The sequence below is a fragment of the Triplophysa dalaica genome, chromosome 2 (assembly GCF_015846415.1).
Source record: "Triplophysa dalaica isolate WHDGS20190420 chromosome 2, ASM1584641v1, whole genome shotgun sequence".
NCBI lineage: Eukaryota > Metazoa > Chordata > Actinopteri > Cypriniformes > Nemacheilidae > Triplophysa > Triplophysa dalaica.
The window spans coordinates 25,365,716-25,495,446 of record NC_079543.1 but is presented as its reverse complement, the minus strand read 5'-3'; the positions used below and the strand labels follow the sequence as shown (position 1 = coordinate 25,495,446).

Here is a 129,731-nt window from a genome sequence, read left to right as displayed (position 1 = left end):
TTATATTATAAATGGGGCCTTACTAAAGCTCACATGTTACAGATTTCCACCTCTCACCCTTAGCAAGTTGCATGATTGTGACTAAAATAACTAGTGTTATGTATGAAATTGAATTTACATGCTATTTATGTCAGTGTCAATCATCATGTGCGTTAACTTTACCCTGTGCTAAGATTAAAAAATGGAAATTCGGCACTATCAGTCTGGTGCAGAGAAGAGAAAGAAGAGGAAAGAAGATGAGAAAGAAAGGATCAAGAATAGGGTAATTGTGCATTGCCTGGATTCGAGCCCGCGATGTTGGCATTGCTGGAGCGACGCTCTGACCACTGAGCTACAGGAAAAGGTGAAAGTTTGTAAAATTCAATTCAGGTTTATTTATATAGCGCTTTTCACGGTGTGTATTGTTTCGGGGCAGCTTTGCAGGGGAGAACCTGAAAAGCAGATGGGGTGGAACACAGCACAGTGCATGGTGTTTATACAACGAGTATATCATTCTAATAAATAATATCTAATTTCTAAATAAATAAATGTAGTTTGTTGTGTGCATTAGATCATGGGGGACCTCATTTTGTAATCAGTTTAGAGCCCTAAAATGCTAGGGAAGGAACTGGTTTACTCACTGCGCAAGGGTTATTCTCCTAGAAGATGTGTTTAACTGCCTCTAGGGCTTAATGCGTCAGGTGAATTTACTAAACGACTCCCGAAGTTTGACCCATTTGAGAATTAACCTTTTCAGATGTTACTTTTTCACCGAATCACTTTACTATTTTCCTTAAACATTCGAAGACCGAAACACTACGCACAGGCATTAACATTACTATTTCACGTTCTAATGGAGATATTTGCCCCTTCACTTCCATGTTAAGATACCTCCAACCCGCCCTGGTCATTACAAATTATATCCCCTATTCATGTTATCAAATGGCTTCCCCATAACAAAAGAGTGGTTCAGGACTCATCTTGCAGCAGCTCGGGAGAGTTGTGGCAAGTCTTCCCAACTTTACACCAGGCAATCATTTCGGATCGGAGCTGCTACTTCAGCAGCCGCCAGTGGGATTCCGACTTCTTCTATCAAGGTCCGGGGCAGATGGTCATCTATGGCATTCGAATCCTATATACGACTAGATTCTAAAACCATCCTGGTTGCTCAGCAGGCGAACTTAAGGTACTACTTTGCAATTACTTGTGGTGGTGGTGGTATAAGTATAGGTTACTTATTGCACGGCTTGGGCAAGCCTCATTTCAGCCTCTGTAAGATTTGAGTTAATTCTCCGGCTCATGCAAGCCATTCAGCCTGTGCAGGCTCCCGGAAATCAGTGGCTCGTGTAAGCCCATTCAGCCCATGCAGGCTCTGTCGTTTTATGGTTGTTGTTTATTTTATGATTTCTTTTTGTGCTTTTGCAGCCCATCCAGCCTGTGCAGGCTCCTGGAAATTACGTTGGGGGAAACCATTGGCTCATGCAAACCATTCAGCCGTGCAGGCTTCCGGAAATCAGTTGGGGAAATTCTGTTGGCTTGTGCAAGCCCATTCAGCCCGATCAGGCATCTGGATATACGTTGGGGGAAACTTTGGCTTGTGCAAGCCCATTCAGCCTGAGCAGCCTTCTGGAAATACGTTGGGTTATTATTTTGGCTGTGCAAGCCCATTCAGCCTGAGCTGGCTTCAGGAAATAAGTTGGGGATTTTTGTTAGCTTGTGCAAGCCCATTCAGCCTGAGCAGGCTCTGTCGTTTTTATGCATGTTGTTTATTTTATGATTTCTTTTTGTGCTTTTGCAAGCCCATCCAGCCTGAGCAGGCTTCTGGAAATACGTTGGGGTTATTATTTTGGCTGTGCAAGCCCATTCAGCCTGAGCAAGCTTCAGGAAATAAGTTGGGGTTTAATACGTTGGAGAAAATGTTTCGGCTCCTGCAAGCCCATCCAGCCTGTGCAGGCATCTGGAAATACGTTGGGGTTATTATTTTGGCTGTGCAAGCCCATTCAGCCCGAGCAGGCTCTGTCGTTTTTATGTATGTTGTTTATTTTAGGATTTCTTTTTGTGCTTTTGCAAGCCCATTCAGCCTGTGCAGGCCTCCGGAAAATTCTTTTGGGGGAAATTCTGTTCGCTCATGCAAACCCATTCAGCCTGTGCAGGCTTCTGGAGAATTTGAAGGCTTTCGAAGCCCTTTAGCCGGTGCAGGCTCTGGCTTGTTTACTCGGCTTCATCAAGCCTAGAATCACTTTCGGAGGTTCTGATAAAACAGTGATTTGCAACTACCTACCCTCAAGATATGTTATTCATGCCATCATCAATAGAAGGCAGGTATAATGTTATTTCATGTTTCAACCATGGCTAACCGACTCTTACTTTCTCCTTTAGGAACTGCAAGGAGACACATCATCCAGTGGGTTGATTTTGTTTATTTTCTCTTTTGGGGTAGGCTCCGCCCCTGCCTTATCTTCAGGCAGGAACATCGGAATCATTTTGCCATGATTCATTTATTGGACGGGGCCTATGCCCAAAGATCTTTAACATTGTCTAATAAATATTATTTATCGTTCTATGTTTCCTGAGTCTTTCTGGTAGAAATGTAAGCTTCCGGGCAAGTTCTATCAGGAAGACTCCTCACATCATAATCAATTACCGGTCAGCCTATCATCCCTCAGCACGTAGTATAAAATGATGGTACTCACCCTCTCCTTTGTTCGCAGAAACTAACGCATGAGTGAAACCTCCATCCTCCCCACCACCACCACCAGGTCAGGGTCCCGTCCTCAGTCCGGGGGTAGGCTCCGCCCCTGCCTTATCTTCAGGCAGGAACATCGGATTCATTTTGCCATGATTCATTTATTGGACGGGGCCTATGCCCAAAGATCTTTAACATTGTTTAATAAATATTTTTCATCATTCTATGTTTCCTGAGTCTTTCTGGTAGAACTCACTAATGTTATGAAGTTACTGGATTGGTCGGAATTAAACAGATCAGATACGTTTTGTTTTCTGACCGAATTTGCACATAATCTCGCATATGATCAGCTCTTTGCTGTTGAACTCTTTGTATTCTAAATATTCTGCAACAAGAAGTTTGACGAGAGGCTGAAGTGTAGTTTGTCATAACATTTCTAGATTTTTTTAGCGCATGTGCAAAACTGTCAGTTTTGCTTTTATCATCTAAATGAAAATGTTGTTGGTTCGAAGGAGCACATCAGTTTCTACTGTATTTTAATAAAAGGACATTTAATTTTGATTTCACTGGGGCTATGAGAGATACACGCATCAGAGTGGCAGACCTCTGAAATGAGGATGACAGACATTTTATTCTCTCAGGTTTGGAGATTAACCCATGGGATCTTTTTGCACAGTTTATAGAAAGTTAAAAGTGTAAGAGTATAAAAGCTTTGTCGTGGTTGTTTCCTGTCCAGTAACCACCTCAACTGAAGGAATAAACATCTGCAGCATTACAGCTCTAACTCAGACAATCTTGAGAATACATTTAGGTGAGCAATTTCACATTTTTAATACATTTTCAAATTAATTTTAAATGATGTTAATGCTAACCCTGATAGCAAGCAATCAATATAAAAAAATGTTGATTTGTCAATGTTAATTGCATTGAAACAATATTATTTTTGTACCCACAATTAATGTGGAAATATGTGACATTTTGATATGTTTACAACTTCTCAAAATCTCTTATTGGTACTAAAGGTCTTGTAAGATCAAAGCTATTGCCATGATTCAATTTTAAAATGGACTCAATTCAGTCAAGCTCAGAAATTCACATATCAACAGCTACTCTATTAGCACTTTCATCTTACTTTCATTTGCTATGTTGTGCTATGCTATAAATACGTTTTTCAGTAAAACATCCAGTCAGGGATGAACGAGTCTTAATGTGAAACGGATGAATGAGTCTTAATGTGAAAGAGTGTTCTTTCCTGTGACTCACTGGTTGGGGCATGGCACTAGGAATGCAAAGTCATGGGTTAAACCCCAGAGGACTGAACACACTCAGATGTAATGCATAGTCTAATACTATGTCAGTCACTTTGGAGAAAAGCGTCTCGCTTGTGTAAATGTAAGAGTCAAGACCTCAACTAAAGTGAACACTGATCACAATAATCGTAACATCAAATTCATCTTGTTTCCATTGTCACAAAGGGGTTTTGTAGACGTTTGTTATTTGATCAATAAAAGCAATTGATACGATCTCCTGTTTCAGACCATTTTTAGGTACCTTCAAGCATCTCTGAATAAGTCATATTTAGTGTTTAATTATTCAATATTTATCATTGTAATAAGGTTCAATAAAAGAAAGAAAGGCGGCGAGAACCGGCAGACATTTAAATAAAGTTTTAATCAAATAAAATCAAAAGTAAGAAGATAACCGGCAGCCCCTCACGGACGACTGCCGCCGAACAAAACAAACTACAACAAAACCACTGAAGTAAAATGCCACCAGCCACCTCACGGTCGATGCCTGCCAAAAGAACATACATACAAACGTAAAAGACGGGCCTGGTCCTCTCTCGTCAACAGTTCCGTCGCTCGTCCTCTTATGGTCCCAATCTCCTCCGTGAGATGCGGGACCGGTGTGCGCACAGCTGATTCAAACTATCAATCACGCCACCGGCCCCGCCTCATGGCTCCTGTCACATCTTCCTGACCACAATCATTAATAATAAGCAGACGAACTGTTGTCGGTTAGAAAAAACTAATATTACTCCATTTTTATAAGTAATTAATATTGAGAAATATTAGGTGACTTTATCTAATTTCTTTTAGTGCGTCATGACTCATATCTTATAAATTGAGGTACTCTTTATTTAAACACATAGAATAAAATCTGCTCAATCTAATTGAGTGGAAATTCATGCCTCAATTTTATTAAGTAGATTCAGGAAGTTTGCATAGTTTACTTTGCTACCTAGTAAATGTGAGTAAAATTAACTGATTTCCATAGGTAATATTTGCTAAACCTCAAGAATCATTTTTTTTCAGTGAGTTGCTTTGGATAAAGGTGTCTGTCAAATGCATTTTTTTTAACATGTGTTAAATCTTGACTAGTGATGAACTGCTGTAACTCATGTAATTAAAATTAAACATTTTTTTTGTGCTGGAGATACTGACATAATGTCACAAAGTACACTAAAACAATATTAAAAATATAAAACATACACTCTAAAAAATGCTGGGTTATTTCTGTAAACACATTTTTGGGTTAATTGTGCTGGGTCATAATTTTGGGTTGTTTGAGGTACTGTAAACACACAGTTGGGTTGCTCATGCTGGGTCAAATGGATTGTAGGGGATCTTTAACCACTGAACAGCTGGGTTGGGTTATTTTGACCCAACCAGTTTGTTCATTTTTCCACTTCATCGAACTTTCTGGATCCTTCACCCGTCTCATTGTCAGACGGCAACGCACATCACAGCAAGCTGATTTTATAAGGTAAATAAATATGATAATATGATTATTTTTAATAACTTGTGGTAAGAGCACACTGATTTTACTGTTTAATGCAGTATTTGATCTGTCGCTGTGCGGAGGAAGTGTTTTATTCTGTGATTGATTAACGTTAAGTAATTTAGCAGCTTAGCATGCTAATTAAAAAAAAGGCCTTAACAATCGCTTTATCGTTATGTTATATATATGTGTGTACGTGTGCATATTTTTACTTTAAAAGGTTTTTATCCTTCACGTTAAATTCTCATGGAAATATATGAACTAGCCTTAGGTCAGAAATACATGGTAGGCTATAGTTCGGTTACTGTTTGCCTACTGTATGGCTTTGTAATGTTTAGTCAGAATTAGATAATTTCATACAAAACTTAATCTAAGGGGACATTTTTTCAAGTGTCTGCGACGTGCCGGATCCGACCAACTAGCAAGAATTTAAAATTTAGCATTTTCGCGCTTTTTTTCCCTCAGGTAACGTTACCGTTAGCTGCATTAGCTAAAAGCTAAGCCTCTTAATCTCACTGATTATTACAATTAATGACAAAAATAATGTTTGGAAAATTAAACAGAAATTATCTTCTGACACACGACAGCAAACGATAGAAATAACTGACTTTTATACCATTTTCCAGCTGGTAAAAATACAAGTGTTCTAATAATTTTGGCCATCACTGTATGTTATATCCTCAGAAGTAAATGATATACAATATGAATGTAGTGAATGAAGTAAAATACTAAAAGTGATTTTTGAAATTTTCTTCTAAATTTAGCGTTTTTATAAGGCCTCTCTGTTTGTTCATTAAACGAATTTTAACTTAAATGTTAGTTATGTTTTAAGACTAACTGTCATATATTTAACAGGTGGGGACTGTCATGGTGGAATACTTGCAAAATGCAGAGAACAGTGATGTATTCTGCACATTTTGTGCCTTTGGGACGAGGCAGCAATGACATACCAGACCTTCGCCATTGTTTCGGGACATGCTATTGAAAAACTGACTTGTTGCTCAGTTGATCTGTTTCAAGGCCTTTTCTGTGCTTGATGTTAAGCAGTCTCTTCCTACTTAGAAATTTCTCCAGCATGCAGTTAATCGTGCTGAGGACAACAGTTTTTGTAACATGCTTTAAGTTGTCACATGTATTGTCTGTTGTTTGGAGTCTTTGTTTGGCTTAGTTTTAATGGCACACTGTTTGGACTGATTCTCATGTGCCAATAATATATTTTTGTGTGTTCTAATGCTGCAATGTGACATATAGAATAGGAATCTACAGTGCCTAATTCACCCAGTTTTTTGTTTTTAAAGAAACTGATCTACAAAAACTTGTTTTTATGTGTCTGTCGGTGTTGGATGAAATGTATGACAATTGCACCCATTCAATAAATGTAAAGAAATAAATTTAATAAAAACGCATATTTACAATTGCATTTGTTTTGTGTAATTGTATTACAGAAAAATTATAATAATTTTACATTCCTTTCAGATTATTTATTTTTATTGGTAAATATAAAAGAAGCAAGGCAATGAGACAACATATAACCCAATTCTTAGGTTATGTTAACCCAGAAACACAGTTAACCCGACCCACTAGTTGGGTCAAACAAACAACCCAGCATTTTGGGTCAAATGGTTAAACCCAGCACTTGGGTCAAAATAACCCAGCGCGTGTTCTGTCCCATAGTTACCCAGCAGCTGGGTTAAGGTTGGGTTATTTTCTAACCCAGCAATTCTTAGTGTGTAGCAGCTGTTTATTTTACTGCTCCCTGGATAACTTGGTTCTGATTGGTTACATGCAATACTATAAGGTCATTTATTTAAATGAATTCATTGTCGGAGCATGTAGCCGTATGGACATTACTCCACAGTGCACTTCGGGAAACCTGTGATGAAATCTCTTGGTCCTATCCTGATCCAGCTACTCTCTCTCCTCCCCTTCACAATCAGTGCAATCATTGATAAATAGACCGGTTGACCTAAAGTCTGGAATTTCTTGTACTGATGAATGATTAAAAATTAAACTGAAACTGGCAGAAGTTTCAATTAATTTTTAACTGATTTGAACTGATTCAGGGATCAGATGGTGAAGATGGCCTTCGTTTTTCTGCAGTGATCAGCAGTTTGTACAGTTTGGTGCAGCCTACAGAAAGTGAAAGTATCAGAGGAGAGTCTGCGGTATAAAAGCCCAGCACGTCTTTGTTTGCTGTCCAGTAAGACCTTCAACATCTTCAGGCTGAGATCTGCATCTCTCACACATAAGAAATCAGAAACACCAGACGCCCAAATTACATCTTGGACAATCTTGTGACTAAACCCAGGTGAGTCAAATGTATATTATACAGCGTTTCAAGTTTATTTAAAAGTAATTAGTGCAAAGTAAATACCAAATTAAATTTGGTTTGTGAAATGTTTGCAAAAAAATTAAATTAAATGAAAATCATGCTTTTATTCATTTTTACACTTGCTGAAGTGGCAGAAAACCTTGGCACCTGGCAAAATGTTATTATTATTCATTTAAAAATCTTGTTGTTCATACTCTCCTTTGCTTACTCCATCTTTAATCATCCTAGTAGCATGACCTTGTAAACTAACAGTAATGTTTAACATGTTGACACAATGTTTATATGCTCACCTATGTAAGTCGCTTTGGATAAAGGCGTCTGCTAAAAGAATGAATGTAAATGCAAATTAATTAATATAAATAATATATAATAATATAAATTCAAAGAATATTTCTGTTGTTGTATGATTTAGAAGGAAATACATTTATAAAAAATTATAAAATTAAAATGATACGCATAGAAAATAATCTTAGTGATATAAACATGGAGACAAATGTTTCTTAATATAAACAAACACTTGAACAAACAAACAGCATTTAGTTATAAAATAAAACACGAACAAACAAGTGTAGTCGAACCAGACTGGTTGATGATTCCTTAAATCGCCTTAAGAGGGCGATAATGCTACTCGACTGTTTTATCTCGTTAATTTAATAATGAATAGACGAATGATCACAGACGATTAAAAACATGAAAATCTGCAGATATAGGAAACTTTAAAAAAATACAGGGAACATACACTGATTATTGTTACCGTTCTGATTAGACAGAATCATTTGGGACATCCAGTGACATCTGACACTTTGTGCAGCTTCTTTTAAAGTAAATGGGCTTTTCGTTAATTACTGTGAAAGCTTGTACATTAATATAACTTTGACCCTCACCATACATAAATATCTTAAAAATGTATGAAGTAAAAAATTCTGTTCAACATATTTAATAAATCTTTATTTGGAAATAAGTTAAGAATACAGAGACTTGTTATTCTTGTGTAGGCTTATTTAGCAATTTTTTCTCTCTTCATTTTTAAGAACGTACATATAAAAATGAGTTGGAGTGATATCTTCTACCCTGGAAATCCTCAAAGAAGAGAGGATCTTATTCGTAGAAGTCAAGATCTCAGAAACCTGATGGAAAGTAATTTCCGAGCCACCAACAGACTCATTGATGTTTTAAATGAGCACTTAGGATATTCCTTCAGTAAAATCACCCTGGATGAGAAAGCTGATGTTAAGCATAACTGTGATACAATAATTGGGTGCATGCGGGAGATCCAGGCTGCTGTGGAGAAGATTGACAAGAAGCTGAAAGACAAACTGGAGCCTCACTTGTATGAGAAGCTGAAGAAATTTGATCTGAAGAGTCTGAGCGCCTTTGATCACTCAAATATTGCAAGCATTGTACTGGGAGTTACTGGAGCTGGAACCACTGCTGTAGTCTGTTCGCTAATGAAATGTGGAACTATCCTGGAAAACATTGTATTAAAACACGGTTTGCTTAAATCATCGATAGTTGCAGGTGTTGTGATCGGGGTGGTGTTCTTGGGGATTGATATGATTATTGGGGCTATAATGGGGAGCTACGAGCGTAATCAGCTTGAAGATGCCCTGAAAGAATATGACAGAGTTTTAAAAGAATTCAAACCAGCATCAGAAAAATATCAGGATAGCATATTCGAAGTCATGGCAGAAATTAAAATGATTAAAAAGTCTTAGATTCTAATCTGTTTCTCACCTATTGAATTGAGGGTGAAATCCCAGGTTACTTCCATATTCCACGATGCTATTTTAAACAGAAATGGCGATTTCTTGTCTGTCAGAAATGTTTGCTGAAATAACAATGATCAATATGTATGATTACAAGAAATTCTTAGATACTAAAATAAGAGAATGTGTTCTTTATTTTATGCATTTAATAAAATCACTTTAAATTCTATTGTGTGTTTGTGAATCTTTGGATCTGTCGTTGTTTCTCCAAAGCAACGAACAATAACACAATGTTTTAAACAAGTTTTATATCATGGAACACGATTAGGTGCCACAATAAATTGGATAGGAACTGTTTCAATGCGCTATGTTTCATGACTGGAGGAAGCCAAGTCACACGGTCCTGTCAATCATTCAACTTCATTCTCAAATTCTTTCGGCGTTTCTCCTCCTGAGACATCAGCACAGAGCTCCTGTCTAATTATTTTGCTATACAGTTATCATTAATATTTGTCAAGAACATAACCAATCATGATGAAAATTGATATGGACTCTTGATCAAACCTTGCATGATACATGCCATTTCAATAGAAAACCTATTTTGTCTAAATGGTTCCACAAACAACATTTAGACATGTATAATCTGTTATAAACAGATTATAAATAGGTAAAAAAGACGTTGTTCTTTAAAGAAAGTTGGTTCTTTGTGGAACCCAAAAATGGTTCTTCTATGGCATCTCTGTGAAGATCCTTTTTAGCACTTAAATTTTTAAGAGTGTGAAGTCAGGAACAAACCAATTATAACTTTGCATTTTTGCTTATTTTTTTCTTGAACAACACAGACCAGAATGCTATCTCGGATTCTTGGCAAGAATGACAAAGAGAAGAAAGAGGAGCTGATAAGATCAATGCAGTCCCTCCATCACTATGTGCACAAATACTTCAGCATCACTAGCAAACTGTTGGAGTTTCTCAATACTCACATGGAGCAAAACATCTGTCCTGCAGTCTCAGTAAATGACAATGAAAGTATTGAACAGAACTGTGGCAGGGTGAGAGAGGTTATGTTACAGATTGTTGATGTTTGTGAAAGAGAGGACAGACATGTTCATAAGAGCATTGAACCAGATCTTTATGAGAAGATTGCCTTCTCTGTGGTGTCATTGAAAGACAAGGTTACGGTGATAAAGGAACTGCATGAGAACACCATGGGTATCTTGGGGAATGTCTTTTGCCCATTTGTTATTATTAAACTGGTGAGAAGTGATCTGAGGAACGTCATGCCTCCAGCTGATGAGCTTAAATCTCTGCCTGTTTCATCATTTGTCCTGGGAGATCTAGTGCGGAGCAGTGAATACATCCCTAAGCTTCTAAACAAGGAAAAGACCTTCGTTGAAGCCGTACAGTTAGTTCAAGATCTCCTTTCTATTCTGAAGCCGCCCTGTGACTCCTACTGTGACATTCTGAGTGAACTGCAAGCCTACGTGACCATCATATCTGAAAACATCTAAAGCACAATTATACAGATAGTTAAAAGATATTTGATCAGAGAGGAAAAGAAAGATGCTACAAATAAAGAGCAGTGTAACTCCACTCTTGTTCGTCCTTTAACATCTTTAAATTCAGAAATGGTATAAAAACTTTATTGTGTAAATAAATGTGTGGAAAATGAGCGTGGAGTCTCCTTTTTTTGGCATGTCAGTATGAGCTTAAAGTTGTTATGAAACGGAAGCTTCTAGACTGAGAATAATGCATGGCGGACTTGATATCCTCCTTCAGGAAATGATGGGATTGTTAGAAGCTGGATTGAACTGTCAAAATAGTCTCATGCTCGGGCCTAGACATACAGAAAGAAGAGATGTCATTAAAAGGAGGATGGGAGGTTAATGTTTTTTTTTATGAAAGATTAAAGGACCACTTCAATTTTAAAAGAGGAATGGCCCACTGTTATATAAATCATAATAATCTTCACCCCCAAAAAAGAATGTCAGATTTTTATGGTCACTATAAAATAGGGCTTTGTGTCTGTACTAAAATAACAACAACATGAGATTTGGATTTTTTTTGTCCATTGAACACTTCACCAGAAGTTTGAAGAGAGCCGTATATTGTAGATAATAGCTTCTGATGATTTTGATTTTTTTAGCTAGCTAATGGACAGAAGGCAAAAGCTTTTATAAGCTTTTATAGACCATTGTACCACTTTGTGTGAACTGCAGACTATTGTATCAACAATGCAGAACTGCAGAAGACTTAAGCCCTAATTATAAGAAGCTGCCCAGAAACAGTCATAAATTTTGTGATCATTTCTAAAAGTACGTATGCATGATTAATTGAACGAACGTACGCACCCACGCACGAAAAGTGGAATCATCAATAAAATACAAAATAAAATAACGTACTGACTTTGAAATAACAGGTTTTGTAAGGGGGATGAACTTAATTCCAGTAGACATTAATATAGATATAGGAACAAAAACGATTCTTCCTACATTGTGCTGTGACAATTCATTGAAGCAATTTCATATATTTTTTTCCTGCATCTTAGACTACAAACTTTCAATATGAGTGTTTACAGATTATCAAACAAACCTTGAAATATAAATGTTAAAAGCAGAGCAGAGTTCAGAAATCAGGAATCAGCAAATAAATCTCAAGAATGGTGACAATCAACAAACTATTCACAGAACTTATAACATTGCAAAACAAGCTACTAAAGTCAAAACAAATTACTTTCGGTTTCTGATTCCTGTAAATGCAGGCAGAACTCTTTCCCAAGTCTTTTTTAATGCTATGGACAGGGACTATTTTTTACTCAAGACAAACAGTCCAATAGTAAATACTTTTATGTTAAAGCCTAGTTACATATTACATTTAAACTGCACATAGATTTCCACACATCAAATTCACAAATTAAACTATTTTCATTGTTTAATGTTGGTATTTCTTACCTGAACAAACAACACTGTGCTCTAAATGTGGACAAAAATGCGTATACAAATATAAGTCTTAGTAATGGTTAGCATTACGAAGAAATTCTAAAAAAATTGCTCAACTAAAACAAAGTTGAACTACAACAACAATTTGATGTTAAAAACATACCATTAAAAACAACTATTGGGTCAATCCTTCTTTACTGATGCAAATGTTTTGTTTCATATGTTAATGAACTATGACAAAACAATAAGCACATTTTGCTACACACTTAGACATCCAAAATGGTAACAACCAAAAGCAAAATTTATGACAGTGAACACTGCTTCAATCTCCCACAACACAAGCAAGAAATATCTTGAGAGACATCACGAACGAAGAGTCGCTGATCCCGTGGTGCTGAGTGCAGTGTAAGTGCATTTTCATCCCAACTGGCCGGGATGACAGACTTGACGCATTATGTCATCCAGGTGGATGCTGCACACTGGTTGTGCTTGAGTAGAGACCCCCCTCATATGATTTTAAAGCGCTTTAGGTGAACAGCAATTCACAATTCAGCTCAATATAACTGCCTCATTCACTCACATCATGGCGGGTGACGTCATTACTTCAGTAACAGAATCGGTGCACGTTCATTGAAACAAACTGTCCGAAAGATCTGTTTGGCAGAAAATAACCGAACTTCCCGTCACTAGATCCCATTAGAGCTCAGTTTTCTTTACAAAAATAAATACATACACCTGTTAACATAATAATACCAAACCCTTCAAATATAGATTTGACTGCACTATAACAATTTCCAAAAAAATATGTCTTTAGAACACAAGAGTCAAAAGCCTAAATCAAACATTCACAACAATAATGTTTTCTGTTGACATTTCAACATTTTCTCAACATTATTTACAGATTCAATGCAATTAACATTCACAAATCAACCATTTTTATCGTTGACTCAATTAGTTGTTTACTATCAGGGAACGGATGGTGAAGATGGAGAAGGATTTTCTGCAGTAATTAGCAGATGCACAGTTTGGTGCAGCCTATAGAAAGTGAAAGTATCAGAGGAGAGTCTGCAGTATGAAAGCCCAGCACGTCATTATTTGCTGTCCAGTAAGACCTTCAACATCCTCAGGCTGAGATCTGCATCTCTCACACATAAGAAATCAGAAACACCAGACGCCCAAATTACATCTTGGACAATCTTGAGACTAAACCCAGGTGAGCCAAATGTATATTATACAGCGTTTCAAGTTTATTTTAAAGTACTTGGTGCAAAGGAAATACAAAATTAAATTTGTGAAATGTTTGCAAATAAAAAAATTAATTAAATAAAATGATGCTTTTATTTCATTTTCACACTTGCTGAAGTGGCAGAAAAACTTGGGACCTGGCAAAATGTTATTAATATGAATAAAAAAAATCTTGTTGTTCATACTCTCCTTTGCTTAATCCATCTTTAATCCTCCTAGTAGCATGGCCTTGTAAACTTACTGTTTAGCATGTTGACAAAATGTTTATATGCTCTCCTATGTAAGTCGCTTTGGATAAAAGCGTCTGCTAAATGAATAAATGTAAATATAAATTAACGTTTTTAATAATATTAATTCAAAAGATATTTCTGTTGTTGTATTATTAAGAAGGAAATAAAGAAATGGGAGGAACAGAATCAAAGCCTGTACAACCTGCAGCATCAACGTATGACCCACGTGAGAAGCTCTGTGTGGCAAGGGGGCCCTCGTTTAGTGTCGTCTGGACAGGGATAGAGAGACACGGGAAAGACGCTAAGCAAGTAGGTCGATTGCAGATTAAATTCACCTGCGTCTAATTACAGTGATTGGTTAGGAGACAGTTTAAAGGCTCACAGATTCGGAGGAGACATGGGAGACATGGGAGACATGGGAGACATGGGAGACATGGGAGACATGGGAGACATGGGAGACATGGGAGACATGGGAGACATGGGAGACATGGGAGACATGGGAGACATGGGAGACATGGGAGACATGGGAGACATGGGAGACATGGGAGACATGGGAGACATGGGAGACATGGGAGACATGGGAGACATGGGAGACATGGGAGACATGGGAGACATGGGAGACATGGGAGCTGAACCACGCGACGTGTGATTCATACGGACTGTATTACCGGAGAGCCGAGGAAAGCTATTTGTTATTTTGATTTACATGCCAGAGCTCATTGACGCAACGTCTTGTTGTAAGAATTGAGAATAAAAGAAATTCTTGTCTCCCAGTCCACGCCGACCCCGCCACCTTTCTTCCACCCTCTTTATACCTTGCTATAATCTATGCAAGTTAAATGTATATGTAAATTAATTTACATATACCGCTGACGCGCCAGCTGATTCATCTTCTGGCCATGGTAGAAGTTTCACTACTACAGTAGGTATTTCTCATCTAATTGTGGCATTACATATAGCCACTTTTAAAACTAAGCAAATGTAATGTGAAATCTTAGTATGTTCAATCATGCATGTGAACTTTTGTGAACCACCTAGACATGTCCTAGAAACCACCTAGAACAAAATCTAAAAATGTAAAGTAATGCTTTCCTAATTATTTTAATGTATTTGTTCTATATCTGAACTGAACTGGTAGCAATGCCAATGTTATGAATACATATACTGTATACAGTGATGATAATATGTATTGTTTGAATATTCTATAAATCACGTAATACTTATTCATCTGCTTTTGTTCTTGGTTTATAGCTGAAAGGACATTACATCAGTCGTGGAAAAATCCCGTTAGTCTTTGTTGATATAATGGGTTTAGAACCTGATGTATTGGCGGGATCACAACCAGAGGACATCATCAAGGCTGTATATGGCCATGTGAAGGACGGATATAAAGTAATTAACCAAAGGAATTAGTCATTTTATCATGACCCGATTTGAATTCATACAACACAGCTGAAGTTTTACATGATTTTTCTTTATTTTCTAAATGTAGTTTGATGAGTCAAAGCCACTCTCTCATAAGGATCAACATTATACCGATGACCCCAGTCTCTCTGACCAGGCTTTCTGTCTGGTTTACGCCATACCTGCTAATACAGTCGACATGGCGGATGACAAACTCATTGACAAGTTGAAGATCATCCGTCACAGAATCAGTGAAAAGAGTAAAACTGAACTGGCACTGGTTGTCACTTTAACTGGTTCTGGGCTGAATGTCTTTGTTTATTATACATATTGTATGGTGATATAAACTGTCTCTGTGACTCATTGTAGGGATTCCTCAAGTGATTGTTATGACCAAAGTGGATGAAGCATGTCCACTGGTGAACAAAGATCTGCGGAAGATCTACCATAGCAAACAGATCCAAGAAAAGGTAAATCATCTATCTACATTTAAAAATCTATGAATCTATATCAATATCTGAGATTAATACTGTTGAATATTTCAAATTATCTGTATTAATTATTTGATTTCTCGATTTGTTCTCTTTCGTTCTAGATGCAGATATGCCATGACAAACTGGGTGTGCAGATGTGCGACATCTTCCCAGTGAAGAACTATCATGAAGAGATCGACACTGATGATGATGTTGATGTTCTGATTCTGAAAGCTCTGGATCAGATCCTCCAGCTTGCTGATGATAGATTGTTTAATAGCAGTGATACGGTGTAAAACTGACTCTACAAGTCATTTCAATTGACAAATGTATAGTATTTTGCATTGTAAGTCGCTTTGGATAAAAGAATCTGTCAAAAGCATATTTCCTTTAACTTATGTTAAATCTTAACTAGAGATGAACTGCTGAAAATATATTAAAATTGCTTAAACTATTTTTGAGTCATATGTTGCGATTTTTGTGCTGGAGATACTGACATACAGTAAATGTCACAAAGTACACAAAAACAATATAAAAAATAGCAGCTGTTTATTTTACTGCTCCCTGGATAACTTGATTCTGATTGGTTACTTGCAACACTAAAAGGTCATTTATTTGAATGAATAAATTGCTGGAGCTTCTAGCCATATGGACATTGCTCCAGAGTGCACTTCGGGCAAACTGTGATGAAATCCTTATCTTGGTTCTATCCTGATCCAGCTACTCTCTCTCCTCCCCCTCACAATTAATGTAATTAGTGTGAAACCACCTAAATAAATACTCTTGACAGTGCTATGCCTGTTATTTGACTAGGTTCTAACAGAAAATGTATTCTTGACTACTGAACCACTTAAAGCAGCTTCTTATTTGTATTAAAATTTGGCAGCCTTCATAAAACAGTAAACTACTTCACCTTAACTAGTTTAAACACCGGTGCATACCAAACGGGATATACCGCCCTGTTAAGGGCTCTTTTGGGTGAAAACTATCATGGCCACCATATTAAAGGGTCATTCCACAGCGAAGGGCTGATAACTGATTACTTAAAAGTTATTTTTTTGTGCATTCAATTTGTTTACTAATAGCGGTACATGGTAAAACTAACATTACAAGTCACTTGGACTTGTGTTAAATCTTGACAAGTGATGAACTGTTGAAACTCAGAAAAATTAAAATTGCTTGAACTATTTTTGTGTTAATGCAAACATATGTTGCATGTGTCTTTTCAGTCAGGTCTGTATTAGATATTATACAAATTAAAAAGCCGTTTTCATAAATAAGATTTTTTTTAACAATGGAAAAAATCTGTTGGATTAACATACCTCTACACACATGTTTTCGTTTACTCAGCATTACTCATTTTTAGGTTGTTTGTTAAACAAACTTTTTTATAAGTTCTTATTAAGGCAACTCAGATATTTTTGGTTGGTACTGTACGAATTTTTTGTGTCATAAACTGTTCAATGCTCTTACAGACACCTTTTCACAAACATCAAGAATCTGGCAACCTCACTCACCCTGGCACAGTTCCCTATCAAAAGCTACACTCGAAGCACGTGTGTCAAACACGCCAAAAAATATTTTGGCTTTAAATAACCTCGGCAGGTGACGTGGATAATTACACCCGCACCTGCCGGTTATAAATACGCGTGAATGCGGACGCGTCATCAGGTTTCTTTGTGTTCAAGGACCGCTTTGTGTGTGCGTGTGTTGTGAGGGAGAAGACTCCCTCTTTGTTGTTTTAAAAGCCTTTATTATAAAACAAAGAGATATTACCAAGATTCTTACACTAGTGACCAAGCACTCTCTAAGTTACTTAGCCTAGTGTAAAAATAAGACAAAATAAAATAAATAAAACCATGGGTGCCTCGGATCGGAGATATGTTCCTCCCTGTGAGAGGATGCTCTTTGATTTCGATAAGCATGAGTTTTGCTTTGAATGCTTGGGGGCTGACCATGCCACCCAGGGACTTGAGGGAGAGTGTGAAATCTGTGATGTTTTTGAATTCAGAGTTCTGCGTGCTCGGATCCCCTTTTTTAAACGAGACCCAGCCACCTCTTCCTCAGCCTGTGGTTCGCGGTTTGTTTTTGCTGAGGCACGGGAGACGGAACCGCCCGCTTCTCCCGTGCATTCGCCGGACCGCGACCTCCTCGCGTCCGCTTCTGAAGCGTGCCCCGGCACTTCTTCTGAGCCGGCGGAGGACGAGGTTTCTCTTGTTTCTGCGGGGTTAGATAGCTCCGCCTCGGGGCATTCCTCTCGCGATATTAAAGCGCTTGATGATTTACTCGGGCGGTAACCAAGGCAGTCGACAGTCTCAAACTCGACTGGCTGCAGGAACAAGAGGCTCCCAAGGGTTCAAAGCTCAACAACAGATATCTGTCGGGTGGCCTGAGGGATGAGCCCCAAAATCGGGCTCTCCCTTTCTTTGAGGATCTCCACGGCGAGCTATCTCGCTCATGGCAGAAACCTTACTCCTCCCGTGTTTTTGTGCCATCGACGTCGATTTATTCGACCATCGTTGGCACGAGGACAGGGGTGTACACGGAGATGCCCAGGGTGGAAGAGATAAAACATATTAGATAAAGTCTGACTAATATTGGTCAATATTAATTACTTATAAAAATATAGTAGGCTAATATAAGTTTATATAACCAACAGCAGTTCATCTACTTATGAATGATAAATACTGAATAATTAAACACTAAATATGACTTATTCAGAAAAGCTTGAATTGACCCTAAAAATGGTCAGAAACAGGAGATCACATCAATTGCTTTTAATGACCAAATAGCAAACATCTTCAAAACCCCTTTTTGACAATGAACACAAGACTCATTTGATGTCACCATTATTGTGATCAGTGTTCACTTTATTTGAGCTCTTGACTCTAATTTTGCATTTTACTATGCATTGTATCTGAATCTGTGCAATCCCTAAGGTTTAACTAATCAACAAAGTGTCCCCTCAAACACATCACACCAAACTATTTAAATCCTGAGGTCCATTCCCAAGGGCTCATCCCTATGCCCTAAGCCCATCAAAGGGTTTACCCTCTGGAGTGAGAGTTTTGAAGGGTGTACAGAACCAAACAACTGTTTCTTAAAGTGCCCTTCTGCATCATCATTCAGTGCCCATAAGATGTCACTGTAAAAGACCAACCACTGGCCAAATGACGGAATCCAATGTCATTGTAACAATCCACATACAAGGAAGACAGACACAATCCAACAATGGGTTGTGTGATACTGGTTTACTTGGCACACAAGGTATTAACAGACATCCATGGGAAACATATAACATCCAGGAGTACATGGAACAACATAAACTAGGAAAGTCAGGGGAAGTACAATGAGACATAATACATCTAGACCTGACAAAGACTGATGGTGCAAGTGATGGTTATATGCCATGTGGGTGATTGGGTGCAGGTGTGACTGATCAGTGTAGATGAGTGAGTGCACAGAGTTCTGGGAAGTGTAGTGTAACTAAAAGTCCGGGGATAAAGTGAGAGGATATCCAGGGGAGACGCTGGTGCCAGGGGCGTGGTCAAGGCTGGTCTTGCAGGTGTTATAGTATTGGTTGAAGGGATCTCATGTTCTGCTTCTCCTCAGCAGTTTCTACATGAAGTTATTGGAGAACTGTTACAATTTAGTTCAATTTAAATGACTTTGTTGTTAAGACCGATCTGACTCCAATTTTAATATAATATTTAATAACTTGTATGACATTTCAAATGTATTTATTGATCTAAGTTAACTTATCTATAAATCTCCATACTTCAATATTTATTATTTATAGTTATTCTTTCGATTTAGGCCTGCAGTCTCACGCCGGCCGGTTTCATGGATCTTACGGACACAAAACAGTCAGTTCTGATCTAGTCAGAGGTTGCCGGGTAAACTAATATCATTAAGTTTGGGTGCGATATGCTTGCTCAGAAACATAACAATAGTTATTTTAGTCACGACCATGCAACATGCTAGGCCAGGTGATAGGTGGAAATTTGTAACATTTGACCTTTTGTAATGACCCATTTATAATTTAAAGTTTAGAACACACTAGTCCATCCAATCCTGACACATCGATTTTGTGGTAACAGAACAGGTTCCTTTCAATCTATTTGTAATAACAGACTTTGAAGAATCCAGATAATATCATCAATAACAATTTATTATACCAGTCAGGCACAACATTAATTAAAATCATAGAAGGCATATACAAAGTAATTCCTAATTTACTAAGCAAAGATTATCAACATAGTATAAGAATAAAATAAAACCACAAAGTTTGTCATACCTGGTAAAATCGAGACACACAGTTGCAGTTTGGGAAGTTCTGGTTACAGATGCTTCCAAATCGAGACACACAGCTGCAGAGTGGGAAGTTCTGGTTACAGCTTCCTTGAGTCTTTTGCCATGCACCTTATATACCCAGATGTAAAGCCAATGGTCAGTGAAAAACTTGGTTTGTTTGTTTTCTCGTGAATGAAGAGAGCATCAAGTGAGATCTCAATATATCTGTAAATAGAATTCCCTGTGAAAGTCACACCTCTTTGAGGAGTGCAGGTTATAGATAAGAGTTAAAAAGTTTTAATATACTCTCTGTTAGGTTTGAAAGAAATAGAACTATTTTCCCATTGCACCATGACCTTTACAACAATACCAAACATGAATCATCAAAGCTTCATACTATGACAATTAATGATATAAACAGTATAAAGCGTAAGCATTTTCCCAGTGATCAGGGCCTGAAGAGATGAAGGGGAGGGGTGTGATAAGAAGAGGGGGTTCAATTCCTGAACATCAACAACCCCTGAGGGGAGAGCAGGATATCATTCCTCAGGATCTAACAAGAAATGGGGTTTTATTGTTTTGTGTCCCAGCATCAAAAACAACCTTGGTTCTTAGGACTTTTCCAGCTGCCTTACAGCACCATCACCATGCAAAGAATCATGGGGGCGTGAAGTGTCAATCAGTTTTAACCTTCGAAATCCCTCTTTCTGAAGCGCCCTTTGAAGTGAACAGTTATGAGCACTTCAGTTTGGTATGACCCTTCAAAGTGCTCTATGGAGGGTGATGTATACATTTGTTGACAAGATTGTACAAAATCAAGTTTAATTTTGCACAAAGACTCGAATCTCTTTCAGTTTCTTTTTCCAGTAAATGCAGCCTGCTTTTGTAAGACTGATCACCACAAAGCAGGAAGGAAGTTAAGCAAACGTATATATATATATATATATATATATAAACAGTTTTAGTTGAAATTAAACTGTATATTAAAGCTGGATTTAAATTATATTAAATGTATATGGGGGCGTAAAATATAACATTTAACGACTTCTCAAACGAGCATGAAAGTCCTCATATTTTCTCAGGTTAGGGGATTTTTATCTGCTTTTTGCGCAGTTTGGTGCAAGATACAGAAAGAGAAAGTATCACAGCATAAAAGCCTTGCAGCGTTTTTTTTTCCAGTAACCACTTCAGCTTGTTAGAATAATCAACAACATCAGCTTTACCGCTACAGCTCAGACAATCTTAAGAATTTAGGTGAGCAAACCTTTCAAATGAATTTGAAATCATGTTAATGCTTATCCTGATAATAAGCAACCATGTTATCAATGATCATTTTTACTTCTTCCAGACATTTAGATAAACTAGAATGCACAGCTATTGTTCTGCTCTTTGTTATAAAAAGCACTATTTAATGTCCAATATGTTAAAGTATCCATAAACTGTTCATTATATGCGTCTGTACTGTACTGTACGAATGTTATGTGTCATAAACTTTTCAATGCTCTTACAAACACCTTTTCACAAACATCAAGAATCTTGCAACCTCTCTCACACTGGCACAGTTCTGTTCATTACTTCCATTTCATTTGCTGAGACTGCAGGACAGAAACACCATGTGAGTATTGAACAGCCGATTAGTAATGCTTCTATAATTGTGCACACACAGACAGTTGTTAATGATTTTTTTGTTATTAATTTATTGAATTACATTAAGTCTTTCAAAACAAAAGTGCATATTCTGACTGACAAGCACATACTGTAAATACTGTACCATTTACTATATGTCCAAATTATTCACTATAATGCCCAAAATTGATTGCATTTTTAGTAAAAAAACGTAATAAACATTGACATTTTAGAAAACATAAAGGCGATTGCATACCAAGGATAACAAATCATTATTAACTGTGTTTTTATGTCAGTCATCACTGTTCTCAATCAATCTATCATCAGCGAAATTTACAATCTGTTGCAATGCTTTCAGAATCAGAATATCAATATCATCTTCAGTGTCAATCTCATCATGGTAGTTCTTCACTGGGAAGATGTAGTTCATTGGCACACCCACTTTATCACTGCACATCTGCATCTAGAAAGAAACAAAACACAAATTCAGAAAATGTGACTGTGAATCATGATTTCTATAGCAGAATTTAAAATGTAGATAATAGAACGGATGGTTTACCTTCTCTTTGATCTTCTTGCTGTAGTAGACCTTTCTTAAATGTTTTTGCACCAGAGGACATGCTTCATCCACTTTAGTCATGACAATCACTTGAGGAATCCCTACAATCATGCCAAACAGACGATGACATTTTATAATGGCATTCAGTATAATATTCTCAACATCCGTGTCAAGTGCAAATTGGAAATGAAGGTGACCATTAATAACTATTTTCAAATTTAAACCATTAAACATCCTCTATAGTCTATACAAACCAGTATGGCCTATTTTAACAATATCAACAAAATACTGCAAATAACTTTTTCTTGTCTACCCAAATCATGCACTCACTTCTGTAACTTTTTCTTTCAATATTTTGATCTAATTATATATTTTTCATAGAAAGTTCTAATGCTTCTGCTTTTGTCTGTAATTAAACAAAACTGCACATGACACACAAACATTGTCAAATGGGTTATGGGTTAGGTCAGGTTATGTGAAATTATTTAAAAAATAAAAACATTCAGTGTTCAGGACCTCTTTCACTTATTCTGTGACGGATGATCTTCAACTTGTCAATGAGTTTGTCATCTGTGAACTGGACAGTATCAGCAGCTATGACGTAAACCAGACAGAAAGCCTGGTCAGAGAGACTGGGCTCACTGGTATAATGTTGATCCTCACGAGTGAGTGGGTTCTTCTTGAACTAAATTTGTAAATTAAATACAAAAAAGTCAGGTGTATTGCACAAACACAAGTCTTGAATAGAGCGATCTTTACAATTGATGTGTTTATTGTAATGTGTTTTACTTCATATCCGTCTTTCACATGGCCAAATAAAGCATTGATGATGTCTTCTGCTTGAGACCCAGCCAATGCATCAGGTTCTAAACCCATTATGTCTTTGAAGACAATAGGCAAAGCAACTTTTCCACTTCTGATACGGTGTCCTTTCAGCTACACACCAAAAATACAGAAGAATTCATGCTTTTTGGAGTCCAAAGCATCTTACAGTTTATAAAAAGAAAGCTAAACATTTATCAATAAACATTGTACATAACTTTTCTGAGTTTCTTTTAGCAATGTATGAATGAAGTCATAAAGACAAATACATACTTTAGTTGTGAAACTTGTACTACCACCAGAAGATGCATTAACAAGCGCTGATGAGGTGATCCGCCCTCGAAAAGCGTTATTGATGGAGTTTATAAAGCTGGACTTTCCTGCACCAATTTGACCAGCAACAATAATCTTGATGTCCTTAACGTTTGGATCACTTGGAGTGAATTCTTCTAGATTCCTTTTCAGTTCTGATATGTTGCTATCAAGACAAGAATACAAAATAATTTTTTGCTCTGTAGGAATTTGAGTAAAATCAGTTGTTTTCTAATGTGCAAGCTGATAGGCTGATGGATCACAAGACTGGGAACAATCGGTCTGTGCCTCTAAATTTTTGTGACTGAAATGTCATTACTGTAGTAATATTACTTACTCCCATTCAAACTTCCTCCATGGTTCGTCTAATTCTAAGAGAAAAACACTGATCAAATAAAGTGCTCTCTCAAATGTTAAAATCAGCTGTGATGAAAAAAATAATTGTACCTTGTTTTTGAACTTGCGCTGCAGGTTTTGGTGCCGAGTATTCTGGTTCAGTAGATTTTGATGAGGATCCTCCCATGTTAATTTATTTAAAAGTTGCAGTCCTCCTATGAATATTCAAATAAACAAAATTCCTCCTAATTGTATTGTGATATATACTTTATTAATCCTTCACAGGAAATTGACATTGTTTCATCATTAACAGCCACATTCATTCTTGACACACAAACATCTATCCAGCATAGAAGATACATAAGAGAATACATAAGAGAAATACATACAAAAAGACTAAACAGTGCGGTTAGTTAATATTACTCATGCAAATCAGTTAAATTCTACTTACATATACTAGGTAGCAAAGTAAACTACATGCAAACTTACTGAATCTATCTAATAAAATTGAGGCAAGGATTTCCACTCAATTACATTGAGTAGATTTTATTCTATGTTTTTAAGTAAAGAGTACCTAAATTTATCAGACATGAGTCATGACACACTAAAATATATTAGATAAAGTCTGACTAATATTGCTCAATATTAATTACTTTTGAGTAATATGTGTTTATATAACCGACAACAATTCATCTGCTTATTATGAATGATAAATATTGAATAATTAAACACTAAATATGACTTATTTAGAGAAGCTTGGATTGACCTAAAAAGGTCAGAACAGGAGATCACATCAATTGCTTTTATTGACCAAATAACACACGTCTACAAAACCCTTTTTTGACAATGAACACAAGATTCATTTGATGTCACCATTATTGGGATCACTGTTCAATTTAGATTTGCCGTCCTGCGCCGCGTTGTTTAAATAGCAAATGCATTTGCACTCATTTGTGCGCCCATTTGGGAAAACATATTTGTAGCAAAACATCCGCTCAGGCGGATGCGCGTTGCTATTTTGAGAAACTGAAAATAGATTGCGTCATAGACCGACTCAAACCTTTATTTAAACAAAACAAATGCGCCATTGTCTTGTATTGCTTGCTTTTGCAAGTGTCAGTATGTATCAAAATTCTAACATATATTTTAATAAGTGTATTATAATAATATTTAGTGTCTAACCTCATAAATAAAACTATTTACAGTTCGCCTATTGAACAAAGCCACAGTGCTAAAAATGACTTTCTTTCTTAGGTCATTTTGTTCATCAAGAAAATGCATCTTGATTCAAGAATTTGCAGACATGTTTGCTGGATAAAAAGAAAAAAAAAACGACTAAAAACAATAAGAAAGTCATTTTTGCAGTGCAAAGAGTCATTTTTGCCAGTTCTGCAGGGTACAGCAAAATTGCATTGCTGTCCTTGTTACGAAGAAACAAATAGGCTATAAAAAATATGGAAATCGCTCACCTGTGTTGATTCTTAAGACCTGGAGATTGTCAGAGTGATGTCTCTTGTTCTGTTCAACCGAGTTTCAACCTCTCCTTCTTATACTCAACCATGCCACTTTCACTTTCTATATGCTCTCTACATCCCACTGCACTTTTGACTTCTTTATAACACTGCATTGTAGCCATGGGGGTGTTATGTAATTAAAGCCACCTAGTATTTAATGATATATAAACATGTTTTACAGTATATGTTGGAAAATTACATTTTAAATAGGCCTACGTACTATGTATTTTTACACATTTGGCATCGACTTTTATCATCTGGATGATTGAATATCAGATGATTAAATTAAATGTTTTCAGTCTGTAATTCAACTGCGATTCATCTAAACAATCGACGGTAGAATCATTATTGTATGTAAATTGCATTAAAGCAAATATATATATTGTTTCTTGTTCTATTGTGAGTTCATGTTATGACCTGCAGGGAGCATGATTGTGCAAAACAATTTAGTTTCAGTTTCTGATTCCCATAAATGCAGGCAGAATTCATAAATGGGCTGTCTTTCCAGTTATTTTTTTTTTCATTTTAATTCAGTGGAGAGGGAGGTTTTTTTACTCAAGTAGATAAATAGTGCAATAGTAAATGCCTAAATGCCTTTGAATAGGAAGAAATTCAAAAATAATTGCTCAACTAAAAGAAGGTTAAACTACAACGACAAGCTTTGGGTTTGCTGTCGAAACATACCAAGCTACTTTTGGGTTAATCCTTTTTTAAGACAAAGTAAATGTTCGTTTTAACAAACGTTAAAGAACTATGACAAAATTAATCAGTAAAAAAAAAATTCCTGACTACCAAAAATAAAATTTAAGACAGTGAACACTGCTTCTATCAAACACAACAATATTACTTGAGTGACATCACGAAAGATGATTCCCTAATCCCATTGTGCTGAGTATAGTGCAATTGCATTTTCAACCCAGCTGCCGCGTTACGTCATCCAGGCGGATGCTGCACAGTGTTGGTGGTCGAGGAGAGACTCTCCTCGTACTGTAAAGCGTTTTAGGTATACAGCAATATACAATAAAGCGCTACACTGTAAAAAATGCCCGTGAAGTTTACGGTAAAATTCTGTTGTTTTCACACAAAAAACCTGTTATCAGAAAGCATCCGTAAAAAATACGGAAAAACACTGTAAAATTGTCTGTAAAATTAACAGCAAAAATCCAACGTTTTTACGGAAAAACCCTGTTAAAGTGGTTGTGAAATTAACAGTGAAATTCTGTAGTTTTCACAGAGAAAACTGTTGTCAAAAAACGTCCGTAAAAATACGGAAAAACACTGTCAAATTCTCCGGGAATTGAACAGTGAAATTCCATAGTTTTTACAAGAATTTTTTTTTCCACAAACACTCCACAAACACTTTTATCACCTTCACTTACTGACACCACTGTCACTTTATTTCTGTTGCAGTTCTAATTCTAAAAGTAGAACTAAAAGTTCTAATTGAGAATGAACACAAGTTTACATGTTAATGGTTTTATTGAGTCACCATAATGGTGATGAGTGTTTGCTTTAGTTGTGGTCTTGACCCTTTGCTTTACATGTAAAGTCTTAACCCAGTTTTGATATCTGTGTGTTGAAACATAGACCGAAACAGGTGGGTAAAAGCTCGGACAAAGCTAACTAATAACTTCTTTAGGTTGGAGAGTAAATACATGGTTGAGAGTTTAGGTAGTTCTTTTAAGTTATTTGTTATCATAATTTATGATATCGCATGAAATTAAATAACACAACAAAAGTCTTTGACAGTACATGTGACACATAATAAATGTTCTAGCAGACATCAAGAAAATAACAGTTTGTCTCAACAATGGTGACAACAGAAAAAACCTCTAAAGAGAAACGCAATGCATTCTGGGTATTATCAAAGCACAAAACTCATCAATGATTCCCAGCATGCATTGCGGCTGTAAGATTTTCAATTGTTAGTCACCACTTTTGAGATTCATACACTGATTCTTGATGTGTGAGTCAAAGACCAAATGCAAATCTTTTGACGGTTCAAAAATTCAACTTTTATATTGATTGTTTCTGGAAATGTGAATTTTTAATGTAAATTCATTTAGACGTTTGAAACAAACAAATAAAGTAAATAAACAACATCGTAATTAGCATTTGAAAAAGTCTAATCACATTTTCTCTTGTTGTCATTCGCTACTAAACTATGTTTTATATAAAACAATGTCATCGCAGCCCAATGAAAAATGGTAATTTATACATGACGGCTGAAAGACGCCAACTAAAGCAAACCCTGATCACAAAAACGGTGACTTTGAATACACCAATAAAACATCAAGTCATGGATGTTATGCTGCAGTCCCTGTGAAGCAGAAGTGATGATCGTCTTCAGTATTCTGACGTATTTCAAAGACGAATAGTAGGTGTGGCTCATGTTTTCCACTGTGAATTGATTGGATGAATAAAAACAGGATGTTCCCGTAATTTTACGGTAGCTTGCTGGCAACCACAGCTGCCGGTATTTTACCGTAAAAACTACGGAATTTGTATTTTCTATCTTTTTTCTGATATTTAATGTTTTGTGGGTCACCACTATGCTGAAGAGTGGAGTCTGTGTTTAAGTCAAGGTCTGTGTTTAAGACATCGGCAATGGCATGCCGATGTCATGCTGCATGTTGCTTAGTTTAAAAGTGACTTTGATGTTTTAATAACAAATTACAAAGAAGAAAATTAACTAAATGTAATGTTTTCACTTTTGTGCATTTGGACCAAGTTTCAATTTTATATAAAATTCTGTTAATGTAAAAGACTCAAATGTATTAAGTTCATACAGAGCTTGAAGTTTGTGCCCTGAAGTTTTAAACTGCAAAGCTGTTTACGTTCTTTTCCTGTATTTTTTACGGAATTTTACTGGCAACCACAGCTGCCGGTATTTTTCCGTAAAATTTACGGAACATTTTTTACAGTGTTTATAATGCCTCATTCACATCATGGCGGGTGACGTCATTACTTCACAGCGTAATAGAATCGTGTCACGTCCGGTCGGACAGACAGAACCCAAATGCAGGCAGTGGTGAAGGGTTAACAATATTTAAAAAGCACGAAATAATAAACCCACGATGGGGCAAACAAGACTCACAAACAGAAAACTTCACTGCGCCAGCAGTGATCTGTAGCTTGGCGCAGCCTTTACAGGCGAGTATAAAAGCCTGGCAAGCCGTCGGATGTTTTCTGTCCAGTAAACTCTTCAACATCATCAGTGTGTTAGAGACGAGATCTGTATCACTCACAAAACAGCAATCAGAAACACCAGAGGCTCAAACTGCAGCTCAGACAGAGACTAAACCCAGGTGAGCAAATTCAACATTTTATTTTATAAGTCTTCAAGTTCATTGTAAAATATGATGACTGATGTTGGTCATTAGACATAAAAAGAGACAATGGAAGCAAAAGAATCAGTCCAGCCAGCACCAATAGAAAAACCCCCACCACCAGGTAAGTTTAGTTTTATTCATATTTATTGCTTAGCAATGTTACTTTTTCTTCTCAATATTTGAGAAGTCCCTATAATTCTTTTTAATATTGATAAAAAGTTTATTATTACATTTTATATTAGCATTGTGTTTGTGTATTTCAGTCTGGCTTTAGACCACATCAAAGCACTGAAACTGCGCTCGTTAGAATTACAAATGACCTTCTTTATATTTGTACTGCAACAAATAAAGGTAACATCTCACTTTTAGTCCTGCATGACCTTAGTGCTGCTTTCGATACTGTAGATTATAAAATGCTATTGGATCGTTTACACAATTATGGTATTCAGGGACAGGCACTACAATGCTTCAGATCTTACTTATCGGACAGATATCAATATGTCCATTTAAATGGGGAATCGTCAAATCTCACACAAGTAAATTATGGATTACCTCAGGAATCGGTTTTAGGACCTTTGCTTTTTTCCATATACATGCTGCCCCTTGGCAACATTATTAGAAAACATGGAATTAGCTTCCACTGTTACGCAGATGATACTCAGCTATCTATCTCATCACGACCAGGTGATTCCTTCAAGCTATCCAAACTGTAATGATTAGTAATTTCCTTCTTATAAACTGTAGCAAAACAGAAATATTACTTATAGCGCCAAAAACACCTAAACAGAATATCTCAGATTACAACCTGCAAATTGAAGGCTGCACTGTAACTCCAACAAAAAAAGTTTAAGACCTAGGCGTTATATTAGACGGCAACCTGTCATTTAAAAATCACATCTCAAATATCACAAAAACAGCCTTCTTCCACCTTAGAAATGTTGCCAAATTGCGAAATATTTTATGTGTTGCAGCTTATTCATGCATTTGTCACCTCAAGACTTGACTATTGTAATGCTCTACTTAGTGGATGTCCTGTATCATCAATAAACAAACTACAGTTAGTTCAGAATTCAGCTGCCAGAGTTCTAACCAGGTCAAGAAAATACAATCACATAACCCCAGTTTTATCATCGCTTCACTGGCTACCCATTAATTTTAATTACAAAAATGAATTACTTACAAAGCCTTAAACGGTTTAGCCCCTACTTACTAAACTGAGCTTTTATCACATAACGACCTCTCACGCTCTCTAAGATCTCAAAACTCAGGACTTTTGATAACACCTAGAATAACTAAATCCAACAAAGGGGGTCGAGCTTTCGCATACGTAGCACTGAGTTCAGCTATGACACGTCAGAGGGGATCTGACCCTCCCGGCTGAGTCTGGTTTCACCCTAGGTTTTTTTTCTCCATTAATCAATCATTGGAGTTTGGGTTCCTCACCACAGCAGGGCAGTGTTGGCTTGCTCACCGGGAGACCGCATTTATTTATTAATTAGATATTATTTATTAGAATGATCTTGCTTGTTCTATAAACACCGTGCACTGAGCTGTGTTTTACCTTTGTGTTTTTCCTGTTTGCCCCTGTAAAGCTGCTTTGGAACAATGCACATTGTGAAAAGCGCTATATAAATAAACTTGAATTGAATTGAATTGACTAGAGGATGGGGAATGTCATGGTGCACATACACAGGACTTTGTCAAAGCTCTCCGCGGCCTCCTTACAGAAGGATGCAAAGTAGGGACGTGTTTTCCTATACATCACATATACTTAAATGAACATGTCAACTGTTCTCAATTCATATCTTTGGTTTGGATTTCACTCTTTTACCTTTCAAATTCAGTTTCTGCTGGAGATACGGCCTACAGAAGTGATCTAGGGCCTGAAGATCAGACATACTGCCTGGTGTACATAATAGCAGCTGATAAAGTATCATTCATGAATCAGGATGTCATTAGAAAGATGAAGAATATTAGGGACAGATAATGACACTGATGTCTTGATTCTGAGGGCGCCTAAACAGATTGTACAAACAGCAAATGATAAATTGGTCCACTTGTTAAGTTGTGATGTAAAGAATAGCGTTTCTGGGTCCAAGTCTTAACCTGTTACTAAGACTACCAACACTGCATGATAGATATGAGCAACATTTATTAGTGATGAGAGGTAACAAGAAAAAATGAGCGCTTCTTGCTTTCGAATAAAATGCCACCAAGATGCACAACATGTCTCTCAAAGAGGGATAAATGTTCCAGAAAAGTTAAACAAAATCTATTTCAAAAGTGAAAAAGAAATTAAATGAAGTGTTCATTACAGCAACATATTTATATATTTTGCTATACTGTAAAATCAAATGTTACATCAAAGCTCATGTTGTATTCCGAAGGTTCTTGTATTCAGTTACTGATAATATATCTGTTAAATAGCAGTGCATTCAGTACAATGTTATTGATCAAACAAAGGTCCAAATATGTGAAGAGTGAAGCTAGATTCAAAATTATTTGATAGATATTTAAAAACAGCCTTCTCTTTGGAGAAAGGAATGAGAAGGAATTAGACATATTATATTTTATATTATACTTTTTTGAGCAAATCATAAAACATCACATTAATTTACAAAAAAATATTGAATCAAAATACTTTGCCATGTATGTCAGTGCATGAAAGAAAATCAGAATGCATAACACACAATGATATATCCAGCAAACATGAGAGCTTTGTGTCTGTCCACATACAAGACTGACGTGGGACTCACAAACACACACTACAGTGCAAAAATTTACAGTAGATTTAATATACAACTTACCTATTGCTTATATTTTCTTTCATGAAACAAGAATAAATATCTTAGGTCATTTCTTGTTATGTATATGTATCGTAATTTGAGAAGTTTCAAATAGTTTTACTAAAAAACAAGACAAAAATGCTTAGGTAGAATATCGTTTTTTTGCAGTTTTGCTCTGTTAATGCCAGCCTCTTCTTGCTCATTTTCAATCTCAAAAGTCAAAGAGTTTTCATTTTGGTTAAAGTAAAATTGAACTCAAATTGAAAACACTACTAAAAGGAAAGTAATGACATATACAGTAATTTACTGGTGAACCTGCAGCAAAACTACAGCAAGGTTTACAGTGTAGCTATTCACTATCATAAGTTGCCATGAACAAAGTAATTTGGGTCTTAGGGCAGTACTTAACCTTTTGCACATTACTGCCCCCTACAGTTCATTATATGTGCTCTCAACAGAATAGAATAAACCAGTTAACCCTGAGGTCTCGGGTGTCCACACTTTCATGCTGAAGCCAACCGTCCATGGGAGTGACATCTGAGACTAGTCAACCTGCTTCAGCTGCTACCTGAGGCTGATGGGGAGCTCGGATCAATGCCTGACATCTTTTAATGTTTATTTAGTGAATGAGTTAAATCAACTAAATCAACTTAAATGGGTGTTTATTTTATCTGGCCACACATGTCAAACACACTGATGGAAAGTAGTTTCAGGCTAAGCTTCAGAAAGATTCAGAATGAACAAGGGTTAAAGGGATGAAGATTCGACTTATAAAAATAACAAAAAAGTCTGCATAATTAATATTGAGCCCTTATTGGGTGTGTCTTGTTTTGTCCGTCCCCATTTTGTGTTATATCTCAAAAACAATTTTCATTTGTCTTCAAATAAAACATTTTATGTTATAGCTTGTGTCTTTTGTGTCTGATTTGTGTAGTTGAAATGATCAAGTACCAAAATGTTTATATGAAGGTTACTTTCCAGTGTTCTTTAGCTGGGTATAATATTTAAAAATCTCTAAATCTAAAGTATATTGGTACTGTAAAGACTTTTCTTTTAATATATTCTAACTACCTTCTCTTATTCACAAGAAAACATAATTAATGTGCAAAAATCAAGAATTTTTTATTGGATTTTTTAACAAACTTTAAGCAGAAGATAATATTGTGACAGTGTTTAAAAAAGCAGCATGACCAACAAGCTAGAAGTCAATAAAATGACAGCATTATTCCTTTTGTCATTTAAAAAATGTCATTACTAATTTTGAAAAACATGGTAATATAATGTCTAATATTAACTACTTCATCCAGTGTATACTAAAATCTAATAAGCCATCCATTCCAGCGTGATTGAAGTCGTATTATTGCATTCTTTATTTGAAACCAAGCAATGTTACATTTTGTATAATCTTATAATTGCATAAATTGTAAGCTAAATGTATATACGATTATTATAATCTTATCATTACAAACCAGAGTAAGGTAAGTGGACCTAAAGTAGTCCTGTTTTTCCATATTTTTACTTTAAGTGCGCTGCCTTGAACTTTTGACAGAATTTTTGCCTCGTATATATTTCCTATTTTGCAAACTTCTTTACTTTATTAAGTACAGTTGTATAATCAAAGTATGTTGCTTGAATTAATGTGAAGTAAATGCTCATATTTGCAACCCAAAGCTTAGTGACAGTATTAGGCAACCAGACTGCATCAGAGTCGGTGGTCTCAAGTCAGAACTTTCCATCTTGCTAGGACGCTGATGTTATTCGTTTATTTGTAACAAAAAAAATTTGCTTAATAGAATAAAATAATTGCTGTCTTGTGTTTGAAACTGATATTGAATTAAAGATTGTGACATTAGAAGATTTTTTGCAAAGACAGAAAGACTTCTATATATAAAACATGGTAAAGCCTTATTACATGTGATTTTCAAGTCATTTGCTACTGCTGCTATTACGGAATCGGTCATCAGCAAGATAAACAATCTGATCCAAAGCTTTCAAAATCAGAATATGAACATTATCATCAGTGTAAATCTCTTCATGGTAGTTCTTCACTGGGAAGATGTTGCACATAGTCACACCCACTTTGTCACTGCACATCTCCATCTAGAAAAGGAAAAAAGTAGCTCTGGTCAAACTTGATTTAATTATAGACAGTGGCTCAATAACCATTGAAATGAATTGTTTTAACATGTAAATGCAAATGGTCATTATAATTAAATGGATAAAGTGTAAGCAAAACTTGTTGAGAGTGATTTTCAGTTCCCAGCATGCATAAAACTGCTTTGGACAGTAATTTTTTTTATGAATTGTTATTTTATTTTCCGAGAGGATAAAGGCTTGTTAGTGTTAAATATTCATTTAGAAGAGTTTGTTATATGTTTGAGTTTTGGATGTAACTGTTGCTTATCTCAAAACATAGTTCTCTTTTTATCAACTTATTTAGGATCAGAGGGGTAACGCACTACATTTATTCATTTACTTGAGTAAGATTTTAACAAATATTTACTGTTTGGGTAAAATTTTATTTGGGAACTTTTACTCCTACTTTAGTTTATTTCTAATGAAAAAAAATGTATTTTTACTTTGTTACACTGCACAATGTTGCTTTGTTACTTTATTTGAAATGCATTACAAATGCAAAGTTTTTTCCAAAGGTGCTTTCTCCTTTAACAGAAGCATCTGTGAATGAATGACTCTTTTTAGTTGATTCAAGTAGTGACAAAAGTCGGCACACCAGCTCCAAAAATATAAAAAATACTTTATTACTTAAAAAAGTTTTGCATTGCGAGAAATTTTTTCGAAATAATAAAAATATTTTTTATATTTTTGGAGCTCTGGTGTGCCGACTTTTGTTACTACTTGAATTTACACTCTTGGTCAAGCACCCATTTGAGATTGATAGATATAATACAATTAAAAAGACGTTTTCATATATAAGTATACATTTTTAACAATGGAAGAAATCTGTTGGATTAACACCTCCACACACAGGTTTTGTTTACTCAACATTTCTCATTTCCAAGTTGCTTGTTAAACAAATTTTTTAATCAGGTCTTATTAAGGCAACTCAGATATTTCTGGTTGGTACTGTACGAATGTTATGTGTCATAAACTGTTCAATGCTCTTACAGACACCTTTTCATAAACATCAAGAATCTGGCAACCTCCCTCACCCTGGCACAGTTCTGTTCAGTACTTTCATTTCATTTGCTGAGACTCCAGCACAGACCCACCATGTGAGTATTGAACAGTCGGTTAGTAATGTTTCAATATTTGTGCACAATGAGAGAGTTGTTAAGGAATTTTTTTATTATTCATTTATTGAATTACGTTAAGTCTTTTAAAACAAAAGTGTATATTCTGACTGCTTTGAGAAATAAGACTTTCAGGACAAGCACACACTGTAAATACTGTACCATTTACCAAATTATTTACTAATGTCCAAATTATTCATTATTATACCCAAAATTGATTGTTTTATTTAAAAGACGTAATAAACATTGACATTTTAGAAAACATTAAGGCGAGTGCATACCCAGGATGACAAATTATAATTAACTGTGTTTTTTATGTCAGTTATCACTGTTCTCAATCAAGTTATCATCCGCGAGATTTACAATCTGTTCCAATGCTTTCAGAATCAGAATATCAATATCATTTTCAGTGTTGATCTCATCATGGTAGTTCTTCACTGGGAAGATGTTGTTCATTGGCACACCCACTTTATCACTGCACATCTCCATCTAGAAAGAAACAAAACATAAATCCAATTTCAAATCCAAAATTTGACTGTGGATTATGATTTCTATAGGAAGTTTAAAATGTAGATAATATAATGGATGGTTTACCTTCTCTTTGATCTTCTTGCTGTAGTAGATCTTTCTTAGATCATTTTTCACCAGTGGACATGCTTCATCCACTTTAGTCATAACAATCACTTGAGGAATCCCTACAATCATGCCACACAGACAATTTTTTATGGCATACAGTATAAGATGCTCAACATCCGTGTCAAGTGCAATTTAGAAATGAAGGTGACCATTAATAATTATTTTCAAATTTAAACCATTAAACAGCCTCCGTACAAACCAGAATGGCCTATTTTAACAATATCAACAAAATACTGCAAATTACTTTTTCTTGTCTACCCAAATCATGCACTCACTTCTGTAACTTTTATATTCAATATTTTGATCTAATTATATGCATTTTCAAAGAAAGTTATAATGCTTCTGCTTTTGTCTGTAGTTAAACAAAACTGCACATGACACACACAAACATTGTCAAATGGGTTATGGGTTAGGTCAGGTTATGTGAAATTATTTAAAAAATAAAAACATTCAGTGTTCAGGACCTCTTTCACTGATTCTTTGGCGGATGATCTTCAACTTGTCAATGAGTTTGTCATCTGTGAACTGGACAGTATCAGCAGCTATGACGTAAACCAGACAGAAAGCCTGCTCAGAGAGACTGGGGTCACTGGTATAATGTTGATCCTCACGAGTGAGTGGGTTCTTCTTGAACTAAATTTGTAAATTAAATATAAAAAAGTCAGGTGTATTGCAAAATCACAAGTCTTGAATAGAGCAATCTTTCCAATTGATGTGTTTATTGTAATGTTTTTTACTTCATAGCCCTCCTTCACATGGCCAAATAAAGCATTGACGATGTCTTCTGTTTGAGACCCAGCCAATACATCAGGTTCTAAACCCATTATGTCTCTGAAGACAAAGGGCAAAGCGACTTTTCCACTTCTGATACGGTGTCCTTTCAGCTACACACCAAAAATGCAGAAGAATTCATGCATTTTGGAGTCCAAAGCAACTTATAGTTCTTAAAAAGTAAACTATACATTTATCAGTAAACATTCTACATAACTTTTCTGAGTTTCTTTTAGCAATATATGAGTGAAGCCATGAAGACAAATACCTACTTTAGTTGTGAAACTTGTACTACCACCAGAAGATGAATTAACAAGCGCTGCTGAGGTGATCCGACCTCGAAAAGCGTTATTGATGGAGTTTATAAAGCTGGACTTTCCTGCACCAATTTGACCAGCAACAAGAATCTTGATGTCCTTAACGTTTGGATCACTTGGAGTGAATTCTTCTAGATTCCTTTTCAGTTCTGATATGTTGCTATCGAGACAAGAATACACAATCATGTTTTGCTCTAAGGAATTTGAGTAAAAGCAGTTGTTTTTAAATGTGCAAGCTGATGGGCTGATGGATCACAAGACTGGGAACAATCGGTCTCCTCTAAATTTTTGTGACTGAAATGTCATTACTGCAGTAATATTACTTACTCCCATTCAAAACTCCTCCATGGTTTGTCCAATTCTAGTAAAAAAAATCATGTAAAACATCCGTTAATCAGATGTGTGCTCTGTAAAACCATCTTATAGTGGAGATCATGTGAACATTGGTTTTATGTTTGAAATAAAACTTCTCAACTGGATCATACACTAGTGCTGCAAGTTGATGGCTAAGCAATATTAAAGTTGCAGTTTTTGATTTACAGCGGCCAATAGCGTTGTTATACATATATGCAACGAATCGCTCACTCCAAAGACGACAAAAAGATGTCGTTCTCATGTTGACGCAGGGAAGAGATCATGCGGGCATTACTAATAGTAAGACTGTAGAAAGAGCGATGTCTTATTTATTACATAAAATAATAGGTCTGTAGATTTTAAGTATAAAAAGAAGAATAAAAGTCAGGACCTGCGGTAATATTATAAAGACTTTCCAGCAGAGACGCGTTAGGACCCGCGGTACTAAGGTTTTTAGCAGAGAAACTCATAGATATCTATGGAGTACTTTTCAGCACAGAGTCGTTGGAGAGAAATGTTGTCCTAAAATAACCTAGAGGAGGTTTCTTTGATTCGGATAAGTATGTGTGTAACAACCCTGCAAACAAAGGCAAGTCCAGAAGACGTCTTTTCAACGTTGTTGATGACGTTGGATAGACGTCCCCTGAGGAGCCAGAATGTAAGTTTTTACAACATCTTTTAATGACTTCTTCTGAACGTGTGCTATTGTTGTCCAGGTGATCTCTATAACTGTATTGGACTGATATCACTATTGCACCTGAAATTAATATTGAATTTGAATTAATACCATTATTGTGATCAGTGTTTGCTTTAGTTGTGCTCTTAATACTTGACCTTCATTCTATGAATCCTCTGTCAGACAATAGTGTTTTACAACACTTGTTTGCCATTAAAGAAAGATATGGCGACAGGAAGTTATTGTACTAAAAACAAAGTTATACTAAAGTGTTGAAGACAGCCAAATAAAACTAGATCATACTTGACTGATGTTACAAGCATTGAATTAAAATTATCCTCAATCTTTCATTGACACACTTTGACATCAACAGTCATCTTACAAACCTCAACTATGGTGACAATAAACAAAAACATGAAATAATTAGATCAATTGCAATGCATGCTGGGAATCATGAATGTGTTTTGTAATATGATGTCACCCAGCATGCATTGCAGCGCAAAGGATTCTTCTGTTGGTTGTCACCATTGTTGAGTTTCATACAGTAATTCATCATGTCTTTGTGTGTTTATTTGCTCTTGGCGTTCAATCATTTGAAAATATATTTTATAAAATTGTTAAGAAATGACTAACAAACAAAAGGCTTTAGCGACATATTATGCAAAAGTAAATAGATCAGCCAACATTTGCACAACTATACAACACATTCATGTTCTTGAGACCATTCATTCCTCAAAGAAAATTTGAAAGCTGATATAATTATGATTTAGTATTCTTTGGCCACTAAAACAGTGTATTAAAACACATTTACAATGGCAAAGTACACCTACATTTTCTGTAATAAATAAGAGTCCGACTAAAGCAAACACTGATCACAATAATGGTGGATTAATTCAATTTCAATATTAATTGCAGGTGAAAAAGTGATATCAGTCCAATACAATTATAAAGATCACCTGGACAACAATAGCACACGTTCAGAAGACGTCATAAAAAGAAGTTGTAAAAACTTTCATTCTGGCTCCTCAGGGGACGTCTATGCAACGTCATCAACGACGTTGAAAAGACGTCTTCTGGACTTGCCTTTGTTTGCAGGGAATGTTTTTTCTCTTTGTTAGAACCAAGATATGTTGTTGTTTTTGTTTTAATATTAGCTGTGTGACGGAGCAGTTTGTTTATCTGGAACCACTATAATATCATATGATCCCATTTCTGTCCTAAATCATAAATATTCATATCAGCAATATCCTCTTATTGACGAAGCAAAATTGTTTCTCAATGTATTACAAATATTGTATTTTATAAGGCAACACATAAATGGAAATATACTTTTCTCTTTTGTATAAGCATAAGAAATCTAAAAAAATCACTCACCCTATACCATGCATCTCTTATCACAACAACAATCAAAAAGAAGAAATAATTACGCAACCTGTGAGCACCTACAGCAAGCGAGATAGGGAGAGAGAGAGAAAATTTTAATATATTTAAAATACATATATAGTGTATTGCTGCTGTGTTATTTATTTATGTAAATTATCTGTAACTCAGTTCCTGGATGCAGCATGTCTTCATACATAAATACAACCCGCCAAACTGGCTGGTGATAGTGGCTGTTGAAATGTACTGACATAGCATGTGCTAATTTTAAGCCCTGCAGAGTGTATATTTTTACCTGGTGTTTCCTCCCCAAAATTTGGTGAAAGTTGTCGTGAATCTTGCGCACGGGTTGTGAAGCCGATAATCCCATTCTGTCCTAAATCATAAATAATCAGCAAAAGCTCCTTACAGACAAACCAAATTTTTTCTCAATTACAGAAAGAGAAACATTAAACGTTTTTAAATATTTGTGTTTTACTTCTTGCTGGTGAAATTCATGTTTTAATTTTGTTGTCACTGTTAATTTTCTGTTGTGTTCCGAGGTTTTTAATAAATGATGTTTGTTGATTGTTTTCATACTTGGGGTTTGTGTATTTAGTGTTGAGGGGTAAATGCATGATACAGTGACTCAACCAGTAAAACTGCATTCAACAAACTATTGTTAAACAGTTTGTTGAATGCAGTTTTACTGGATTGTCACTGTATAATGCAAAGCATATACTAAAGCAGAAAATATATACAATTTAGACGAATATGTAATTAAAAGTCGTTCTGTTGTTCATTAAGCAAACTATACAATTTATGACTTTTACATAATCACACAATCTTTTGAGTTGGGTAGAGTTCAGTCCTCGTTTGTTGAGTTAACTCAAAAAAGTGCTTGTGATGGGTTGCTTTTTTATTTTAAATTAACACCAAGTTTAAGTTTAATCAATCCACAAAATAACAACATTTTCCTAAATTTGTATAAGAACTGGTCTCATCTGCCTGCCTGTGTGGTTAATTTTAGTACAAAATTTGGTATTTGTTTGTTGTCTAACACAAATTTATGACTTTATTCTTAAAATTCTCAAACCAAATTTCTCTTGTTTTGCTAAAAAAATCTCTCTTTATTACTTTGTTCTCAATCTGATTCTTAATGTTAATTTAACAATCTTTTACTGTACATACCTTAAAATACATAATTAATATTTAACTCCTATACTCATACACTCTAAAATATTAAATTGCTCACCTGGATATATTGTCAATACCTGTTGATTGACAAAGCAGAATTTTTTTGCTTTTGGGGTTTTTCGTCCCGTGTGAGTAAAATAAATCTCAGTCTCTAAATTGGTTTATGTACTGTAAAGTTCTGAAACTGAACCCTGCACAAAGCTTTATATTGCATGGTGAAACTTTCACTTTCATTATGATTCACGTCACGATTTCATGCTAAATAATGGTAGGCTTTACATAAAACAAAGCATCTATTGTACCATTAAAATAAGTACACTGCCTTAACCCCACAGGCCCCATGGGCCAAAGGAAAAGGCTTTTTTGTATTGTAATTACGTTTTTAGAAGTTGTCACTGTTTTTTTAATATTTACAAACGACAAATTTAATGTGATGTGTCAGTGACGTTTGTTAGCTTCCTTACATGTTTTACCAAATCTAACAAATTAATCCGATCTTCGAAATTTCAACTGCTAGCCAGTTAATGTAGGACAGTTTTTTCATATTCTGACATTATCTACAGAAAGTGATAAAACAGACATGGTTTTCTTTGGAAGGAGAAAAGGAATGTTGTTTAAAATGATAACCATCAGTTTCAATGGGAAGAACATACAAACTGGTTTGGTTACAAGATTTACGGCACACCCAGTGTTTGTGTGTGTCAACACAACCCTTTTTACATTAGAGATGAAAGTCTGATTATTTATTGTTTTATAGTCTGTATGCAGTTTTTATGGCAAATAAAATAAATATATTTTGTCCTGACGCCAGAAACTATTCAAAGGTAACTCTCCCATGCATTTTCCATGCCGCCGTTCAGATTCAGGACTGGTAAACTGTAAATCAATTCCAGAAAAAGATCTAATTAAATCCTTATATTGTTTCATTAACCGAGCAAAAACTAATTTCGATTTTTACAGACCACATTGACCCCACCTATCCAAACTCATATTAATTTAGCCCAAGCTCATCCATATTAAAAAAAAGTGTAATATTAATGTTTAGTGTCTCTTTGAACAATCAACTACATATTGAACAGTGACACTGATTTGTGAAGTGTCAATGAGCTGCTCACAAGCACTGATGAGATAAAAGATTTTACAGCTGTTTGTTGTTGATTTTCCCTTTGGTGGCATAGTAAGTTCTGGTTTTGTGTATGGTGTTTCATCTGTTGATTAATTTGTTGATGTCCCGATCTTAAAAATACACAAAACGTTTGTTTTGAAGCAATAGAAATGTTACTATCCTTACATACCACATGTGCTACACTTACTTTTAAGTAGTACGTCTTAGTAGTTAGTAAATTTCAAACATTTGTTTCACTTTTGGTAGTCTTCTGCTGTTGTAACAATAGCTCTTGTCTTCAGATTTTACAATTTGTCACTAGTTTCACAAACATTTCATTATTTACATTTTTACTAATTTCACACCAGATGATAAAAAATGCATTAAATTCTTGTTTATGTCTCATTATGAGGAATTCTTGATTCAAACTCTACAAAATGTTTATCTCTGTTTTGCATTTCTGTTTATAGTTGTTTCTGCCATCAACGATTATCACGGTTGGGCATTGCAAGGCAACGTTTATTTATATAGTGCAATTCATACACGAAGGTAATTCGAAGTGTGTTAAATAGAATTGATTGACAAAGAAAAATGATACTTAATGAATGAGTTCTTTAGAAAGTAAATTAGTTAAAATCACAAGTGTGTAAGAAAATTGACATAATAGGACCTGACAAATGTGTTTCTAGTCTTGAAGTTAGAATGACTAAATCGGACGAAGATAGAGATGGAGTGAACACTATAGAGACAGAGTTAGAATGAGAATCTGATATACTAATTATACTACTGCGTTTGAAAAAAATACCACCAACAGAACATTTTTAACCAAATCTCATGTCAAACAAATATCTTTGAAACTGTATTATACATGTAAGATTTAAGCAAAAATCATATTAACTTAATTACTGAAACCGGAAGTGCTCTTGGACCAGTAAAGTGGTCTGCACTTTTTTTTAACCATTGTCCTCAAGTTTCATAGTCGGCTATAGTCGTTTTGAGGACAATGTATACTTTCCTTGTAAATGTGGTATTTGTAGATATGTATGGTATGCATTTGGATGTTCTTTTGTGTTTTAACTGTTCTTTTAGTTTGTTAATCTGTTAATCTTGTTGAGCTAATCTTGAATGACACCTGTAAATGATAACTATACATTTTTGTCAGAATTATTCAAAAATTACTTTTCATTTATATTGTAAAATGCATTTCAATACCGATTTTTTTAATCAATTATGAAAAATCCTCTCAATCACTGCGGTTGTTTTCATAACAATTTATTTATATTAATTCCACATATTTCAATGCTCTTTACATGGAAGAGGTCTTTGATGAGTTTTTTCACCGGGGTCAGACGAACACGTTAGCCAGCTGAAGGTTTACACAAAATAACAACCGGATCATCACACAGTTTTTATACTGTTAACGAGTTTATAATCCAACATCTACACCATGAACTGTGCAGGGTCATAAATCAAGGACAACATCGTCATGATTGTCGGAAATGTTCAGATCTGCTGTATCCCGGAGGGCTGGTTTTGAAGTATCGCTTATAAAGCTAAATGAACAACACGGTGCATGAATAAAAAATATTGCTCTGTAGTCTTACACATCTTGCAATGACACAATCTGAAATTATAATATAATTCTGTCAGTAGATTTTCTTTTTTTACTCTGCAATGACACACTCTCAGCCCCATACAAAACATAATTTCAGATGCTAATACTGTGGTATTTTTATACCATGAGGTTGTACTCTTACCGCGGGGTACCTTAAAGAATACCACACTGTATTACCATGCCAGCCCAAAAATAGTGGTTTTACCATGGTAATGATCAAAAAGCAAACACTCTTCCTTTCAAACACACAACATCCAGCTCACACGCACAAACACATTAATACACATTGTTTGGGAATGAGGAGTGTGTGTAGCATTCCATACTTGACTACTCTATCAATGATAACTATAACTTATATGTATACTGTACACTACTCGCTCCAGCATCTTATTCTGTATATTCTGTCTATATCTATTTACTACACCTTTAGCAGGGCGGGATTTGTCGATGCAAGAACAACACTACACAGTCAAACATTCACACAAACTGACAACAACAAGTACAACAATAACATACATATAGATTACAATATAACTTTTAAAAGTCCAACGCATTTCTTCATTATATACTCGGAAGGGAACTAGGAAATCTTGACAGTGGACGAAAAAGTCCGATCAGGGTCATAAATGGGGCTGTGCTTTTCGTATTTACTCAGTCCGTATCAAGTTTGTATCAGAAGCTTGGCCTGCTGAAAACCGTAAGGTGAAATTCAAAGTTCCCCTTTACATTTGGCAGAGCGGAGATAAACGTGAGCTTTCCAACATGATAAAATTACATGATGCTTTTCTCTTTACTATCCAATGAAATAGCTTCGTTTACCCCACGCACACACATTCACACATACTTGTGTTTCGCTTAAATGACATTTAGAAAGCTCGTCGTAAAGACTCTTAAAATTGTGCTTATCTCAGGGAGCAGCATAACAGCGGGTCGGGATCTACACCAGCAGGATCTATTCAGACCGAAGGTAGGACGAAAGGCTGGTGATGAAGATGAGAAGGGCTACTGACTTTCCAACATTTTAATCTCTGAACCTCGGCATCTCGATATCTTTTCTATCCTTATCTGTCGATTCCATAGCAATATTTTGACCTCACTTCCTACTGGTCCTTGCTGGGGTGCCGTGATCTTCCAGTCAACAATAAGAGCTGGTTCTCAACGCGAAACGCTTCGCAATGCAACAGATTTGCTTGTGATTTTTAATCTAACATGGCCTCCAACTGGTCAGCCAGGTCGTCGAACATGCTGCCGATGTCATCCAGGATATTCACTGTGCTTTTGTTGTCCACAACAGAGCTACACAAGAAGTAAAAAGAATAGACAGAATGAATAAAAAATGCAAAACGAATTTAAGCGAATCAAACTGTTTGTAAGAGGTTTTGAGATTATTTAAAGATCTGTAAATCCTGTTTCCATGGCAACATTTAGATGGTTGCAAGTAAAATGGAATATGGAAGGACGTCGATGTTGCGCATGTCTTGTATCAAAAACACAAATATGATAACTAGCCACGAGAGCCAATGCAAGAACAAGCAAGATTTTACGTGTTTTGATTTGATGTGTATAAACATTGTTTACCATGAATACATGATGTATCAATCGCTCAAAACATTTGTTTCTCTCGCAAACGCGTCATTTCACTTCAGAAGAAATTTCTCAACCTTACACGTTTACTTTACTGATGGACTCCCCAATAAGATGATAACATGGCATTTAATAACAGCGTTATTAAACAGCATAAATAGGATGTATCGACACAACACCGGGAAAACAAATAAATATGATGTATTATGCATGCCATGCCAGTGGATGGTGCTGTTGCGCTATAAACTATGTGCACATCCGCATATGTTTTAATTTAAAGCGCTTTTAATACACTGTGTTGGCGTGTGTGTGTGTTTATAATAGCCTGCATATAAATACTATGTTTCTGCTTGTCGTAGTGGTGGAGTAAATCTACGTTTTCCTGGAGAAATGATAATAAATATGTCACGCGGCATAAACATTCAGCATGGAGGCCGCCGTTATTGTTTGGCTAATACTGGCGCATGCCTACAGACTGAACGCATAATTTGCATGCGTATGACGTCGTCGTTTTTAGGAAATTGCGCCTTCAGAGTTTACACGGAAACGATAATGACGTCGTTTTCAAAAACTTGCACTTTTAAAACTGTTTTCAAAAGTTTGCGTTTTCAGTCCCCCAAAGCGCCGTTTTAGTGTAAATGAACAGCCAAAACGCATAAAAACTTGAAAAAAATCCTCTTACAAATTTGTTAAGGAATGTAAATCTAATGAGAGAATTTTCATATTTGTGTGAACTTTTCTTTTATGGAACTTAATCAGGTAAAGCATTACTGCAATGCAATCTTTCAAATATCTACCTGTCATCCTTTTTAATCTTCTCCTCCACCACTTCCAGAGCAGCAGCCAGAGAAGCGCTGGTCTCCTCCAGTCTAAGATGTGCTCTGTCACCTGAGGCGCAGCTGCCCAGTTCAGCAATCTTCAATAACCCTTGGCTTTCCATCGCATCTCCATCTGGTTCGTTCTCCACTGGTGTCTGCCTGGCCACACCCACCTTCCGCCTCCTCATAACCACCGGCCCCGCCCCCTCTCCCATTTCTGTGAAGTGCCTTTCTCCTGGAAACCCTAAATTCACAGCTTGGTCAAACATTTGATCCATCTGGATCTTCCTGACGTCATCTTCATGTTTTTCTACTTCTCTAAATCGTTTCTGCACTACCTCTGCCCCAGGAAGCTCCACCTCCAGAGGTCCTGGGATGTCCACAGACAGACCTGCCATAGAGGATCGTGGGGGTTTCACAGGAGCTGAGCCTGACCCAGGTGTGGAGGGGGTTTGCGGGGTTTGAGGGGTCTGGGGCGTCTGTGGGCTTTGATCTGGAGAAGACGACACTCGTGGGAAAAGCGTGTTTCCATCTATTGGTTTTGGGGTGGTGGGACTCAAAGTCTGTAATAGATGTTCAGCTTGTTCAGCTGGAGTAGGACTCAGGGAGGCACTGGATGGGCTGAGAACATCGGCTTGAGGGGAGCTGGAGGTTCCGATGACATGGACTGGTTTGATTTTTACTGGTTTGGGTAGTGTGGGAGGTGGGCTTGGCTTGGGAGATACGGGAGGAGGGATTTTCCTCCCCTCCCCTGTAAAGAGAGGGAAAATAAAGAACATAAGGACAGAAAAATTATTTACATCAAACAAGATTGTAGTATTTTTTCACTAATACGATATTACCCATTGAAAAATTCTCATCAAATTGGTACAAAATAATAAACTAAATTATTCGATTAAAGAATAAGTTTCTTTTGTGCATAGTAATGGTGAAACTTTCGACCCAATCCAAAATTTATGTTTATTTAGATTGATTTAAATAAATTATGTGCTTAAAATATGAAGCTTTAATATTAGTAATACTAAAACTTTAAAAAGTCAATAAAAAAGCCACAAAAAATTATAATATATTATTGCAGAGTATTACGTTTACTATTAATAATACTAAAACTTTAAAAAAGTCAATAAAAAAGCCACAAAATAAAAGATGTGTTCCAAAATATTAGCTTTAATATTAATACAACTTAAAAAATTCACTAAATAGCTACAAAAAAAAAATGGGTTGCAAAATTTTAAGTTAAATATTAATAATGCTACAACCTTAAAAAATATTGGCTTTTATATTAATAATAATACAACTTTAAAAAATGTCAATAAAATGCTACAAAATAAAAAAAAATTCCAGAATATTAATTTGAAAAATTAAATATTAATAAATTAAGAAACTCAATTGTTGCTTTTAACAGCTTTGTAAACTAGATGACTTAATTACAAACAAACAAAGTAATAAAAAGGAAAAAAAACAGCCAATAAGAGCACAGAAAACATGAAAACTGTCTTTGAAAGCATCTCTGGGTGAAACCTTAACAACTTTTATTAAAGAGTAACGATTCCTGCAAATTATGGAACATCATTTATATAGATTTGTAATATTTGAGAAGTTTAATATTGATAAAATGTCGATTACATATGAATGAGATAGTAAATTGTAAACATTTGACCTAAAAACAGAGCTTCTGCTGTTGACCAATGACTTTTTCAGTGTATTTTCTTTCTGTGGTTGTCTTATTAAGTTTTTGATATTCAAAATGATCTTCAGCATTACCTGGACTGTGTTGACCATCTGGTCCAGGTAAAGGAACTCTTCTCGTTGGGGTTGGGGGATCAATTTTTCGAAGGGCCATCGCTGGTTTGGGTGAAACTGGCGGTCTATGTATTTGTCTCGGAAGAGATCCAAAACCATCAGCATACGGCTCTTCATCTCTACCACCAGCACAAGCTTCTGAAACGGGCCTTCTTCTAGCATCTTCCAGCCCACCTCCGTCCGTTCCGTTACTCTGTGGTGGAGCTAATGCTCTGGGCCGTCTTTTTATTGTACTGCTTTCCACAAAGTTAAAACTTTTATCATGTGAGGGATGCGGTGGGCGTGGTCTTCTCAAAGTTGCCGTGGCATCCATTCGTGACCACTCCTCTTGGGGCAGATATGCCACGCCCCCTTCCAAATGACCAATCATGGAACGTGGGCGTGGCTCGGGGGCCTGTTCCGTTGCAGGTGTTTTACGCGGGACTGATCTGTATTGTGGGGGGTCTTGTGTGGCTCGGTTCACCTGTGTTGAGAAATCGTCGAGATGCTTTTGAGAGTCGGCTAGATCTGCCAATCCGCTGATTGTGCGCCGTCGACTTTCCGCGTCAGAATTGAGAATGTCCCGGTTCTGCCGCAAAAGGTTTGGGCTCGCCTGAGAAACAGGTGAAAGATGTTTAGCAAAATGCTCACTAATACACAGACAAAAACTAATGATGACTTTAAATAAATAATGACTTTAGTATTCCTAGTATTAGGAAGGTAAATAAGGTAAATTCTGATTTATGTTGTCTTAAAAACATTAAAATGAATTGCAGTTATTGCTGATAATGTGACGTCATAACCAATTAAGTTTTAGGATTTTTGGGTTTGCATCATGTTGAATCACCTGTAAATAACTACTGGCACTTCCTTTTCCACTGCCCCCAAGATTCGACATCTCAAGCATGGCAGCGATATCCCTGACGCTGCCTCCAGATGAGCTCTTCTCGGAGGCGATGCCACAGTCACTGCGCCGTCGCTCCCTGTAAGTCACGTTGAGGAGTAGATTGTTAGCCCTGTTTTCGCCAGACCCGTCATCCGCCCCTGCCTCGTCGGCCAGGTTACCGGTCGAGATGGAAGAGCAGGAGCGTTTAGGCGGAGTCGGGGGTCGAGTCCTTCTGCGAGGCCTGGTGGCCGTAGCGAACGACTGACTGCGATTGACGCTGTTGATGTCAAGGCTGTCTCCAGAGGATCTCTGAGAGTCGCTTGGAGTGACCCTGTGTCCTCCTAGCGTGGCGTATTTTACGGAAGAATCCAGCAAGGGCAGGTCGTTGGTATTCGAGAGCTGTCCGCGCCTCGCCTGGGGCGGAGCTTGACCGTTACCACCTTCGGTTTCTCCTTCAGGTGGTAGGAAAAGTAACGGAACGGCACGGCCGTGAGAACGCGGCGAGTCGCAGGGTCCTCTGGTCCTGGCTTGTGTTTTCAGCGGAGAGGACGGCGAGGGAGTCTTCGATGCAGATGGGGTTTTGCCCTTAGTGGGTGTGTGTGGGGGTGTTGGGGAGGGGCTTTCGATCGAGCTAGGCCTCCTCAGAGGGGGCGGGGCATTTGCTCTTTGTATGCCACGCCCTTGAGCATTGTGTCGGGGAGAGCCACGCCCTTCTGATCTCTTGCGCACTCGAACAGCGGGGACGGAGTTCACATCCGGTTCCGTGCTGCTCGCGCTGGTTTCCGAACTTTGTTTTGAGTCCGAGCTGTCTTCTGATTGGCTCTCCATGGGAGTTGCTGCATCTGATGGCGGTTCGTTTAGTCGTTTGACAGCTAACATCAACTTTTTCTGGTGTCCTTGTTGGGAATAAAAATGAGGTAGACGGTTACTTATTCTTGTTTTAGTTGGTTTTAACAGGTAGGGCCACCAATATGTTTGTAATCGTAATGGAATATACATGCCTAGTTTGGTGATGCCAATCTCCTTCAGGTCCTCCAGAGTAATATCACTAATGAAGTCCATATTGTCATAACCGTTCAGAACCAGAGTCTGGTAATGCTGATTCAGACCTATCGCAGTGAGCCACTCAGCCAGACTGGACTGTAAGATACAAAGATATTTAAGAACTGTAATAAGTAATGTGATTGTAATGGTTGTTGAGTGTATGTGTACAAACTTCTCTTACGGGTTTCTCTTGAGGTATCCAGTCCGGGATGTTCATCTTGCTGATCTCTGACAGCATCTTCTTCCTGTGTCCTGGTTTTGTCACTCCTATTGCTGTGAGGTCCTGTAAGGGCAATACACAAGCTCAAGAACTGTCAAAGCTAATACAGCGATTTTTATGAGTAGTTTACCGTTTTTTTTCTTCTCTGTTTTATTTTCTATCAAAGGGATAGTCCAGCCAACAATGAAAATTCTTAGATCATTTACTCAGCCTTAAGTTGTTTCATACCTGTATTCATTTTATTGTTAAACACAAAAGAAGATATTTGGAAGAAGGTTTTAAATCAAACCGTTCTGGGGCACTGTTGACTTCCATAGGAAATGAAACTAATATGTTAATCAATGATGCCCAGAACAGTTTAGTTGCCTACATTATTCTAAATATCTTCTTAAGTGTTCAACACAACAATTTTTTTTTTTTGAGATTTAAAACAGATTTATGATGACAATTTTCATTTTTGGGTGAACAGTCCCTTTAATATTTATACCCTATTAGCTTTGAATATTGGACAACTTTCATTGTTTTCAATTGTGCTTAAAATAAAAAGACAACTCCAGAAAAACTTTTTTAAAAACTCAACATTCAACGTAGAATTGAGGTTGAGCTGAAGAAATATTCATAGAAATTATTTTAATTTTCGGAAAATGAGAAATGTTTTAGAAAAGATGGCAGATCTTTATGATTAACTGTACAAAATAAATAGGACAAAAAAGAAAAATATATATACATGAATATATAAAGAAATATTGTAAATGTGAAAATAAAATGTATGTAAATAAAACATGTACATATAAAAAAATGTGCACCAAAGCTTTAACAATATGCGCAAATTGATTATTTTCTATTTGCTGACTCCAACATTTACTGATATGTTTAAATATTTATTTATATACATACGTCTATTGTTTATTAATATTATTAAACATAAATGATGTTGAAATTACTTTGAAATTGAAATTATAGACCTTTGTGGGAAACACATACTTTAAAATGAAAACTCTGTCATCATTTATTCCCCTTTTTACTATTTCAAAATATCTTTTTTGTGTTCTATTTAAGAAAGAAAGTCATAAAGGTTTAAAATGACAAGTTGGTGAGAAAATGATGTCAGATTTATTTATTTTTGGGTGAACTATCACTTTAAATCGCTTAAGGTACTCTGATGCTTATACAGTAAAGTAAATGCTTGTCATGATGACAGGGAGTGAGTCGCATGAAATTCTTGTGTGTGTTGTGCGCTTGTTGTACCTCTGGTGTCATCTTGCTGATTGTTTGCAGGTCATAACCAGCAGTAAGAAAGTTGGTTGTGTAGAACTGAAGTTGAGCACTAGTGAGCCATTCAACAACAGCCTCTGAGCTCTACAAAACATGTACACACGGGACAGAAAGATAGAAAACCACATAAAAAATCCAGACAGTTCTTGACAGGTTGATGATGTTCTGGTATAAAAGTGTCATGCATTATCACCTACAGCCACAGTGTGGCAGCAAATAACATTTATATTTGGAATCCCTGAATGTCAGGACATGTTAACTTATTACCACCCTACTGGACATAGTACCATAGTACACATTTAATTGAGAATGACAAAGATTTTTTGAATATATTTCAAAAATAATTGATATATTAGTATATATTATTTATAGTCATTATCCAATATTCATTCTCAATCTAAAATCTGTGCCACAAACACACACTTGCCTTGCTTTCAGCAGAGGCTTCATCTTTTCTCTGTAGCAACGGATCCACAAAGGGTTTCTTTCTCGCTTGCCTTGGGACACCAGATGTACTCTGAGTGCGCTGAGAAGAGGCTACGGCAAAAAGTAAACAAAATGCAATTCATTATAAAACCTTTGCTATTTTTACTTCAAGTAAACCAACAAAGGGCTGTCAAACAATTAATAACGATTAATCGCATCCAGAAAAAACATTTGTGTTTACATTATATATGTCTGTGATCTCTGTATAAATTTAATAATAAAGCATTTTCCTATCATAACTCATAGCACATTAGTATGCACATCAGTATGTTTTATTTTTCTCAGGCCCGCAACATTCCCGGCATCATATCCAGTGTAGGTGGAAGTACAATTAAAAATATATATATCATTTATATGTGAAGACAGCCTGTGGCTCATGGTCACAAATTTCCTTGGGACACATTGACAGACTCGATCCCCGACATTGAAATATGAAAGTAAAACAGCCAACGCTGCAATTCTAATTGGTGATACCATGAAATAAACCTGATCAATATAATACTTTAATTAAATTTATATAATCAAATATAAATTTGTGGGAATGCCACAATGGCTATATTAGATGTAAGCAAATGAGACAAAGTAAATAATAATTGAGATTTTAAGTTATTGAATCATATGAGGTATATATTGTAGTACCTGAATTATTAGGATCTAAAGATTGTGATTGGTCCATTAGATGCTCTTTTGCTTTGGCTGACTGGGACAGCACCGTGGCCAACAGCTAAAACACACACAAATGCACACATACACATCAATAAAATGAGACAGAGAGAACGACAGACAAAGAGAGTAAAAGAGAATTTACACATTTGTTCTAATGTGGGATTGATTTGTGTCGCACCTTCACACCCTCGGATTGGGCGTGCAGTCCCGGGACGTTGATGCCGTGGGCGTTAATTCCAGGTGAGTGTGTTGGTGTGGTCGGCACGGGGACGGGCGAGTTGGTGAGGTGAGCGTTGGCATTACCGCTTTGCACGCTTGTAGATGAACGTCCGCTGGTTAGGCTGCCCGTGCTGCCCATACTTCCAACACTGCCCCCTGCTGGTGAATGCAAATATCACGCAAGAAAAACTCAAATTAATTCCAAAATGTATGTTTAATGTTTGCAATTCATAACTTGGTTTAGTAAAAAAAAGGTTTTACTTGTTAGGGTTAATGTCAGGGGCGACAGGAAACCAAAGTATTCCCCATTGTTTGCCATAGTCATTTTTATTCCTGTGAAGTGAATTATGCCTTTAAAGGTACCTGCTAAAGGTTTTCTCAACACCCAAATATCTTCATTAGCACTGCTCTGCTGGCCGCTGAGGGTCGGAGAACCATGAGGACTGGACACAGATCCTCTTGAACCTGAAATATGTTACACACACAATGTTAACAGATGAAAAAAATGATCTTAAATTGATGATCAACACAAGATATGCATCAGGTGATCACTCCAATATGTAAACGTCTGGCTACCTGTGAAAAGCATCCTCACCAAATATAACAGCAAAATCAGAACGCGTTACAAAGTACAGAGAGACAAAAAAGGTCATAAAACACAAATATCAGCATCACAAGGATGATTTTAAGATATTTTAAGATCAAACTTGCAGCGATTCTTCACAAGTAAGCATGCCTATATCAGCAACTTGCCAAACATAAAAGTATTCCCTAACTGAAGTCACGTTTAATACATTTTTACTGGCTATATCTAGAGAGGGTGGTGGGTGTCTTTAGGAAATACATTTTCTGTGCAGCTGGTGGCACATTTACATCATCACCAGAATGTGACATCATGGCTAACTAGAAATCTGAACTATCTTTACAAATACACACAATTTAAACAAATTGAAAATAAAAAAGCCAACACCTGATCAATTACACACTCATATGTCCCATCAGTTACAGCTGAAATATTGTGCTGAAGAGGAAACACAACACTGTAATTTTCTTCATAATGTTTCTGGAGTGCATGAGCTGTGATTGATTGTAGGCTTATGTGAGAACAAATTGCATCAATTCAAAGCACAATTATGAGAACAATGTTCTATCAATCTAATCTAAAGGACTGCAGGGAAAATTACAAGAAGGATGTCAACATTAACACGGGTGGCAAAACCATATTAATAAAAACAAATTGACCTCAAATGTGATTGAATGTACAAACCTGTAATACACGTGTGACAGCACAATTTCATATTTTACTACATATACTTACTATGCAGTTGCTATGTTGCTTGCCAAGTTTACAATTATTATTACATTATTTATAATAATTTTATGAATAAATATCATTTATGTTTTATGCATTTAAATATTCGAAATAATTTAGTACTATTTTACACTATAATAATACTAACAATTCAGGTGCTATATTGCTTGACAAGTTCAAAATTATAATTATATTATTTATAATATACATTTATCAGAATCAGAAAGAGCTTTATTGCCAAGTGTGGTTGGACACACAAGGAATTTGTCTTAGTAACAGAAGCTACCAGTGCACATACAGGTTAAAAAGTGACAATGCACAGGTAACAAAACTCAAAAAATAAATATTTGACACAATACATAATTTTAATAAATGAATAAATACATTGTATTTATTATGATTAATTATTATATTGGTATACTTTATTATAATTCATAATATAATATAATAACAATCATTTAAATCATCTTTAATACTTATAATAATTTAAATAATAACGTTATATAGTTCAATAATATATTTGCTTTATGAGACAAAACTAATATATATATGAATTGAATTTAAATACTTCTCAATAATTTCATATTGTACTTTAATAATATTTTGGTCACGCTTCAGTACAGGAGCAATTCTCGCTATTAACTATTACTTTTTCCCCAATTAACTATTCATTTGTGGCTTATTAATAGGTAGTAAGGTAGTTATTAGGTTTAGGGATTGGCTAGGATCAGGAATGAGAATATGGTCATGCAGAATATGTGCTTTTAAAGTACTAATAAACAGCCAATATGCCAATAAGAGGCATGCTAATAACAACTAGTTAAAAGTGAGAATTGCCCCCTATATTGAACTGTTACCATACTTTTTTACAATTACAAGTTTACAATTATTATATCAATGATGACAATAATTGTTTACATATTATTTAATAATCCTTAAATAATTATATATCTTTTTTATTATAGATATATTTTGTAAATTAAAATTGGTATTTAAATATTTCTAAAAAGGGACCAACAAGAGACCACAAGCAACACCATCTGTTTACGTGTCATTTATCAGTCACTCAATCTAAAGCATTGATTTCAGGGAAAATCCATATAGTGAAAGATGAAGTTAAATTTCTTTTAAGGCTCAATGACAATACAATAAAGCTGTAATAAATACAGTAAACTGGTATATTTCTGCAAAACAAAAAACATTTTAATAAGATGATGGAGTCTAATTTTAATACCATTAAGATTTTTGACAAGCACATTCTCCCTCCAAATTGTCATTACTATAATGTTTGATTGTCACCTTCATTATTCTTAATGGTGGCTGTCATTAGATTCTCATTACTGATATACAGTAACTGTTTCCTACTTAGTTGCCAAAAATCATAATGATGCTGAAATAAAGACTTTAAATATGAAATATTCATTTTTTCCCACATGTGTGATATTTGTGTTAAACATCCGACTTTTCAAAACACATTCAGATTCGCGCTCCATTCCTGCACCTTAACAGTGGTCATGAAGTTAAGAAATGCTGGCATGTGTCATGTATGGCATGTGATGGCTGTACATGTATGTGTGTGTTTATACCTGTCTCTTTTTCTGGCTCCTCAAAGCGCGAGGAGGCCGGTTCATACCCAAATGTGCTGCAGGTGGGCATATTATAGCCAAATGAGGTGAACAGGGGCTGATGGGGAAAGGGCAGGGCGGGAGGGGGAGGAGGGTTGAGGGGTAGAGAAAAAATGTGGGAGGAGTCACCGTTCACCATGACAACTGAACCAATTGCCGGGGGACGGATCTGTATCTTAAGATACTGTTGGGCTGAGGGACCTGGGTACCACAGAACGGCAACACCAAAAAACAACAACAACACACACAACAACGAAACAGGAAAGGAAAGGAAACACAAAATAAAACATGTTCAAGCAAGAATATCTAGCTCTATCTGTGAGCTTAACTTTACAGAATGCTGTAAGTTAACATGCATGGAGAAAATGAAGATATGTACCGTTTCTAACAGCTATGTTACAAAAAAATCAGTCATGCATACTATTCCACGAAACAAACTTGCAATGCATTGTCCAAAATCACTTGAAGTGCTATGCATGCAGTATACATTCATGCATAAAAAACATAAATAATGGGGGTATCTATATATATTTATATATGATGTATTTATATAACCTTCTTGGCTTATTATAATATTGTGGTAAACAGAAATGTAAGATGTCACCCGGCCGCATAACCCGTTTCAATCCGTGTTAAATTATGTGTACGGTTGCATGGACGCTACAAGGGATAGTTCACTCAAAAATGAAAATTCTGTCATCAGTTATTCACCCTCTTGTCATTTCAATCCTGTATGATTCCTTCTGCAGAACACAAATAAAGATATTTTGAAGAATGCTGGAACAACGGCATTAAGAGTTGACTTGCATTGGTTTTGTATCTATGCAATAGTGAATGGTTACTACCGTTCTTTGGTTACAATTGTCTTCAAAATATATTTTTGTGTTCTTAAGAAAAAAAAAAGTCATACAGGTTTGAAATGACAAGAGTGCGAGTAATTGATGACAGAATTCTTATCTTGGGTAAACTATCACTTGAAATGGACATAAAAGAGTGATTTGAATTGTGCAAACATCAATATCGATAGGCCCTTATGTTGTAAAAATGCCATTTTGGGTCCCATGAAGTCACAGAAAGAAGTCTTCTGTGTTGGCCGAGTTCTCAAACTTTGCAACAAACAGCCAATAACACCAAAGTAACAATAACAAAGTTTCAGGCAGGGTTATGTAATGTATGCTGCCAATTTGTAGTAAAAACACAGTTTTGTTTATCAATTGTGTTGTTAAAGGGATAGTTCACTCAAAAATTTAAATTCTGTCATCAATTAACCTTCGAATTGTTTAAAATCTGTATAAATATATTTTTTCTGATGAACATAGAGAAAGATATTTGGAAGAATGCTTATAACCAAAAAGATTCTGCCCTCCATTGACTCCCATAGTTTGTTCTATTGGACACAAAAGAAGACATATTGAACTATGTGGTTATGAGCATTCTTCCAAATATCTTTCTCTGTGTTTATCAGAACAAAGAAATCTATACAGATTTGGAACAACTCGAAGGTGAGTAAATAATGACGGAATTTTCATTTTTGGATGAAGTATCGCTTAAGAGTCATATTATGTTAAGATAAATATATTTGAAGAGTTTTGTTCCAGAATGAAATCATGTTTGTTTTGATTTAAGCCATAATAACTCAAAAAATACAGCTAACTAACACAATAAAAACATGATAACAAAATAAAAAACACGATTTTTGAAAAACTTTTAAGTGGAGTTATCTCATTTTGGATCCAAACTCTTAATTTGTTCGTCCATGTCCCCAAAAGTGTCAACATTTTGTCCAATGTCATGTAGATCCTCGCTAGCCAAAACGCAACCAACGGGGTGGGAATTTCGGTCCGTCCATCCAATGGAAGACAGGAGTGTTTGGGAAGTAGTGTTTTCAAGTCAAACATTATTTTTGCAGTGTCAGTTGGTGATGCTAGTGCCACAACATTACACACATCAGCTTTAAGAAACCGTTTTCAAAAGCAGTTGTGGGAGCAACACCGCAGACAGGTGGATGTGGAGATGAGTTAACGTAACGCATCAATCAGACACTCTCTCATCTGCGCTTTCTTTCATTCAAGCTAACAGCATTCATTAAAATCACATGACTGATGATAAAGGGCAGGACAATTGGACATAGACCCAATAAACCAAACCTATACACAAACACACTTGGGATGAGAATAAGTACTAGGACACTAGGAAATAACTCCATAATCAAAATGATGCACTTTTAAATAGCTGAATGATTTTTTGGAAGCTGTGAGATGAAAATACAAATAGCGCCAATGTGTACGCCCCCTAGTGGTCAATTTAACGGTCCAAAATACTCATCCCTAACACACACACAAACATTCGTATTTACTGTATGCTGAATCGCATGCAATAAATATAAACTCGCCCCAGCACACACGCTGAACATACTTTTTATTTCATGTGGCGAGTTTTAGATTGTGGTAAAATGTGTCACATGACTACCCAGATAGATCATGTGATGATGCGATAACACACCTGCCCTCTTGATGACTTCCACCATGTTGGATGGAAAGTAGCCCACGCGGTCATTTCCTGTACGGTTGTCGTGGATACAGCCCTTCCATAGTCCATCAGAATGCTGCTCCAAGACCTGCGGACCAATCAGTAACATAAAGACGACTTATGTATGAATGCGTTGCACCACCATCTATTTTTGAAATAGTTGCAAGCTATAAGTCTGAAACGTAATATCACAAGAAAAGGTAGAGAATTGTATTATTACCGTTATGATGTCGCCTGTTTTAATGTTGAGGCTTGTAAGGTCATAATTGTTGCAGTAATCCTTCAGCGCTCTCACTTGCATGGCTGCTGATGCGTCTGTGTACACAGATGCAAACACAGAGTTCAGAAACTCTTAACATTTCTATGTGAATACGAGCTTTCACTTATTCTCTCAACGTACCTCTTAGCATCTGTTTGATTTCTTTGCTGGCTTGGGTTGTTGTGAACTGGTTTACAATGTCTAGCGCCGTTTGACTGAACGTGTTCCTCACACCTGCACTGATGCCGCTCTGAAGAGAGAAACAGGATCACACTCACACAACTGGTGTACACAGTTTTTACACTTATTGTGTTTCAGGCGTCTGTAAAAAATCTTCATTCTCTTAAAATTGAAATAAGAAAGCCAGCTGGCTGTGTGGAACGCTTATAATGGCAATTTCGAAATGCGTGAAAAATTGCTGAAAAAATGCAACACTATATATACAGCCGCGGAAAAGACCATTTCAGAATTATTTTCAGTTTTTCTGAATTCACTTTTTATGGGTGTGTGTTTCTTTAAAATGATCATATTTTCTCCATTTCTATTTGCATTAATTTGCAGAAAATAGACACCGGAGAGACTTTTCACAAAAACTTAACACAGATCATTTTTACAGAACTCAAATACAAGGAAACAAGTCCATATTCACTTTTAAGAAATCAAAGACGAAAAAGGGTTTAAAGTCCCAGTGAAATAAAAAATGACAATTTTCCATTAAATATTGCAGAGTTTATTGCAAATCGTTTGTCCATTTGGGTCATTCTCTTTTTCAAATTAATGTGCCTACATAATCTTTACTCAAAATGTGACCCTGGATAACAAAACCATTCTTCTGGGTCAATTTTTCGAAATTGAGGTTTTACATAATCTGAAAACTGAATAAAAAAGATTTCTATTGATTTATGATTTGTTAGAATATGACAATATCTTGCTGAGATGCAACCGTTTAAAACTCAGGAATCTGAGAAAGCCAAAAAAATCTAAATATTGAGAAAATTGCCTTTGAAGTTGTGAATCGGGGGCGCCGTGGCAGGACATCCACTCACAAAAATAAAGTTTTTATATATTTAAGTTAGGAAATTTACAAAATATCTTCATTGAACATGATCTTTACTTAAATCCTAATGATATTTGGCATAAAAGAAAAATCGATAATTTTGATCCATAATGTAATTTTGTCTTTTACCAAAAAATGTCCGGTGTTACTTAAGACTGGTTTTGTGATCCAGCTTCGTTGAAACCATAAAGTAGACATGCAGTAGACCCAAGCAATAATGAATCTAACACAAACCTTCATTTAGGTTTTATTTAGATTTTTTCCTGAACAAAAGATCAAAATATTATAGCAAAACCTGCCTGGGTCACCAGGGGCGGACTGGGAAGCATATTCGTCCCTGGAATTTTTGGAATGTGCTTTGTGCTTGATGGCATCGGTCCTCCATCAATTCTGTCGACGGGGGGGGGGGGGGGGATTGTGTTGTATGTGTTACACAATTAAATGTTTATAATCATGTATACAATAGTTTATACAATTACGCGTTTATAATCGCGTGCACCAGGCGGTGATCGCGGCTATAAGCTGTCGTTGGGACGGCCGTTCTGGACTTTGACATAATGTCCTAATGGTCAGTCCGCCCCTGTGGGTTAATTGCATGATGCCTATTGTATATTATCCGTTGTGCTGCCTAGATGCTAAGCTGCATGACTAACATTTTAACTGTATTACGAAAAATATATATTTATATAAGAATTAGAATCTTATAAAATCCATTGAGAAAGCTTCAAAGTAAAACAGGACGATCCGCACCATTAATAAGTAGAAAATTGAAAAACGTACAACATATATGCAAAACACTATTCCTTAGTTTTAGAGGATGTCATGATACAGTATAACAAAAAGTAGTATTAGAAAATACTTGTGCAAGTTCTTTTCAAAACTAGTCAACAGACCAAGTCAATAAACACCTACTTGATGATCTCGATATGTCCGTTCTTAGCCGCCAGGTGTAGTGGACTGATGCCATCGGGATCAGAGGGTTTGGGTTCTAACATTGCAGCACACATGTTACTGCTAAGAAGCAACTGAACCAAAGTTTTTATATATTTAAGTTAGGAAATTTACAAAATATCTTCATTGAACATGATCTTTACTTAAATCCTAATGATATTTGGCATATAAGAAAAATCAATAATTTTGATCCATAATGTAATTTTGTCTTTACCAAAAAATGTCCGGTGTTACTTAAGACTGGTTTTGTGATCCAGCTTCGTTGAAACCATAAAGTAGACATTTTGCTTACATTGAATGTGCTTTCTATGGACAGAAAATCACTATTATAAATTCAGTATGACATTTCTTTTTGACATCTTTGACCCACGTGTATTTTTGTGGATCACAAAACCAGTCTTTAATAGCACGGGAACATTTTTAGTAAAAGCCAAAAATTCCTTGTATGGGTCAAAATTATCTATTTTTCTTTTATGTCAAAAATCATTAGGATATTAAGTAAGGATCATGGTCCATGAAGATATTTTGTAAGTTTCCTACCGTAAATATATAAAAACTTTATTTTTGTGAGTGGATGGCCTGCTAAAAGGCCTCTGATTAACAACTCCAAAGGCAATTTTCTCAATATTTAGATTTTTTGACTTCCTCAGATTTCAGAGTTTTAAACGGTTGTATCTCAGCCAGATATTGTCCTATCCTAACAACCCATGCATCAATAAAAAACTTGTTTATTGAACTTTCGGATTAAAAATTGACCCATAAGACGTCCAGAGTCACATTTAGGAAAAGTTTGAACAGCATTTTTTATGTAATAACCTTGATTTTTATCACAGTTTTCATGCGTCTTGTCATTCTGTCAGGCTTTCACATTGCTGTTGGATGACTTTGTCTCTCTTGGGGTTTGATTTTGTTGAAATTCAACAGACACTGATTCGCAGACTACAAATTCTTATAAAATTAAAATTTGAAATACGGGACTTTTCCCACGGCTGTAGACGTATTTTATCGACCCAGGCAGTAGATGTCAGCATGTAATTTAATCTTGTGATATGATTAATCTAACCTAACCGAGTCATCCGAAATTTGTCACTAAATAATTATTTGCGAATTAAAAATTCAGAGTGTTCATTTTTTAATGCATTTGTTTAAACATGATTATGTAATCTAATGAATAATAATAAAGGGCTGAATATGAAACACAGTGCCTAGGCACTGAGACTCCGTCGAAGTGGAGAAAAATCAGAGACCACTTTTCACCAGTCACAATACTGAAGCTTTACAGTCACAATTCCAGTTCAAAGTCAAATAAAATACTCACATCCAAAAGTAGCCGGACTGTCTCGGTTTTCCCGCAGAGAGCGGCTTCATGCAGCGCCGTGCCTGATTTAGTCTGCCTGTTTATATCTATACCAGCCTGGATTAGTAACCTGAATACATACAAAAACAAGCAAAAGGTTTTAAAACTCTTTTACAATGCACCACGCAATGGTCAGTTGCGTATAATGCGAGTCTGAAGGTTTACTCGCAGAAATACATCTGACACTAAAACTTTGGATAACTTCGGTAGCCAGAAAAAAAGTTGAAGTTGGTTGGCCTGAATTCTTTCAGTTTATGAGCAGTGAAAGCAAAGATTTTCATCAATATCATAGGGAGGGTCAAACAAAAATGCTGGTTCCCTACAGGATTGATATCAGGACGGAATGTTCAAGTTCACAAACACATTCACACGTCATACACATTAATAAACAATCAACCTAAAATGTGCTATTAGTTATTTTTATTAGATGATTACTAATTAATGATATGCATCACTAGGCAGTTATGACGCTGTCAATCAAAGATTTGAAATGAGGACATTCAGTGTGTGTGTGTGTTTGTCATGAATGAAGCCTTCAGGGCCTGATGGGATACTGTAGCTCACAGTGGTATTTTTCCACTGGACTATTTTCCCCATCAGCCTTGATCTCTTCGCTCCTGACCTGTCTTAACACATCAATCATGTGACAGAGACAGTTTGGTGTCAGGGAGCTAAATGCTGTGTCAGGATTTCGTCCCATCAATGTCTGCCTGCGAAAGCAATAATGAATCTAATACAAACCTTCCTTTAGGTTTTATTTAGATTTTTTCCTGAACAAAAGATCAAAATATTATAGCAAAACCTGTCTGGGTCACCAGGGGCGGACTGGGAAGCATATTCGTCCCTGGAATTTTTGGCCCACATCGGCCCTATTCTAATTCTGTCAACGGGGGGTGGATGTGTGCAATGTGCTTGATGCCATCGGTCCTCCATCAAATCTGTCGACGGAGGGGGGGCGTGTTGTATGTAACGTGTCACACAATTTCATGTTTATAATCATGTATACAATAGTTTATTCAATTACGCGTTTATAATCGCGTGCGCCAGGCGGTGATCGCGGCTATAAGCTGTCGTTGGGACGGCCGTTCTGGACTTTGACATAATGTCCTAATGGTCAGTCCGCCCCTGTGGGGTACTAAACCCCAATTATATTTTGCATGATGCCTATTGTATATTTTTTGCATGTTTACATCCCCCCGCAAAACTGTCATTAATGCAATGCAAAACTCTTTCTTATCACTGTAATATGTAAAAATTACTGTGTACATTATGATATTATCGTTGTGCTGCCTTGATGCTAAGCTGCATGACTAACATTTTAACTGTATTACGAAAAATATATATTTATATAAGAATTAGAATCTTATAAAATCCATTGAGAAAGCTTCAAAGTAAAACAGGACGATCCGCACCATTAATAAGTAGAAAATTGAAAAACGTACAACATATATGCAAAACACTATTCCTTAGTTTTAGAGGATGTCATGATACAGTATAACAAAAAGTAGTATTAGAAAATACTGGTGCAAGTTCTTTTCAAAACTAGTCAACAGACCAAGTCAATAAACACCTACTTGATGATCTCGATATGTCCGTTCTTAGCCGCCAGGTGTAGTGGACTGATGCCATTGGGATCGGAGGGTTTGGGTTCTAACATTGCAGCACACATGTTACTGCTAAGAAGCAACTGAACCATCTGTAGAAAAGACTCAAATGTTAAGATTTTGTTTGGATGTTGTTTGTCAATAAGTAATCTAAATAATAAGAAAAATAACACACAATACTTAAAATAACTGAGGTGCAAAGTTAATAAAAAGATTACTGTTCTTTGAAAAAGAGGGATAATGTAACTTGTTTAACACTGGCTGTGAAACTAAGTCTAAATACAAAATGCTGGCATATTAAAATAAAGTTTATATAAATTGTGTGTCACATCTAAGCAGAGGAAACAAGGGTGTGAGTGCATCTACGTGAAAGTGAGAAGAGGTGTAGTTCCCACAATCCCTCAGGCGAGCATCACCTCCCAAACATCTATCACAAACATCCCCGAACACACACAAACACGGCTGACTGACCGTGACTCTTCCGAATTCGCAGGCCAAGTCAAGGGGGGTTTTCCCTGCGTTGTCTCTGAGGCACGGGTTTGACTGATGTTGAAGCAGCATCTCACTCTGCAAACAGACAGCACAACACAGTAAGCATGTACAGTACGTATGCATGACACATACATTTTTTATGTGTGTACTGACTCCTTCATAATGGCCATGTTGTGATGAGAGGTGTAAAGGGATCTGTCCTTCATCTGATTGGCTGTTCACGGATGACCCCGCCTTGAGCAGCATCTTCATTGGCTCACACTTGCCCTGCCAAGCAGCGTAGTGCAGCGGCCGCATCCCTTCGGAGGATCAAGTTAAATAAATAGAAGGAAAGTGTAAAAGTAGAATGGAAACAGTAGGAGAAGTACTATTAATATAAATGGGGGGGAACACTTTAATACATAAACTATTAAAAGTTACAACATTATATTTATTTTAAAAATTAAAAAAAAGTACTACTAGATATCTTAACCCTGACCCAAATTTAACAAAGCTAAACGCATTTAAAAACAAAATACGTTTACATATTACTAAATAAAATATACAGGGAAACTAAACAAAAATTTGAAAATATCACAGAAAATATAAAAAGTATTGAAAACCTGAGAAAAATTAAACTTAAATGTCCGGTGTATGAACTTGAGTAGCATCTAGTGGTAAAGTTGCGAATTGCAACCAATGGCTCATGCCACCACTCTCCTTCAAAGAGCTACGGTGGCTGACAAAGGACTAATATGTCGTCAAGTTTTTGCTTCTTTGGTGAAGAAGGTTACGTATTTATGAAACGTGATCTGTAGAGCATTTTGTCCATTAAGGGCTACTGTAGAAACAAAATGGCGAATTCCATGCAAGGGGACCCGCTGTGTATGTATATAGAAAAAGCTCATTCTAAGGTACTACAAAACATAATGCTTCATTGAGGTCTTTATTCACCTGTCAAAAGATCCTCCAACAATGTACACATTTAATAGAAATATAAACTAAGGGTAATAGATTTAAAACCTATACGAGTTTAACCTACTATTACAAAGGGAGGAAAATAATATGTTGGAGAAATATGTGAGAATGCCAATCATTACAAAAATGAATACATGCATATTGTATTGAAAATGGAAAGTGAGTCGCAAATGATGCTGAATAAACAACAAGACGTGATAAAATGGGAAAGAAAGCAAGCGTGTGTCCAGTGTGCCCTGACTTTAATATTATGCCCTAGAATTTAGTTTTAACCTTTGTCAAGTATTTTCTGCTGACATAAAGACTGTCATTATATGGTTAACTTGTTTCTGCATTAACCAGTAACACATTTTCACTTGACTGCGTGTGTTTTGCACCTTTGTGGTCTTTGATGTCAACGATGGACTGGGACTCCAGCAGCAATGCGATCACCTCCACGTTACCGTTAAGAGCAGCATGATGCAGGGCAGATAACCTATTAAACACAAGCGCACATTTCTATTTATAACTTACTAAATGCAATTCAAATAAAATAAATGAATGCCGTGTAGTAGACGTGAATTCTGTGGAAATCTTTTTTTAAACAGCCTAGTATATTCTTTCATAATGCTCTAATACTAATAACTCTGTTGTCACCCCTGAGCTTTAAGCTTCGAGCATAACTTTGCAGAGGGTCCCTTATCAGTCCTCATTTCAGTTTAACTCTGACACTTTGCTCCAGTCCCTAACTGACTAAGTGAGCAGGAGACTATGACCTACTTCCAAGCTTTTTTCTTTGTCACAGCCCCAAGCCACACACACACTCTCTTATTTTATTTCCCATCCTTCTTCTACGCTGCAGCATTCTAACAACACACTTCTATTCATTCACTGCCACAAACGTTTCAAATATTAAATCATGAACTGTACGAATCTTAGAAATTCATACAAAATCTGAAACATCTTAACTGACTAATCTTGTGACACTGTTGCTTGTATGAGATATGAAAATACTGTCATAGAAGACAGAAAATGCTTGTAGCATTCACTTTTTTTGTAAAGAAAATTAGTTTGAAGATTTATATACAGTATGTATGACTGGATGATTATGTGGTGTCAGTGCACTGCTGATGAACCCACCCGTCTGTATCCTGGAAGTTCACATTCACCTTCTTAGCAGCTCCCAGGAGCTCTGTGGGAGAAAAAGGAATAAAACATTAACCACATTTCTAAAGGTGCCATTTTAAACTTTGAATATTATAACGATGCGGTGTTTCCCTTAAATGCATTCAAATTGGAATGTAACTTAGAGACGGTTTCAAAGCAAAGACATAAACAAATGTTGATGCACATGCACGATTTTATAGCCCGAACTTAAAGGAGCTATATGTAACATTGCCACCTAGCGGTTAAACTTGGTATCGCAGTCCAAATTCCAAATATTGGGGAGGGTTTTGCCCCTCCTCTTAAGAGTTGCCAGACACTTGAATGAGTGTAATGGAAAGGATAAACTTTTACACTGTAAGATTCTCTGAAAATTGATTAATTTGCAGTGGTTTTATTGTTTGCATATATATCTCAATCAGCAGCTTGATTCAGAGGTTGCAAATCCTCCGGAAGTCGCATTTACGGGCAATATTGTGGTCTCGTTTAAATAACCGTATAAAATTGTACATTACTCCCCGTAAGTTGTAAATTAATATAGTTATTTTTTCTAAGTTTGCAATGTCATTAGTACCAGAAAGGGTGGAATCTGCACTGACCCAGATCGTGTGTTTGCTGCAACATGCAGTGATTGTCGCCAACTGGCAACCGAGCTGTCAAAATACACTAATGGGTCACAAAAACAGACATTCCGGCAGGGGAACGCACATTTCAGAGTGGAATAACTGGCTATAGCCTTGTTTTTTGAACAGACCAATATATTACTTTGAAGATGTGAAGTGTGTTTCCTAAATGTCTACGAACATATTCAGGTAATGTTTTGATTTTTACAGTGAAATTATTACATACAGCTCCTTTAACATCAGATACACATCCGCAAAGAATAGAGAATAGAGTGTAGATTCAGATAACAAACAAAATAAATAAACGAAATAACAAGTAAATGACAAGCAAGTTCAAGTATGTCTGGCCAATATTATTTTGGGTTACCAGTAAAAGAACCGTTACTTGGCTAAACTTTAATGCGACAAAGTTAAACGAACCATTCAACTAATTATTTATTTAATAGAATTAACATACAATAAAAAAGTAAAAAATAAATAATACCATTATTATAGAATATAAATATATTACTATAAATTAATAAAAATTGCTTATAATTTTTTTTATATTATAAGCCATTAGATGGACAGTATATGCATTTTTATTCATCTGATTATAGTGGGCTATGCATTTCTACTCTTTCTAATAATTAGCATGTAGCTGATATTAACAGCATCAAAATGTTAAGAGACTACTCTACATTATTTTCAGTTCTTTCTGAATTGTCTATACAGTGTATAAAGTATAATTAAATGATACTTTTCTCTGACAAAAATGATATTTATGTTTCATTCTGCAAACTTCTGAAAACATTTCTCCCTAATTCCAAGTAAAAGACAGTTTTCTATTGGCATTTATTTGTGGAAAATGTAATATGGACAAACAGATCCAATATGCAATGAATGTTCATATTCAAGTTTCAACAATGCAATACTAATGCTTTTACATGAATTCTAGGAACAGTTAAAAAAATGAATAAAATGTAATAAGTATTAATAATAAGCCTCGCATTTTTTTTACAATCATTCATGAGTCTTTGCATTCTCCAGTGATTCACATTGCTGTTGGTTGACATAACATGCAAGTCCTTCCTGATGTTTGTTTCCCTTGAAATTCAATGAACACATGCAGAAATGCTGATTAAAGACAAACCCAGAGTGCGCTGTTCATTTTTTTATTGGAATATAATACGTTACAAGCATTTTTATTCATTTGAATATAGCAAGCATATACATTTTTATTTATTTAAATCCTCGTTCACATTTCAATTCTCTATCCTGTTTAGTGCCCTAATTCAAATTGATTTTAAATTCAGGAATAAAATTGAAATCTACAATCAGTTCTCACCCTTGGTTGTGTTAAACTTCATTACGACACAGCTTTCATACTTAAAACAGGATCTTGATTTGCAGCTTTAAATGTTTCCCTGTAATGTTTATAATCAGGACAAAGGTCAGACTACAAAACTGGATCAGACACTGAGGGGATTCCATCCTACAGCAGGTAAAGTTTCCAATCATTAAACACAAGCCAAACCCTTTAATCACAGCCGGTTATGAACGGCACAACAACAAATCCCATTAAAAATACTGAAAATCCTATTTAAAAACAATTACACTACATGTTGTATACAATATACTTGATGATTTTCCCATCAAATGTCTTCGGCTTTACATATATGACTCTCCAGATGCAGTTCACTTGTGTGCTAAATGAAAGTGGTCCAGATGGTAGATTTCTGCCGGGGTGAGGGGACGTTGAGAATGTGTGTGCGCTATTCATTTAATCTTAATAGCAGTCTCAAAATGACTAAGAAGCTATTCAGTATGCATGAATTATGATATCATTTATATTCACTGATCACGGCCAAATCCATTATTCCAATGCCTCGGTGATGATGATGAATTACTAAATTCATTTCTTTTTGTATCTCTTCAAACATTAAATGAATAGATATCTAATTATTACACACTTAATGCACAACAACGAATTAAGAATCTCATTTGAAACCCACACACGCCACATCTACATGTGTATATATAGAGCTATAAACACACTGCCGAGCATTCGAGTCACCTTCAAAAACACTATGTACAGAAAAAGGAACAAAATGCAAATGAGCATTTCCATGACGACTCGTGTCACCGTGACGTTAATTAGATAATGTGACAAAAATACCATGGCAACGTCTCACCTTGAGTTGCCATGGAATGTCTCTCTTTATCTACGATGATAGTATCATGAAAAATGATGGAAACGCACATTTTCTTTACATTCACAGGTGGATGATGCAGTCACACTGTGAGATGGACCTCATAATCCTCTCATGTGATAAATTATTCATACCATTATCACTGCAACCTCATCGGTGCCTGTTGCTATGGAAACCTTGACCTTAACCATGACAATAACAATCAGTGTTGCCCAGTGTATGCTCATACTGTTTTAAACATGATATAAAACTCATATGTTCACTTCTATCAAAACTCCTTCTTCTCTTCAAGTTCTTTAGTACTTTTTTAATTAAAGTTTGTTAGAACGTAACGCTTTGGTTTCTAGGCTGCTCTGGACTACGGGCCATTAACTCCGGTCCTGTCCGACAGCCTGGAGGATAATTACAGAGCTTCTCGCCCCCTGGTCACATTTGGGAGCTGTTGTATTTAGTATGTCCATGTTTAAGACAGGCCGAGAAAAGAGGATGGTTATCGCAGCTTTTAAGCCTCTATATTGTACTTCATTCTCTTAGTAATTAAGTAATCGATTCATTGACAGCCAGTGACAAGCTTCCAGCCAGGCGTCTGATTGACATCAGCTCTCGGATCAAAAGATCAATGCTGAAGCAAATATGCAGCCCTGTAGGGGAGACTCGAACCACATGTCAGATCCAAATGTCAATGATGTATCAGTATATCAATACTTCACTAATTCACCCCCTTAGGCTAACAATAGGAATATTTAGTGCTCGTCCAAGTCACAAACTGCACAAGTACAAATTAAACAAGCGTGATTTACTCACGATAGGGAAAATTTGCCGACAACAAATGTTGATGTGTTTTTTTATTAGGGGGAATAAGCTACGCTATATAACTACATTGGTTTCTTACCCCACCCATAGAACATATAAGCACATATTTTACATAAGAAAACATTTAGACAAGAAAAATAAATTTACAGGAAAAGTCATTTTTATTAACTAAGCTTATTTTAAAGTCCCTTTGAAACGGAAGTCGCGATCGTTTTTACTTCCGTATTTTGACGCATTTCTGAAGAAATTGAATTTTAAATGACAAAAATAGTGGGCGTGGCTTTCATCTATCTTTGCAGTTTAATTGGATGTATTTTGAGATGGAACTGACAACAGACCGACAGTTAAAGGGGAGTTAACGGATGCTCCGCCCAAATCGTCTGACATGTGTCATTTGAGATGGATCGTCTTCACAGGAAGCAAATGCATATTCAGATTTTAAATGAAGATTATGAGGGAACACAACTTTTAAAAAAAGAATGACCCAAACTATTTACAATAATCGCTGCAAAATTTTACGAAAAAATAGGCATTGTAATTTTTTATTTCACTGGATATCTAAATAAATAATTTTATCTGAATCGAAGTTCAGCTATAGTGTGACACCAGAACATCTTCAAGCTATTTTTAAATGAATAGTTCACCTCAATATAAAATGCTATCGTTTATTCACCCTCATGTCAATCAAAACCTGTACAGCTTTCTTTCTTTTGTGGAACACAGAAGATACTTTGAGAAATGTCTCAGTGGTTTTGTGTCCACACAATGGAAGTCTAGGGGTCTAATGTCATTTTGTAACCAACGATCCTCACAACATATTTGTAGTCCGCAGAAGAAAGTCATACAGGTTTAGAATGACATGAATATGATTAAATTATGAAATCTTCATACCAATCAAGAACATTACATTAAAGAAACGTTAGAAGAAATATAAAAAGTTCGCATTTCTAGCATGTCTACACAACTAATGCATCAAAAACAAAAACAAAAAAGTTTTTAGATAAATGTCAAAGGCTTAAACATTCTTATGAGATGCCATCAATCTGTCAAGCTCTCCGATATCGATGCAAGACCACTGGATGGAGAGTGCACACAACATAACTCACAACATAACCAGGCTTCAAATCCCTTGAAGGAAGACTTATCCAGCCTTATCATTGGTGGAGAAGATAGTGAATGAGAGGGCCATTTGTCACATCTTTGTTGAGTCAAAGATCTTATATTACATTGACGTGACTATCCCAAGTGCAGGGATGAGATTAAGGTTACTCAAGTGCACTGCCCCAAGAGGACACACTGTAGAAAGGGTGTTGAGTATAATTTATTGCAGCAGATACGATTCACTTTGAAGACCTGACTGATATACTTCACCAGTGAATCCAAAAGAAATAAACATAAAATTATATTCAAATTATTCCACCTTAAGCATACTTGAATTCAATGTGTAAATAGCAAAATGTAAATCAATACATATACATTTGAAATGTTAATTATATAAAAAAAAAGATGAAGCAAATGATCTAAAATGTATTTCTACATCATAATGAAACAAGGTATTTAATTTATTCTGATGTATTCAATTCAATAAAAAGAGAATTCCAGAAAATTAGTTTTTAAAATTCCAATTATTTTCAAGTAAACCATTTCAAAACATTACAGTCATGAGAAGTCTGCGAAAGATGTGAGAATGTGCTTAATTATGATTATGATTAAGTTACATAAAAGGGTTAAACGTGTTAAAATGCCCTTGTTCTCTTTATGCAATATTGTTTCTTTGTTTTCCTTTTTATAGGTGAAGTGTGACCTGGAAACCTTTCTATGTCCCGGTTTGTATTTTATTTACTCTTGTAAAACATTACGAATGACAGAAAAAGGAAAATTGACCAGCATACACTTAATATGCTCACATAATACAATATAATAGCTACTACATTTTGATATATTTAACTATATACTTTGTGCTATTCATTATATATATACTTATGATGGCGTAAACCACATAAAGGCTGCGTCACCCAAGTAAGTAAATTGAGTATCCAAACATATTTAAAAAGCACAGATAAAATGATGACATTCCCTCATGCTTCAAAAAATTAATCTCTCTGCTGGGAATCTGGGACGAACACAATAATCTGAACACACACACACAAATCGTCCTCCTCCCCCATTGACAAGGCCCTAACCCACAGCTATAATTATAGAAATGTTATATTATCTTATGATAACCCAGAAGTATAAGCAATACATGTGCTTACAAAAGTTTTTTTAAACACCAAAGATTAACTACCATGTTTACCACTTAGAATATTCAAAGGTTTTTTGTATTCTTTGTGTCAAATTTAAAGTAGCACTGTGTCTTTACGACCACCAAAAACAGCTAGTGTGCACTGCAATTTAAATACCCACACTCACAAAATACACACAAACCCTCACCGTCATCTAACTGTGTGCCGTTAAAAGCACTATGGCCTGGAGCCGAAGCAGACAGAAAGAGAGAGAGAGAGAGAGAGAGAGAGAGAGAGTAATAATTTGCTTCCACTAGTTTGGTCTCACATGCCATACACGTGACTGTACTTACACTGTACTCTTCAAATTATCTGTGAGGGAACCCTCAGCAAAGAAAAATCTTTAATAGGATCTCTTTAATATCACAACTTTTTTTCATTGACAGCTTTACGTTTACATCTTCAATCTCACATTTGTTCTACAGAGTTTCAGAGATCTCAACAACAAGAGACCAAAATCTAAATCTAGATACTCCCAGAGTTCTTTAGATCTATAGATTCTTGCGTGATTCTAAAGCTCTATAGACATTCACAGGTTTTTATAGATATAGAGATTCTCGCAGGGTTGTAAAGTTCTATAGATTTTCATAGGGTTCGGTAGCTCTATAGATTCTCCAAGCGTTCTTTAGCTTTAAAGATTTTCCCAGGGTTCTATAGCTCTATATATTATCCCAGGTTTCTATAGATTTTAAGATTCTTGCATGGTTCTATATCTCTTTAGATACTCATAGGGTTCTATAGATCTAGAGATATTCCCAGGATTTCCATAGCTCTATAGATACTCCAAGCGTTCTAAAGATCTCTTAATTCTTCTAGGGTTCTACAGCTGTAGATTCTCCATGATTCTATAGCACCCTAGCTACTCATAGGTTTCTATAGATCTATTGATTCTTGCAGGGTTCTACAGATCTACAGATTCGCCCAGAGTTGTACATTTCTATAGATTCTCCCAAGGTTCTATAGCTTTAAAGATTATCCTAGGGTTCTTTAGTTCTTTAGATTATTCCAGGGTTCTATAGCAAAATAGATTATCCCAAGGTTCTATAGCGTTATATATATTCTTGCAGGGTTCTATAGCTCTATAGTTTATCCCAGGGTGCTATAGTTCTTTAGATTATTCCAGGGTTCTGTAGTCCTATAGATACAGTCAGGGTTTATTAGGTAATCACATCATTCAAAATATCTATAGAAACTCCAAGGGATCTATAAACTGACACAAGTGAAAACCGCATAAATCATCTTATTAAACGCTCGCCTGTAGTGTCTTCAAGACATGACCTGACATGTTACAGACAATGCTGTATAATCCTGAGTAGACCAGGCTTTACCTGACCTGAAATGGCCCTCGAAACGCCTTAATACATATCAGCAAGAACAGCTTTCAATTCAGGTGAATATATAAATACTGGACACTGCTGTTTGTCCGGTTGCGTCCGTATATTCCTGCACTCTGCTATTATCATACTGTGCTTACGATTTTGCAAACTCAGTACAAGGTGATGCAGAAATAATAAATTAAAATATTTCTGCCATTTGTCCCTATGTCTTGCTTAGAATGAATGCTTAGGAAAGTGCATGAATTACAATTCAGCTTAAACAGTCCCCAAAGAAAGAAGTAATAGTTCAAAATGTAATATAAGTCTAGCAGGATCATTCTAATGAAAAGCACATATTTAATAAAGTCATATCTAATAACTGACTTCACTTAGAAAGTAGCATGTCCTCGGGTGAGATGCAAGGGGTTGTAAGTTCAACATCATATCGAAGAAATATAACAGTGCGGGCTGTCAATATACAATCCAGTTAAACTTCAATCTTGGCTTACTGATTTTCATCCCACTAGCACACTATAAATGTCACCAGATGACCTTGACCCTGACCCCATACGGCCAAAATTTCCCAGGAGACCTAAAGACATTAACATTCACCAGCTCTTTGCTCTCAACTGTTAATCGTGTACAATTTGGCATAAAATATATCAAGCATATGTGGACGAACTGAAAAAATAAAATATATATCAATGTTTCATCCAACCTATCAATGAGATCAGTTGCATGGTCACAAAAAATTGTCTTCCAGAATTTAAGGATCTGTATCGTATCATTCTGCACCTCGCACACATTACACAGAGTAGTCTCGGGCAGAATGGGCACGTTCACATTCCTCCACATTTGGCCTCCAGTCCGAATGAAACCTTGTCTGAGAAAATCACGGCTCAAGCTATCAGTGTCAACAGCAACCGCGGACAGATCAACTTGTGTTTATAGTGTGACATACTGACAATGACAGCTACAAAATCACCTCTGAGGATCCTTTCATAAAACACGCTTCAGCTCTTGGTTTTCAAAACGAAAAAGTTGCCAGAAAATCCAGTTCCAGCAAAATGGTCTTTGCTTGTATTTTTATCCACTCACTACTTCTCAAAATCTGACTTCATTTAAAGAGACAAAGCCTCAATGCCTTGACCTATGTTTTTCACAAAATTGTTAAATAACTGTAGAACATTTTCAATATAATATATCTTATATGGTATGTGCTGTCTAAAACTGATCGCATTCATTTTCCTTCAGGGTGAGCTAAGTGATGTTTCTCTCTGTCCCTTTTTCTGTGATCGCATTGATGTTCATGGCCGGGTGAGCTGATATGTTCTGGCATTTTCTCTTCACTGGTTTGAGAATGTCCTGCTCGCACTATACACAGTGGCAAGAAAGCAAACACACACGCTCATTCATTGTGCAGAGATGAGGCCCTGAGAGGACGCACGGCGAAAGACAAATGGATAGGCATGAAATAAGTTTGTTTCAAGAGTTGTAACCGTAGCCCAGAAACATCACTCAAGTTTGCGTTGCTTATGTTTGAACGTTCCACAACATTATTTTTAAAAGCTGCCTGATAACATTAAACACAGAGATACTAAACATTTCTAGACTACCAATAAACAGCTTATGAAACCAGCCTCAAGATAATTCACTATTTTCTAGAGACACATTTACTATGTTATGACTGCAGTATACAGCTGCGGAAAAAAAGATATATTTTCAGTTTTCCAGAATTGACTATTAGTATTTGTTTAGGCAAAATTACTAGTACTAACAATATTCCTCCAAATGTCATATAAAAAGATTGTTTCTATTTGAATTTATTTGCAGAAAATTAAAACTGGAGAAACAGGTAAAAAAAATGCATTTTATTTCTCCAAACCATAAATACTGCAAAGAATCTCTAGAAGTTTGGGTTTGTTTAAATTTAACAAACACTTGACTGGAATGGCCACAATACATCTAGAAATGATGATTAAATGAAAATTTGCAATGGTCTTTTATTTTTTTCTGTGTATTAACAATACAGCATATTGGAGTAAAGATTCAACCGCATAATATTTACAATGAAACACAAGATTTAAAATAACCATGTTAAATGATCACAACCGGTGTTATCAGTTATTTCCCTTTTTTTTATCTCTTAAGACCATTGGAAATGAAATGAAATTAGGGATGCACAATACATTTCTGGCCATATCGGTATTGGCCTAAAAATGGTCATTTTGAATGTTATCGTATAGGATCATACCGATATGGCAGATCATTTATTGTTTATCCCTAATTTCATTTAATTCCTAAAGGTAATAAAGGTAACAAGATAATAAAATGTAGACCGATATATAATAGGCAATAAATTATGAATAATTTCCACTGGTTGAACCACTTCAGCTGCTTGCTGCACACAGTTAAAATCCAGTGATCCGTGTTCCTTCACTTCACCATTATTGATGTAGTATGTAGATACTTATGTTTAAATTATAGGAACAAAAGCATATTGTTTGACGCCGACTGCTGTCAGAATGCTTTCTGTTTTGAGACCTGTTAAGACCTTTCTTCCATTTTTTTATTAAATAAACATTATGCCCGAAAAGTTTACACGTTAAACAATCTTTAACTTGTGTAAAGTAGGCTTGGTGCATGATTTTCAGGAGAAAAAAATATTTTCAGTCTCAGAAAATTATATTTAGATACTGTATGTCGGTCAATACATCGGATATCGGCTTTCAATGTTCAAGAATGATCGGTTATAGTTATCGGCCAATATTTACTTATCGGTGCATCCCTAAATGAAATTAGTGTCAGATACACACAAAAATTAGGCCACATGTGCCATATTGTGCACAGCAGTATAGAAAATCATTAATACACTTATTTAATTTTTCCTTATATTATCTGAATGAATATCAGGCGATCATTCATAAAAGATTTGAAACAGCATGAGAAGCAATTCATTATTTATTTTGCAATATTTAACAGAAAAGACTGTCCTCTTTCTTCCTTCTTATTTTCCAGGAGCATAAGGAGCTCTGGTGTCATCACTCAGTGGTTACTTGTCCATGCAAGAATAGGATTTCCCAAACTAGAGTACCGTAAATTTCATCCATAAAACAGCATCTCCACAATTGCCAAATGAATATGTTCCAGCTAAACGTCCATTTTAATCTTCAGGTAGAAATGCAATCAAACAAATTATTTGTTCAGTTCCCGGTGTAGGAAATGTGTTGAGAAAAGACATAAAGGAAAGTTTAACAAGAGATTGAAGACTTCAAAGCCAAGACAATGTTATGTAATACAGATTTACTGTAGGAGTCTATGTCTCTCGACAAATAATACTTTAGGTTTGACGATAAATATTCTTTCTAAGCTGTTTATGCCCCAGCAGGGCTGCCCTTAGAATTTATGGGGCTTGGGACAAAATTAAAAGGTCGTTCCCAAGCCCCCATACATTCGCATTTAGTGAGCCCGTCTGGTCCAGGCACAACAGTTCGAACTGCCCGAACACACACAACCCACGATGGACCTGCACTCCAGTAAACAAGCTCTGTGTTAACCTGATCCTTTTTGCTGCTTGTTTCTCAGCACAGTGTAATGCCCCTAGTGTTATTTTTGGTCGAATAAAATTGACAACAACAACCAAACTAAGTAATGCAATGCAAAAGTCAATGCTCCAATCAATGAAAAGTTGCCTCAAAAACATCAGGTTCAAAGTTGTGAAGATGTGCTGGAGACACCATCAAGTCACGTGCGCTTCAGTTAGTTGTGGGTGATTGTTTTTTGGCCGTCTAAAATTGTTTGCGTGTCAAATTAACAATTTACAGCTTGAAGAACCTCTAACTACTTCAAGTAGCAGTCTAATGCTGGGTTCACACCAAACGCAAACAATTGTGTTCACTGTGTTGCCCGTTCACGGCAATCGCGCCGCCCGATTAGCGTCATTCATAAATTTGCTTCTGCACACTTCTTTGCATTGACTTTTTATGTTATTTACTCACGCAAAACGCTTAATTCGTGAACCCAGTGTAGTTTAAAACTATGTAAGAACAGGCGCATGGGCAATGAAACCAGTCAATAGAAAGTAAGTATTTGCTTTATTAATCTACATAAATATTTGTGGTTATTTAGTACATTATAGGCATGTGTCTGCTGTGAATTTCAAGCCCAGCTATAATGAAAAATTCAACTCTGAATATGTCCAAACACTAGAGAGAGAAAGGATTATACTGGTAAATATGCAGAATGAGTTTCTGTGTAAACTGTTCTTCCGTGAATTGTTGAATGTCATTCAACAGCCAAATTTGCTTAAGAGATTTATCAACTAAAATCTATACATAAATGGATCAAAGATGTCCTGCTTTTTTTCAATGAATAACTTCCACTAAAAACAAGATCTAAAAATATCAGAAAAAACATAGCTACTGAGTAAAAACTTTAAGCAAAAGCTGTTTTACATACATTATAAATCATAAAATCTTGCAGACGTCTTCAAGATGTCTATATGGCAACAACTCAGAGATGTTTTGCAGATGAGCAAACATTTAAAAAAATAGATCTTTAAGATGTAAATGCAGACATCAAATAGACGTCTCCCAGATGTATGTGTGTTATTAAGGTTATTGCTCCTTCAAAACAAACATATCAAATAAAACAAATAGGCCTATAACAAGTCCATCTTTTACGGCAAATACTTTGAATAAAGTACCATTATGAGCTATTAAATTAGTGTGGTAAACAATAAACATTCCCTTTTTCCATATTACATTCTATCCAGCCCCTACACCCAGCATTGGTACGTTGTCATTTTATATCAAATACATTTTTACAGTTATTGGAGAGCCGCGGCTGCATCAAAAAAAAATTATAGTTACTTTAGCATCACATGGAAAAGAAGGGCATTTTAAGCATTCTTCTATTATTGTAATGCTCTCTCTCACACACACACATTGCCCTGCTTCCATTTCAGGCTGCCCCTCCTACCATAGCAGGAGATGCTTCTCTCACCACCTGGGATGTTACCCGGCACTGGAAGTGGTAATTGCATTTCAATTATAGACATGAGTGCATGTGTTTGTTGTGTATGTGTGTGCATGTCTTCTGTCATCGTTTCAGTATGTTGTACGTATCCAAAGGCCATTTGGACGACACTACTGTGTGCAGTTGTTGTAGAACCCAATAGAAGAAAACAGTGTATGATCTGAATTACACCAGACTCACCCAGCCTAGCATATTATTTGACCTTCCAAAACAGTCCCATAGAGTACTGCCCCTGCATCCTCATTGCTTGATGACATCTTGTTGGGTAAACCACTCACATCACAGCTAACATCTAGTTTTCCTTCAAACCAACACAATTCTTTTATAAGCATTAAATAAATTAGAATTTCTAGAGGTTGGCCCAGCCTTCTAGCAGTTTTCCTACTGCGTGAACGCCCCTTTTATACGTCATAACAGACACGCCCAAACAGCTGAGTGGTCTCTCGCTCTCGTATACCAGCACGCACTGTTATTACTCAAACATCTGGCGCTTTTCACCAATATAATCCCTCCGCCCTTCCAGTTAATACCAACAAGATGGTATCTGTGTAGCCCATCATAAAAAAATCTTCAGGCTTTACCATTGAGTGCAGTTACTTGGAAATAAAATTGTGATAAAATCGTGATTTAACCACAACACTATTCATCTATTTTTTTCAATGCCCAATCTGTTTAATCTTTGGAGATCTTGAGCCACCTGCCACATCCTCGCGCGCTCATCTGGATATCAAAGCGGATTTGGCGCGTGCGGTCGCATGCGTGCTGTGACGCGCGGCGAGCGTGTGGCATCATTATTGACCCGTCTACAGTTCACTGACGCGAGAAAACTAGAAAAGTCTGGTTTTAATGAACGAGTCCGTCTGTGAAGAGCATAAACCGTCACAGATATCCTTATTTGATGCCCATATTGCCTATAGTTTTAATAGAAACTCTGTAGGTCTTGTATCAGGTTTTAACTGTGGGGTGTAATCTCGTTTGGGAACCAATTGAACACTGTTATATCCCAACTGGAATAAGGCCCGAAACACACTATATGATGGAATTTTGTAATTGATTTAGTAGTAAACTGCTAATGGTCCATAACGATATCTGTACTTATTCAGCAGGTTATAGAAATTGCAATTATTTAGGTATAAGTGCAAACATAACGCATTGGATAAAGCCGATAGAAAACGTAAACGAATGACCGCAAGTGGCCTTTATAATTAAAAAGTGAATATATAGCGGGTTTCTGTGATTACGACATATGCAACGAGGCCTGTCAACACATTTTACACTGTAAAATGTGTAAACTGAAGTGTTCATGTCATGTTTATTTGTGAGGCGTGAACGTAGCCAAATATCGTTAAATAACCCACTGCGCCCTTTTAACGTCCACACGGTTTCTGACCGGTCCAATCCACATCCGTGCAAGTCCAACCCGTACGCATGGCTGAATGGAGTGATGGAGACCGTGATGCTTTAAGGGGGCATTTGAAAAATCGGTGGGTGTGATACTCACTCGCTTTGCCCTGTTTGGGTCTCTGCAGGAGGCGCTGGACGGTAACCAGGTCTTCCGTCTTCACCGCCTGTAAGAGTTCCTGTTCTTTCCCCATCCTGTTCACTCACACACCCTCTCTCACACATGCAGTCATGTCTATACTTCTACATCCAGCGTATCTTCATTGGGCCAGGCGACCGCAACGGTGCCGTAAACGCCAGCGCGTCCCCGCCGTTCATCGTTAAAGGTCGAGTGCGCAGAGACGCGCTAGACGCGTTGCATGATCGGTGGAGTGACCGCGGCGTCCACGACCAAAAAAACGCTATTATTTTGTACTGATGTGACGAAGCGGGTTGACAGAGTCCAGCGTTTTCGGGTAATAGGGACAGCGCGTATTTACGCACGGCGACTTTAAAGCAACATTACAAATGAACAGATGTTGTGCGCATAAAACGGAAATCGTATATTTGAACCGGAGTGCAGCTTGAAGAAAGATATATATTACATAAACATCCAGGCAGATGTGTGCGCGCGGGCGCTGGAGGTTGTAATCCGCTGTCGCTTTTGCATGTGCGCATGTGTGTGTGTGTGTGAGCGTGTGTGCGTGTGTATGTGTGTGAGAGAGAGAGAGAAAGATGGGGCGCGTGTGTGTGTGTGTGTGAGAGAGAGAGAGAGAGAGAGAGAGAGAGAGAGAGATTGCTTTGGTTAAATTGATGGTGCGGCATCAACAGGGGGCGTGACTAAATAGACCCCTTTCCCATGGGCATGACAGATTAAAAGTGAGCAAAATATTGTGTTGTGCGTGTGTTTATTAAGAGAAAGGTCACAGGACAGATTTTAGTATACCATTGATACTGCTGACCATGTAGATCAAGCCAAGTTTTTCAGACCATGCTTATAATAAATCAAGATAAAGCTGCACGGCCCTTGACGAAAGAAGTAATAAAAAAAGCTTATTAAAAAAAAAATACATGTGATAACTATAATAGTTGTATTATTATTAATATGATTCAAATGTAGTCAAGTTATGTTTTAAATAATCATTTTATTATTGTCCATATGGCCATTAGACATAAGGATGGGCCCAGCCACATTCACATTTAGACTAACCTTGCTAAAATGATTTCCCAACTTAATATAAAATCTAATAAATAAATACATTTGTAGTTGTGTTTTTTTGTAACATTTAAACACTAATCAAACCACATCTTTTGTTTCAAGAAAATACAGATTTGGAACAGCACGAGCGGGAGCACTTCATAGCAACACTTGATTGCGCTTTGTTTTTAGTTCAGATCATTCTTTATCCACTCTGTCGGCCATCAGATATATTTTTGTGATATTCTCACAATTAAAAAGTCTGTGAAATGATAGAATCCCCAAGGGTGTCGGTAAAACCAGAACAGATGTCTAATTCCAGCTCCCTTCTAACCCACATCAGTCAGCGAGTAACTGGCCATCTTCTACTTATTTTGCCCTGACAATTATACTAGGCTGCTCCAATGACTAACTTTGCATGCACACCAAAGCTCCAAAAATATTCAAAAATGAATAATTTAAACACTTTTGCATGGCGTGTGTTGTTTCGAGCACACAGGCTCTTCATCAAACCCATGTTTAGGGTCATTCAATCATTATCATTTCCATATTTTGAGATTAGCCATTTTTTTTTAAATCGTACACCATGGACTAAAACAATAGTAGCTATGGGAATTATGCTTTGACAAAAATCCAAAATAAATTAGGTTGTGTGTTATATTGTAGCATTTTCAACGAAGTCCCCTTGTAATTTGCTTGTTCTTGCAAAAAAACCCACTTCTTAAAGTGATAGTACGCACAAAAATGAAAATTCTCTAATTTATGTACGATTGCACTTGTCATTTCAAACACAAAAGAAGATATTTTTGAAGAATGTTGGTATATGAACAATGCAAGCGAATGGATACAGCCGTTGTCCACCACTTCAAATTTTCTTCTTATGTGTTCTGCAGAAGAAAGAAAGTCATACAGGTTTGAAATGACAAGATCACAGATAAATGATGAGAGAACTTTCATTTTTGGGTGAAGAGAACTGAAAGAGTTTCCATGTATTCTGGGCTCCTGTTGCTTTATCCATATTAAAGAACATTTTTAAGTTAAAAAAAATGTTTTGTAATAAAACACATCAGTATGTTGGCACAATTACATTTATGCATTTGGCAGAAGCTTTAATCCAAAGTGATTTGCATTGCAAATCTGAAATTGTGCATGGCAGAGATTAGGTCAGAAGAACAGATTATTTACTCATCACACTGTTTTCAAAACTACGTTACTAATTAAGCATTAGACATTCTTCTAGTCTCTTGTTTTTATGACATCGTACATTGAAATAAATATATTGGTAAGTTAATTTACATTACAAATTGGGTTGATTTCTACGTATTTATAAATGCCAAAAAAGGACATTGCAAACACTTCTTCCATACTGTGATAAAGTACAGCTGATGTATTGTAACAGTGACCTCCGTTAACACTTCAGTTAAAGATGGTGTGTATACATGATGTCCATGTGTAAGATTGATGCTAATGGTTAGTGCAGGTGTGTGTGTGTTAATGGGTAGCACCAGTACGTGTTTAAGTAAATGATTGACTTTAAGTGTGTCTAGGGATGTTTTTTAGACTTCTTTAGTCACATTAGGTTTGTCAGCTAACACATCTCTGCTCTCTGATTATACGTGTGCCAGTGCGTTCGGTCGTGTCTGTTCACTTTGGCACGCAGGTGTGTGTTTGTAAGCCTCTGAAACTACAAGCAGCAGGTTCGGCCTTCAGGGAAGTCTCTCATCTGTCCTGTTGTTTACACGAAGGTGCAAGTTTGCTTCATTAAACTGATGCGTTTAATCATCAATTCACACACGGAGCTGACTGACCAGAACACTCTGTGTCTTCTCATCCCTCCCTGTCCTGTTGTCTTAGTCTGTGTGTAGCGTACGTGTAGGCAGGACATGGCGTCGAACTCCACCACCAAATTTTTTGCACTCTCTCAGTCCTTTAGCGTATCTGATATCATCGTGATCGGAGCGTATTTCTTATTGAACGTCGCAGTTGGGATATGGGTGAGGCGTTTGTGTGCGTTTGTTTGGGTGTTGGTTGACTTAAACATTATTATTATTATTTGATAAGTATTTAAATGAACTTGATTGTATGTTTACACAATGGGTTGAACTTTACAATATATTATCATTAATTGCATAGATTAAAGTGGAGGTTAACTGGGATCAAACAGGGGTTTGGTTATGAGGTACAATCTACCAGTTAACACTAAACTTAGTAGTTAAGAAATGAAATGATTTTATATTCTGGCCAAACTGCTGCACGTGTGTGTGTTTCAGTCATCTTGCAGAGTGAGCAGAAACACACTCAGTGGATATTTCCTGGCTGGTAGGGACATGGCTTGGTGGCCGGTAAGTGCAGATCAGACAAACATTTGACCAACACTCATAGTAATGAATGCTCAGTGACCTAGTAAACACTAGTTAATTGAAAAAGTAAATGTAGTATGCTACTATTTCACAAAGAATTTGGGATTCATTTATAAACAAATGTGTTTTGTGTGACAATGTGAATTACTGATTTTTGGTTTTGTTTGTAATGACGCAACAAAAAATGTGAATATAGACAACGGTCTGAATGCGGACAACATTTCTGCACCATATTGGTTGTACTTTATTTACACGGCATGCACTTATATACCTGTATACTGTATTTCCAGGACTGAATTAAATACATAGCTTCACAGTACAAAGCAAGTATATGTAGAACAGCAGTGTAAAATAAAGTGCTATCATGCATGATTTTACAGCTAATATATATAAATATAGTCAATATCACGTTGTGATAAGTAAAACAAATCTCAATATTAAAGGCAGAGCTCAAAGATGAAAATTCTTTCATCATTTATTAACCTGCATGTCATTACAAATCCGTATTACTTTCTTTCTTTTGTGTTCTGCAGTCAAAGTTATTGTAAATAAAGTTGGTAACGGAACGGCGCCGGCGCCCATTCTCTTCTATTTTATGGACACAAAACCAATGCAAGTGAATGGGTGCCGGTTCTTCCAAATACCCCTTTGTGTTCTGCAGAGGAATGAAAGTCACAGGGGTTTGAAATGAAAATGGGTTGAGTGAATGATGACAGAATTTTTATTGTATGGTGAACTATCACTTTAAATCATAAAGGCTGGATGCAAATCTGTACAGGAATATGTAAAGCTGAAGTTTTAGGTTTAGATGAAGTATAACGCAACGTTGTCTGAAATATCACATCAACTACTTTTCTGTGATCTGGTTCGTAATGCATTGAAATGTAAAAGTAGTTTGATTTATTATTAGCACTTCAATCCTGTATCATGAACAATATCATTTTAGCATGAGTGTCACACTAATGTGTAATGTGAATGGGTGCAGATTGGAGCATCTCTATTTGCCAGCAGTGAGGGTTCTGGATTATTCATCGGTCTGGCTGGTACGGGGGCCGCCGGGGGAATCGCTGTGGCTGGTTTTGAATGGAATGTGAGTGTCATCATTATGTTTTTTCCCAAAATAATTATTTGTCAGTATTGGAACTTTAAAAAGTCACCGTCATGTTCTTATGCGTGTGAGCACCAGGGGGAGCCAGAGGATCAATTTGTGTCTCAATTCTACATGTTCATTCGAACGACCTATTTGATATCTTTGGCATGTTTTCAAGCACACATTTTGAACTATCCTTAAAAGAAGAACAATTCATTTGTAAAACATAATTGCATTTAGCAATTTCCCTCGAAAAGAAGCTCATTTTGTCATGTGCTTGCATGTGTCTCGTGGATTTAAGTTACTTGCATGCAAGGAAAAAGTAAAAGCATGTCAAAAATAAAATTAAAATAAACATTAACGAGTATTTTGCACTTTGTACTTGCATACACCTCACTAATTTTAGACAAAACGCAAAGGAAACTAGACTCTAAGGTAAACGTATCATAACAAAATATTAAACCAAGCCGTTTGATAGCTAAAGTGGATTTCATATGTCCATAAACATATTCATCACGAGTACTCTCAAAAACCACGTAAGAACATTGGATCTAAGGAATTATTTGGCATCATTTGTTAGCATTTCATAAGTTTAACACTACACATCCAGATTTGCTCTTCAAGCTAATGACTTGAATTACTGTATAAGTAAGATACTGATCAAGAAATTAATTTTTGGAATGTGTTAACACCCCTCTCTATCTCTCCATTAGGCAACTTATGTCCTGTTGGCTCTTGCATGGATCTTTGTCCCAGTTTATGTCTCTTCTGGGGTGAGATTAAAACAACAAAGCCCCTGTTTTTACCAACAATATCAGATGAATTTATAAATATGTTAATAATTGAGACACAATGTTTAACGCTGCCACACATACCCAAAGACTCACAGTCGCTCTCAATCTCATATACACACACGCCACATGTTCTACTTTCTCTCATTTGCCTGTTAATTTGCTTAGATCGTGGCATTCCCTCTCCACTTCCTCTCTCTCTCTCTCTCTCTCTCTCTCTCTCTCTCTCTCTCTCTCTCTCTCTCTCTCTCTCTCACAGATTGTCACAATGCCAGAATATTTGGGTCGGAGGTTCGGAGGAGAGAGAATTCGCACGTACTTGTCAGTTCTTAGTTTGTTGCTGTCTGTGTTCACCAAGATCTCAGTAAGCATGTAAAACACAAACACATTCACATTCAGAGCAATTCTCTTTAATCTACAAAGAACAAGACAAACACTAATCTGACAAAAGGCTTCACTCAACATGTCTTTTCACATAGCTGGCATGTTTCGGTTTCCAAGGAATGTCACGTTGTGAAAGAAAGTGGTGTTTAGCCTGGTTTCAACATCTGTTTTTAACTGTACACTACACACACACAAAGACACACAGAAGAACATTGCCTTGTTATAAGGGCATTTATCAACTAAGTATTAAACTTTGACACCTTAAGGCTAAAACTCACTACAACACTTTTGCTCAGATTTTGCCCAGATTTTCAGTCTGGACTTGTTGCAGAACGTCTGTGCAAGTCTGCAGATTTTATCAGTTAGTGTGTTTCTATCGGAAACTTTCAAGTCTGCAAGTGTATGATATCTAGTTAAAAAAAGTCTGTTCAGATTTTGAAGTCTTGTAGTGTATTCACGCCATTACTCAAGAGTGCTACCACTTTATTAGACTTAAGTAGGTTTTTGCAAAGTGGATAATATTGGCTCTTTGAATGAAAAATGTATATTGAAATAATGAAAAGAAGTAATAAAAAGCATATTTAAGGGGTAGAACATGACAGAGATGTGTGGATGGACTTTTTTATGGAGGCATCAGTTTAAGTCTTACAGAATAAAGACTCAATGTCTCGAACTGTGCTCAGAGCAGATGATACCGAAATCTGCAAAAAATATATATAAAATATCTAAACTATACTATAAAGATTTCTCAAGGGTTCTTTGCTTATTTGAATCCTTTCGATTGTACAAATGTTTTTTATAAATGGAAAATGTTTGTAGACTACGAAGTTTAGACTGAAACGGTTTTTCTACCAAAATAACCAAAAATGTTGCCCAGGGTTTTTCCTGCATACAAAAATTGGAGGCGCCTCTGTCAAATTTAGTGCCGCCTCAGTGTCTCAACAAAATTCTCACAAAACACTGCATTCACTCAATGGACTGTCATTTTTGAACTGCTGCGGCATTACGTAATTATTTATTATGTTTAGTTATGAGTGCAGTGAGTTGATGTTTATGTTCCTCAGCTCTATGAGGAGCTCTAGTAGCTGTATTTCGCGGCTGTGCATTCAAATTGAAAATGTTTCTTAAATGAATGTGGTGTTCTTCAGTGTAGTGTTTTAAGTGCAGATGTCTCGTTGATTCTGTTTACACAACATACACTGTACACATCGAGTTCATCTAAGAACGCACACTGTGATCAGAACGACTTGCAAACAAATGACTCTTTTGAACCCATTCGTTTAAACAATTGAAACGAATCATTCAAAGCTCACTGTGCCACAAAAACTCAGGATGTGAATGAGTTTGCTCATTTAGTAAGATTGATAAATTCAGTTGGCTCTTGTGGGCTAAAAATGACAAAAGCTTAAATTTGATTTTAAACAACTTTCTGATTGGTTGAATTTATTTAATGTTTTCTAAAAAAAAGGTTTTGTATAACTTTATTGTCATTTTCATCTAACTTTTTTAACTCTTTATGACACTTAAAGGTACGGTAGGCCTACACGTGCGTGTGTGCACAAGATCAAGATGGCACCACCTCCGCCTCATTTTGAACCAGGAAAAAGCCTGTTGACACTGCTCCTAAGAAAATGTTTTACCACTTCAATTTTAAAGTATATTTACACACTAATGTTATAGCTCAGTAATGTTATTGTGTGCCATCAAGTGTTTCAATTTTGGAAGAAACTGAGACATTGTTTATAAATAAGTTGCAAGAAAAGTGCGAGAGACCGAGAAAAGTTCAACCCCCAAGCATAACATGTTGGTGATGTTTACAGTACGCGTTTGTCTGTTTGCAGACAGACCTGTATTCTGGAGCTCTGTTTGTCCAGGTTTGTTTGGGCTGGAACCTTTACCTCTCCACTGTGCTCATGTTAGTGGTAACTGCTCTCTACACCATTGCAGGTTTGTATTTGTCAGTGTCCATCATGTCCTACGTTCTCTTGGATTGTAATAAAATGGCATTTACAAACGCATACAGAAAAAAGTTTCGGGTAAACTAGCACTTTAACAGTATTGCTACATGCTACTGTTTATAAACTCATTGATTTCGAGAGACTACTACAACTTAAATGTAATGCTGTACTACTGACACGACATAAATTTTTATTGATTTCAAGTGTTTCACTATTTGACAGTAAAAATGAAAGCATTTTAAATTAAAGCTATTTTCGTTACTTCACTGAAGAAAATGGGCAAATTCTGTTCATGTTTTTACAGAAAGTTTTTCTTTTTTAAAGCCACTTAAAAGAGAAGTACCTTTTAAATTAGTATTTGGTCCCTTTATTCAACGTTATAAAGTACTAATAAAAATTTGTAACGATTCTTAAAGACGATCAGTTTATAGATGTCAAACAATCACTGTGCCCTCAAGCACGAAATAAAACTTTTACTGAATTTCTTTTGAAAATGTTCCCTCTAAAGCAATGTGGTTCACTAACAGATCATTTCTGCGGTAATAATTATAGACTACAATGATTGATTCTAGGATAAGTACATAATTGCTTAATCTGTGGCTCTGATCTTACCGTATTCACTCCTCTGTGCTGATTCAGGGTTGACCTCGATGACTTAGATCTTATTAAACTTCATTAGAAAGTTGAGCAATACCCATTTAAGTCTTCGTTTTTTCCAGGTGGCTTGGCTGCTGTTATCTACACTGATACTCTTCAGACGTTTGTCATGATCATTGGAGCAGTCATCCTTACCATCACAGGTCAGCCAGTCTCAAGTCTTCTTTTATTCTCCAGTCAGCTGTAAAAATACATCCTTAACAGACATAAGTTGAAAGTTATGTATACACATATATTTCATATTACCAATATGTTTAACAAAATGCGGATAAATATGTATCATACCTTGCATTGTAGGTGGAGAATGTAAAACATTCTTTTACTGCAAGAATGTAAAAATCAATACAAACTGAATAGGTTTCCATCGTAAAAAGCATTAAGCATCTGTTGTTTACAAATAAAACAACTTTCCTAGTGCGTTTTAGCCTTTATTCCAGTTTTATTTAATAGTGTTCTATTGGTTCCCATCCAACGCACCAACACGCAGACAGTATAAACCAATATAGCTTTCATTAAACCAATGCAATTCTCATAAATAACAATGTAATTGCTATTCTCATAACCAATAAATCCATTAGAATTGAACAAATAATGCTATTGTTTTCTTCAGCAGGTTCTTTATAATACATTATAAAAACTAAATTTGGGTATATTGCCTGTTGATTAGCAAACAAAGTATTTTAAATCGAGTAGCAAAAAACGATAATTTTGACCCATACAATGTATTTTTGTCTTTTACTAAAAACGTTCCCGTGCTACTTAAGACTGGTTTTGTGATCCAGAGTCACTTATGGCAGAAATACCTAAAATAATATCATGGACTACTGCAACGTCACAAAAACTAGGTTAAATTTACAACATCACCTAAACAAATACGCTAAATTATTCTTAAAATACTGATATTTATATATATATATATTGTAGTGACAATCCGTGAGGTGCGACTTATCACTGCCTTTAAATAAACGTTAGACCAGAAATGAACGTTTAAATTACCTGTTCCTTCAGCGAGTAGAAAATGTATTTCTCCGCGATTTTTACTGACCGGCACTCTCAAGACAATTTTTTTTTATTTTAGGACACTTATTTCCAAATTTAGAATCTGCATTGCTAGCCTAATTTCTTTGAGAATGCGGAAAAAAAACCTTAATGCGGATAGCTATTTACAGAATCCTACCCATCTCAAAAACAAGCACTGTGAGACACATTACATACATAGCTCAAACAAGTCAAGAATTTAAAAATATTTTTTTATTGGATAAACTAATGTACATTCCGTTCTTGTAATCCAATGAAACCACATTATTGTTTTATTGCTATTACAATTATACATTTTGACTAGATTTATCTGATATGTATCTCTATTGCAGCTTTCAATAAGATTGGAGGCTACAGCAACCTGGAGAGTGCGTATCTGAAAGCTGTGCCATCGAAGATCATCCCGAACACGACATGTCACCTGCCCAGGGCTGATGCCATGCACCTGTTCAGAGACCCGGTTCATGGAGACTTACCCTGGCCAGGCATGACACTGGGCTTAACCATTCTGGCAACATGGTACTGGTGCACTGATCAGGTACGCGTAAACACTCACATAAAAATAGTAATCTACCAACCCTCCACAAAATGTAAAGAGTCTCACGTAAAGAGCAGCATTGCAAACATACCTTGCATTGCGAGTTGCATAGTTTGAGAGACAGAGGCCTTCTGGGAAAGGCTGTGCCTGTGAGAAATGTATACGTATAGTTACGACAACGAATGTTATCTAATCTTTTTGGGGGAAATGTGTTTTTTCTAATCTGTCGACAACCATAGAACATGACAGCACAACCTTCTAAAAGGACAATACGTCTATCCCTCACTGTGTTTTATTTCACAACCAATGAAATATGGGGTCTATATTAATAAAGCTAAGGCATCTGCATTCATTTGAAAGTTCACCTTAAAAATTCAAGTATTTTGCTGTAAAGGCTATAGTAAATCACTCAATCAGGAGTGAGATAATGCAAATTTATATGCAAACATTTGAGATGTCATTAAGATGACTGTATTCGTAACAATTTCCATAGGTTACAGTGCACATCACATCCTTAGAAATTTCCAATACCTCTTTGGCAGGTAAAGAAAATCTGTAATATTGTAGGAAATTACAAAACTCAAAAAAAAAAATGTAGCCATTTTGTGCAATTGAATTGACTGAAAAAAACAACCAGACACTAGGGCTTGCACGACTAATTTGTTACTAGTCGAATACTTGTAGAAAAGAAAGTAGTCAACTAGTCGGCCATCAGCGTTCAACATATGCCATGCTACATCGGCAGTCTGACGGCTTACAATGTTAGTGGAAGAGTTGAGATGATGCAAGACAGTATGTTGACATTGCATTGTTATGCATACAAAAAAAAACTATTTCCCAATAACGATCGGTTTCAGAGTAATTCGCAAGAATTTTGGCTAATGTCAACACTGTTAAAACTCAAACATCATACATCAGTGTGACTAATTCATTATGAGTTGAATGTGATTTACTTTTGTATATTACAAATATATTTGGCCAGTGCATCTTGGAATAATCGGTTAGTCAGTGCAACCCCTAGTGGACAGACAATATTGGGTTTACTGTGTTGGGCAGCATTTCACTTTTTTTTTAATCCAAGAAATTATTAGCCAATAAAAGAGGTAAATGCAAAATTGCCATCACCACAGTCACAAATCCACCACCAAATTCCAGTCCGCACAAAATTCCAGTCCTCATTATTCATAAGGTACATAAGCAAAAGATTAAGGCTGTTTGTAATAGATAATTGTGCATCTCTCATTGCCTTACGGAAATATAAAGTCCAGCTAATAAATTCAGTGTTTGTTTTATTGCCGTAACACTGTATTAGTTCAAACATCCAGTTTAACTCCGGTTTCAAGTCTGTATTAATGGAGATTGGTCGCTACATCATTGCACATTCATGCCTTTGTACTCAATACAAAGTTGTTAAATCAGTTAAATGTCATTGTGCCCCCGTGACAACTGATCCCCTAAGGGAAAACCAGCCGGGTTTACTGAAACCTTCCCTCGAAGGTGTTTGAAGCTGGCAAGTTTAGAAAAGGAGATTCCTAATGGTGTGCGAGTCTCAACCTGTCTCGGAGGCGATTTTCTCTGTAAGACCGCCGATTGGAGTCCGTGGATCCCATAGGCAGGGTTGTGTCTTTGAGGGGACCAGCCAGTACGATTCAGGTTTTGCTGTTGTAATCCACTTGAGGGGAGATCGGGGTCATACATCTTCCCCTGCCAGTACCTGTGACCCCCGATCACATCCCCGCTGCTATCGGGGGGTGTATGGAAGGCTCCAGGTTTAGTATTCACCACTTTTGCTCGGCCGTAGATGTCTTGAGCAGGTGACCTGGAGACAGTTCGATAAAGCTGAAGGTACATGTGGAAAGAGAAAGTATAACAAATCTTTTTCAATAGTCGTTTTACGCGTCAATCAACCGAATGAGTCTTAGTTTAATGCTGTCAATAGTTCATGCTATAATTTGTCTTGTTTTTTCTTTAATAGTTATGCCTTAACATTAAGGGCCATTACTGATAATAATGTTGAAGGACAATGTGACTCAACAGGTAATCGTGCAGAGGTCTCTGTCAGCCAAGAATCTTAGTCACGCCAAAGGAGCGTCCATCTTTGCCAGCTATCTCAAGATGCTCCCCATGATCTTCATAATCCTACCTGGCATGATCAGCAGGGCTCTCTACCCAGGTACTACACACACTCCACTGCTCCTGTGTCCGCCCCGATTCAATATTTTGTCCCTTTTAAGCCATTCAGGTTACAGAAGAACCAGATCATAGGTTTAAGGTGGTTTTGGGAACATGGTAGCTTGTTTGTTGCTGGTCCAAAGTGGGTTCTATCAGATTTAGCCAGCTTTACCCATTTAGGATCTGACCAACCAGTGAAGGGCGACCACATTGAAACCATACTGGACCAGCTTGGATTAGCTAGTAACCGTGTAAAACCAGCCACAACCTTGAAGGAATAGTTCACGCAAATATGAAAATTCTTTTAAAGTTTACTATCTAGGCGGCATCCTTTCTTTTATATCAAAATAACTTCATATAACCATAGCTCTAATAAATTCTGGGTTATTTTCAACCCAGTGTTGGGTTATATTAGCCCCAAAAACGATTATATTTGACCCAAAAATGTATAATTTTGGGCTGATACAACCAAGCACAGGTTAATTTACAACCCAACAGTTGGGTTCAGCCTCATTGACTCAATGCTTGCTTAAGAAAAACCCAGCCTTTAATGCATATCAATAATTTTAAATCTTTTTTATGTTTTGTGATGAAACATACATATGACAACTAGTCATTAGACACGCAAGAAACAATTAGTTTGGAAGTCATCTACATGCCTCTATATTTGATTTTACTGTGCTGATCTGTATGTTTCCACTGGATATAAGACATATCGATCAATAAATTATTAAAAAATATTAATGTTCTCAAAATATTTTATTGTAAAATGGAGAGAATGTCCATATTTGGGTGAACCATTCCTTTAAACTGATTTTAACTGGATTTTCTTACAAGGTTGTCAACTCAATTTAAGAATTTTATTTAAAAACGTTAGAAAAATTTAAGAACTAAACTAAACGGTTTGCATTATCAAGGACTGCAATAAAAGACAAACAATAGAGGGCTGTGCCTTAATTTCCTGAGAACTTGTTAACTTGTTGTTATAGCCGCCTTTGGTTGGCTGCTACCATGGAAAAATTCCCCCAAATCGAGGTAGCCTACCCTGTTCTCCACTGATACATTACTATATACATATGGCACCCCCTCCTGCCACCCCCATACGTGTAGCTCTGACAGCAGGTTAAGACGTGCTGTAAATGACAACAGAATCCCGGAAAGCATAATAACACACCCTATTGCGTTCCATGACACACGCCTGACTTCTTTTCATCTATTTGAGACACGCCCAGGTTTATGGACTAGAAGTGTTGAGCCAGATCTGATAAAAAACACTTTCACATTCAGCCTCACACACACACACACACACACAGATAGACATAATGAACCAAAGTCCTACCTTTGCTTCTCCGTGTTCTGTGTGTTCAGCAGATTCTTCTCAAGAGTACTTTTATTATCATCATCTGATCGCAAGTCCAGCATGGATTGAGAGAGCCGGGCCATTACGTTAAGGGAGTCAGGACTTCGGTCAACGCGACCAGAACCAGTCATCCTTCCGTTAGGGAGCAAGTCGGTAGGACTGGCCGTGTCAGAGTCGGCGCACTCAAAGTATTCATCTGATGTTGTTGACGCTTCATCTTTATCCTTCAATGAATGCGCACAAGTCACAGCAATGCTGTCAGCATCGTTCTCACGAGTGTCCGTGTGCGTAACCGTCGGGTTTCTCGTCTGGTTCTCCTCCCGTCTGACTAAAGTGATCTTTGCATCTTTAGTTCCCTCTGCCTTATTAACCACCACCTGCAAGGTGCGTGGTTTGGGCACAGGTTGCTGTAAAGCTTGTTGGTTCTCACAAGAGGAATTCATCGGTTTAGGGTTGGGCTGCTGCTCTTGTGGAGGAGGGTTGGGTTTGGGGTCATTGTGCTGGGTTTGGGTGTTTGGAGAATTGGATGAGTGAACCGGTACATCTTGATGGTTGCTGTTGAACTTAGTCTCTGGCTGTAAGTTTACCACAGGCTGGGTATTCAGCTGGTCATCTTTGGAGAGCTGGTTACTTGATTGAAAGTTTGCATCGACAGCATCTTTTTTGACCTCATTTGTTTTCTTAAGATGCAAAATTGCCTTTTCCGGTAGCGGATCCTCAGGTGGGGCTGTGAAAGGGTCTTTGAATCGGATCGCTTGTGATGTTCCGAACATTTGCGAACGCATTAAATGCACAGGTGCTGGTTTACTTGTGTCTCTGATATTAATAAACCCAATAACGTCACTGGATGGGTCTGGCTCAGGCCAGGTTGGCAAGTAAGGAATGAGATCTGCCTTAAGCAAGCCTTCAAGTCCCGGATGTAGCTTTGGTTTTTCGGTAACTTCGCGATTGGGCTTAGGAACGGGGGTCATAGGATGATGCGAGCTGCTGTTTTTGGCACTAGCTTTGTCTGAAGAAGTTTTGCTCGATGCGTCTACATTTACCAATGCATATTTAGGGTTAATTAGCTTTCTTGCAACTGTCGCAGATACAGGGGGAGGGACAGTAACTATGGTGGGCTCCGGCTCCGGAGGGTCCCCCATTGGAACCTTGGATAGGTTGACCCCATGGGAGTTCAAGTATAGCTCACGGAACTGATTGTCAAAGGTTTCAACAGCTTGTCCTGTCAGGACTGTAATGACATTGCGGTCCAAACGAGAGGCGGTCCATGTAAAACTAAAAAAAGCCAGAAACAAAAAAACAACATGTACAGATTTATTGAAGTTGCCATTTTCAAATTCTAATATGTTTTAGTCTTAGCATTTAATTTATCTTTTTTAATACTGTCACCTCAATATTAAAGTCATGTTTATGATGAATATAATCAAAATATTATGCGCGTAATTAATGGATGCATTTTACATTTTCAATGTCTATTTAATACACATGAATTTTAGGAGATAGTTCATACTCGAAAACATTAAATCTCAAAAAGATTAAAAATTTACCTATACCTTATACAGGGTTTTATATTAACTTTTTTTGGACGCAGCACTGCTGCTACAGATGTTTAAAGTTTTGAAGCACAGGCCAAACAGTTGTATTACACATCTATTATATTAGAAAAAAATATACACAAACATATTTATGTGTAGTTTATCACATAAATAAGCAGGTAACAGATGACGGAAATTAATGTTACATTGATAAATAAGGGCAATATAATTAATAATTAATTAATAATATAAGTTTTCCCAAGTTCCTTTTTCCGGTTGTTCTGTATTTTCCATTCTTTTATTATTTACCATGGTAAACTGCAGTAAAATTCCTCCTTTTGGGATAGAGTGGTGTTTTATTTTATACTATATATATATATATGGAATATTAGTTTAATAAATATAACTATACTCTAGTGTTTATACTTCAATTTACTGCAAAATACTATCAATTTACAAATAGAATACTACAAATGATTATAGTAAATATTATAATACAGTACAGTGTTTTTAATCTGGATGCTCAAGTTGACCTGACTTTTATTTTGACAGGTTGTCTTAAAGTGTGGTTGATGATATCTTTTCTCTAACAGTGAAATGCTTATGAAATAAACTCTCAGATCGGCTCTGCAGATGGAGTTCATGTGTTCATGTCCTCATACAAAGACGCAGACAAATGCTTGAACGTCAATGCGTAAAACTGTGCATCTCATTCATATTCACGCAAAACAAGCAGGTGACATATTGAAAAAGCTGGATAGCCCCTCCCTATTCCCACATCGCGGAAATCACAGGGCTCTTAGATCATATGGACTGCGGCAGGAAAATAGTTTTTCGTAGCATTTGTTGCGTCGCACTGTATAGCCCTAATATTATTTACCCTATGTGTGTAAATGATGGGATCATTTTCATTTATGGGTAAACTATACATTTGACTTATCAGCTGATAACATTAAATGGGAACGCCAAAAGGTTGAGACATCCAAAATGGGCAGTGCTGAGGACATTTTATTTATTGTTGTGTGTGTGTGTGTGTGTGTGTGTGCGCATGTATATTTTGAAGAGAATCACCCTAAAGGCACACGAAGCAGATGTCTTGTGGGATTAGCCTGTATTTCCACACAAACCTGTATGATCCTGAAACAGCACGGTCTCCATCCACAAACATGAATCTCGAACCCAAAGATCCAAAGACCCTCTGAGCCGAACGAGTGTAAAAGTCTGCACCGCCGATGCATCGTACCCGCAGATTCTAAAAACGAATAAACCCCATTTTTAACCAATCAAATGTTCAGAAATGCTACAAAACAGACATGAATATGTGCAGGTGCTTAACTCACGTTGAGATGTCCTCTGTGCATATTTGCTCTCTCGCACATGTGTAGGAAGTTCTGTACAGCTGTGTGATCTATAATAATATATATTGCAACTTTCTTTTTAAATCCAACCTCTATAAGGTCCTTAAAAATGTCGACGTCTGTGAAAACATCCATTACCACCGCAATCATCTGCAAAACAAAAAAAACACAAATGCATATGTTGGCCTATCCGAAGTAAAAGGTATGAATTGCTATTTAATATAATTTTACAATGGAAAGCTATACAAAATACAACAAGAAAATACATTTACTTGTACAGTAACACATTGTTAAAATAACATTGTAAATAAAAATACAAGTCACAACAGTGTTCTTCTAACTTACTGTTCTATTGTAAGCATTGTGTATATTCTCTTTATCAAATAGACATCATGATGATGATGCAGCTACAAAACAACTCATACACACCCTACGCTTCTTGTACTGCTCCCATTACAACCTCCGTTACATTATAATCACTCATTGTGTGAAATATCTTCAGATAAAGGGATTTCTTTTGATTGACTGAGTATTTGAAAGTGAATGTGTTTTTTAGCAGAGAGGGGGTGGGAGAGAATTGACGATGGTATGTGTCATGGGCCAGAGCGATGAAGCTTTAGCATGTTCTGACAGGACAAATGAGTAGGTTAGAAAACCAGCTGACATTATGAAACGGAACGGGTATTAATGATTGACAGATGAAGATGGAGAGCAATTTGGGAAATTCCACATCTGTTGTCACTTTGTTTATTAAAGACAGCTCATCGTTAACTGATAGGCCTGTGTAGTTTTTGTTGATTTGGCCATATTGTCAGTTGTCGCCATGTGTGCCTTGGGCTGTAAGCACAACAGACATTAAGGTGGATGTTCAATATTAAACATAAGTCAGTATGAGTCTTAAATGCTCGGCTCATAAACTGAAGTATTTAAAGACTTATAAAAGCAGTAACTTTAAAAAGTTTGATCCAAACTTTTTGACAGATTTTGGTTCTCTATAAAAAACAAAGTTGGATGTATTATCATATTATCTAATATTGAGCGTAATCAGATGCAAATACGTTTTACTTCCTCTGCACAAACCCTGATGCCACAGGGGAAACTTGCTGAATCCCACAAAGAGGCTTTTATTCTCAGGTTCTTACAAGTCCATCTTTGTTCTTGGGCTTTATTTAAAGATCCCAGTAAACAATACACTAAACCTGTAGTCTAGAGCTTGTGACCGCAACAGTCTCCAATAACCTATATAGACGGCACAAATGATGCAATGATTCCCGATTAAAAAACGTTTGCTTAGCTTTAACTTGTATTGGTAATAGTTTGGAAGGTTGTTGGGGCAGACTCCTGAAAAAAACAGACAAATCACTGAAATTATAGTATAATAGATATAGTAGTTATAATGGAGATTGTATAGGTTTTAGTAGAAACTATAATGGTCTCTACTGGTAATGCATTGGGTTCTACTGTTGTGAACCAAAATAACAAAATTTGACCCTGGCATAACGTAATCTTGTTTTGTTGATAGTTTTAATGGAAAACAATGGAAGGTATTTGCAACGGAAACCACTTGAATTTCTATTGGTTTTGTTCAACAGGTCACACATTTGACAAGTTTTTCCAGTTAATCTAAGCCGACTGACCTTTTGTGCTTGGGCGATGGCCTTTCTCACCACCTCTTTGATATGCGCATGTCCGTCCGACGGCGGATGCGTGTACACGTTTGCACGCGTCACCCCGCGATACGAATTGCAGTCTGGCCATCCGAGGTCCAAATTCGGAATGGAGGTATCCGAGCGGTCCGGCCAGTACTGCAATGACACCGCTAAATCTTCTCCGTCCGTCGTGCCATCCGTTTTTTGATGCTCGGAACCGGGTTTGTAGTCTTCGATAATCCTGCGGAGATGCTCGAGCTCCGGCTCAGAGAGGAACGGACGCAGCTCGCGCTCTTTCACGTAACTGTCAAACGCATCACGTCCTTTGGTGATGTACGCCTCGAGCGCGAGCCGCTGGTCCTCGCTGTAAAAGAACTCCGGTTTGGATTCGTTTGTGCGCCAGTTTACGTGATTGTCATCGAGACACTGGAGTTGAGAAAGAGCCATGGTGCGGTTTAAAATCCAAACGTGTTAAAGATGCGGATTCCTTTATACTGTTGCTATCTTTATTTAACACAAAAAAGTAAGAAAAGTCTGTTTCCTCAGTTAACGGGCCTGCAGCCTAAATTAATCGCCCTGCGGTTGCGGCAAAGCGTTTCCATGGTAAAAGTGAGACGTTTGATCTGTCTGTGCTCGGCGGTGAATTTGCCATAAAAAAGCTCAGTTAAGCGTATAAATTACAGCGATATCGTTAAACTAATATACGAACAATTGAAACGAAGTTACTTGATCATTTTGTCGCCCGGAGCCGGAGTGCCGCTTCAGTATAAAAGCCGTTTACCGCCGCGCTGGAGATCACCTTTCAATTCACCGGCAGGTAGATGAGAACAAAAGCATCTCTTGCGATTCGACACACCTTAGTCACCTGACCGGGAGGGGCAAACACACACACACTGGACCCAAATACGAGATCTTCGGCTCAGAAAGTCCAGACGCTGCCTGGCAGCGCGAGCCGACCGAAGGTTGTCGGATGGTCGCCAGACCGTCGCAGACTAGACTTTCACAACTCCTTCAATGTTCGTCCTATAATTGAATTAAAAACGAATTTGAATGCGACTTCGAGGTTTTTGTGTTACTTTGACCCAGTTTGGTCGAGCTGCAACGCTGTTGAGAAAGAGGCACGAGCGCATGACGCGGCACGCCGGTCGAACAGACTAGTGTTGAGTCAACAGTTACGTGTGCGCCGGATGGTTTGGGGCGGAGTGTCCGGGAAGAAAGTGAAACGCACACAACTTCCTATTTCCCCCTGACTTTGCTGCAGAGTAATGATGTTTGCAGGCTTTGGTTTACAGCAGGGCAGTGTGTTATCTACAACCACAGTAGATAACCGGATATCAAAGCAAGTTGAATTTTTATCTTAGAGATAGAAGAACAATTACCCTTGTGTTTACACCGCCGCCATCACTTGCTTCACTTAGAATAGTTTGAATTCATAAGTATACATAATACATACTTTAATGTGATCATATAATACTACTTAAAATACTTTGATACTACACTACTTGACATTGCAATGCTTTGATACTTCAACCTACAATACTTTGATACTTAAATACTTCAAATGCCTTTAACACTTCGTCACAGTACTTCAATACTAAATTACTTCGAATTCTTTATACAAAAAAACATACTGCTTGTGTAGATGTCTAAACTAGTAAATGCTATGGAAATAAATAGCCAATTATTCAGTTATATATCGTATGTACGTCACGTATAGTAGTTACTGTAAATAAAACCCTCAGTATTATATTATGTCATCACTTGTATGACATCATCGAAGAACTTACCCTTTGTAAAGCCCTTGTATATTTTTGTATTCAGACATAGTGGCCTGTGTTGACCCTGAGGAGTGTCTAAAGGTGTGTGGTGCAGAGGTGGGATGTTCCAACATCGCATTCCCAAAACTGGTCATCGAACTCATGCCAAGCGGTAATGTGAATCTTTATGTATGTTTGTGTATTCTCAATAATTCGTTATCTTACTCGATACGTATCTGTTGTCAATCCTAAGAAATATTTTACTGGTAAATGTTCGTTCCAGGTCTCCGGGGGTTAATGATAGCTGTCATGATGGCCGCCCTGATGTCATCGCTGACCTCCATTTTCAACAGCAGCAGCACCCTTTTCACCATGGACATTTGGAAGAAATATCGTAGAGGTGCCAGCGAGAAGGAACTGCTGCTGGTTGGCAGGTGTTAATGTGTTATTGTGTCTGTGCGCTTGTGTTAAAATGAGTCAGTTAAAACCATCTATCATTGTGGTGCGGTTATTCAAGGTACAGCATCAGTGTGTTGTATGAAATCAAACATGCTGGCAAGGGAGTAGACTGATCATTTAGATCAAATTAATTATATCAATTATTCTAATGTCCTAACATAAAATATACAGTATATCGCATGTTTTAGGTATATTATTAAAAATGTAACATTGCAATGTTTTATGCCATTTTGCCTGTAATGTAAATTGATGCTTTAAGAATATTATTTGTGAAGCATAGCCAAATTAAAGTGATTGATGGAAATGAGATTGCAAATGTATCCCGCTGAGGGTAGGATGTTACTAAAGCTCAGATTATAATACAGTGTGTTTGTATTTGTTCTCTCAGAATAGTGACTGTTATTCTGGTGGTGATAAGCGTGGTTTGGATCCCGATTCTTCAGAGCGCCAACAGCGGTCAGCTTTACGTCTACATCCAGTCAGTGACCAGCTACCTGGCCCCTCCTGTGACGGCCATATTTGTAATGGCTATTTTCTGGAAACGAACCAATGAAGCGGTAATATAAAATATGTTTCACTTCTCTGCACGCAAAAACACACTGAACAAACTGAAATCCGGGGCCTTGCACAGGGTGTGTATTTAAATACAGACAAAAGTCACATCATGCATTCAAAGAAGCTTCCTTCGAGTGAGTGTGGAATGTCTGGCCCTGGGTATTTTTATGCTCTGGTTAAGGTGTGTGTGTGTTTTGTCCGTGCAAAAAGACAAAGGGTCTGTCTGTATGTCTAAATGACAGAACAAGACAACTTCCACTTGTAGGTGATAGACAGACAGAATGGCGTTCAAGGCCTGTCACAGCTAATTGCAATTGATGGTTACATTAATGTATTTAAAATTGTTTTACTAATACTGGCAAATACACATTTCAATATCGCACATAGGCGGTCGTATTTTTTTTAGACACGCATGATGATTGATCGACGTGCACAGCCGACACAAAACATGCACTGATTGACATGACAGAATTGCAGCATGAAGAATGTCACTTGTGGGCGGGGCCACGCGATAGAAAATGATATCAGAGATCTGTGTCAGAGCATGTCAGAGACTGTTTTATTGTAACTTTGTTTTGAGTGTTATGCTTCATGGAACCTGTGATTTATGAATTAGCCGTGAAAGGTTCAGGCATGGGGCCAATATATAATCTCCAGATGTTTCTAAAAATTCTGTTCAGTTTTGGCAGAAAAACATAGGATATATTAAATGATAAATCTGAAAATTAATTTCTAAATATTAAAATTGTACTCTACAGCAATTGTGAGTCTGTATCTTTAGCCATTTACTAAACGTAGATTTAGTCTAGTTGGTTAATCACCCAGAAAACAAGTTGCTGCATCTGGAACTTTCCAGTGTTGTATTCTTTTGTCTGTTGTATAATTGTTTTTATTCCATTGTATTCTGAAAACCTTTTTTTACTGTAACAGTTTTGATAGTGTGGGAAAACCAGTATGAAGTGTTTACTTGAAATCAATATAAATGCAGCGAGAGAGAGAATGTGTGCATTAGACAATCCTTAGAATTTCATCTCCTTGCATTTACTTTCTACATCTTATAATCAATAGCTGCATTTCAACTTCCCTTCAAATCGCTCAAACTGAAATTGCACTGAAATTCAAACATTTCAATTTTGCAAAAATTCCCATATATCAAAGAAAAGTGTTGATGCTCGCATGAGGTGTTTTTTCAGACACTTCCTTCAAGGAATATTTCACAAAATGGAAACAGTTTTGTCGCATTTACAAGTCACGTGACATACGAAAACGTCACATGATCATTTTTTAAGATGGCCCGGTATGGTTGGGCTTAGTATGTGGTGGTACGCTACTATTGTAAAATCACATTTTAGTGTTTTAAAGTACTCATATTTTTTCTTCTTGAAGGTCATGGGTTCAATCCCGGGAAATGTACTCTGGATGAAAGCGTCTGCCAAATATAAAAATGTATATGTAAATTTGTCATGTAACTATTCCTGCTTTTTCAATGTAAGTTAGCAGCCGTCCACTTTAAAACATTGTATGTCACTGAAATCCAGTTCAGTTCTTGGATGTTTTTTTACAGTGTTATTCTGAGAGTGACCTAAGACTGTCTGTTTGCACTCAACACTCCCGTCAATCAATAGTCATGCACAGGTTAGCTCAAAAACTGGTACTTAAATAGAAACCTGTTGAACAAAAACATTTTAATTGGAAGGGAGGGAGGGGGCTGTGTTAATTTGAAAATTTCCCCTGAAGGATCCTTAACTGGAAAGCTATCCTCACCCCCAATATAGGAAATACTCAGTTTAGCAGATGAGACCTCAGATAAGCATATAATCGCTCTAAATGTTTGTCTTCAGAACTGTGTGAACCAACTGACGTATGTTGGCTTGATGTTGTGAAAGTTCTTATTGCCCTGCAGAGAAAAGGAAGCTCCCCTGAAACAAATGTGAACTGCTTGGGTGACATTCTTTTGGAAAAAACATAAATCATTACAGTGAAAGCACCTGTGCATTTGAGTGAATGTGCGTGTGTGGAAAAATGACATTACTTACATAACTTTTTTAAATTCTGCTGTTTTTGACATCATCTTTGATACACCAGAACCCTCAGATGACACCGTGACAATTTAAAAGAATTCTCTGCTTTTCAAGGGAATTTCAGCATGTGCTCCTCCCTTAAGTATCTTGAATAAGCATATCGTGCCAGGAATGTTTGTGGCGGGGCTCGGCTTAGATACTCATTCAAGTGTGTCTTCTCAGATACCGGAGTGGATGTTGCCGTTAGAGAAAAAACAATAATTAGGACATCTGTTCTTCCAAATAAAATAAAGCACACTTGCAGAAAGGAATACTGGAATTAGTGTCACTGAACAAGGGAACACGCCACCAAGAATGTTAAAGTTCATCCAAAAATAAAAATCTGTCATCACCCTCGTGCCATTCCAAGAACTTTTCTTTCTTCTCGCTCAAGAGACATGCAAGAGCCAGCGGTGTCGCTGCCATCAAACCCGATCACAAAACCGCTGAGACTTTTCACGAAACATGTTTTGTGTTCCATAGAGTGAAATAACCCTCTAAATTTGTGTCTATGCATTTTGGTCATAAAATGGATATGTGCATTTATTGAATGCAAACATTGATGCAGACCTTATGCAAAACGTTGCTTTCATAAAGAAATACAAATTATATGGTTTCATGATTTTTGGTTGAACTGTTGCTTTATGGGAGGTGTTCTGATATGTGTTGTCTATGTAGGGAGCATTCTGGGGCCTGATGGTGGGTTTAACGGTGGGATTGACACGGATGGTCCTAGAATTTGCATTCCCTCCTCCTCGCTGCGGTGTGTTCGATCCTGCACCTGCTGTTCTGAGGAGGGTACATTACCTGCACTTCGCCATCATTCTCTGCGCTCTTACTGCTTTTGTGGTTGCGGTGATTAGTTTACTTACACCACCACCCACTGAGGAACAGGTACAATAATGCTCTTTTGTTTTAACACACGGTACTTTTTTTTTAATCACCTCGGAGTGGTTAAACCAATCCAATAGAAATCTGTCCAGGATTCTTGTTAAAGTATTTGTTTTACAAATTTCTAAGAGTATTGCAAAAATATTCATGCAGTTGCTTTTATTGTTCTCCCTTGAAGTCTATAATATCGAAATTTGACAAATTCCATGCAAAACTGAATTCCAGTTTATTTGCATTTATGCAAAGCAGCTTTACACTAAACACATAATGCAGAAAGTTGAGATATTATGAAATATATTCTGTAGAAAACACAGAATATTATTAACGAACTGTTCAAATTATAAATTTTGTATACTGCAGAAAAACCACATCATATACTTCATATATATTTATTATATGATGTATATATGTATATGAAGAGTTTGGTTCCAAAATTAGACAATTTCACTTTAGCATTTTTACTGTGTATTACTATAAATCAAACTGCAGTTGGTTTGTTTTGATTTAAGCAATAATCACAAAAAATACATCTAATTAACACAATAAAACACAAATGAAAACATGATAACATATTAAAATACATAATTTTTAAATGTTGTTTTTAACCAAACTCTTCATATATTGTATATTGCAATTTTACATAGAAAAAACACATGTAGAACGTCAATGGAAATAAATGTGAAACCCATGGGAACACTTCTGAAACGTGGTGACATGTGGATAACCAGTTGTGCGTAGGGTTTCATTAAATTTACAAAAATAAAAAATTTACATTATTTATGTTTCACATGTGATAACATGATTTTGGCACATGTTCTAGTATGCTTTTCTCAAACATTTGGAATGCAATGTAAATTTGGTTTTGATGAAGTTTATACTTTTGTTTCCAATAGGACTCACAAAAGTTGCATATAGGAAACATATTCTACATTAAATTTGATATTTGTCTATTATGATAAGACCTAATTTCATTAAATGTGTAAAAAATTAAATCCAAAGGCAACGTGTGTTGTCTGTATAAAATGGCTTTTGTTTTGTTTTTATGTTTCAGATACATAATCTGACCTGGTGGACTTTGAGCAACACCAGTGAAAGAGAAATAGCTTTACAGAAAGTATCCACGCTGAGCCGCAGGACTGAAGGTATGTAGCTCAAACCCACACACACACTGCTGCTTCCTGAATGTGAGCATGAGGTGTGAGAGGAGTTTACTGCAGATGATAGATCTCAGGAGGATTTTTCTGCCCTATTCATCAGGGTGTGGTTGTGTTCTACATCTACATGTATCAGTTGACAAAACAAAAACGTTTAATATGCGTGAGAACAAACAAACAAGGAACTGCAAAAATACCATTTATTTTTATCTTGAAGTTTTGAATGTGTGAAAGCTCGCTGCAGAAGCAATAATGTCTTGACGCGTTTTTTCTATACTGTGATACTGTGTTTAAAAATTGATGTTTAATTTGTTTCAATCATTGTTGTAATGTAAGATGCCATCTCATTCAGTTTCAAAGCAGTATCTGGTTTTGTCCACTTAGTCGCTTACATAAAAGACCTCATTAATATACCACATAAATGCAGTAAAATACAGATTCAAATTCAGAAAATACGTGGACACTTTCTCGTTGTCAGACTTAGTGAATTCAGTTTGTGTATTGTACATTTGAGATTTTATCTGTGTAAATGTGAGGCGAACTGACTTAAACCTACACTTGACCTTAGGACCAGTTGGTTAATAAGTGCAAAATTATCCATAAAAAGTTTAACTTGTTCTAAGGTCCACAATCATTTTTTATACGCGGGATAAGTGTTCAAAAACGATATGATGTTATATAAAACCATCTGAAAGCCTCATTTTCATGCACTGTAAAAAATAATGTGATCATGAGTCATGCATGGCAACACGTTTTTACATACATTAACTTATCAAAATAATTTGAAGGAGTAGTTAAAATTCTGCCATCATTTACTCCCCCTCTTGTCATTTCAAACCTGTATGACTTCCGCAGAACACAAAAGAAGATGTTTTGAAAAATGACTATAAGATGTAAAATATTTTTTTACAGTCTGTGGTGTGCTATTAGTGCTATAAAATTCTCCTCTTGTTTATTTTTGGCAAACAGGATGCGAGTCTACACGCAGAGGTAAGTGCGTTCGCACAGCCGGGTTCTGCAGTCCTCGACCCGGAAGACTTGCAGCCGGGACGCCGCCTCCCACAATTCCTGGCATCAAAGAGGACCCATTCTGGTCTCGCTTCTGCTGTGTCAATGCCATCATCCTGGTGTGCATCAACATCTTCTTGTATGCTTACTACGCGTAACAGTCACACAAAAGTCATCACACACATCTGGGTTTTGTCAAGACGTGGATCATTTTGCTCTTCTACATGTCTCATTCTTTGAATGACAGTTGATACAAAAATCCAGATGCAGTTCGGTGTGAAAGGACCTTATTTATCACTACCGGGTGAATGTCTAATATTTATAGTGCATTAAAGTGTTTCTAAAGCTAGATTTTCATTTAAAGCTTTTGATATGAATATGTTAAAAGGCCAAAGTGTGTAGTACTGTATTTGTGTCTTCTTTCAGCTTAATACGCAGACAAATGTTAGTAACTTATTGGTTGGTTGAGTTCCCAGAAAAGGGTAAACTGTGACAGTGTCGCCGTCAAAACAGCTTCTTGGAGCTTCCTTACCGACCCGACATAGCAACGTTAGCTCAATAAATCACAAGATTTTGGGGCGGGACCGTCTGTTTGCTGACCAATGGTGGACAGGGGATTGTTCTGAAACCTTTTTTTGAAAAATTATTCTTTTTCAATTCTAATCAAAGAAATGTCACACATTAGCTTTAACAAGTGTAAACTTGTCAAGATTGTGTTTACGCTTTTACAAGTGTAAATGTGTTTGATTTCTTAAAGAATCTTAGAATGGTTATTTAACTAGTGGCCAGATACTGTACATTTAGATCTTGGTGTCAGTATAAATGACTGTTAAATACGTTCACATTTACTTAACACAAAAAGAAATTGTAACATTATCCGACACTCCCAAAGGGGTGGGTGTTCAACTGCAGTCTTGCTTCATAGAAATTAACAAAAGGTGATTAAGATGTAATGTAATAGTGTAATGTACGGTACTGTAGATTGATGGCTTTTATAATTATATCAATAATAGCCTGAGAATATCTACTGGATGATTTTGTGAACAGCTTGTAAATGATTGCAAGGATATCATATTTTTCTTGATTTATTTGGTTTTGAAAGCGCATGCCAGTAATGGATATAATAAAAGTCAATGCAATGTTTTTTGGATTGGTGTTTTGGTGGGAAAACTAAAAAGTAAATGCAAACATCAAGTACAATATTCAGTTTGCACATATATAATGTGCACAGTTTGCTTATCAACTAAATTGAATGCATCAGATAATGGTGGCAGAACAAGGAAAGGGGATTACTATGCAACTGCAGCGCAAGTCGTATTGAACTGGTAATTCTATAAAAGCTCAAAATAAAACCAACAACATGACAAATCATTTTAGAATAACTAAAAAACTTCATTGCAGTTTATAAAAATCATACCTTGCCACCAAGGAAATTGAAATAATCCTTTTTGGCTAGCAATATTACACTTGGCATGATTTAAATGAAATAATTAAGATTTAATGTGTTCGGTCTTAACTTGTTGTACACAAATGTCTAAGTCTCTCACGTTATTGCACCATATGTCTGTACAGTTCACAATGTTTATCTTTTTGAATATATTTTGCATGTCAGTAAACAGAATGTGAAATTTGAAGGGAATAAACAATTTAGCATAAATCCAACTATTTATTTTACATATCAGGCTTTTAAATGAAATGTTTGAGATCAATAGATTTATTAGTGAGAAAGTTGAATTAATTTAATAACTTTAATTATTTGTATTTAATTGCGTGGTATTGCTACCAGTCCTTTCCTTAAAATCAATAGAAAACAAATGTTTCACATGGCCAAGGTGGAACCAACATTAATTTATTTTGTCATAAAATCATGAGTCGGTGGACTTCCTGAACACAGACATACACGTATATTCACAATGGAAAACCCATCCAATTTAGTTTTTTTTCTAGAAAAATATATATATGAATATTAAGAACAGACAATTAATTATTTAACAAAGATAATTGTTTAATTTATTTATCAACTTGAGTATATTTGCTGAGTTGATGTGTAAATCAGCATGTTTGGGAATTTAGATAAATTATTGCATAACAATTGTGTTGTTTCACTGAAATGTTAGTCTTTGCTAACTAAATTACAGTAATACAATAAAAACAATGACTCAAATCTTTAATAGGGATCTGTTTCTGATGAAATCTAACACACTTAACAGTATGAAAGACAATAAATAAATAAATATTAAAGCAAATCAACATCAGTTAAAAAATTGATTTCCTTAAAGGGACTGTTCACCCGAACTTTCTGTCATTCCAAACCTGCATGACTTTCTTCTGCAGAACACAAAATAAGTTATTTTGAAGAACGCTTGTAACCAAACAAAATTGACCACTATTGACTTCAATTATAAGGACACAAAACCACTCTGAGACATTTCTCAGAATAACTTCCTACATGTTTCACAGAAGAAAAAGACAACACGAGGATGAATGAATGATTTTGGGGATGTCCATTGCACTTCATAAGGCAAGTGAAGGTCTGGTCCTCCACTGCCCTTAAAGATGCTTTGGTCATGCACGACTGTTTTTGTGGAAGTGACGATGACCCTCTATTAGATCGTGAGTCTAATAGGGTGTTTCCGAACTCAAACCTCCATTTAAAATGACTTCACAAAGAACTGCAAACCTCAGGTGATGGTTAATCAATGAGCAAATAGTAAGTCATTGACTGGTCCTTTATTCTGGTTCTTGAGATGTTACATGCTACCATTGCCCTCTGATTGGTCAACAATTAGTAACAAAGAGGAAAGTCAAACCCGTTATAACAAACCGTAGTCAAGGCTGTTAAACCTTTACAAAGAACGAGCAAAATTAATAGGAATGAATGAATATGTCTGAGACTTCCAGGAAATGAAGTTGGTGACCAGCTGAAGTTCAGTTATAAATTGGCTGCACGTACTCCGGCGGGAACACGCCCACTCTGCCGCGGCACCGCCCCCTCCAGCACTGGGCGTCCGAACAGTCGAGCAGGTCGATGACATCACCGCGCAAGAAACGCAGGTGAGTCGGATGATGAGGTGTGAAGTCGAAGAGCGCGTGGGCGTGACGTGGCCTCTGGGACAGAAACACATGTCAGAGATCTTCAGTATCAAGTTTAGTTTGGTCCTCGACCAACATTCCTATCAAACGAACACAGTCCTGACCTTTATCCGTATACATCCGAACCTTAAACTTGTCCTTTAATCTAATCCCAAAAACTGAAGTTTGGTAGAGAAACATGAAATTACGGGAAATGTGTAAGAATTCTTCTTACATGTAGTGAGCATTCGGGCTCTTGAAGGAAGACGCTCCTCTCTCTGGCAATACTGTTGATTTTGTAAAAATTCACCAGTTGGTTGAGGGAGCTGAAGACTTCATCCCATATAAAGTACTGACCCAGTCCGTCCTTCAACACTTTAAAGTGCTGCACGTGGTCTCCATAACTAGTGAGAAAGAAAAAGAAAGTGTAAGAGTTGTTTACCCGGAAGATAAGGGAGTAAACCTTGTCTCGACTTACCACATGAATCTGGAAGATAAGAATGTCATAATATCGGTGATCAAAGTTTGACAATCACACAATGATCTGGAGTCACCCAAATACAATGTTAAAACGTTTAATGATATTAAATAAAACTCTGAACAAGTCTGTGCTGGTGAGATGTGAAAATGATGAATTATGCTAGATTAAATGTTTCCCCATTCACTTCCATTGTATGGACATAAAAACAATTCAAGTGAATGGGTGCCCGTTAAGAAAGGGTGGTGAGTAAATGATGACAGAGTTTCCATTTTTGGGTGAATTATTCAGATTAATTATTAGTTTGGAGTATAAACAATTTAATATAATGTGAAGTCTAGCAATAAAAATGCAGCCACATATAAAATGGACAAAACAGAACCCAGGATGACACTGGACCGATCCAAACACAGAGACGTTCACATGCAAAGATATTAATACACAGCAGGTACAATTCCATTCAGTTCAGATGTCTCGTGGTGCCCTTTTCACATCGTTCCAAAGATGCATGACAGAAAATGCAAGTTTTACTTCAAAACCAGACTAGTAGCAAATGATTTTAATGAATAAAATATAGATAATACTAATATTATAATTAAGAGACAATTGATTTATTTTTTTAGTTTTTCTGAATGTACTATTCAATGTGTTAAGGTGAGTTATCAATTATTGTTATCAAACTACTTACAAATTTTCTCCAGAATTTCAAATACATTTATTGTTTCTATTTGCAGAAAACGAAACCTGGACAAACAGGTGAAAGTACCTGAAAAGATGCTCTGTATATTTTCAGACCTCAAATACTGCAAAGAAAGTTTGACTTTCACTTTTAAGCAAAACAAAAGTAATATTTCGACACTTCAAAATGATGTCAGTTATTCACTTTGCTGTTGGATGACTTTATGTGGTTTTGTTGAAATTTAACAGACACTGGAATGTCCACCACACATCTAGAAATGCTGCTCAAAAGAAAATGTATAAAAGACTGATTTAATTTATTTTTTCTGCGGCTGTACTTAAAGTTGTATCACTTTAATCCAACTTCAATAACTAATGTCACCTTAAATTATTAAAGCATTTTATATTTAAAAAGGAAAGTCTAACGTTCACCTTTATCCAAAAAGAAACACATTTAAAACCAGCTTTTAATCGTTTCTGGCTTGCCGAGAAATATGTAAGCGCTGATGCACACCCTGTGCCTGCGGCATGTCTTCAATCACATGTGGACTCCACCCTACCACACCTGCTCTTAATACGGGCTCACACATACACACACAAACGTCAGTCACCCCACTCAGAGCTACACACTCCACTCTGCTTGTTCAGACAGAAACACTGTAACAGAATGAGGAATTGCCTAAAGGATGTGGATCTATGTGCGTGTTTGTGAGTTATGTTTGTCACACAACAAAAGGCACATTTAGGAAAAGCAGGCTGGGTCACCCTTCACAATACAATACACTTGCCATAAGTTAATAATTAACAAAGACAAAATTCTCTCGCAACGTTCAGCTGATTTTTTGGAAGCGTTTGGATTAAGAGGCCGAATAGAAATTTAATCGCATTGTGTTGATATCTTTAGATTCAAAATACTTCAATGCGTCGCATATCTTTCAAAGAGCGTTGTGCATTTTTTTCTTTAATCATAAATCATTCAGATTCAAATGTATTTTGATTGTACATATTTATTACTGCTGTCAATTTATACAAAAATAACTAGTCAATTAATCATGATTATTCAAAATGAACAATGACTTCAAAATGAAAATGAATGACTTCCAGTCTGTGTTTGGTAAAAAAATATTTATTTTAGATTCAATTATATATCAATATTAATTTATATGAATATTTTATTGTATATCAATTGTATTTAAAAGGTTATTGATTCTTTGTGAAGGTCTTCCAGAAGTTACGTTTGGGCCACATAACATTTGTCTATGTTGTTGCCACTGTCTATATGTTCAACATTGTTTTGTTTTTTAACATTCACTTGCACTTTCAGAGGTTTTACAGCCACCTGACTTTAAATGAATGGTGTTGACTTGGTGGGCAGCACTGAATGTTTCTATCTATTGTAATAGTAGTGTATGCATCTCTTAATTGTCCTCAATGTCAGAAGAGGAATCTCAACATCATACAGTTACTGCTGCATATAGAGTAAAATATCCAGAAATGCTGAAAAAGTCAAACTTCAAACTCATCTGTACTCATCCTACTGGATCTATCTACTGCCTTTGACACCGTTAATCACCACATCCTCCTGTCGATCCTCAAGGCTATGGGTGTCTCCGGAATGGTGCCTCAATGGTTCAGGACTTACCTTTCAGGTAGGTCATTTAGAGTATCCTGGAGGGGTGAGGGTTGCAGTCCCAACATCTTGATACAGGGGTGCCTCAAGGCTCAGTGCTTGGGCTGTTGCTCATTTCTGTATACATGACATCCCTTGGCTCTGTCATTCGGAAACATGGCTTTTCCCATCACTTTTATGCGGATGATACATAACTCCACCTGTCATTTCAGCCTGAAGATCTGATTGTTTCTGCACGCATTTCAGCATGCCTGAGTGACATTTCGCTCTGGATGAAGGACCATCACCTGCAGCTGAACCTTGCAAAAACAGAACTGCTTGTAATCCCGTCCGACCCTAAACTCCAACACAACTTCTCCATTCAACTGGGCTCATCAACAATCACATTTTCCAGAACGGCCAGAAACCTTGGAGTGGTGATCGATGATCACCTAAACTTCACAGATCAGGTTGCCAGCACCACTCGGTCCTGTAGATTCATCCTCTACAATATCAGGAAAATTAGATCTATCATATCCGAGCATGCTACGCAGGTCCTAGTCCGGGCTCTTGTTCTGTCCAGACTGGAATATTGCAATGCACTACTAGCTGGACTTCCTGCTTGCACAACCAAACCTCTACAGATGGTCTAGAATGCAGTGGCAAGAGTGGTCTTCAATGAACGGAAGAGAGCACACGTCACTCTACTCTTCAATAAATGCTTGCTTATTTAAGCTTAGATGAACTAAACTTGGCTCTGTACACTGCAGTAGGCTTTGTGAGACACGTTTTTATTGATCTTATGCTTTTTGTCCCAATGTTTGACCCAATTTTTTCGATTGCTTACCGAACTTGAAGGTCGCTTTGGATAAAGCGTTTGCTAAATGACTAAATGTAAATGTTTAGGTGACATCATAAAGTATTAAGAATCAGGGGTATGTAAACTTTTGCCCTAGGATATTTTTTGAAATTCTGTTATTATTCTTTAGTGTGAACTTTATGTTAACATTTCTTTAGTGAAACAACTTGCTCAGGGCAGGACTAAATTAAAAAGAAACCTTTATTTTCATAAAACCTTATTTTTCCAAATGTTTCAGCTTTTTCCAGATTCTGCAAGGGGTATGTAAGCTTTTGAGCACAACTGTATCTGATTATTACCTCTTTTATTTATAGCTCCTAGAATTCTTCATTAAGAGCACATTGCTTTAGACCTCTGAAGATCTGACCTAAAATATGTGACAGAAAATGAAATCAAGGCAGATCATGCAATTCAGAGCACAATGAAACCAACCGGGGCATGTCTTGTGTTAGCAGCATAAAGCCTCCTAACAAGCTCTAGAACCTCAGGCCAGCACAGATGTTTCTGTGTGTGTTTACATGAGTTAGAGGAAAAATAATTGAAGATGAGTGAAAGACTAATAGGTGGTTCTAATAGCAAATTGTTACATAAAATATGAAATATGTGACCCTGGACAACAAAACCAGTCTTATGGGTCAATTTTTCGAAATTGAGATTTTTACATAATCTGAAAGATGAATGAATAAGCTTTACATTGATGTATGAGTTGTTAGAATAAGATATTACAATATTTGGCTGAAATACAACCGTTTAAAGCTCAGGAATCTGAGAGTGCAAAAAAGCAAAATATTGAGAAAATTGCCTTTGAAGTTTTTTAATCAGGTGCACTGTAGCAGGACATCCACTCACAAAAATAAAGTTTTCATATATTTAAGTTAGGAAATATACAAAATATCTTCATGGAACATATTTACTTAATATACTACTGATTTTTAGCATAAAAGAAAAATGGATAATTTTGACCCACACAATGTATTTTTGTCTTTTACTAAAAATGTTCAAGTGCTACTTAAGACTGGTTTTGTGATCCAGGGTCACATATAGACAGTTTCAGTTTCAGCGGCAGCAACATAAACAAAACATTAATGGATACTTCACCCAAAAATGAAAATTCTGTCATGAATTACTCACTATCTAGTTATGACAAACCTGTATACATTTCTTTGTGTGGTTGAACACAGAGGAAGATATTTGGATGAATGTTTGTAACAGTTCTTGGACCCCATTGACCCCAAAAGTGCCCCAGAACTGTATGCTGTCCTACATTCTTCAAAATATCTTCTTCTCTGTTCAACAGAACAAAAAATACATAAAGCAATTTTTCCTACTATGGTAGTCCAAGAACTGTTTGGTTATAAGCAGTCTTCCAAATATCTTTCTCTTTGTTCATCAGTTCTAAGAAATGAATGCAGATTTAGAACAACTCTAAAGTCATCCAACGTCAAATGCTTCAAAGCAAGTATTTTTGGTCATTTCTATATCTAAAGGATTCAGAGTACTGAACTGTTTAAATAGGTTTCACAGAGCTGGAAGCAAAGAGATTACATCACAGCCGCTCTAATTAAAGTACGTTAATGAAGAACCAGATAGGGTAACAAGGACATACTTTAACACACACACATATGCAAGTTCAATCATGTTACTGATATTTGTAGCATATGTAGGGAATAAAACAAGCTTTTATAATTAACACAGTACATGAAGTGCAAGCGATTGTGGTCTCTTGTGTATAGGTTTCATTTTAAGGGTTGTATCTGACCTGACAGACACTGAGAATTCTCCAGGAGTGCTCTCGCTGTCCCTGATAAGAAACGCTCCACACTCCAGAGGTCTCAGACGGTTTTCCGCATCCAGACGTGAAATTCCTCCCACGAACCACCTGTCAAATACATGATCATCACTTCGCACTTCATTGTCATAAATTAAAAGGGGTCTACCATATACAATTTTTTCAACCAAATTGGTTTGTTTGGTTTTTAATTTTATGATTGTCCCACTGGTTGTTTTTAAAACATTCATAGAAGAATGGCAAGACACACAAAAATATATTAACCACATACAGTTTTACACTTTTAGCATCTTTCAGCACCTATATTCTTTGTGTGGAAATATATGCACACTCAATATATTATATCTTTTTAAATATATGTCTTTTTTCCCCGTAATGCAATAGTCATTGTCATTTCAATATGGGAATTTTATCTGATTCATCTGTTAAATCTCTGAATGAATGGGAGGTAGGAAGGCATGAACTTCTCTATTGAGGTCAAGACACAGCATGTCTACTTGGATTTGCTTTGGATTTCGACTTTGTCTGTCTGACAAATTTCTTAGTCATCCAGGTTGAAGAACTGCATGGTAAGGGATTTTAAAAACATCCCTACATAGCAATCTCATTCCAAGTCACGCCGGAAGGGCAAACCCATAGTTGTTGAGTCAGAGAGGTTATATGCCAGGGACTTCCCAAAATGGACAATAAATGAAGCCATTTGCTTAGACAGCGTTGCTTGGGATGACCCAGATTCATATAATGTGAATATATGGCATTTAACCATTTTACAAGTGCCTAACCAGAAACTACCTACCTGTAGATCAAGGCTGGAACTGTGACAATAACCATCTGTTGAAACTCATCAAAACACAAATCTTTTTGATAGATGTTAAATAAAAAAGTATGTGTTCCTTCACAGTAGTTGTGGTTCCATCTACCGTACGTGTGTGTGATACTTACGCATGAGGTCTTACATTGATATAGTTCTTCGGTACATATCCTCGTATGCCCTGCAGCTCAGCTGTGTACCAATTTGGATCGTCATCCATATTTGCGACCTAAAATGGGCAAGATTACACAACATGTATTGGATTTAACGGGTGTAATGTGAATTGTATTGATATTAATGGGAACTAAAACGGCCTCAATGGCTTCGACTGGTATTGCTTTAGGGTTCTATAGAGAATGTGAAGCTGACGTCTAGCCATATGTTGCATGTTGCAGTGTCGCCGCCATCTTGGGAGGTTAACACTCCACTGCTATTACTTTTTTGATTTGTAATGTTACTTGTTTTGTTTGATATATGATGAAATCGAAAGTAAAAGAACAATGGGCTTTTCCTGAACGACTCTGTGTAAGGCTTGTGAAGTTTTTAACACAAGACTGACCTATCATAGTTATAATTTCCTAATCAAACAAGAAAACAAAACACTGCATTTAAGGCACTAGCAGCCATCCTACCAAGATGGCGCAACATTCAACCCGGCATGACGTCGATTAACAAGCTCTTTTGTTGGGAATTCATCGGCTAGACATGAACTAATGGAACACCATGAAATCCTACTGGAATAAGGCCCAAAAACCAAAATAATCGTGTAATGGTTTTACACATATCGTATAAAATTTGTTTATTTGTGGTGGAAACCATTCGCAAAGCAGTTTAGGTGAGATAAATACACTGTGTTCTTTCAAATTCAGCATTAGATCAAAGTCGTTTATGAACACGTTTTGCAAGTGAGGCTCAACTCACACAACTTACTTAAAAGCAAGCAAGCAAGTTAATTTACCAATTGTGTAGTGGAAAAGTAACTTTCAAAGACCAACAACAGCACATAGCAAGACAACAAATGGGTTAAAACAACCAACCAGTGCAAACTATTGGCCTTCCAATTTATGTTAAGATAAAGCAAAACAAATGTTTACTGGCTAAAGTTAGAGGTGTGTTAACTTTGACTAGTAGCTACAGGATTAGACACGCCCCTTCTCACAAAAACCTCCCCCGCAGAGAAGCTCGAGTCGCTTCTTGGTCGCCGTTCGGTCGGTTCGATCTCTTGCTGTCACAAGGTAAAGTAAACATCAATTCTCAGGGCTAACTTCATCTTAACACCGCCCTTATACTTAGCCTTTAGTTGCCAAAAACAACTGCTGAAATGCAGCGTTCCCCATGACAAACCCATATTTTACAAACTCCTTCCACTTCCTGTTTTCCATATATGGACTGTCCTGTCAACGGCGCAAAAATGATTTACAGGCAGAAAGCGCCTCAAAACGATCTGGTGAGTAAAACAATAAATTTGACAGGTCGTATTATTGTTTACATTCCTCAAGGCTCATAACACCTGTTTCAGTGATAACGGGATAAAGACAACAGGTGTCTTATCTTATTTAATCTGTTTTATCTTATTTAAGCAGATTTGTAAAATGTAGGCTAATGTTTTACTTAATGCTAAAACCATGGAACTTGTAGTCAAACCATAATAACCGCAAATTTGCCATTGTCTTGTGACAGTAACCATAGTAAGCAATAACATACTATAATTTGTTTAAAGTGGTTATTATGCAACATAGAATTATGAAATATAAAATAATTTAAAATATGGTTTTTCTCTGCATTTGTAGCACAATATATTGAAGTCCTTTCAAGACGACCTCATGAAATGCTATTCACTTTACTACATGCCTAATGTAAGCAATGCAAATTTTTGGTTATCTTGATAATACGCTGTGTTTGTAAAACACGTATGAATCACTGTAAGCACACGTACAATATGATCCAGCATCCTTATAGTATCATTGTACACATGCATACAGCACACATGCTTGCACTCACCTTCAGGATGTCCCCCTTCTGAAAACTCAGCTCATCACATTCTGTCGCTCTGAAGCTGTAAACTGCATCAGCCTCCATTGAAGGAAAAAACGACTAGCAGCAAATTGTGCTTGTAAAAAAGAAAGTGTGAAGAGGCAGAGGAATGAAATGAGATGCCAGGGAAGAGAAACTGGTGAGATGATTAAAGATGATGAGATGTGGAGATGTATAATGAGGCGGATGAAGGAGTGGAGTAATATGAAGAGGAATGATGAGAAGCCTTCTGGAAGGACAAAAACATTGAATGAAAAACTGAGCAATCGAAGTGAATATGAGAGAATATGAGAGAATGTGTGTGTTCGTGAGAGAGTGGGGGGTGTAGTGAGAGAGGGAGAGAGAGAGAGAATTTGAAAGGAGATCAGATTAGTACATCAAATACCTTATATTCAGTCATTAAACCGCCTTAAAACATTTATACAATACATTAGCGGTCATTTTTCGAAAAACATTTGACTGAATTTGTATCTTTTGGTCTTGGATCTTTTGATCTAAAGGTTATGCAAAAGCCTCTTAAATATAAGTGCTTTCATGTGAATTTTTTTACGTAACTAAAATTTAAATGATATGGGATTTTCCTCAGTGAACATTAAAGAGCTTGCCAGGATTAGCCTCAGGATCTTGGATAAGAAAAGAGCTGCATAATCTGCAAACTACTTTAAAGGATCTATATATAAGGTAGTCTTGATTTGTTGAACATTTTTCCCACATTTCTATTTTGCAGTTTTGATGGAACTCAGTCCAACAATACAACCTTTATAAGAAGCTTCTACTACATTTGTTTAGCTATATGCAGGAATGGAAATTGGGGGGGGGGGACGTGTGTAAACGGAATCCATGGAGTGAATTTTAGGGGGTATAGAATTCCATCTTAAAATGTAGAAGATTTCCTTCTTTAATCCATGAGAAGGCCTTCAAACGCTATGCAAATTTCATATAGTGGCTGTTTTTGCACTAAAGGTTTAAAAATATAAATTATGCTCACACTAGAGTCCCTTCAGTGAATTTTTATAATTTCCTCCACTGGCTATGTGTATAAATTTTATATGTAGGTTAAAGGAGCAGTGTGTGATATTATGGAGGATCTATTGACAGAAATGCAATACAATATACATAACTTTGCTGTACTACAGTAGCCCTAAAAGGGAATTTCGTAAATACGTTATCTCATGCGTCAAAGATGCAAAAACATCCATATTCTGTGTCAGCCATCGTAGTGCTTTCAAAGAGAGGTGCGAGGGGTGGAGTGAGCAGTTGGTTGTAATTCGTAACCTCAACACTAGATGCACAAACGGGACCATTAAGTTTTGTGTGGCTTAGAGATGACATTTAATGTCACACCCTTAGAGTTTTTCTTTCTCTTGATACAGCTGGATAATTTGTGCTGTTTACCTTAACGTCTGCGTGTGTGTGTTTTGGTGATGCCTTCAGACTCTGTATGTGACAGCTGACTGACAGTTGACATTTTTGAGAACATGTGCTGATGACCTCCCCACCCCTGTAAACACACACAGACTGATGTGAAAAACTGTCATAGAATCAGAATGAATGAATGACAGCACCTGAGTACAGAAATCTTTTTTAATTTAAGACATGTGAATGTTTCTCATATAATATAAATTCTTTCTTCCTCATTAGAGACCTTTAGGCTTGTCTGTGGGGGAAGCTATATCTCAGCTTCACACTCGGTTGTTTTCTTTCCTACACTGTAAAAAATTCAACTCACAAAAAGTTAGACTAATGATTATCTTTTAGTTAACTGGACAAATAAATGCAAAAAAGTTGGCTTAACCAGTGAAAAGAAGTTGGTTCAACAACCGTTGGACTAACCTATTATTATTTGTAAATTCGATTAATAAATGCAAGTTAACAACCAAAGAAGTTGGGTTGGAGGTTGGAGCATGCGCATTGTAACGATCACGAGGTTGGCGCATGTGCAATGAAGCGCGCGCCAACGGACAGATTCAGACTGCTGGACGGAGACATTTTAGCATCTTCGTGCGAGACTAATGGATCTACTCACAGCCAACGTGTTTCTGCTCAAAGCCATCGTTTTAGGTAAGTAATAAGTAGGCTATATGCATTGAAGTATTTTGTAAAAGTAGCATGTATCTGCTTGATCGCAGAGCCGTGGTTACGGCTAGTTATGCACTGTATAATTTTTTTTTGCCACGAGGATGCTTAACTTTTAACAAGTCTCCCAACTTCAGCAAATAGCATGTAAAAAATTTAGAATAGAACCTGAGGCAATCGTGGTAAGTTAAGTTAAGAACAAGTTTGTTTATTTCAAAGTAACTTTGACGTTATTGCACTGACACATTTACTATTTAATTTGGCAATTTTTGCAATACACAAATATAAAGAAATATTTTAAAGTCGACTCTTTATCTTAAATTTAAATTCACACACGCTTCAGTGGCCTAATATTAGAATTTTAACGTTTCAGACTGAGATCAGAGGCAATAAACATCTGCAAAAAAATTCCTGTGTCCTTCGAAGCCTGGCTAGGCTCTCACGTGTTTTGCAGACTACTTCGACGGTGTCGACAAGACTGCAATCGTCTCATTTAAAGTAAGTATCATTTTATGGAGTTGATTTAGATTTAATATTATTAACAAATACATCAATGAATTTGAACTGATTTGCAAATGTATTTTGCTATCCACAAATATGCATTTAAACTTGTGTCTTGATCTGTTGTAACACATTTGAAGCCAATTAAACAATGTTACAACCAAGACCTGTTTTATTTCTATCACCAGTTATGTAATGAGTTCAAACGCATCACTAGTGTGGACCTCCTCGAAACATTCAGAGCATCAATACACCAGCACACTCCGCAACTCCTCAAGCCATACAGAGCAAGAAAGGGGGCATTTGGAACAGAAATGGAAGATCTTCTCAACAAGCTTGATCAGCAGGTAACTTGTTAATGTCAAAGTTACCAATAGATAGATAATTTAAGAAAACAGATTATTCAGAGCCATTTGCTATTTTATTTTCTATAAAGAACATTTTCGGAAGATATTTTTGTAGGAATATGACAATGTATGTCAAGTGTTCACTAGCTGATTAGACTGATTTTGGCTCTGAACTTAGTATACTGCATACAATACTGATTTCCTATTAAACACATCTAATTTTATTCATTGGCTCATTAGCAGAGGCTTTATGACTTCAAACATACATGCAAACTCATAAAAAGTTTAAATTAATAACAATAGTTTTTTGTTTGTTGTTGTTTTGTACCCATTTTTTTAGACCACAAATATTGTGACTCACAGAAAGCAAACCGTCCTGGAAGGTCTCCCCATGTTTCTACGAGAAGATTCCTCTGTACTTTTTAAAACATGGTGAGTATGTTTCATTACTTCAACAGATATACAACATCTTGCCACATGACCATGAGTGATTAATAGGAATGTGAATTTTTGTGTTAACAGCAAACAGATTGTTTTGATGATTCATTGGATCATTTTTGATTCAAAGTATATTTTTTCAAATACAACATGAATTTGGTCAATGATTGGGTATGAAATTTATTACAGTTAACATGACAGCCTCAGTCACCAATCACTTATATTTTGTGGTAGATTTTGCAATAAATCTGAATGACTGAAAATATACCATCATAGTTGTTATAATTGCTTTTTTGTGATATAGCTTATTCAGGTTAGTACTAAATCAAAAAAGAGCCAATTGTAATTTGTGTATTTACTATATAAAATGATAAACATCTTGCTGATTCTGCAAATGGGATGCATACCTAAGAGCACATTGTTATAGGATACTTTATAGTTCATTTTTGTTGTTGTTGTTTGTTGGTGTCAAGTGATATTGATTTATTCTTTTTATTATAAGGACAAGACTCCAGAGGACAGACAGACCAGAGGGATGAAGGTGGGAATCCTTATTGTAATTGAAGATGATGCCCCCCACAGCACACTGCCCAGTGTCACAAAATTTGCTGTTGTGTTGGAGGAGGTGATTGTACTGAGAGATGCTCCAGACTTGCAGTCTGCACTTGCACACCTGTTTGGCCCTCTGTTTGCCTTGGACTTTGAGTACCCAAAGCAACGGAAATACACTTTTGAGGTTATTGAGAAAGTGTTTATGGAGATGGGCACTCATTGCTCTGCTAGGGTACAGACCCTCAAAACTAAGCTATTACTGTGAGATGCATTTGTGAGATGTTTGTATCTTACATTTAAGATGCAAGTAGATAGTTTTTTTTTTTGCAATTTGCTTGCATTTTGTGTGACTCATTTTTGTTTAAACTGTTAACTTGAGGTTGTGATAAACATTGGTGCCACTGTTTCAGCACTTACAGCACAAACGTTAACTTGCACTTATGGTATAAAGCTGCTCAGTTGTAACATATTCAGTGTTTACAATTTAAAATGTAAAACATTTAAAAGATAGAACATTTAAAGTATTTATGACCAGTTGAATGTTAACACTTTGAATGTAAAAGTACTCTTTAAAAAAAAATATTCTTCTGCCCTACTCTTTTTTTATTTCTTTTTTAACGATAAGGAGTATGGCTAAAGTGGTAAACATTGTTTGTTTTTTCCATTTCCTGCTGGTTTAAAATAAAAACCTGGACCAAAATATCAAGCCTGTAGTATCTTAATTTTTAAACCTTTTAATCAACATCTTTAGTCAACTGAACATACTTTATTAAGTCAAGTGAAAATAACATTAAAAGTTGAAATTGTATAATTTTGTAAGTTTTTTTAACTATAAAAACTCAATCAGCTGAACAAAAGATTTTAAATTGGTAAACATGTGACTTTACTCAGTGAATTAAGTTAAGTGAACTACTTTGTTTAAAAGTTGAGTAAACTCAAAAAAGCTGTGCAGCAAGTTGCCTTACAATTTTAAGTTATGTCAACTTTAAATTTTTTACAGTGTACATCAACAAAGAGAGAGCATTAAAAAAGAAAGCAATGAGGCAAGTACACTCATATGAATTAAGCTTTTTGTTTAACGTGACGATATCTTAGTGTTGTGTCACTAAGTGTTTTAAAAGTGAGGGGTGGAGTGAACCATTGGTTACAATTCGCAACCTCGCCGCTAGATGCCACTAACATTCAAACCCTGGACCAGAGTCTCAGACTGTCATTTTTTTTAAATCTATTTAATTTAATTGTCATTTTCATCTAATTTTATTAGAACTTTTAATATGTCAAATTCACTATGGTTAAGCCACATAAAATTACGGTAGGCCTACGTGTGTGTACAAAATCAGGATGGCACCACCTCCTCCTCATTTTGAGCCAGAAAACACCCTGTTACGTGTTAACATGGGTCGAGTATGTAGAAAAACTCTGTCTTTGTGATATCTTTGTTGTTAGGTGGCATGGAGCAGATATTTTCTGCATCACTCCGTGCGCTGTTCCAGTCTTCACTGGTCTGGGGTTCTTTTGACAGTCCTGTGTGCAGCGAGCCTGATAACCTGCCACATCATTGATCCAAACAGGTACAACATTTACATAAATGCATGCATTTGCAATAGTGCATGCACATTTAAGTGATGTGTTTGCCATAGAGATTAATGCACAAGTGTTCGGCTTACACAAGTGTAAGTAAATATAAATTAATATGTTATAGTGAACTCAGTCATCAAAAGGTCTTAAAGAAGCCACTATAATTACTTTATATGTCTAAGAATTGTTTTTTCATTGGTAAAATCCAAGATTACTTTTGCATTAAAACTTTCTTAGTGCATCTGTATTGAAAAATGTGTAGCTTATCATGCTAACATACACTATCTTGTTGTATGGTTGTCATAGCGACGGCAAAGCTTTGATTGGCGGATGCACATTGCTACTGCTTCTTCTAACTGGGCTGATTGCCATGACGACCCGGCAGGGGCTACAGAGAGGAGATGCCCAGCAGAGAGGAGACTTTACTCAACACTTTACAGGGTTTGTAACTCACGTGCACCCTACTGAGAACACATTCCTCTTGCATCATTCATGTGGTTTTTATCCTCCCCAGTGTTAACATTGTCAGGCATGCTCGGTCCTGCTCATAGACATTCATCTTCTTGTCTAGAGGAACTTTATATTGCTCTGTGATTGCTATTTTACAGCTAGGTTCAACTTTGTACGCAAAGTTGCAAAGTTCAGTACGCATACTGAAATCTTGACTTGACAGATTTTGGTATCTTTGCAGGCTTGGGGTCGTTTGTAACATTGTGAGGATCACATTTGAAAGCCTTGAAGAGCAATTGAGATTGAAAGAGATTTGATGTGTCTTCTAATGGGTGCTGTCCTCCCTAAAAAAAAAACCTAATTGAGACATTTGGATTAAAATGAAAAATAGACATAGGTGTGGACTTGGCACTAGGTGGTTTGAAGAAAATGGTTTCATGGTTTGAACTGAAGTAGGTCAGATCCCCAGGATCATGTTTAATCCATCTTGATTTTGACAAATCATAACAAGACAGAAAACAACAATCAAAGTCTTTGGAGGGATTATAGAGTTCTTGAAGCATCCTTCATCAGATTGGCTGAGAGGCACAGAGGACCTGTTCGCCCCGCCCTCCCCTGCCGTGTCACGACAGTGGACCTATTGAGATGGCAAACTGGTCAATCTACCTATCAGTCTTCCGGTGGAGGGTGACCTCATCTTCTTAGCGGCGAAGCTCTTACTGATTTTAGGGGAATTCAGATTAGCGCTTACATAACTCAGTTTGTTTTTATTAAAGATGAGGGAGTTTTTGGTTTCCCTTCAAGCCAGTGTCACCATTTTTGGATTCATTTCCTTATTCTATGCTATGCCTGAAACTTGACTTCCTCCTGAGAGTGAAAACAAGAGCACCCAGTTTCAGCTTTGACTGAATTGTGATGTTCTCATTTTTTGTGTCTTCTCTGATCGACGGGGACAGAAGAGGAACACCTCGTCCTGTCTAGCAGTGACGTGTCTGGTCACCTCTCCTCCCCCCCATCGCCATTGGATAGCGAAAGGCCCCGCCCACATCGTTTGCTCCAACCACAACTCTACAGGGCAACGAAGACTCCAGCAAAGACCGAGGTGGTGCACTAAATTGATGGAAACAGCAAATCTGCATGTGACATGAACTCTCGGTTATGATTCAGCTCAGATGTTTATCCCAAAATTGAATCGAAACGGATGACAACAACATGATATTAACCAGCAGTATTAGTATATAATAATCAAATTGATGTGGGTGCCATACCTTGAGCATCTAATAAGAATTGAATGAGATCACCGACCTTTGATTGCAGATCTGCGTCAGGATTATTATAGTCAACTTAAACTATTAAAGCATTTCTGTTCATTAAGAAATCACAATTATTCAGAAACGTTACATTACAAAATTGTATGTTAAGTATGTTGCCTTAGCAATACACTGGAATAAATTTAACCTTAGGCAGTAAAATTATTAGCCTAATTAAACTACTTAAATTAGAATTAAAAATATGTTAAACCTTTTATAGCAATAATGAAAAATACATTTATTGGTGCTGTCAAATCAACTAAAGTAATGTTTGTGTTTCTATAATATATGTGTTAGGCGTGTGTGTTTATATGTATATAAATGCACACACATACATGTGTATATATAAAAATATTTAAATATACATATATATATATATATATAATTAAATATAATTTACATTATGTATGTATATAAATAGATATTTATCATATTTCTTAAATATAGCAATTTATTTTTGTGTACTATACATATACATAAAATGTACACATCACACATATCGCCGCTGTCCTTCTGAAACCTCGTATCCATATTTCATGGTTTTCTTGTTGCCATAAATCATTATTATTAGTTACCCTTTATGTTTGTCACTGCATTTTGCAAACATCTAAACAATAAAAACTATTTAAAAATAGTGCTTGTCAACTCATAAAAAGTACAGTGTTTTTTCATTTCCTGAAGCACAAACATTTACTTTGGAATCGATTCGTCCAAATAATAATGATAAATGATTGACAGCCCATTTATTGAGTAATAAAAAACAAACCTAAGATGTAAAAACATAAATGCCAATTCAATAAATTATTGAAACAATAAAAAACTAAAATAACTGATCAAGCCACCGTTCACATTTTAGAGTGATCTCATAAGCAGTTTTTCATTCCTATACGTTTGTTCATCACTTATGTTAAAGAGAACAGGTTTTACTGTAACTGACAACAGCATTGTGTTTCACTGATGTTCAAGTATCCTTCATGTATAGAAGTCATCTTTAAACTCTAGCTCATCTATCAGTCATAGAAAAGTAATCCAGGAGGAGGAATTATGAGTTTAAGTACTCAATATAGAATTACAGCTCATCTGAGTCAATGAATCATCTTGTAATGGCATGGCATACATCATCATAGACAATAGCAAATTATATACTGTAGTATACACCAATATACACTTCAATATGCACTTTGTAACTGCTGCCTCAGGGAGTTCACAAGAGCTGGAGTTATAGAATTTGCCAGGAATTTGTCATGACGTTTGATTAATATGGATCTTGTTCCATAGGAAGTTTCTAAGCAGAGACCCGTGTCTGTTTTAAATAATGAGCGTTTCACCGTGCACAGTTTACTTGAGAGAGAGCCTGCCATGTTTTTCCTAGTGAAACTCTTTCATTCAGATGCATTGTTTTTATCATTGTGCATAAACCATATACTCATGGCCTTGGCATTGCAAGAACCACAAAGAAAAAAAATATTGTTATGTTTGTATATGATGAGTGCTGGTAACAGGTAATATGGTATCGATTGATGGTATTTACATACAGTAGTACTCTAAGCAGTGTTGGGCAAGTTACTCTGAAAAAATACTGAATTACTAGTTACTGATTACATATTCAATAGTGTTATTAGATTACAAACAACTTTCTCCAAAGGTATTTAATAAGTATTACTAATTACTTTCTATATCCTACATCAACCTTGATTAGTAAAGTTATTCAAGGATTAACATGAAACGGCTCTTTTAATTCATTCAAATAAATAATATACAACTAAATTAAGTAGTATTATTAACTGACCAAAGTATTACAAATGTGAGATTTTGACATTTAAGTGGATTTTAAACTTAGACATTGAATTTTAATGTTAATTCCGCTATTACACACACATATTACACAAAGTATTGCGTTTAATTACATCAGAGGCGACTGTTATTTAATAACAGAAACAATAAGAGTAATCCTTTACTTAACTTTTTCAAGGGAGAATGCAGTAACTACTTATTTAGTAACTTGTTACACCCAACACTGACTCCAAGGCACTGAAATATAAAGGTACACAAACATGGTATTATAATGGTAAATGTCCAAAAATTCTTTCATTTTTTATTCACCCTCATGTCATTCCAAAGGTGAGTTTCTTTCTTCTGCTGAATGAAAAGCAAGATATTTTGAAGAACGTTGGAAATCAAACAACATCGCCCCCCATTGACTTCCATTGTATTGACACAAACCTGCTAAACCATTTCTTAAAACATCTTCTTTTGTGTTCCACAGAAAAAAAAACTTGTATACAGGTTTTGAATGACATGACGGGGAATAAATGATGACTGAATTTGAAAAGACTTTATCTTTCATAACACCATGGATGTCCAAATACCGTACAGTACTTTTGTCAGAAGAAAGACCTAACATTTATGTTTTTATAATAGAGTGCAATATAACATATTTTGAAGAGTTTAGAAAAAAGGGGAGGGTTTAAATATATAAAATCTTTATTTCTGTAGGTTCTGCTTGTATTACTGAATCTCTTGAGGCTTCTGTTTGAAGCTCCTGGTGTGGGACCGTGGTCATCATCTGGAATCTGAAGATTATGCTCGTCTCATTAAACTGAAGATGTGGAAGTTGACCTGCAGGAAATGTTACTGTGTTTTGGGGTCAAACGTCAACACTGTGTCACACAGCTAGCTTGCTGCACAGTATAGGATCTGTTACAGTTAGTGATAAAGACTAGTTTAAGATATAATGAATGTACTGTGGTCCTAAATAGTATTTGGACATAATAAAGAATGCCAAACCCTCACTTGATATGGTCAAAATATGATAGCTCTTTGATCATTCAACATAATCTGATGCATATTTATAAATATATACAGCCAGTGAAAAAGTTAAGAAACCATTTCAACATTTAAAATCAACGTTTCTATTGTTGCCATTCAGTGTCTGTTGAATTTCAATACTTTTTTCATTTTAATCAAACCACAGGAGTGACATGAAGTCCTCCAACCGCAATGTGAAATACTAACAGCATGACTGAAATATGACTGTTGGGTTGCTTAAAAGTCAATATGAACTTATTTTCTTTGCCGTATTTGAAGTGTGAAAAAAATACAGAGCAACTGTTATTTTGATCCGTTTCTACAGTGTTCATTTTCTGCAAATACATGAAGATAGATGTATAAAAAGAGATCATCTTCATAAAATTTGGAAGAAATATTGTTAGCCGTTTACAGAATGAAACAAAAATGATAATTTACTAAAACACATGCCTATAAATATTGAATTCAGAAAAGCAAAAAATAATTTTGAAGTGGTCCCTTAAACTTTGTTTAAATATTCTGATTGTTGCGTAAATGCTACTTGGTTTGATACTTTAGCATTTAATGCAATGACAACCAGTTATTTCTAAGTGTGACTCAGGTGTCCAAATACTTTAGCGGCACTGTATATTTCTGTGGCCTGATACGAGTGCACTTAAGATGAGTCACAATCTACCTGCCTCGCATATCCCTGTGCTACACTGATAACATCTCACGCTCGGGTGAGGCACTGAATGTTATTCTATCTGTCTAACAGTAATACAATACTGTAATAAGACCTTTGAGCATGTCCCAGAATGCACCTGGTCAGGGTATCAATATCCGAGAATATCTATGAACAAATACCATTGCATTAAATGGACCTTTTTTTAAGAGTGGCATCAGAGGTTCGTGCACAAATGTCATGGGTTTGATTTCCAATTGAATGCAGTAAATGTCGCTTTGGTTGAAAGCATCTGCCAAATGCATGTACTTATACGTGTTAGTTATTTAAGAATTAAAAGTGTGTGTTGCAGGTGTTATGCTGTGTTGATGAGCAGGGCATTCTCTCTTGGCCCAGTCCGAACCCTGAAAATATTCGGTTCTTCAACATTTTCATCACAATAAACAGACAAAAAGAGATTAAGAGAGAATTAAAAGGGGTGGAAGAGTTTGGATCGAAACACCCCTTGCAGGATATACAGTATTATGAAGTCCTTGCTACTCACACTTTTTTGACAACATGCTCATTTTAATGTATAGATATAAGGATGGTACAGGCAAAGAAGTTGATCTAATATATTAACTTAAATGTGAAATGTCGTATACAACTGTATTTCCCATTTAATTAATCTACTCTTAGTGAAGGAGTATTTCTAGTGTATGCATATCAGGTGCAAGCTTATTATTTAATAAAACCTACCAGAATGAAAGCACTTTTTCACAAAATGCGTAATTCTTATTTAAAGGGATATATCTGATGAACACAAAGAAAGATGTTTGGAAGAATGTTAGTAACTGACATTTCTGGGACACCATTGACTACCATAGTAGGAAAAATTACTGTAGAAATTTTTGATTTACACAAAAGAAGATATTGTGAAGAATGTAGGAAAGCAAACGGTTTCTTTTATGGTATATTTATATTATATTTATATTTAGGCATTTGGCAGACGCTTTTATCCAAAGTGACTTGCACTGCATTATCCTATACATTTTACATAGGTATATGCAATCTCCTGGGATCGAACCCACAACCTTGCGTTGTTAACACAATGCTCTTACCACTGAGCTACAGTAAAACTAGTCATGGTAATCAATGGTGTCCCAGAAATGTCAGTTGCTAATATTCGTACAAATATTTTTCTTTGTGTTCAGCAGAACAAGCAAACGTTTACAGGTTTGTAACAACTTTGGTTTTTAATAGAAACTAGTGCTGCGTCCCAATTTGCCCACTTATACTATGCACCAAAAGTATGTACTGTTCTTGTTATGAAATAGTATTTACCTCCCTGGGTCCTCTGCCACCTACTGCGGATTCTCGGTAAAACCAGATTGTAATAAAACAGATTAATGACATCACCAACAAAATAAATGGGAAGGTGGAAGTTGATAAGCTTATTTATGTAGTTCTCCTAAATGTAATTGAATTTTATGATTTGTATGGAGTATTGTTTTTCCCAGATGCAACTCGCCAACTAGTAAGCATTAGCCAAACTGCATCATTGTAACTGTTCGACTATCCCTCGTAACCTGAAATCTCCATTGAAAAATTCCAGCGAAACTGCATTTTAGTCATAACGGCTAGGCTTACCTGTGTATCTGCAGGCTTCTCTGCCTCTGCCAAAGAGGCTTTCGAAAAGAGGATGAGTGTTGCTGCTTACACCCTGCCCTCCATCTCCTCCTCTGGAGACCCTGGGGCAAATTCTCCACCTTCACTATCTATGAGACACCTCCCGTTCTCACATCTCATCGCATTGCTGGTGCACCACACACACACTGATGAGATTATACACACAAACATGCATCAACACGTTCTCAAATATGTGGACCTGTCACATATAGGGACAGGAAGTATGTGACATTGGGCACAATCGAGGTTACTTTGTCATCTAGTTACATTTATCCATTTTGCATATACACACAACCTATAGTATGCATTCAGAAAACATGAGCAAATTGACCAGTTTCACCATTTCAGAATTTAATAAACTGTTCATATAATGTGTATTGAGCTATATGCTGATATTACAAAAATGTTTTTCGTTCCAAGGTGAGCTCGAGCTGTTCTCATATTTATTTATTGAGGTTAAAGTTCAGATTTTTTCTACATTTCGCGTAAAAAATGTAGTTTTAGCTGACAAGAAATCTTGACATCTGAGCATTGAAATCAATTTTAAGACGCCTTAAAAAAAGATATTTCTCATTATTTGTCAATTTTTATATTGAATAAACAATTTTCCAGTTAATATCAACCCCTGAAATATTTTATTGGGTAGAAAATTTGAGATTTTGTGAGCGGAATGGGAGGCTTTGAATATTGTTGAATAGAATGGGAGGCCTTGGAGTCAAAAAGGTTGACCCCCTTGTATAGGACACTTATTAGTGTGTCAGACTTTCGTGTCAAAGCCAGACTGCTTGCCAGTTCAAATCCTGCATTTATGTCTGTATTTATTCATTTCTGTATTCGTGCACTTTATTTATACACTTATTAAGACATTTCTTATCCTCCATAGAAAACTACCATTTGTGAGAAAAAGTAATGGAGGAAAATGCTCTGATGTAATACACGGCCACGGTAGCTGATGTTATTGATGTAAGGATGGATGAGATATATTTTGATATAATTCACTGTAAAGAAAAATGCTACAGTTTTAATAAAAATGCACAGGGAAATGACAAAATTCCACTTGGTTCCTAAATCCCCTCCTTAAAATAAAAGGACATTTTTGTCACTGAGAAGGTCTCTGTGTGATCAAAATGTGTGTCCTAATGAGTGTATTAAATGAATAAATGAAAGAGGTTCACCACTTTAAACACCGTACACCGCTCTAAAATGGGGGAGGACATTGAAAGAAACTCTGGCTTTGCCAAAGAAAACCTGCTCCCGACCAGGTTAGATACATGGAGTAAGTTATTATGATAACTGACTCTGAATAGCCCATAAGTTACCTCTCTTTTAGAAATGGGCTTGACTTACCCCGCTTTCTCGGGTTTACATACTCAGATTTTGAAACGTAAAAACCAAGAGTTTCCCTTATTTCAGTGTTAATATACTCAGAGTTTTCACTAAACTTCCTTTCTGAAATGGACCTCAGATCTACATTTGGATTGCAATTTTT

General features: G+C 36.4%; 9 protein-coding genes and 1 long non-coding RNA gene across 17 annotated transcripts; 5 read left to right on the top strand and 5 right to left on the bottom strand.

Moving 5' to 3' along the window:
• The first annotated feature begins 7,507 nt into the window (after positions 1-7,507).
• Positions 7,508-11,103, top strand: LOC130410666 (single-pass membrane and coiled-coil domain-containing protein 3-like). 2 transcript variants are annotated; one of them, XM_056735490.1, is made up of 2 exons: positions 7,508-7,754; positions 10,327-11,103. In XM_056735490.1, exon 2 carries the CDS (start codon positions 10,333-10,335, stop codon positions 10,993-10,995), a length of 663 nt encoding a protein of 220 aa, XP_056591468.1. In that variant the 5' UTR covers positions 7,508-7,754; positions 10,327-10,332; the 3' UTR covers positions 10,996-11,103. The 2 variants fall into 2 exon arrangements, with proteins under 2 accessions (XP_056591468.1, XP_056591459.1); XM_056735481.1 differs by lacking the exon at positions 10,327-11,103 and adding an exon at positions 8,810-9,713 and having other exon boundaries at positions 7,514-7,754.
• Positions 11,104-13,398: 2,295 nt separating this feature from the next.
• On the top strand, positions 13,399-16,071 carry LOC130407300 (interferon-induced protein 44-like). The gene is made up of 6 exons (XM_056730079.1): positions 13,399-13,636; positions 14,056-14,207; positions 15,150-15,290; positions 15,391-15,562; positions 15,672-15,772; positions 15,898-16,071. Exons 2-6 carry the CDS (start codon positions 14,070-14,072, stop codon positions 16,069-16,071), a joined length of 726 nt encoding a protein of 241 aa, XP_056586057.1. The 5' UTR covers positions 13,399-13,636; positions 14,056-14,069.
• Positions 16,072-21,745: 5,674 nt separating this feature from the next.
• LOC130410122 (interferon-induced protein 44-like) lies at positions 21,746-25,299 on the bottom strand. The gene is made up of 8 exons (XM_056734586.1): positions 25,193-25,299; positions 23,835-23,938; positions 23,725-23,758; positions 23,349-23,553; positions 23,043-23,189; positions 22,770-22,938; positions 22,254-22,354; positions 21,746-22,157 (listed from the first exon to the last, which is right to left on the bottom strand). Exons 2-8 carry the CDS (start codon positions 23,908-23,910, stop codon positions 21,987-21,989), a joined length of 903 nt encoding a protein of 300 aa, XP_056590564.1. The 5' UTR covers positions 23,911-23,938; positions 25,193-25,299; the 3' UTR covers positions 21,746-21,986.
• Positions 25,300-34,640: 9,341 nt separating this feature from the next.
• Positions 34,641-38,797, bottom strand: LOC130410049 (interferon-induced protein 44-like). Its single transcript, XM_056734418.1, has 7 exons — positions 38,793-38,797; positions 36,658-36,691; positions 36,286-36,490; positions 35,980-36,126; positions 35,707-35,875; positions 35,201-35,301; positions 34,641-35,095 (listed from the first exon to the last, which is right to left on the bottom strand). The coding sequence occupies exons 4-7, from the start codon at positions 36,064-36,066 to the stop codon at positions 34,925-34,927; spliced, it is 528 nt and encodes a 175-aa protein (XP_056590396.1). The 5' UTR covers positions 36,067-36,126; positions 36,286-36,490; positions 36,658-36,691; positions 38,793-38,797; the 3' UTR covers positions 34,641-34,924.
• Positions 38,798-42,292: 3,495 nt separating this feature from the next.
• Positions 42,293-79,198, bottom strand: si:dkeyp-9d4.3 (caskin-1). Of its 2 annotated transcripts, XM_056738877.1 has the most exons (22): positions 78,670-79,198; positions 64,879-64,930; positions 64,137-64,234; positions 62,956-63,101; positions 62,782-62,877; positions 62,281-62,402; positions 60,668-60,776; positions 57,483-57,591; positions 57,303-57,397; positions 57,056-57,170; positions 54,515-54,754; positions 51,980-52,081; positions 51,576-51,775; positions 51,371-51,455; positions 50,673-50,782; positions 50,219-50,329; positions 48,932-49,033; positions 48,708-48,846; positions 47,668-48,602; positions 46,803-47,433; positions 45,018-45,789; positions 42,293-43,932 (listed from the first exon to the last, which is right to left on the bottom strand). In XM_056738877.1, the coding sequence occupies exons 1-22, from the start codon at positions 78,761-78,763 to the stop codon at positions 43,836-43,838; spliced, it is 4,560 nt and encodes a 1,519-aa protein (XP_056594855.1). In that variant the 5' UTR covers positions 78,764-79,198; the 3' UTR covers positions 42,293-43,835. The 2 variants fall into 2 exon arrangements, with proteins under 2 accessions (XP_056594855.1, XP_056594862.1); XM_056738884.1 differs by lacking the exon at positions 54,515-54,754.
• A 2,423-nt stretch (positions 79,199-81,621) lies between these two features.
• slc5a10 (solute carrier family 5 member 10) lies at positions 81,622-105,663 on the top strand. The gene is made up of 15 exons (XM_056766852.1): positions 81,622-81,740; positions 82,017-82,088; positions 83,092-83,196; positions 83,910-83,969; positions 84,247-84,351; positions 86,213-86,318; positions 87,049-87,129; positions 88,357-88,562; positions 90,600-90,735; positions 98,458-98,565; positions 98,677-98,827; positions 99,241-99,409; positions 102,146-102,361; positions 103,410-103,500; positions 104,482-105,663. The coding sequence occupies exons 1-15, from the start codon at positions 81,630-81,632 to the stop codon at positions 104,676-104,678; spliced, it is 1,914 nt and encodes a 637-aa protein (XP_056622830.1). The 5' UTR covers positions 81,622-81,629; the 3' UTR covers positions 104,679-105,663.
• On the bottom strand, positions 88,684-97,961 carry LOC130435933 (protein FAM83G). Of its 2 annotated transcripts, none has more exons than XM_056766834.1 (5): positions 96,625-97,961; positions 94,970-95,137; positions 94,757-94,881; positions 92,074-93,369; positions 88,684-90,381 (listed from the first exon to the last, which is right to left on the bottom strand). In XM_056766834.1, the coding sequence occupies exons 1-5, from the start codon at positions 97,081-97,083 to the stop codon at positions 89,982-89,984; spliced, it is 2,448 nt and encodes an 815-aa protein (XP_056622812.1). In that variant the 5' UTR covers positions 97,084-97,961; the 3' UTR covers positions 88,684-89,981. The 2 variants fall into 2 exon arrangements, with proteins under 2 accessions (XP_056622812.1, XP_056622819.1); XM_056766841.1 differs by having other exon boundaries at positions 90,191-90,401.
• An 873-nt stretch (positions 105,664-106,536) lies between the features above and the next one.
• grapb (GRB2 related adaptor protein b) lies at positions 106,537-117,299 on the bottom strand. Of its 2 annotated transcripts, XM_056762330.1 has the most exons (6): positions 117,246-117,299; positions 115,818-116,079; positions 113,948-114,045; positions 112,976-113,095; positions 107,828-107,996; positions 106,537-107,628 (listed from the first exon to the last, which is right to left on the bottom strand). In XM_056762330.1, exons 2-6 carry the CDS (start codon positions 115,893-115,895, stop codon positions 107,449-107,451), a joined length of 645 nt encoding a protein of 214 aa, XP_056618308.1. In that variant the 5' UTR covers positions 115,896-116,079; positions 117,246-117,299; the 3' UTR covers positions 106,537-107,448. The 2 variants fall into 2 exon arrangements, with proteins under 2 accessions (XP_056618308.1, XP_056618316.1); XM_056762338.1 differs by lacking the exon at positions 117,246-117,299 and having other exon boundaries at positions 113,962-114,045; positions 115,818-115,840.
• On the top strand, positions 114,997-123,167 carry LOC130432825 (transmembrane protein 94-like). Of its 4 annotated transcripts, none has more exons than XR_008908488.1 (5): positions 114,997-115,051; positions 115,239-115,263; positions 121,211-121,335; positions 121,649-121,783; positions 122,749-123,167. XR_008908488.1 is itself a non-coding variant. In XM_056762363.1 (5 exons), the coding sequence occupies exons 1-5, from the start codon at positions 115,201-115,203 to the stop codon at positions 122,771-122,773; spliced, it is 414 nt and encodes a 137-aa protein (XP_056618341.1). In that variant the 5' UTR covers positions 115,026-115,200; the 3' UTR covers positions 122,774-123,167. The 4 variants fall into 4 exon arrangements, 3 of the variants coding, with proteins under 3 accessions (XP_056618341.1, XP_056618332.1, XP_056618351.1); XM_056762363.1 differs by adding an exon at positions 115,607-115,672 and having other exon boundaries at positions 115,026-115,263; XM_056762354.1 differs by lacking the exon at positions 122,749-123,167 and adding exons at positions 115,607-115,672; positions 122,034-122,123 and having other exon boundaries at positions 115,026-115,263.
• Positions 117,474-120,450, top strand: LOC130432839 (uncharacterized). Its single transcript, XR_008908489.1, has 5 exons — positions 117,474-117,911; positions 118,300-118,424; positions 118,616-118,774; positions 119,115-119,206; positions 119,715-120,450. It is a non-coding gene; the product is annotated as an uncharacterized LOC130432839 (long non-coding RNA).
• Positions 123,168-129,731: the final 6,564 nt, after the last annotated feature.

Coding starts and splice junctions, on each gene's coding strand:
- LOC130410049 (XM_056734418.1), bottom strand. CDS start 36,066: ATGGGTTTAGAACCTGATGTATTGGCTGGGTCTCAAACAGAAGACATC. Junction 35,876..35,979: donor ATGTGAAGGAGGGCTATGAA/GTAAAAAACATT, acceptor TTACAAATTTAG/TTCAAGAAGAACCCACTCAC. Junction 35,096..35,200: donor GCAAGAAGATCAAAGAGAAG/GTAAACCATCCA, acceptor GTTTCTTTCTAG/ATGGAGATGTGCAGTGATAA.
- si:dkeyp-9d4.3 (XM_056738877.1), bottom strand. CDS start 78,763: ATGGGGAAAGAACAGGAACTCTTACAGGCGGTGAAGACGGAAGACCTG. Junction 62,878..62,955: donor AACATGGCCATTATGAAGGA/GTCAGTACACAC, acceptor GTCTGTTTGCAG/AGTGAGATGCTGCTTCAACA. Junction 48,603..48,707: donor GATTGGCATCACCAAACTAG/GCATGTATATTC, acceptor ATTCCCAACAAG/GACACCAGAAAAAGTTGATG.
- LOC130410122 (XM_056734586.1), bottom strand. CDS start 23,910: ATGGGAGGATCCTCATCAAAATCTACTGAACCAGAATACTCGGCACCA. Junction 22,355..22,769: donor TCACAGAATAAGTGAAAGAG/GTCCTGAACACT, acceptor GCATGATTGTAG/GGATTCCTCAAGTGATTGTC. Junction 22,158..22,253: donor GCAAGAAGATCAAAGAGAAG/GTAAACCATCCG, acceptor GTTTCTTTCTAG/ATGCAGATGTGCAGTGATAA.
- LOC130410666 (XM_056735481.1), top strand. CDS start 8,825: ATGAGTTGGAGTGATATCTTCTACCCTGGAAATCCTCAAAGAAGAGAG.
- slc5a10 (XM_056766852.1), top strand. CDS start 81,630: ATGGCGTCGAACTCCACCACCAAATTTTTTGCACTCTCTCAGTCCTTT. Junction 90,736..98,457: donor CAGCAGGGCTCTCTACCCAG/GTACTACACACA, acceptor TTTTGTATTCAG/ACATAGTGGCCTGTGTTGAC. Junction 102,362..103,409: donor CACCACCCACTGAGGAACAG/GTACAATAATGC, acceptor TTTATGTTTCAG/ATACATAATCTGACCTGGTG.
- grapb (XM_056762330.1), bottom strand. CDS start 115,895: ATGGAGGCTGATGCAGTTTACAGCTTCAGAGCGACAGAATGTGATGAG. Junction 113,096..113,947: donor ATCAATGTAAGACCTCATGC/GTAAGTATCACA, acceptor TGTATTTGACAG/GTGGTTCGTGGGAGGAATTT. Junction 107,629..107,827: donor AGCCCGAATGCTCACTACAT/GTAAGAAGAATT, acceptor TTTCTGTCCCAG/AGGCCACGTCACGCCCACGC.
- LOC130407300 (XM_056730079.1), top strand. CDS start 14,070: ATGGGAGGAACAGAATCAAAGCCTGTACAACCTGCAGCATCAACGTAT. Junction 15,291..15,390: donor ATGTGAAGGACGGATATAAA/GTAATTAACCAA, acceptor TTCTAAATGTAG/TTTGATGAGTCAAAGCCACT. Junction 15,563..15,671: donor TCACAGAATCAGTGAAAAGA/GTAAAACTGAAC, acceptor GACTCATTGTAG/GGATTCCTCAAGTGATTGTT.
- LOC130432825 (XM_056762354.1), top strand. CDS start 115,201: ATGGACTGTCCTGTCAACGGCGCAAAAATGATTTACAGGCAGAAAGCG. Junction 115,264..115,606: donor AAGCGCCTCAAAACGATCTG/GTGAGTAAAACA, acceptor CTGCATTTGTAG/CACAATATATTGAAGTCCTT. Junction 115,673..121,210: donor CACTTTACTACATGCCTAAT/GTAAGCAATGCA, acceptor CTTTGTTGTTAG/GTGGCATGGAGCAGATATTT.
- LOC130435933 (XM_056766834.1), bottom strand. CDS start 97,083: ATGGCTCTTTCTCAACTCCAGTGTCTCGATGACAATCACGTAAACTGG. Junction 95,138..96,624: donor CCATCGCCCAAGCACAAAAG/GTCAGTCGGCTT, acceptor TTTGTTTTGCAG/ATGATTGCGGTGGTAATGGA. Junction 93,370..94,756: donor GCTGTTTCAGGATCATACAG/GTTTGTGTGGAA, acceptor GGCTTTTTTTAG/TTTTACATGGACCGCCTCTC.